The sequence below is a fragment of the Magallana gigas genome, chromosome 5 (genome assembly GCF_963853765.1).
Source record: "Magallana gigas chromosome 5, xbMagGiga1.1, whole genome shotgun sequence".
Classification (NCBI taxonomy): domain Eukaryota; kingdom Metazoa; phylum Mollusca; class Bivalvia; order Ostreida; family Ostreidae; genus Magallana; species Magallana gigas.
Genome location: NC_088857.1, coordinates 53,292,780 through 53,436,958, shown reverse-complemented (window position 1 = coordinate 53,436,958; position 144,179 = coordinate 53,292,780). Strand labels below are relative to the sequence as shown.

General features: G+C 31.9%; 4 protein-coding genes and 1 long non-coding RNA gene across 6 annotated transcripts; all 5 read right to left on the bottom strand.

Moving 5' to 3' along the window:
• Positions 1-13,896: 13,896 nt before the first annotated feature.
• Positions 13,897-29,753, bottom strand: LOC105345894 (mucin-3B). The gene is made up of 22 exons (XM_011454247.4): positions 29,675-29,753; positions 28,711-28,775; positions 27,739-27,912; positions 26,193-26,417; positions 25,994-26,041; positions 23,962-24,033; positions 23,389-23,457; positions 23,268-23,309; positions 23,051-23,134; positions 22,169-22,249; positions 21,791-21,865; positions 21,583-21,627; positions 21,220-21,297; positions 19,842-19,922; positions 19,606-19,659; positions 19,452-19,523; positions 17,818-17,898; positions 17,661-17,702; positions 16,494-16,817; positions 14,427-14,599; positions 14,207-14,329; positions 13,897-14,043 (listed from the first exon to the last, which is right to left on the bottom strand). Exons 2-22 carry the CDS (start codon positions 28,760-28,762, stop codon positions 13,930-13,932), a joined length of 2,109 nt encoding a protein of 702 aa, XP_011452549.3. The 5' UTR covers positions 28,763-28,775; positions 29,675-29,753; the 3' UTR covers positions 13,897-13,929.
• Positions 29,754-29,952: 199 nt separating this feature from the next.
• On the bottom strand, positions 29,953-50,618 carry LOC105345895 (uncharacterized). 2 transcript variants are annotated; one of them, XM_066083524.1, is made up of 22 exons: positions 50,490-50,618; positions 48,747-48,826; positions 48,276-48,443; positions 45,274-45,465; positions 45,104-45,151; positions 43,830-43,901; positions 43,296-43,364; positions 43,167-43,208; positions 42,635-42,718; positions 42,355-42,435; positions 42,132-42,206; positions 41,996-42,040; positions 41,241-41,318; positions 39,755-39,835; positions 39,050-39,118; positions 38,891-38,962; positions 33,777-33,857; positions 33,605-33,646; positions 32,391-32,648; positions 30,725-30,897; positions 30,475-30,597; positions 29,953-30,111 (listed from the first exon to the last, which is right to left on the bottom strand). In XM_066083524.1, the coding sequence occupies exons 2-22, from the start codon at positions 48,805-48,807 to the stop codon at positions 29,998-30,000; spliced, it is 2,028 nt and encodes a 675-aa protein (XP_065939596.1). In that variant the 5' UTR covers positions 48,808-48,826; positions 50,490-50,618; the 3' UTR covers positions 29,953-29,997. The 2 variants fall into 2 exon arrangements, with proteins under 2 accessions (XP_065939596.1, XP_065939597.1); XM_066083525.1 differs by lacking the exon at positions 29,953-30,111 and having other exon boundaries at positions 30,475-30,602.
• A 9,245-nt stretch (positions 50,619-59,863) lies between these two features.
• LOC136275238 (uncharacterized) lies at positions 59,864-62,734 on the bottom strand. Its single transcript, XR_010713759.1, has 2 exons — positions 62,434-62,734; positions 59,864-60,166 (listed from the first exon to the last, which is right to left on the bottom strand). It is a non-coding gene; the product is annotated as an uncharacterized lncRNA (long non-coding RNA).
• A 1,235-nt stretch (positions 62,735-63,969) lies between these two features.
• On the bottom strand, positions 63,970-111,002 carry LOC136275239 (uncharacterized). Its single transcript, XM_066083523.1, has 28 exons — positions 110,990-111,002; positions 102,838-102,936; positions 101,360-101,482; positions 95,980-96,072; positions 95,283-95,442; positions 94,794-94,855; positions 90,277-94,506; positions 89,073-89,141; positions 88,279-88,343; positions 87,835-88,002; positions 86,715-86,873; positions 86,540-86,587; positions 77,999-78,070; positions 77,536-77,604; positions 77,413-77,457; positions 77,235-77,318; positions 73,359-73,430; positions 73,110-73,184; positions 72,635-72,679; positions 72,265-72,342; positions 71,036-71,116; positions 69,840-69,899; positions 69,686-69,757; positions 68,237-68,501; positions 66,798-67,256; positions 65,119-65,291; positions 64,868-64,990; positions 63,970-64,310 (listed from the first exon to the last, which is right to left on the bottom strand). The coding sequence occupies exons 9-24, from the start codon at positions 88,337-88,339 to the stop codon at positions 68,407-68,409; spliced, it is 1,284 nt and encodes a 427-aa protein (XP_065939595.1). The 5' UTR covers positions 88,340-88,343; positions 89,073-89,141; positions 90,277-94,506; positions 94,794-94,855; positions 95,283-95,442; positions 95,980-96,072; positions 101,360-101,482; positions 102,838-102,936; positions 110,990-111,002; the 3' UTR covers positions 63,970-64,310; positions 64,868-64,990; positions 65,119-65,291; positions 66,798-67,256; positions 68,237-68,406.
• LOC105322094 (multiple epidermal growth factor-like domains protein 10) lies at positions 94,121-134,233 on the bottom strand. The gene is made up of 12 exons (XM_066085274.1): positions 134,169-134,233; positions 116,905-116,972; positions 115,063-115,149; positions 113,497-113,588; positions 112,130-112,264; positions 111,883-112,017; positions 111,399-111,533; positions 110,990-111,108; positions 110,526-110,532; positions 95,283-95,442; positions 94,794-94,855; positions 94,121-94,506 (listed from the first exon to the last, which is right to left on the bottom strand). The coding sequence occupies exons 1-12, from the start codon at positions 134,196-134,198 to the stop codon at positions 94,121-94,123; spliced, it is 1,416 nt and encodes a 471-aa protein (XP_065941346.1). The 5' UTR covers positions 134,199-134,233.
• Positions 134,234-144,179: the final 9,946 nt, after the last annotated feature.

The following is a 144,179-nucleotide window of genomic DNA, read 5'->3' as shown; positions in this document are numbered from 1 at the left end:
CAGAAACTATTAGAGATATGAATACGAAATTTTCAGGATAGGTAGTCTATAGTTTGAAGTTGTGCACTATTGTATTGTTTTACGCCAGTGGCGCCATTTCTTTGAGCTCGCCTAGGCACGAAAATTAGTTACCATTTTCATTCAAAATTTTACGACCTATTTTGTGCAGAGCTGATCTCAGAAACTATCAGAGATATGAATATAAAATTTTCAGGATAGGTAGACCATAGTTTGAAGTTGTGCACAATGTAGTTTTTTGGTGCCAGTGGCGCCATTTCTATGAGCTCGTCTAGGCTCGAAAATTAAGTACGAATTTCGATTCAAATTTTTCATACGTTTTGATCTGTATCTTTTTACGAGTTGATATTTTGTTAAAATATATATAACAAAAGTGGTAGAGAATCAAACGTTCTTTCCAATACAATCAAGAAATAGGGGCTGGCCCCTTTAATTAGGGGCCAAGATACTCGTAAACTCTATTACAAATAACTTAAAAATGATAAAGATTTTGTAATGCATTATAGAAGTAAAGTTGTTGATCGTAACAATATTTATCAGGTAAAATCGTTGCCACGCTCATTTATTAGGTAATTAGATATTTTTAGTGGCGAAAGTACTGAAACTTTGACGCAATATATCTAGAGAAGGAGATATAGTTTGTTAAGCATTGTTGAAGAGAAAATGTTTGCATTGATGATTTTAATTTAGTTACCAATTTTCATTCAAAATTTTACGACCTATTTTGTGCAGAGCTGATCTCAGAAACTATCAGAGATATGAATATAAAATTTTCAGGATAGGTAGACCATAGTTTGAAGTTGTGCACAATGTAGTTTTTTGGTGCCAGTGGCGCCATTTCTATGAGCTCGTCTAGGCTCGAAAATTAAGTACGAATTTCGATTCAAATTTTTCATACGTTTTGATCTGTATCTTTTTACGAGTTGATATTTTGTTAAAATATATATAACAAAAGTGGTAGAGAATCAAACGTTCTTTCCAATTCAATTCAATTAAGATTTCGTAATGCATTATAGAAGCAAAGTTGTTGATTGTAGCAATATCTATCTGGAAAACTCATTGCAACACCCATTTATTACGTAATTACGGATTTGTATACATTTTCTGAAAGTGTGTGTCTGGGGGGGGGGGGGGGGGGTAAGAATGAAATTATATCGATTATTCATGGTATGATTTAAAACAGAAATCGCAAGGAAGACCTACTCGTTACTCGTAACGAGATCGTATCATTATTATTTTTTTCCACAAATTTTGTGCACGCGATTTCTCGAAAACTATTCGACCGATTTCAACCATTTTTTCACAGAAGATGAGACTTAAGATAAACTTCATACATTTTTTAGATTTCCCCTGTCGTCACTTCTGGAACCGATTTATCGGCCATTTTTCACATTTTTACGACCTTTTTTGTGCAGAGTTGATCTCAGAAACTATCAGAGATATGACTATGAAATTTTCAGGATAGGTAGTCTATAGTCTGAAGTTGTGCACTATTGTGTTGTTTTACGCCATTGTTGAGCTCGCCTAGGCACGAAAATTGGGTACGAATTTTTATTCAAAATTTTCATACGTTTTCATCTGTATCTTTTTATCAGTTGGTATTTTGTTAAAACATATATAACAAAAGTAGTAGATAATTAAACGTTCTCTCCAACAAAATCAAGAAAAAGGGGCTGGCCCCTTAAATTAGGGGCCAAGACACTCGTAAACTCTATTACAAATAACTTAAAAACGATCAAAATTTTGTAATGCAACATAGAAGCAAAGTTGTTGATTGTAGCAATATTTATAAGGTAAAATCATTTTCACACCCATTTATGACGTAATTAGGGATTTTAAGAGGCCAAAGTACTTAAACTTTGATGCAATATATCTAGAGAAGGAGACACATTTTGTTAGGCAATGTAGAAAAGAAAATGTTTGCATTGATGATTCTAATCGATTCCACTAATCAAAACTCTAAAGTCTGTCCCCATTAAGGATCTAGAGGGCTGGCCCCTAAAATATTCAATCATTTGTATCTCAAAAATGAACAACAATTTTAGGTGGGTGTAAGAACAAAAAATGTTTGTATTCGTGAGACCTTTCGATTGAACTCAAGAAAAAGGGCTGGCCCCTTAAATGAGGGGCCAAGACACTCGTAAACTATATTAAGATAACTTGAAAACAATCAAGATTTCAAATATCTTTGGTACCTAGCCTTTTTACAAAATTGATACCAGCGAGATTTTATTCACTGTAAGTGATTGAGACACAAACTTTTATAAATGATAGACAATCGATTGAAGATATATTTAACGGATTTTCTTTTGTCAACCGTCACTTCCGGTACTCACCAGAAGAGTTCAAACAATTTATTTTTTTCACAAGTTTAACTGATTATCTTTGGTGTTTCATCTTCCATGATTAACAGTGGTGTACACTAAACAATTGTATAAAAAAAACCTAGCTTTTATTTTCATAAACCTCTTTTGTTCGTCTGTTTTCGGTCTCGAGACAAAAAACCTAGATTCACCAAGATCGCAGATTTGGCAGAGAATATCGATATTTCATCGTATCATATGAAAACAAAATCGGACGGAAGACCTACTCGTTACTCGTAACGAGATCTAGTTAAGGTCTTCCGTTTCCTTATTGTTTTTGCTTTGTTTCTTTTCCTCTATTATTAAGGTCTTCCGTTGGAAACGGAAGACCTTATTGTTTTTGCTTTGTTTCTTTTCCTCTATTATTATTAAGGTCTTCCGTTGGAAACGGAAGACCTTATTGTTTTTGCTTTGTTTCTTTTCCTCTATTATTATTATTATTATTATTTTTTTTTTCTGTCACGTTTTCTCAAAAACGCTTCAGCCGATTTTCGTGAAACTTTCAGATCTTATTCATGACAAAATTTGTAAGAAAATTACACGAGATTTTTTTGGTCGTCACTTCCGGTACTGAGATATTAAAGATTTTATGTTTTTGCTTGTTCACAATTTTTCTCAAAAAGTATTCAAGATAGGACTTTTAAATTTTCAGAGAAGGTAGAGAGTGAACGGCCGCAGTGCCCTTCGCATATCCGAACGTCCGCCGTCACTTCCGGTCGTCACCGGAAGGAAATGAAAAACCTTAATTTTTTTATTTTTTGGATTTGAATTTTTTTTATTTTTTCATTCGATAGAGACGCTCTCAAAACTTCAGAATATGAAATTTGTTTTAAAATCAATCCATGCATTCTTGAGATTTTGGACTCCAAAGTTCTGAAGCGAGGGTCCGCGTAGCTCAGTCGTTAGAGTGGTGGACTTGTGCCCAGGCGACCCGGGTTCAGTCCCTGAGTGCCGAATCTTTTTTCTCTCTCATTTGTGTTTTGATTAATGGGTTTATCTTTAAAATGATGGATTTGAATGTTTGCCGTTATATTTTTGTCATAAATAAAAAAAGATAGCGGCTTTTTTTAGTACAAATATAGAGCTCTTTTCTGTCAGCAGCTCTCTAAATTACGACGCTCGTCGCATCGCCGACATCAAAGACATGCCGCCGAAGTGCCCCTGCAGTTCGACAGCATTAGAGTTCGCTGGGTCGCTTTGCCGGCATCAAAGAAATGCCGCCATCTCAATGACTGTATGCACACAACATTTAGCAATGCGCCCACGTTATTCTACATGGCTTTAAAAGGAGGACTGATTAGTATTTGTTCACATATATAGATACACGCTTGCATGTATGCATGCGTTTATTGACATACGTTGCTGTTATACTGATTCCCTAAACACTACAAAAAACTAGAAAATCTCTCTCTCTCTCTCTCTCTCTCTCTCTCTCTCTCTCTCTCTCTCTCTCTCAAGTACATAAGAACTAAGTACAGGTAACATGCAGTAAATTGGATAGAGGCTAAATGTACATTGGCGTCCAAAAATTATACATGTATTTATTTCAAGTTACGGGATAATGTCTATGGATTCAAATAATTTGAAATTCATTGTTTAATGATTGTCTTCTTACTAATTGGAAGTCAACGCTAAAAAGTCATTTTTATTAAAGATGGTGTACTTTTTCCTTTTTGTTGCATGTCTATATACTGATACAAATCTGTTGCCTGTCTGGGATTAAGAAAAACCTCCGAAGTTTATACTCGTAACTATACAAACGAACGAGTGACTGCGACAAGATTTGAAAACTGACCACCCGTTTATGAGTGTTTGAGCCTTAAAAAAAAACAGGTGTAAAAAAAAATCAATAGTTACATTTTTCAAACAACGCTTATACATTGTTTTTAACATATGTATTTTATTTATTTAATACCACATATTGCAATATGTGATATTTAGAATTTAATATTCTACGTTTAATATAGAAGTCACCGACCGACCCCCCCCCCCCCCCTCCCAATTCATAAAATCATTTTGTTTTTCTGGCCCGATTTTACTTGATCTTTGATCTTGGGCCTTTAATTTCAACTAAATACCATTCTAGATTACTGTACTAATTACCGGACCAATTCGATCATTTTTAAAAGAGATATAAATTTTTTGGGCATTCGAGTTTCGATTGTCGTGCTTGACATGTACCGTAGAAAAAAATTCTAACTCCCGAGCCCCTTACTCAATCCTAATGAAATTTTGTGTAAATGTACCTCGGACCCCATTCGTATTCTCTGCCAAATATGCAGCGGATTGAACAATTAAGAAGAAATTCCTTAGATCAAACGTCGAGCATAGCCTGTACGGGGACTTAAAATTTACACAGTCCTAGGGATGTAAGGAGCCGCGTTTTATTTCTGTTGCATGTATATTTCTTGTTTTCCGTTTAGTCTGTATCTACGATAGCGTGTGAACTACTTATATGCTAGAACTGTGGAAATTACTGTCATCAAATTTTTACCGAATAAATTTACGTGTTACCGATTTCGTTATTTCTACATTTATAAAGATTTTATCAATCCTGCTGAAATAAAACATATTAGTAAACGACACGAGCAAATATTCTCAACACTGAAATACATGGGTAAAATGCATCAGTCATTGTTCTAGGACTTCCCCTAATTGTTGTTAACCGAATCCGAGATCCACACCTCAAAATTCTATTTTCGATTTATTTAAGACGAAAATCAAGCTCGGGTCTTTTCACCCTCCTCCAGACACAAACACGCATCAATATTTCAAATGACCTCGCACTGTTACCAAACCTGAAAAGTCAGACATCTGACACGTTGTTTTTCATCTCAAACAAAAACTCAGCTCCTCTCCCGGGCGGAAACGCCCCAAATTCAAACACAAATTCGGGAATTATTTCGCGTCAGCCAGGTTTTGAGACACCTGCAAAGGCTGTGTGTTCTAACCTCGCCGGAGCCAAGATTTGTTCTTTCTCTCTATTTCTTTCTCTCCTTTTTATTTAATTTTCTAACTAAAATATTCAATATAAAAGGGTAGTTGGACTGTAGTGCAAGTTGAAAAACACTCTTCAATTAAGATTTAGACAAATACAGTCTTTTATTATTAGGGTCTTCCGTCTTCAGCGGAAGACCCTTCTATTCATACTGTTATTAGGGTCTTCCGTTTACAAAGGCAGACACTCTTTTTTTCTTTTTATTACAGGTTATTAGACCTGTAATTAGGTCAAAAGACCTCTTATTTAATATGAAATAAAATGGGGCTGGTCCTTTAAATTAGGGATCCAACGGGGTGTATAATCCTTCATCCATCGCTCTTTTAGATCACATCTGCATTTCCTGATATGTTTCGTTGATGAAGATAAAAGGAAAGGTAATTTCCTCTTCTAAAAATCGAACGGAAGACCTCCTCGTTGCTCGCAACGAGATCGTGTCTAGTTAAGGTCTTCCGTTTCCAACGGAAGACCTTATAGTTTTCGTACGATTTCTTCTTCTTATTATTTTTTTCCACAAATTTTGTGCACGCGATTTCTCGAAAACTATTCGACCGATTTCGACCATTTTTTCACAGAAGATGACACTCAATGTAAACTTAATACATTTTTTAGATTTTTCCTGTCGTCACTTCCGGTACCGCTTTATCGGCAATTTTGTACTTTTTTACGACCTATTTTGTGCAGAGCTGATCTCAGAAACTATCAAAGATATGACAATGAAATTTTCAGAATAGGTAGTCTATAGTTTGAAGTTGTGCACTATTATTTTGTTTTACGCCAGTGGCGCTATTTCTTGGAGCTCGCCTAGGCACGAAAATTGGGTACGAATTTTCATTCAAAATTTTCATACGTTTTGATTTGAATCTTTTTATCAGTTGATAATTTGTTAAGACATATATAACAAAAGTGGTAGATAATCATAAGTTCTTTCCAACGAAATCAAGAAAAAGGGGCTGGTCCCTTTATTTAGGGGCCAAGACACTCGTCAACTCTATAACGAATAACTTAAAAATGATAAAGATTTTGTAATGCATTATAGAAGCAAAGTTGTTGATAGCATCAATATTTATCAGAAAAAAATTATTGCCACGCCCATTTTTTTACCTAATTAGGGGTTTTTACGGGCCAAAATACTTAAACTTTGACGCAATATATCTAGAGAAGGAGACATATTTTGTTAGACATTGTAGAAGAGAAAATGTTTGCATTGATGATTCTAATAGATTCCATAAATCAAAAGACCAATGTTTGTCCCCATTAGGGATATAGAGGGCTAGCCCCTAAAATATTCAATCATTTGTATCAAAAAAATGAATAACAATTTAAGATGGGTGGAAGACACAAAAATGCTAGTATTCGTGAGACCTTTTGAATAACTAAAAAAGAAAAAAGAGAAAAGCCCCGGAAATTAGGGGCCAATACACTCGTACATGTCTTTTAAATATTTCTTTAAAACGATAAAGAGTTTGTTATTCATTATAAAACAAAGTTGTTTATTGTAACAATATCAGTTTGTGAAACTCATTGCAACACCCATTGATGACATAATTAGGGATTTTAGGGGACTAAAATCTTAAATCTTTAATGTGCTATATGTGAAAAAGCAAAGCACTTTGTTACGCTTTTTAAAGGATATTGACAATCGTATACATTATCAAGGAGTGATTGAGGGAGGAGGGGGGTTCTGAAATTCCATTGATATTTTAATCGTATCGTTTAAAAATTGAACGGAAGACCTACTCGTTACTCGTAACGAGATCGTATCTAGTTATTATTATTTTTTTCAACAAATTTTGTGCACGCGATTTCTCGAAAACTATTCGACCGATTTCAACCATTTTTTCACAGAAGATGAGAGTTGAGATAAAATTCATACATTTTTTAGATTTTCCCTGTCGTCACTTCCGGTACCGATTTATCGGCCATTTTTCACATTTTTACGACCTTTTTGTGCAGAGTTGATCTCAGAAACTATCAGAGATATGACTATGAAATTTTCAGGATAGGTACTCTATATTTTGAAGTTGTGCACTATTGTGTTGTTTTACGCCAGTGGCGCTATTTCTTGGAGCTCGCCTAGGCACGAAAATTGGGTACGAATTTTTATTCAAAATTTTCATACGTTTTGATCTGTATCTTTTTATCAATTGATATTTTGTTAAGATATATATAGCAAAAGTGGTAGATAATCATAAGTTCTTTCCAACGAAATCATGAAAAAGGGGCTGGCCCCTTTTTTGAGGGGCCAAGGAACTCGTAAACTCTATTACAAATAACTATTACAAAACAGCGGAAGACCCTTCTATTCTTATTGTTATTAGGGTCTCCCGTTTACAAAGGAACACCCTCTTTTTTCGGTTTCTTTTTATTACAGGTCATTAGACCTGTTATAAGGTCAAAAGACCTCTTATTTAATATGAAATAAAATGGGGCTGGTCCTTCAAATTAGGGATGCATCGGGGTGTATAATCCTTCATCCATCGCTTTTTAGATCTCATCTGCATTTCCTGATCTGTTTGGTTGATGAAGATAAAAGGCAAGGTAATTTCCTCTTCTAAAAATCGGACGGAAGACCTCCTCGTTGCTCGCAACGAAATCGTGTCTAGTTTCCATTATTTTTCTTTAAAGTTAAGGTCTGGTAAATGTCGTCCTGAAACACACAGAGGTTGGCATCATTTGCCAGAGGTTATTGTCCAAAAACGTTATGTACTTATTTGTATTAAATTCCAATCTATTGATGTTAGTAAATACTCTCCTGAATGACAGACACAGCCACAAAACGACACAGATAGAGGAACTCCGCTATATCGGACCAAACATAAACCAAGGCATCCCGGTTTACATTTTTCATAAGCTTTCCTCCAGACTTACACTATGATCAGTTCCTAACACAACCTGCGTTTCGTCGAAAAATATAATTTTCTAATTTTAATCCATAGACCAGTTTGTATGATCAGGACACTATTGAAAGTGGCAAGGTCACGATTTTGGTCAAATTCTATTTTTCTGAATTTATTATTTACAATGTTTTAGGAATGCATTTCTAATGAAAAAAAATAAATTTGAGAGTCATTGTACAGTTACAAGCAAGATACAGGGCTTACAACTCTTTGTCATGTAAAGAAGGCTTGTGCCCTTTTTTGCATAGACTTAATATACTAGGAAAAAATCTTGTTTAAGCCGATTTGTCTATCTGTTTGTTTATATTTCATGAATAAAAATAATGTCTAGCGTTTAGCACATTCATTATAGGTCATAAACTTGAATATTCATTGCAACATTCAAAATTTAAACAAAAGCTTTGTTTGCATAACAAAGAATTGTAAGCTCTGTAACTCGCATATGACTCAACAAATGACACTCAAATTTTGGTTGCCAATTAAAAATATCTTGATTGAGCATTGTAAACATTACAATTGGAAGACTAATTTGTTCACCAATATCGTGATTATGCCCCTTTAACATGCTGTACTCTGTTCACCTTTCAGATTGTTAGAGTCCTCGCAACTTTTTGGCGATTACACTTCAAAAAATATAATCTACGCTGAACAGTTCGTGTTTACAGTGGATAGGATATAGATCTATTTAATACCGACGTTAATTCACTCAGGTTTTTTTCTGCACTCCTTCAAAACTAATCTGTTCAAGACTAAATCTGAGTGTTCACTCATAAGTTTTGATCTTTCATTTTGAGCATTATTTGCTAGACTTTGTCAAACAGGAAACCTTTTCAAACAATTCGAAACTCTTAATAAGCAATCTTATCCAGGTATGCAATTTCAGATTTATTTCTACCGACTTTATGAAGACGTCCGATCTGTTCCATAAAACTGGTGACATTTCACGGCGATTTGAAGCCATGTTTGTTTATGTCTATGTAGATAAATATATACTGTTTGTATATATAAATATATGTATTGATGTCAATTTTAACTGGTTTGCTTTGTCGATTAATCGTGTGCTTTAGTCGAACGATAATCAAATACTCTTGGATTTATAAATGCTAATGTCACATACACCGTATTTTAAACTCAAAAACTTTTAAAACTTATTATGGTATTTACATTTTCTTAATGTTTTTTTATTATAAATCTAACAAGTTTTTTATCTAAATATCCGCTTGGAAATTTATTAGACGATATACATTACTGCGTAATTGAGCTCCATGTCATTGATATGATTAATATTTCTATTTACTAAGTATTAACATCTATTACAATGAATACCAGATCAGAAGAAACACTATTGTTCGAGTCAAGTTCATGTCTGCCTAGCTACTCCTATTCAAAACAATTATTTGATCTACATGTACAACATCAAAATTATTAGCTGCGTACAAAATACACCACAAACACCGATTGAGCAGAGTGTAACATTAAAACCAAAGCTGCCTAGAGAAGAAAATTATTCCATGGGGCCACATCGCTCACCTGTTTAACAATGGTCGTTCAAAAGATATTGTGCCATACGCCCCTTCGGTAGAATAACACAAAATAAATATTGTAAAGTATTCGAATTTTACACTTATTTTTGCATACACGTAATCTTTGACATTGTAACTTTATGGAATACTATTTTTACCAAGAATAACGAAATCCTACGCAAGATATAAAACTAAACATTTGTAGGGGTACACTTTTAACTTCCAATTCCCTGTATTTTCGTTCTGCCCCCTCCCCCCACTTTATAAAGCGATCAAAATATATAAGAGCATATAGGTACATTTTCTTCCTTAACTACTTACTAGTTATTGTATTTTTACTTTTAAATAAAATATAAGTTATTGTATTTGATTTAGAAAATCCTATAAATGTGAAGAAAACTGTACCTCAATGCGTTCAATTCCTCTAATTAAAAACATCCAAAAATTTAATTTGTATTCTCCATTATAATTAAACGACTGTTGCTTGCCAGGCGTAAACTCGTGTGACTTTTATAACTTTACTTACACTTGATTGATGAATACACTGGAATGAAAAATATTGCTACGTGACATGTTAAAGAGCTATAAAATCAATGTTACAGTATATTGACAGGCACATCACTTTATTTTACTAAGACCCACCCATTATTTTCATCTTTAAAAAATAACAAAAGGCTACAAACTATGATAATTTTCCACTCTAATATTTTCTTAGGAATAGCGATAATTCCTTTATCCCCGCAACAGAAATGTGTCAGAACCAAGGAAACTGTTTTAACGGTGTCGTTTTTATTTACTCGTGTCTAAAAACTATCAAAAATGATGTACATGTAGATTTCACATTATTCATTGTATAAAGAGGGGGCCAAAGAGAGTCGGTATATACAGCATATCATCCTTTAAATTTTTTGTACAAATTTTTAACATTTAGCGAGACATTTCTAATGATCCACCATAATTTCAGAGTCAATCGTGGAGTTATAAGCAAGATAAAGAGCTCACAGTTCTGCAATGTTAGAGTCATATTTTGTTCACATGAGATATTACATTCTGCTTAAGATTTTTAACTTGGTATTTTCTATTTAGCATTTAAAATGAAAAAAGAATGGCCTCAGGTCTGTGTATAAACATAGAATTTGAGCAAATCTTTGTATCTTGCTTATAATTCGAAGCTTAACCCTCAAATATGGTTAGTAAATAGAAATTATAAACAATTACATATAAGAAACATGCACTATAACAAATATAAAGAGCACAATTTATTTTTTGAAATGAATCATATACATGCATATACCTATATATTTCCGTCTGCGATATTAAACTCAATTTAAACTGAATAAACTCAAGAAAATGCTGAGCATCTCAACAAAACACATTGCATTAATCCATAAATACGCATCAGATTATACCGAATTACCGATAGAATGAATTGTATTTTACTACTTTATTAAACTGGTTTTAGAGAAGTTTACAGACGGACAGACGGACGACGGACGACGGACAAAATGTGATCAGAATAGCTCACTTAAGCTTTCAGCTCAGGCGAGCTAAAAATGAAATGTTTTAATTTTTTTTTTACTTCTTGGCTCACCTGAGCTAAAAGCTCAAGTAAGCTTTTCTGATCACATTTTTGTCCGGCGTCCGTCCGTCCGTCTGTTTGTAAACTGTTTACATTTTCGATTTCTTCTCCAGAACCAATGGGGCAAATTCAACCAAACTTGGCACAAAGCAATATTTGGTAAAGGGAATTCAAGTTTGTTAAAATAAAGGGCCATGCTTTCTTCAAAGGGAGATATTTAAGATTTATTAAATATCTGTTGATATTTTTCAAAAATCTTCTTCTCAAAAACTATTTGACCAGATAAGCTGAAACTTGTGTGGAAGCATCCTCTGATATAGTAGATTCAAGCATGTTCAAACCATGGTCCCTGGGAGTAAGTTTTGATCACAGTGGGGGTCGAAGTTTTCCATAGGAAAATATAGAGTAAATTTTTTAAAATTGTTCTAAGAAACTGATCATCCAGGAAAGCTGAAACTTGTGTGGAAGTATCCTCTTGTAATGTATATTTAAAGTCGTAAAAATCATGGCCCCTAGAGGTAGGCAACAATGGGGTGGGGGGGTGGGGGGGGGGGGTGGGGGTCGAATACCATTAGCAGCCATGTTGTTACCATTTCCCGTGCGGTTGCAGATTTTCATTCGGCAAGGAAAGATGAAACTTGTTTGGAAGCATCCTCAGATAGTGTAGATTCAAGTTTGTATAAATAATGGTCCTCAGGGGTAAGCTGGGGCCACACTGGAGGTTAAAGTTTTACTTAGGAATGAATAGAGGAAATCTTTAAAAATCTTCTTCTCGGAAACTAATCAGCCAGGAGACTGAAACTTTTTACAAAGTTGTGAAAATCATGATCCCCGGGGGTAGAGTGGGGCCACAATGGGGGGGGGGGGTAAAACTTTTACATAGGAATATATAGTGTAAATTTTATAAAATCTTCTAAGAAAGTAACCATCCAGGAAAACTGAAACTTGAGTGAAAGTATCCTCTTGTAATGTATATTTAAAGTCGTAAAAATCATGGCCCCTAGAGGTAAGGTAGATTCAGGTTTGTTCAAATCATGATCCCCAGGGGTAAGATAGAATCCCAACGTGGGCGGGGTGGGGGGGGGGGGCATTTTCATAGCATTATAAATAGAATAATTTTTAAAATATCTTATTTTCTATAAACATTTTGCCTAGGAAAGTTTTAACTTTACTGAAAGTAACCTCAGATATTGTTGATTCAAATTCTTTCAAATCAAAATCTTGAGGAGGAGGGTGGGTCCCCATTGGGGATTTAATTTTAATTGCTCACAAAAACTGAAATGTTATAATATATGGTTTTACTTATATGCAAGCATTTTGCCATATTCCTAATTCTTTAAAATGGTTTAAACTTTGGCCCCTGGACTATTATTGGGCCTCACAAGGGGATCAGAATTTGATATATAAACAATTGTTTAGAATCTATTTGAGAACTGCAATGCTCAACAGGTGCTATCACTTGATTATAAACATAAGAATATCCAGGGTGAAAAAATGAACTTTTATTTAAACAGGACCTACCCGTATTATACTACATTGTCCAGATAGTTTGCATTATGACTCCGTTAAGCTGATTTTATCATACCTATTGTTGCTTAGGCAAGCGATGTGGCCCATGGGCCTCCTGTTTAATTTATCATAATGACAAGTTATCGGCTATGAAAATTTTTGTCGATGATCGGTATGACTTAGCGATATCCAATTACTCAGATACTATCTGCTAATAGGACACAGCTACAGTTTCTTTCTTCATTTACTACGGTATCATTCATATATATATATATATATATATATATATATATATATATATATATATATATATATATATATATATATATATATATATACACACAAATGAAGAGCCGATCAGGCGAAAGCCCTTTGGATTAAATTCGAGAGAAATGGAGTATTGTGTTACCGTCTACTGAAAATTTCTTCAGGGTTAAAAGAAATAAATTACATGGGTAAAAAGAAAGAAAGCAAAATCTAGCACTACTACTAAACTACTTAAGAAACTATAATAAAAAAACCCAGCTACATTATAACCAGTTTAGTTCACATTCTTAATTCTGCTGCCGATGTCTCTCAAGTCATAACTTAACAATGGTTCAAACCATAAATACTTATTTGATTTCTTTAAATAATTAATTTCCACGCTAAATTTATTTGAGAAAAATTATCATTTCTGTTTGGGACCTCATATTTCCAAAAAATTGCATATGACATAGGCCACAAATAAAATAAATGAACATCAAAGGTCCCCATCTTTATATCTAAGATGTTTTTGGATGATTGACATTACTAGTATTTACTATGTTGTTTCATATTTAATACCAAATTTTTGTCATAATAAAATGACTTTAAATATTTTGTGATAATAGGTGTATCGTTTTATGAACGTTTGAATCTGTTGATTTTTTCATAGTAAACCATTACAGTACTGCGAAGCCTTGACCCTTCTAGATGCCAAGGTAATAGGAACTAATTTTTGCCTTTCATTTACGACATCATCCCCGTTAATAAAAAATTAAATATTTATTTTATTTACTCAGTACATAACGACGTGGTAATTTGAAGCACTGTGGGTAAAACTTTCCCCCTGAGTGGGTTGGCGTGGAATTTCAAGTATACTAAACCGTCCACCACACTCTTGTGTTGCAATCTGAAATTCAATAAATTTGAATGTGAAGCTTATGTATCATCATTTGTATCTATACTTTAAAAGAAAAAAAACTAAGAATTTTGATAAATTGCAAAATAATCAATCTACCTATTTATTAAAGCATCAACACAACAAGTACTTTTTTCTCAGGTATAGTACATACTTTTATGGTGGAATTAGTACATCCAAGAAACACTCCAGCCTGCCCGTCTGATGGGTACTTAGAAAGTGCATTGAATGTTGCCACCGGAATGTAGTTCTTCAAAATCCCACACGATTCAGTCACCTGTATTTAACGTGATGAACATCGTATTTAATGTGGAACATATCCTGTTTATAAGAATAATTCATAGAGCTCTTCAATTTTTTTTCAAAGTCCTTGCCTTTACGCCTGGTTTCCAATTCTGTGCAAGAGGAACGGAGGGACACAGCATCCGAACAATTAAATCCGACACAAGGGCTTGATTTGAACAGATGCTATTAAACTCTGGGTATATTTCTTGATATTTGGCAAGTTCTTCTATTGTTTGAATTTTGGAACAACCTGTAGTTTGAACTGTAAACAGAAATATTTTACGAAAGATACTGGAATCAGCAGGAACAGTGTAGATTTTTGCCTTTTCTATATAATTCCCAACAATAGCCGCATTTCTTTTCAGAACTCAGAATTGTAGTATTAGACCATTTAACCTAATCAAAAAGTACATTTTTAGGCTAAAATTCATGTATGTCAACTATAGAACTGTAAGTTATGATACGGACTTTTCTTGTTTTTTTTTTCGCACAGCCAATGAGAATTCTGAAGCGGATCGTAAACTGATTATGGGAATTTCCACATTTTAACATAAATAATGCTGTAGATACAAGTATGAATTTCCCATTATATACTTTTTTTTCAGTAGATAGAACCGCTTAATTCTACTGATATTTACGTTATCATGTATTTTTTAATTAATTCTGGTTGAAACGCAGCATTTAATTGGATAGAAAAATTTAGTAAAATTTGTATCACCTGGTTTGCATGTCACAAGACACGTCACAATGCACCAACGTGAAAAAACGTACTAATCAGCTTGACGTTACGTTTGAATTTTGAACAGATAAATATCATTTTAAAAAGTAAAACGAACAGCAAATTACAGAAAATTAAATTATAAGAAATGAACTCAATGTCTACCCAAGTTATACTCCTATGACCTTGGTTGGAGCAATTTACGGGGTTTTTTTTTATCCGCTTCGCGGATTATAAAGCATAAGTTGCCCCAACCCAGGTTCATTTCTTAATAAAATCAAGCGAGAACTGTTATGACTGCTAAAAGACGACGAGTAAACACCTTGACGTATTATGTCTGGTTTTGATACATGAATGATTAGTTTGTTCATCATTAATGAAAAAGCATGTTATCATTTTAGACCGAAATCAGCCGGATTAAGGATTACGTTTACTCAGAGTTTGAAATTTAAAAAAAATATTTTTACAAAGTTCAATATCTGAAGTCCAAGGTTGTTTAAAACACACAAAATAACAACGTTATTAGCAAATATCGATATTGATATCCATGATTTGTTTTTTTGAGGAAGATATGCTCCGACAAAGGTAGATTAAAATTGAAACAGAGGAAATTCGGACTAAATTTTTTATTTTATTATTTTCTCTTAAAAACGTTCTGTTGCGTTGTAATTGCAAAAGTTAAGTTTTTATGTATTTTTTCATGTTTAACATATTTTAAGGATGTATTTACTCGTCTATAAATTTATATCACTGGCTGGCAGGCGATTGGAAAAATCTTTAAAATACATAAAATCGATTCAAGATAAAATATCTCGAAATTTTGATCATTGACCTTATATAATGTTAATGACAAAATAATACAGACAATAAAAACAGTTTCAGGCAATCAATGGTTTGGAGCTCCTATTAGTCATTTTTTGTAAAACTCGATCAAAAATAGGTGCAATTTTGAAAATTGATAGAGGAAATTCGGACTAAATTAAACTTAAAATATGAGCTTAAAACGATTCATTCAAATATGAAATTAGTAAAGCTATTCGTATTTTATCATTTCCCAACCTACAAATTGTTTTATCATTTTTAATAATTATAAAAGAAAGAAAACCTTGAAAAGGTGGATAATTTTGACAAATTTTGACAATTTTTTCAAAAAACATTTAGAGGTCATTAGCAGAAAAAGTAGGTCATTGACCTAGTTATTTGAAAGTGAAAAATAGCACCACAATAGTGGGGCTGCAATGAACAATAAGAAGTTTTTCGTTCCTATTAGTGGATTTTTTTTTGCCCCTGAGTAAACGTAATCCTTAAGAGAAAAACTATTTTGCACAATTACGAAGATGAAATGGAATTGTAGCTCTTTGGAGGAAATCTGGTGAGTGCTACATAAGTGCAGCTATGATAAAGTTTAACATCAATACTCAGAGCACAACCAACTCACCTATCGATTGAGTGGTAGAATGTGATGGTCTAGTTGTAGTCGCTATGGTTGTTGTTCTTGTGGTTTGTGTTGTTGTTGTTATTGCTGTTGATGCGGTTGTTGTTGTTGCTGTTGGTGCAGTTGTTATTGTCTGAGTTGTCGATGTTGGTGGTGGTTTGGCTGTTGTTGGTTTACTTGTTGTTTGTGTTGTTGTTGTTGTAGTTGTTTGTGTTGTTGTTCCTGTTGGTGCAGTTGTTATTGTTGTCTGAGTTGTTGATGTTGGTGGTGGTTTGGTTGTTGTTGGTTTACTACTTGTTGTTTGTGTTGTTTGTGGTGTTGATGCAACTAATTAAAACATTGAATTTTACCAGAAGCTTTTTTTTCAAAACAAAAGCAAATTTCGATGCGTCAAAAAATTTGTTGCTTCCACATTGAAATCTTTTAAAAATTTTGTTTATTCAAAAGCATTAAAGCATTTAGCCATTCATAAGGGATTTACCTTATTATGAAATATCACATGTTAAAGCAACAAACTTTTTGAGACGATAATCGAAGACGTGTTACAGGAGCATTTTAACGTTATATGTACTCGTACTTTAAGTTAACCTTGCTCTTTTAAAAAGTTAAATCAGAGGTTAATTAAACGGGCGTCTTAATCAATATCACTGAAGAAGTAATACCAAAAAGGGACATAAAACTCTGAAGAAATACATTAAAAAAATTTACAGAAGGCATTCTAAATTGCTGCGTTTTAAAGTCCATAAACACTAGTTTTGAATAGCAGTAAGAGTTTATTTAACCACACCTTTTTCATTTTTTTTCTGTAATAAAATACGCATCATTGTCGTTATCTTTCGTAATAAAGACATTTGCTTTTAACAAGACTCGTGATTAGAGGATTTTAGAATCTTAATTATATTAAAGAATTTGTTTTTTTTTTCTTTCCTCAGTTTTTCAATAATTTATGTACGATATTGTTTGGGAAATATTAATTAAGTTACTTAATTTGAATTAAAAATCTACAGAGGTAAGATTAAACGCTATTCCATTTAAAATCAGATATCTCCTTTTTTGTAGCTATCTGCTCTCAGTATATGGAATATATATCCTTACTAAAAGCACAGCAAAACGATTACTGTCAATCTATGAAAAAGGTTCAGGGCAATATAAAGCAAGAATCAGAATTACCAGAATGACATTGACAGGGGTCTCCCTGTGTGTTTACGGCATCTGAATCAGAAATATAAAACATCTAAACATTCATAAACGCAATACCATAATCAAATTATTAAAAACATGTATGCAGTAGTTCTTATAATTTTAGAAATCATTTACATAGATTTACCGCGCATGATATGGATGAGAGTTTCAACACAGTGTATGGGATCATGGTTATGTTTCACAATGCGATTGAGCTCCTGCCAAACTGAAAAAGTAAAGAGGTACAAAAAATCAATATTTTACAAATAAATATGCAAACATCTTTAATTCTCGTGAAGACTAAATATTGCCAGCTTTATCATCGTTAAGATTTTTTATTACTTAACAATAGCAGACAACACAATTTTTCACCACATTAAACTACAACTTTTTGCTTGTTATTGTAGTTAAATAGAGTGACAAACACCAATTGCTTTACTTCAATTATCCAGCAGATCCATGAGATCCATGACATTAAACGGATCAAAACAGCTAAATGTACATAATAAGGATATTATTTGATATCAAAACTTAAAATTCTAGAAGTACGTTTCAGGCAAGCCACTGATAAACAAGGTAATAAAACAGACTACCAACAGTCTCGATTGAAGTCATCGTAAGTTCTATGGTGAATACGACGATATTATCAGTGAATACAATTTTCCACTTCTTAGCCGAGTGGATACAATGTCGGGCTTATGATCAATACTTCTCGAGTTCTAATAGCACAGGGGTTTGTTGTTACTGACTTAATGAATTGAATTTTTTTTTATAGATATTCATATCCTATTCCCAAACTGCAAATTCTTCGTTTATATGACATATGTACAGTTGTTTATCATTATATCTTTCATAATTTGAAAGACTTTTTTAGGCGTGTTATTTCACCTAATTGTCAAATTGTCAACGGATTTTACCGTTTTTCCTGATTTCGACAAAGAGCTCACGCGGAATGTGACCAATCAGCAGAGGTTGCTCATTCCGCAATGGCATCATAATTACCTCTAATTGTTTAGAGCTCCTTGTTTGATCTGCTCTTGCTTTGTATATTTCCTTCGGACTTTTTATTTTGGGTACTGTTCGTTATCACCAAATCATGCACATGTCATGTTTCAGTAATCTTAAAAATTTACGAATAAGTGTTTACTTACAAATGTAGATTTCAAATTATTGCCTTAACTATAAAATCAACCTTACGCATTTTGACAAAACAAATCGGATTGACGGTTATCGAAAAATAATTACTTAATATAGATTAAAAAAACAACATTTCTAACATTCAAATAGCAATGATTACTTGAATCAAAACAACACTTACGAGGGTTGTTGGAAAAGTTTGCGGACAAGTTCGATTGTGAGCGGACTATTCCCATGATACCAGCGAAACTTTTCATATTGAATCTTGACGTACTTTCTTAAAATAATATGTAAAGATTTGTTTATTTTTATTGCACCATAAAAAGTGTGTGAACTAAAAGATGTTTACTTTAGTTTAAATTGCCTCTAAGTATTTTGACGTCACCTGACGTCGTGGAAATATATGAAATTGTGCTCAGAAAATCCAATTCATGCGAAATAAAAATCGCTCTATCTTTTGAAAACAACTTCAAAGTCATTTGATTTTTAGCATACTTATTTTCAATTGGTAGTCGTTTAAAAAAACACACGTCATCCTACAAAATACACAGTAATTTTGACGAAAATCACTTTGTCCGCGAACTTATCTAACAACCCTCGTAATCTACGTTAAACATTTGAGAATCAGACTTTTTCACTTACCAGCAGCATGGGAATGACACGTCTGTTTGGTGGAAGAAGAATATTGCACACTAAGAAAATGAGTTATGGCATCTGAAAATTCAATTATTAAAACAAATTGCGAGTGGAAAACAGAATGAAGAACCCAAAGCGCGTGCCATTAATCTGATCTTACTCTGATAGGGATAACTATGAAGTGAAGTACTGCAAACAGGGGACCAATGGAATTCTAAAAGAGATAAAATAAAAGAGGTATTATGTACCACATATAGGTGCAGTAGCTAGTTAGAACATGCGCTTATGTATGTTGAATTGGTTTTACTATTATAGTAACTTACGGTTACTTACTCTACATTAAGTAATTTTTCTTCCGAAAAAAGACAATTGACGATAATGAATAGGAGTCTTTACCATCAAGAGTCAGTTGTGGATAGTGAAGATCGAAAGCTTTGGAACACACGCATTTATCGTCAGTACCAATAGGATTAATTGCTAAAAAATGATGTACTCGTATAGACATAACGATAAATTATTATCAAAATCAGGATGTATTGTGTATTATTAACATTGCAATTCGGCATTGAATATTGCTAAATCTACAACTAGATATTCATACATCCTAACAGCTAGATTAAAAATGGCAATGACAAACTTTCAACCATCTCAAAAATCCATAAAGCAAAATATAAATTCAAAGCAGAACAACACGGACCTCTAAAAATAGAGGTGGGATCAGGTGCCTAGGAAGAGAAAGCAAGCCCTGCCGACCGTTCGCATCCGCGGTGTATTCATTGTAAATATAATGAAAAACGGAGAAAACCTTTGCAAATTAATTTTGAAATAAAACTTAATAATCATCATATTAAAATGACTTGAATTTATAGAAATATTTAACCGCCATATTTTTTTCGATAGTGCCTCTAGTGCTCTAGTATTTGGGGCTTTTTTCAACGCAATGAATTTTTTAAAGTGACCTGATATCGTCGATATTGACGCAATTTTATTGAATATGTTGGAATTTGATCGAAAAACTTGATACTTTGAATTCAAAATACAATTGTTTTTACCTTTTATAGCTCCATAAGGATACTCATGTATAAAAAAAGAGAATCAAAGGGATTCTTTTTATAACTTATTCATTGTCTTTAGATCAAATGCTTTCTCATTAGCTCAACAATTTACATATAAGTACATGTCGTGAGATTTGCATTTACCAAATAAAACATAAACAACATGGCTTCGTAACAACCATTTTTTTCTTAATTCTTTCACCTTGTGAATGTTTATGAAACAAAATCTGTCTATCTAGGATCTCTTATTTGGTACACATAGTATGCACCCCCCCCAAAAAAAAAATAATTCATATTATGGAGATTAATTAACTTTCATTGGCTAATAAACAAATATTAAGAAAAAATGTTATTTATATATATCCAACACAATATATTTTACAATGTTACTGCAGAAAAAACATATCCAGATGCTTACTTTCTAGTTGATGATATTTCAATGTTTGTATAATTAAGGAATTTATTTAAACAACAAAATGCTTTTTTGGAGGTTCAATCGAGATATTAAGTTGGCAACATTACAGACAAAATGAATAACGCGTGTTAGCAGGTTTTTTTGTAATAAGTTCGCAACGATTGCCACCTTCATTACCCACATAAGGCATTTCAAACTTGAGTTAAGATACAGCATCTTCAATCTGTCGCACTTTGCTAAAGAATAATCCATTAAAGTCTTCCATGTAATCATGTCTTACTTTTCTTGCATTAAACAAACATACCTGCCATATGCTTGATTACTTGTTCTCTGGACTGTCCATTATAGTCACTTGAATGTTCATTGGACAGAAAGGACCATACTTAAAAAAACATAACGCTATAAAGGACATATCTAATAAACTCTAAAAACAAATTGTGAATCAACTATTAATTTTACCATATGTGACAAGATATAAGCTCAACAAGTCAAACACTAGTGTACGTTCTTGTGCATAGTGAATTACAAAATGTTTGCAAGCAGAAATTTATTTCTATGGTTTATTGATTTGATTTCCTTGTGTTACAAATTTTCATTTCAAAAATCAAGATAACTTAAGAAAGAATATCAATTTAATAAAGTATATTTTTACACACAGTTAACATACCTGTATGCTCACTTAAACAGTCTCCGTTTTTATAGGCATCGTATTCTAAGAAAAAAAACCCCCGAATAAATGAATTCTTTCTTCTTATAAACATAACATTTCATCGGATAACCTCAAATAACAGCCTGATTTTGAAGCCAACAACATTATAATTCATTATTATCATCATGATAGATAAAAATGTTGACTATGCGAAAAGTATACTTACTACTGCCTGTACTGATGTGAGTATCAACTGTGTTACATGAACTGCATGGGGGGTGAGAGTGCAACCTGTAGGCCTCTACAGAAAACAGAAATTATCCATAAAGTTTTAAAACGTCTTTTTGATTAACCGGGTGTGAAGGTCATATTCAGTTTTAGACTGTACTGATCGCCGTTAGAAAAAGATCTCTATAACGAAATGGATGACAAAACCCCAAATTAGGATGTTGTACATGTGGATTTGTTATTTAAGCTTATCAAAAATACTTTAAAAATGTAGTAGATTTGATGGTTAAAGTATTGAACATCCAGCCTCATTAAGTGAAAAATGGAACATGTGTAATCTTTACACATGTCAATAATTTCCAAAAGATGTTCTTACCTCCCATATGCTGAATAAATTCATCGAAACAAGAGGCGTCTTGGGTATCATAGTTTTGCAATCGCAGAAGATCTTTCCAAACTAACGAAATAAAGTAACCATGTAATTAGAAAAGATTAAAGTAACATGACAATGACGTTACATGACTTTAAAAAGATTCAGGATGTTAATCCTAACATAAATAAAACACTTGTGATATTCCTCCCTCAACTATCTTCTGTTAACTTTCATTTTTTACTTTCTTTATAAAAATTTCATAATTGCTAGGTTGGTTCTTTGAAAAAGGATATTTCTAATCCTTTTAATGTTTATTTCTTTAATTCCAATTATCCAATTGATGTTAAATTAAAAGAAAGTGGCGATAACCATATCAAAATGTGCGAATTTGTACTTTCTTTGTGTAACATCAAAACATGTCGGATTCAAAATAAATAACATGTGGTTGCAAATTCCTGCTATAAAATAACCATGGCGCAGAGTATCTGCTCGAAGACTATTTTGACTGGCTAAAACAGTCCTAAATTTGCACCATTCAACATTCATCTCTGACCTGTTGTCCAGTTTTTATCTCAGAACGATGCGATTTTTAGCGGTTATCATAAATTTTGTATAGTAATATCTTTTAAAAGTAAGGCAATTAATTGGAATTTCAATTAGATGTTTGTCATATCCCAAGATAAAATATTCATAATTTTAACGGATTTTTTAAAAATCCCGATCAAAATGTCCAGTCACATGACTTTATCGTCAAAATCCTCTTAGGTACGTTTAAGAAGCTAATCTTTGTTGAAATATATTTTTATTGCATACCTAAATTTTTTTTTCTAAATATTCAAATTCCTTTCTTTGTCTTTAGTACGTCTTTAAATATTTGAATCTTACTTTGATTTCGAGTGTGGCATTCCGCCGAAGGTTCAAACACACCAACGTTGTAAGGCACATGCGATAGATATCTGGTGATAACTTCTATAGAGGAAAGATTTGATGGTATTCAGTTAAAACAGAATTAGAGGAACACAAGAATAAATCAAAAACACCCCCCCCCCCAAAAAAAAAACCAAAAAAAAAAAAAAAACAGTTGTTGTTATTGAGATCTAACCTTTGTAAACAGGGTTGGATAAACATTGATGGAAATTGATTGCTGCAATATAAACCATATATGATCATATCATCAATGAAAGGAAATAAAATCATCATAATAGGTATGTTACGCAACTCACGATTTCCCCAAAAGTCGTAGGTTATATGGGACAAACTACCGGAACACCTGCAGTCAGACAATGGCAGACCTACAAGAAGAGCGAGACTGGCAATGTTAACGTAATCATAGAACGATACCTCGATACCAAAGATCAGAGAGAGAGAGAGAGAGAGAGAGAGAGAGAGAGAGAGAGAGAGAGAGAGAGAGAAAATGAGAGCTATCTTGTTATCATTCAAGAAGAAACAAGAAAATCTAATATTAAATCAAACTCAGTGTTGAATAGGCAATAAAGCACGAGTATTTTCAATCTTAAAGATTTGAGGTCGATTTTTTAGCGAAGGAGTATATGATAGTTTAAACATAAAATGTATTTTTGTTTCATGTCAATCTACCGTTATACGAGCTGTGTTTCATATAGCGAAATTACATGACTGTTCCGTTCAAAGGATCGCTGTAAATTGTTAGTCAGTGTTAGTTAGATGGAAATATCTCCTACATTAGGTTTCTTCACTATTAGCTATGCATGAGGTTATCGATACTTGTATATTTCACTGTAAGAGACCGTTTTGCCGTTGTGTGCTAAGGTTCTTACCCGCCATCTCCGTGACTAGTGTTGACAAACATGGATGGTCGTGTTGGCGGAGATGATCCAGTTTGTTAAAAACTGTCATGAACATACAAAACACAAAAACATAAACAAAACTTAAGCATACAAATGGGCTGTAAGAGCAACTGTATTAAAAACTTTGCGTTGTCTTAAAAAGCATTAACCGTTTATAGAAAGTCAACAATATCAATCTCAGAGTCTGTGGATCACAGTCCAAAAGAAATCGGATTGACGACATGGGAGCCTAAGTTCCTTTAGTGTCAAAAGGTTGCAAAAAGACGCAAATAAAAATTGTGTTAGTTTTGGACGAACTAATCTTCGAAAAAAAAATGACCAGATATATGTCGATTTCAAATATCGTCAGGTAACTTGCCTCTAATATTATTTCATACATCGTCACAAGCCTCAAGTATATGTTGTGTACTTTAATCACATGTACAGTCATGTAAAATTACAATTTTCGATTGGCCCGTGAATTTAACATAATTCATTTTCAGAGGTCGGTTAGCGTGTTTAATAGAAAGTCTGATGCAAGTAAACGCATTATTAGTCAATTGTAAAAGAATTTAAAGGTACCAATCATTTGCTCAGAACACATCCTGACCTTATTTAGTAAGGTAAATCAGTTCAAAAGTAACCCCAGAATTTTTTGCGTCGTAAATTGCAACTTTTAACACGAAATAGGAACTGTAGCTTACATGTAGTCTTTTGTTTTGTTTGTAAAAATCAAACAATAAACTCGTATAATTTCTCTTTGTGAAGTCATTATTTTTGCCACTTAAACTGTTAAAAATTTCACTTTTCTGTACGTTGACTTACATTAATATATTAGCAAATGAAAATATGGCATATTGAGCCGCTAAGGGAGTAAATGGAATCTTATTACATATAATTCTGTGAAATAACAAATCTTAACAAATAAACGTAGACATGTTTAGGAATGAATTCAATTGCTGCACATTATATACGAATGCAAAGTGGTTTGGGACAGATTTTGCTTTAATCTGTTCTAGCCCATTTTATTTAAGTAATAATTGGGAAGCTATTGAATTTATTGCTTCTTGTCTGATTTTTTTACTATTAAAACATTACTAGACTTTTAAAATGAAATTAAATTGTTCAAAATTCAAACGTAACGTCATGCAGATTAATACGTTTTGACGTAAGTTTGACTGTGAGATAGGCATGTAACATTCTTTATATAGTTACAAAAAATATCAGCCAATCAGAAAACGCGTTTCAACTTCAATTAAATTATAAAGTAGTGAAAAATACTAGAAAAAAGTTTTGTCATAAATTACGTTTTGTGTAGATTTAAACAATCATGAACGATGTTATGACTAAAATTTGAATGTCGTGTAAATTTGACCACAAAGCATTGTGCACAGTTTCCAAAATACAAGAAATCTAAGAAACTCTAATCTGGTGTGATTTGTAAAGAAATGAACAAGAGAATGCCGAAACGTCTGAGAACATTATCAAATATTCGCTAAATGGTATGTAAGTATGCTTTTATTTCTCAGCCAGGCTTTCCTATGTGGATGTATACGATATAAAAATCCGATTTAAACAACACTATCCCGTATTTTTTAAATTCACATTTTACACGTATTAATAACTAAATCAATGCTTATCATGAATCGTGCTGCTAAAATCATGCCTTCTACATTGATTTGTTGCAACGTGCCGTTTTCCGTGCGCTTTGTATTAACGTTTGGAAGGTTATTAGAGAACCCGTCAATTAAGCAGTAGTTTAGATGTAAATGAGATATTTGCCTTTACTTCTATTTTATGTTAAGGAATATACGTAACTATTTATAGATTTCATGTGTTAGTTAATCCAGGTGGTAGTAAATTACTACTCGATTTTATTGCATTCACATTTATATAAACAGAAAAAATTAGGTTTTGGTCTGTATATAAAACCGTTATTCAATCTTACGATTATGTATATTACAGTCAAAATAAAACACTAAAATGCCAATATACGTCCTTACATCTACTAACGTGATTTTACCTGAATATGATGTGAGACAATTGTCGCCTTCCGCATTATTAAAGATATCTGAAAGTTTTGAAATTACATGGTTAGGAAAAGCAGGTTGGGTAGCAATTTTTTTCTATCTTTATACATCAATTTCTCGAAATTTTTAAAAAAATTACTGTATTTAACGTAAACTTAACTAAAATCTAACGTTTACAAACATATAATTTACTTTGGTAGCCACTGTTATGTTTTTTTGAGCATATATAATGTTGGTCACTGTGAGTCTTGTTAGTGCTAGCATTAGCACTAGTACTAGTGGTAGCAGCAGTGGTTGTGGTTGCAGCAGTGATTGTGGTATCAGCAGTGCTTTTACTCTGACCAATGGATGATTGCGTGTGATGGATCTCACTTGAAGATAAGTACACAATTTCCCCATGTATAGCTCTATCACACTCTGAAATAACAATGAAAACATGTTCAAGATTAAACATCTTCTTGTTTCGGTTTTTTAGATTTATCAACATACAATTTAAAAAATATAAGGCCAAGAAGGAAATGATTTATGTGTAAATTGCAATATTGTATCAGAGAGTATGTTTATCCCTTTTATCTGTTCAAATGAAAATGTCAGCTATAATATAAATTCCAAATTTTAGATACTGTAAAACACTGTGGGGAGCATTCATTTATGTCCACAAGAGAGACAACTCTTAAAAACGTGCATTGACTATAGGCTATTTCTTAAACTTATTAAAATTAATAAATTGAGAAAAGTTTTTAAAAAATCTTAATTATACATAATTCATATAACAATGAGTAAAAGGCATGCAAAATGCATGAAAGAAGTACATTATCAAATATAGTAGGCTGGTAAATGTATCTGGTGAATATTAAATGTTCATTGCTTGTAGGTCCATGTATAAATCTACACTACTACATTCAATTGATACACTGTATTATATAAATTGAAAAAAAAATACACAGGCTGTAAGAGATCTTTTTTTAAATGAATTTTTCTTGAAATGAAAAATGAATTAATGAAATTGCATATATCATTCTAAAAAAATCATAATTCTAATAGACACAAATTTACTTAATTGTAACATGAAACTTACTTTTATTAAAAAATTAGTAGATAGAAAAAAATTTATTTGTTGTGTTTGTTGCTGGTATACATTATTACGTAGAGATTGTAATAACCCAAAGAGAGTTCCAAGACTTAACGCGAGAGAAATCAAATGCTGCAAGTGCAAAACTGCAAGTTTTGATCACCAAACTTTCATATAAAATTATTTTGGCACTATTAATTTTAACGCTTATAGAGTTGTGCTTAAGACACTTAAATTTGTAGAGAGCCTTAGATTCTCGATTTTCAGTATGTTGCTTCTTTACGGGACATATAAAAGTACACATCTTGTTGATTTTGATTTTGATAAACAATATACACTATACCTGTCGTATATACAAGCAATAGTTTGGCTCGTGAAAACAGGTTAAAAATGGTTCAGTAAGCATCTTTCATTTACACCGTAATTCCCCAAACATGTAGTTAATGTGTTCCTATTTAAAACAAAAAACGATTTCTGGTGCCAAATTTCGCTGTTTGTTATGTCGATGGAATGTGAATTAATTCGCTATAATTCAAATAAAGATATGTGTATTATTATTATTAGAGATATGCAGTTCCGGAGAATAGAGAAACCATAAAATTACAAAAAGGGCACCACAACACATTCCAAATTCAACATAATCAAAGTTTTCTATGTGTACCTTACCATGACGATGAACACTGTGTTGGTTATGTGGTGCACCAGCGGCCAAATAACACGTGGTGTGGAGATGACCAATATGAGTACCCTCTGGAAGAACCCGGACTATATACTGGTGATTCACAAGTTCTAAATAACACCGTGAATCCTCAAAGGCACGAAGACCACAGCATTCTATCCCTACAGGATAGAGATATAGCAAGAATGTTAGGTTGAACTAAATAAAGAACAAAGAAAAGGAAGAAGAAAATGAACAAATTATTAATATGTTTCACTTAAAAAAGAGACAAAATCCACATACTGTAAATTCCTAATTTTACGCGAATATTTAATTTCGCGATACCACTTTTGTGTATCAAATCGCGAGAATATAAAATGGCGATCACCAATTTTTTGGTTATGATTTCTTATAGTTCAAAAGTGACTAAAAAGACTTTAAAATCCGCGAGGGATGCTTCTCGCGATTTTACTCGGAAGTTAATTCCTCGCGTTTAATTAGGAATTTACTTTATTAAGACAGTTGAAAAATAATTGCCTTTCTTTCCTATTTTAATAGTCATGCTGTGTTTTCTATGTAAATGTGTTACCCTTAAGTAAATAAAATTTATTCAGTAACTTGTATATCAATAACATGATTATAACATTGATTTTGTAATCAGAATATCAAATTACCCAGGCAACTGTCGATAGAAGCAAAATGGTAAATCTATGGTAAAAAAATATACCCAATTATCCAAATCTTTTAGAAAGTGTTAAAGACATTGCCTTTCTTATTTGAAACTATAAAGCTCTTTTATTTAATGCCTTTCATATTTTTTTTATTGTATAAAGCAACTTGATTTTGTAATTTTAACATACAATATACCTATACTTTGCTTTGAAATTGATTCGAAAATAAAGGTTAAAATGATTAGTTATGTGGATTTTTGCTCTATATTCAAGATATAGCACGAACATATGTATGCCACATTTTCTTACCTTGAAGCACAAGAGAGAGAAATACTCCAATATACGCAAGATTAACGCTCATGCTTGCCTGTTGTCTGTAAACAAACATTGTCATGTTTTACTAGTTTTATATTAACAATAGCAAAAAACCAACGTATACCATATTATGAGTAAATCTGAATACAATATCATAAATCATTTCCGTTAATTAAGCTTTATTACCGCTACGTTTTTTCGCATTACTCCCTTTCAAGTTTTGTGATTTTATAATAAGGACCTCATGTCATTTGTAACAAAACAAAGGTAAAACGTACTTATGAAATAAGCAAATAAGTATCATAAAAATAAGAAGTTGTACATGTATAGATATTTAAATTTTAAACGGATATGCACAATTCATAGAGATATGATTATAGACACACGTAGTTTTTGTAAATATCGGCATTAGAATTGTATTTGCTTAATTTTCAAATTATCTGATCGTAGAATATATATATCTGATTATAAACTGCCTGGTAAATGAATAAGAAATATTACATTCACATGTATTACAGTCAGAAAATTAGACAACTATCTCTTAGTAAATATTCTCTGATTTTTTTCTCCATGAATACCTGATAATATATCATTTTGTCTTTATTATTAAAGACGATAAAGGTAAGTCAATCTTGAATATAAGGAAACAATATATGGTAAACATTAAAAACTGATAAGTAATTTAGAGTTCTAATGGAACAAACCTCAAAAGAAAACCTATAAACCTATTCTGGTCAGGTGTTCTTACATGTGCATGCATTCGATACATGGCATGTACAAAAGTTATGAGCACTCGTAAACCATTATTCAGCTTAATAATTCTCAGTACAATCAAACTACGGTCTCAACTTAAGACCATATATTGCTTATTGGCAGATTTCATTTAAACAAGTACTCTTTATGAAACAAAGAATCAATCTATTAAACACCTTTGGTTATAAAGTGTACTTTGACTTACTGGCTATCTTGAGTATGATTTCCGAGGCCACTGGGTTCTTGACAAGAGATAAGATTGGGGCCTAATTGGTTTCTGTTAACTTTGGTATAGAATCAGTGTTTATATAGACAACCTTACACTTGACCAGCGTTTCAAAATGACAATCTCATTAAGAATATACAGCAGGTTGAAAAGTTGACCGGGATGTGAACTTGGTTGGTCACGTGATCAATTCCTGTGAAGCCCGAAGAAAATTTGATTATATTTATATATGTTTATTTATTAAAGAAAAAATCATAGACGACTGAATAGACAACTTTATTGGATCTTAGATTTGTTAAAAATCAGTACATAACGACGTGATAATTTGAAGCAGTGTTGGTAAAACTTTCAGACTGAGCGGGTTGACGTGGAAGCTCTAGTATGCTGAACCGTCCACCACACTCCTGTGTTGCAATCTGAAATTCAATAATATGATCTGATATAATTTAATATACATGTATGATGATCATGAGGTTTATATTTAAGTGTATCATACATGTTTCATAATGGACCGTAAATTTTAACCTATTTTTGCATATGTAACGCCCATTCAGCTATTAGTTGTCTGACAAATGACCAAAAATTGAACAACACAATAAAACATGTTTGTAAAGAATATTTTAATTTGATCGATATAAAATGAAAACGACTATTATAAAAATAATCTTCTATTCCTCCATTTTTTTCCAAACTTGTTTCATATAATGATTTTTAAAATAAATTAACAATAGATGTTCACACACAACTCTTTAAATTCCAGTTCTACTCATAGCAATCACCTTTATTGAGGAATCAGTACAACCAAGAAACACTCCAGCAAGTCCGTCAGGGGGGTACTCAGAGGATGGGGTAAAGGTTGCAACGGGAATATAGGTCTTCAAAATGTCACATGATTCGGTCACCTGTACTTAATGACATTCAAGGTTTTATGTTACTTAAAATCTTTCTGTAGAAGAAAATAGAGGAAAGGTACAGCTTTTCTGACGAATTTTCGTATGTGTATTATCCACGGTGACACGACAATATTACCTTGACTCCCGGTTTCCAATTTTGCGTTACAGGAACTGAAGGACATAATGACCTAACAATAAGATTTGACGTGGATATGTGATTGGAACAGTCAGTATTTAACTCGGGATACATTTGCTGGTATTTGGCAAGTTCCTCAATCGTGTGAATTTTCAAACACTGCGTTGTATGCCCTGTGCAGAAATATTTAGCGTAAAAAAATTGCAATGGAAATACTATTCCGTGTTTGTAGTCACATACCATATGATAAGGGGAGCTAGTAAATATGATTACTACATGCACTTCTTACAGATCACACATAAAAAGTTACCAATGCATTGGAAAAATTAGAAATTCTAAAACACTTCAGCGAAATATACTCACTGTATACCATACAGTACTCTTAAAACGCTGTGAAGTACTTCAATTATTTACATACAAACAGAAAATGGTAACTAACTAACTAACATCCTAACTGGAGCCGACTCGCCAGGTTCGCGAGAGCCTAGTAGTTGCAAAGATTTTTTTGGCGCGAACCAGTCCTTGTCGCGTGAGATTAATAACACCAAGGGTCTGAATAAAGCTTTTTCGCCGGAAATTATTCGAAGCAAACCAGTTTATATCAAGTAAATCGCAAAATATTGTCGTCGCAAACAAAAGTTAGTTAAGAGTATTTCAACATAAAAAATAAAAAAATATTACTTTTTTCATTTTTATCTTAGTTAGATGTATATGAACTTTAAATAAGGAACAAAAAATGATAAAATTAATGTTTGAGAAGAAATAGAGTGATTTTTTTTTTATAGATATGTTATATATGATTCTAGGGAAAAAGTCTCTATATCATGAAAAGCAGAGGAAAGACACATGAGAAAAAGTAACAAATTTATCTAAAGCAGTGAAACATTTAGTTGGAAATCCAAGTATTAGATAATTGTAAAAAGCTTTTAATAAAGTAAACATATCTTTTGGCTAAATTGTACACTCTTTGTTATATTGTTTTTTTTATGTTTTCTTTTGAAATATATATAATTCTTTTAAAACCGGTCAAAATCCTATCTAGATAATTATCTTGCCTATTATCTAAAGCAACAAATAACTTCCACCCATATTGAGTTCATTCTTAGAGATGACAAGTGGCTTTGATAACTGATGACATGTTTTAAAGACAAGAAACAATACATTATTGTTAGTTTTAGTTTTTTTCCGTTTATATTTTGTTTCTACTCGAATTGTCAATCTAAAACTAGTACACTTTTAACAAATATATATATATATATATATATATATATATATATATATATATATATATATATATATATATATATATATATATATACCCACACACATTTGAAATATCTAAATGTATAAACGTGCATATCTATTCAGATGCATAAACTCTTTAGGACCTTATCCCTAAAAAATAAAAACAAAATCCTAGTATTTTTAAATGAAATGTAAAATTATCATTTCTAATAAATAAGAATCGCATTAAAATGTTCATAGTTATAAAAATGTATAAGCTGCAAAATTGAAATGTCAGAGACACACGGAAATTTCGAATCTACAAGTTAACATGAACTAGCTGCCGAGATATCAAATTTCAGCCTACTTAAAGAAATTTTGACGGTAAACAGTTAATTTTAATAGAAAAAACCTCTTTATAGAATTTGAAGCGCTTACTTACCCACAGCTACGGTTGAAGATGTTGTGTTTTTGATTGTGACCCAGTTAAAAGATGTTTGTGTAGCTGCCACTGTAGTTAGTTTCGTAGTTGCTGTAGTTGATCGTGTTGTTGTTGGTTTCGTGGTTAATGTTGCTAGTTGTGTTGTTTTTGTTGTTGGTTGTGCAGTTGTTGATTTTGTTGTTGATTGTGTGGTTGTTAAATCAATTGTTGTTGTGGTCATTTTCGTAGTTGTTTCTGTTGGTCTTGTAGTTGAAGCAACTATTAGATGCATCAAATGCTTTGATTAAAAGTTGTTATGGTCTTTTTTGTTGCAAAAAGGTTGCATTATTTTGATAGGCTCACCAGTCTTTTTTTATCCATTTAAAAAAATGGTTATTATATACTTGGTATAAAATACAGGATTTTTTTTTTAAAATTCAAATAAATTATAAAAACAACAATACATGTCAATATCTGTATCACATCCTAAATCAACCATCAGCCAATATCAGCCTCTCAGGCTGATATTGGAGTCTCTGGTTGACATGGGATGTGATACAAATTTTGCCATGTATTATTCTATATGTCTTAACCACTTTAATATAAACTTTCCTCAGATAAAAAGGTCTACATTTAAGAAGGATTTATCAATTAAAAGTATTCTCGGATAGTTTATATTACTGCTTTTGCTAGACATTTAATTAAATCCTGATGTAAAAGAGCAAAACAATCAGTGGTTTGTATACTTTTTCATAAGTTTCTGCTTCAACCAGATTTTGTGTGATATCTTTATAATGGTAAACACCTTAGTGCCTAAACTACATTCTTTCACTAGAAAGAAAGAAGTCAAGATTATCTGTCCTGAAGCGCCCGCTCTACCATTTCCGTTTTCAATACACAACTAAAAATAAGTCTACGGGGAGTTTGCATTGCAAGCAACATTTAGTACCTCAGATGATAACGTAAAATATTATACGAAGTGTCCCAAGTACATCCGAATAGATAAAAGATGTTTCACATTTTAAATATCTGACGATGTTTGTTTTTGTTCACGTACAAATCAACTAGTATAAACAGATGATGTATCTAAAACAGAAATCTTTTTATAAATTTTAATTGAACTTTACTGACAGGAATATTCATTTTTATTGAAAACCATCCAACAAGAGACAGACGCAAAAACTTGGGACATATTTAAGTACATGTACATGTATTGTGAAAGAAATGATATTTACCAGGATGGCAATGGCAGGGGTCTCCCTGTTTTTCGACGGCATCTGTATTAGAATTAGAATAGATCTCAATTTGGACATACAGATTTGGACTAAATAAATATTTTCTACTCCATGAAGCGATAATGAATTTTCTCAGTATTATTTCATTATGCTCATATAAGAAATTATTTACCTCGAAGAATGTGAATAAGAGTTTCTAGACAACGTACAGGATCATGATTATGTTTCACAATGCGATTGAGTTCATGCCAAACTAAAAAAAACCATTGTATTAATAATTAACGTCAGTTAATAAACGTTTCCATACAAGAACACACCTCTAATTTAAATTAACAACATTTATGATGTAATTCTTTATTATACGTAGTTTAGATACGTTGTTGTTGTATTGGGACATTTGACATAACTGTGTGATTTTTCATCATTAAATGATCATAAAAATTCTTTTTTTTCATGCTGATATATTCTGAATTTTTATGCCAATGTTTATCCTTAATTAGAATATTCTCAATTGTATGTGACTGATGACTTTGTGCCATTGTGTAAGCCTTTGATGGCGTTTTATTTAGAATCTGATACATATTGAGAAATTTTAACTTCTAAATTATAAAATGTTGAAAGCTGTGTTATGTTTAAAAAAGGTTAAAACATCCTTTGTATTCAACGTGTTTCTCTAATCGATGGACTAAATTGATTAAGAAAATACAATGTATTGATCACGTGACTTTTATTGATCACATAGAATAAATGGTAATGGGTAATACAGTCATTTCAAGCATATCTTTTACAATATTTTGCTATGATGCGGTATGCGATTTTAATTATATGCTATGAGATTCCCAAGCTATGCTATGAGATTTGTATGGAACGCTATAAAAAATTGAAATGGAGGGCTTAATAATATGGCATGCTAAGCTATGGCCATGGTATGCTATGAGATTTGAAAAAATAAACTGCCTCAATACACAGATGAGTTCCAAACATTTCGAAGTAAAATAATAAGAAGCTAACGTTTACCACTAATCTGCAATGTGAACATTTATTCTTTTAAATAAAAAACCATTTAAAACCGAGTTAAAATCGTGTTGTATGCTTTGTTATGGTATGATATGAAAATCTATGAAATTGTATGCTATAGTTTGATATTCTATGCTATTAGATTTCAATGCTATGCTATGGTGTATGTTGTAAAAAATGTGCTTGAACTAATTATAACTCGTTAACACAATCGTGGAAGTCAGGTTGCTTGAATCGTCTATATACTGTAAACCAACATTCTTTGCGTCATTGACGCGAATATTTATCAATACTTGCCATAGAGTTGTTTTGAAAGATGTGTAAAGGATTAGGTCACAAAAAATTGTTCCCGCGAACTAGTTCATCTAAAGTAAATTACGAACAAATTTGTCGAAAATAATAGTTGATTTATAGAAGTCTACAGTTTTTAGCTCAAGAGCTGAAAGCTCAAGTGAGCTTTTCTGATCACCTTTTGTCCGTCTGTCCGTCTGTCCGTCCGTCTGTAAACTTTTCACATTTTAAACTTCTCTAAAACCACTTCGCCAATTTCAACCAAATTTGGCACAAAGCATCCCTATAGAAAGGTGATTATAAATTGCAGAAATGAAAGACCAATCTTTTTTTAAAACGGAGAAAACCTCGAAACTGTAGAAAAGGGGGGTGCATTTTAAAAAATCTTCTTCTCAAAAACTATTGAGTCAAATTCAACGTAATTTTACAAAATTAATCGTTCTGGAAAGGAAAACATAAACTGCAAAAATTTTTGGCGAACTCTGTTTCAATTTTGAGTAATTAACGAAAATTAAAATAAAGAGATAATCGCTGTCGATCAGTTTATAACTTCGGGTTCGGTATTCCATATCGAAAACGAAAGTTCATTGTGTAAGGCAGCCAAGTTTGAATGTTGACGCATGGCAAACGTGTCAAACTGACGAAGATGTATTTGCATGTTGTGCAACAGTTTACATGCGAAGGGATACTTGAAACGTGCTAAATATATTTGTGCCAATTTTGTGAAGTCAATTGAGATTCAATCTTTCCATGCGTTGACTTTCTCACTCATGACCGTGGTTTTACGTTGTTTTGAATTTCGTTTACTAGTATGCTTTTTAACTTGAGAGGAAATATTGCCTGTATTTTGTATTTTTTTATGTATCAATTCAAATATAGACTTCGGTAAATCAGACAGTTAGTATTTTACCTGCGCAAAATTAGCATAATCTGATGCACTAAAAGCATATCATATTATAAATACTATACATTTTATTGGTAATTCGGTACGATCTCTACGTTATGGTTGATTATAATGCAACGTGTTTTGTAAAGATGCTCTGTATTTTCAGTCTAAACGGAGATTGTTTTTGCTGCTAGAAATGTATAGGTATATGTATATTATGAAAAATAAATTGTGCTCTTTCTTTGATTTAGTGCATGTTTCTTCTGTTTTAATTGTTTATTTACAATTTCTCTTTATTAATCATTTTCAGCTGAGTCAAGTTTCGAATTATAAGCAAGATACAAAGCTTTGCTCCCAGACCTGAGGCCATGCTTTTGTTCATTCTGGATAGGAAATACCAAGTTTAAAAATCTTAAGTTGATTGTAAATAACTCTTGTGAACAAAGAATTGACTCAAACCAAGCAGAATTGTGAGTTCTGTATCTTGCTTATAATTCTACGATTGACGTTTAAATTTTGATTTATCACTAGAAATGTCACACTAAACGTAAATACTTGTACAGAAAAATTAAAAGGATGATATGCTATAACAACTTTTTGGGGGCCCACTTCTTATACGATGTGTCTACACCAACTTTGATGGTTTTTCAGACACAATTAAATTAAAACGACCTCTTTAAAACAGTTTAAAACATTACTGTTACGGGGATAAATCTATTATCGCTATTCTTAAGAAAAAATTACAGCGGAAAATCATCTTGATTTGTAGCCATTTTTTAACGTTGATCTTGAATAAAGATGAAAATAAAGTGTGGGCCTTAGTAAAATAGAGCGATATGCCTGTCAATACATTGCAGTCTGAGGCTCATTGAGGGGGAGGGAGGGGCTAGACCTTATCAGAAATCTTGACAAGCAAAAAAAAAAAAAAGATTTTGAGTATGGCTATGTCAAACTTTGCAAAAAAAAAAATTGGTAGGGGGGGGGGGGAAGAACCCCCTACCCGTCCACCCAGTTCGATCCGACGCCTATGCATTGATTATACATGTAAAAGCCCTTTAACATATTACATGACAACATTTTTCATCGATCAAGTGAGTAAGGTTATGAAACGTAGCACGCCTGGTAAACAACAATCGTTTATAATGTGGCAGACCAATTAAATATTTGAATGTTTTTAATTTGAGCACCTTGAGGTACAATTTTCCTCTTTCACATATAGGAATCTTTTTTAATAAAATACAATAACTAGCTAGTACAATGTAGTTGAAGATGAATATGTACCTATGTGCATATTCTCATATATAATTTGATCGTTTTATAAAGTGAGGGGGCAGAACTAAAATAAAGAGAATTGGAAGTTAAACAGTGTACCCCTACCAAAATTTTGTTTTCTATCTTGCATAAGATCTTATTTTTGGTAAAAATGGTATTTCATAAGGGTTTAATGTCATAGATTAAGCGTAGGAAAATAAGTGTAAAATTTGAATACAGTTTATTTTATGGTATTCTTTTTTTTTGCTACCGAGGGGCCATATGGCACAATATCCTTTGAACACCTATATAAAGCCATTGTTGCTCAGGTGAGCAATGTGGCCCCATGGGCCTCTTGTTTTAAAGAAGACATCTCCATTTTGATATTGATTCTCTAAAACACGAAATTTATAGATATTTAAATGTACAAAATTATAAGTAGTTAATATAACCAATTTTATGACTATTATGTTCATGTTAATAAAAAGGTCCAAAGAATAAGTTTCTTTTTAATGTTTTAAAACAGAAATCTTTACACAAAAAGTCACAATTCCAGAAAAATAGGTATAGGATAGGGGTGATCATAACTGTAATATTTCCATTGTGGATATGATTTTTTATATGATATAAAACACATTCTGAGGTTTCCATATGAAAACTTTAAGAAAATTACATTATGTATTTTTATATGCCATCACCTTGTGATCTAATTAATAATCAAAAACATCAAATTTGTAAAATTATACAATATTCTCGTAATAATGTCAATATTGTAATTAATCTTTTAAGTTATTTGTGTTCTTAAAATGATTGAATAAAATTTTGCAAATTTCCATCGAATTAATTAATTATCTTGCTAGGGAAAAAATGGTAATTCATATGAAAAAGAAATCCCTTTCAAGGCAAAGCAGTGACTTTAAAAAATAAAATGTGTTGTATATCACATATCAGTGTTGAAATGTTAAAAAGCGACAAAATTTATTGACAAATAATTGTAAAACGCAACGTTCTGTTCCTCCTCAAATCCAAGGAATTTCTGAACATATGTGGTCTTTTATTTGTTAGGAAATATATATTACAGTGTTTATCGAGCAAAACAGCGAGGGATCATAGCTAGCAAGAATTGCCAGCCTTGTAAAAAAAATACACACCCTGAAAAAACAATTACTATTATTTATTTTGAAGATTTTTAAACTTCCTGGTTAATGCTTTTTTTCAAAATGATCATAAATTGAAAGATAAAATTTACAAGTTTTCTAAACTACAAAATATGTTTTAAAAATATGTTTTAAAGAGATATAATCTTACTGAGACCATACATCTATAACCAAATATTTCATGACAAACGATTTTTGCTTTCAATTAAACGTGCATTACATTTATCCAGAGTCAGTTTCACTCAAAGCTCTTAGTCCGCTCTTTGAATCAACGAATTGAGTCTCATTAGTTTTAAGTTTATATAGTATTCTAGTTTTGCAATTATGAGATTAATATTTTATCACCTTTTTATGAATAGACTTCACAATTGACTCGATTGTAACCAAAATTTTAATATCTCTAAGTTTAGTATATGGTTATTCTAATACGCACTGTTGGCGTTCATATCAACAAATCTGTGCGCCTGTAGGAAAAATCTCAGTAGATCGGACGGACGGTTATTTCATACAACTGGTATTAAAAGTTTGTAGTACTCAACAAGTATGTAAAATAATTTACAACCTGACCAACAAGTTGTTGTGTATAGTGTTCTCAAGGAATTAAAAAATCGCTAAATAAAATTAATAAAAAACCTAAACAATGATGATGACAATAGACTCGTTTTCTAAACACTAAATACTTACCAGCTGCATGTGAATGACATGTCTGTCTGGTTTGATGCTGATAGGGAGATCCGAACAGGTGGGTGATAGCATCTAAAATAAGCCAAAATAATTACACATTGCAAGGCGCAGTTTGAATAAAAACCAAAACCAAAATCAAACTATTTTACATGATCTTACTTTGGTATGAAGAAGGATAGTAATTATAACCGTGAGCGCTGTTACTGCATGCAAAAGACCAATGATAATCTGAAAAAAGTACATTTCAAAAATATCGGGGCATCAAACGGTCACTGGTGAAATTCCGCCACACGTATGAAATAAGCTACAGAGGTTCTACCGGAATTTCCATCACAATAATTCGCAAAACCTGCCTTGACTGACTGCTTATTATGGCGTCACATTTTTTTTGAAGTCGCGAAGAATAATTTACGTCACCCTTAAAAGATCAACGAATCAGCGGCAATTAATTGAAATATAGTGAATATTCTTCAAATTTTACTCCTAGCAAGTCAATACTTTAAAAATATTGAGCGGTCAATATTTTTCGGACTAGTTAATATTACAATTACTGAATAATCTACTGAATATAGCAAAAATATGTGGAAAAGTACTGAAATTCAAATATAAGATACTTTTTGGTTACATTAGTTTCACCTACACTTTTTAAACATGCGCTCTCTTGTAAAGAACGCCATCGCTGTTTTATGTGGTAATTTCATGAGAATAATTCACGACAGTAACATTCTAAATTGGAATTGATTATGAAATATTGAATTTAACATTAATTTGTATTACTATAATTTCTGTTCAAAATTAATTTCAAATAAAAGATTTTGTATGGTGACCTTATTAGGTTTTTCATCCCCTAATCGATATTCTTACCCTCAGAAGACGTATGTGGGTAATGAAGATCAAAGGTCTTGGAACACACGCATTTATTATCAGTACCATCTGGATACAGCGCTAAAAATACAATATACAACGATTTAAAATTAACCTAACTGCAACAAAAAGGAAGAGGTTTAGCTGAAATATGAGGGCTGATCTAAAAAAAATGTCACAAATGCGATAAAATCGTGAATAATCTGCATAATGTGAAAAAAAAAATTGTACTTTGAAACCTCATTTTACGTCATTTCTGGTTTCTTAGCGTGATGTTCAAACCTCAAAATTTAATTCTTTACAAAGAATTAACCACGATGCTAAAATTGTTTCTAGTATCATTTTTTGTTTTGAATGGAACAAATCATTACTCTTTTTTGTGTTGTATAGAGTAGACTCTTTGATATTTTGATTTTATAAATAACTTATGAACTTAGCCTTTTAATATGGCTGATGACATAATAACCTAGCTTATTTTCAATGCATTTTCAGTTATTCCAATCTATTGATGAAAAAATGCATCGTAACACTAATAGCATTTCTTGTCTTTTTATTATAATCTAGTCCCAATTTCTAAAAAGAGCTCTAGAAAAACGTTTTAACCGCAAGAAAGTATAATTTGGTCCAGCATGGTTTTTTTTATCATCATTAAAGTATGCTGAGTCTGAAATAATATGCTGGCCTTCATGAAAATGGCATTAAGTAGGTCAAAATGGCGATTCAAAATGGCAGACAGCCAATCTTCAAATTTTTCTCCTAAAGTCTCTTCAATTGGAAAAAATAATGACAAACACTAATGAATTGATCCAAAATAGCGTTTCATCATATCCAACGTGTGCTGAGTCTTACAAATTATGCTGGCTTTCCACAACTGTGGTTAATTAGATCAAAGTGGCGATTTAAAATGGCGGATAACAAAATTTTGTTAATTCGTCATAAATGGACATAAAGCGTGAGACAAACAATGAATATTCAGTCCAAGTATGTTTTTAATCATAACTTAGGTGTGGATAGTCAAGAATAATATGCCATTTTCAAGAAAATGTCAAATTATCTTTAAAAAAATGGCGACTCATAACGGTGGGCATTTACATTATATATTTTTCCCTTTAGTTTCTTAAATGGTGAAAAGCGAGAAAAAAAACAATTATAATTTTTTAGATAAATTTTCAAATCATAAATAAGACGTGCTAAGTCCAGGGAATCACGCTGGTTTCTTGTTTGTTTTTTTTTCTCGGATTTTGCTATGCAATTGTCTATAACATATTGACGTATGAACTGTGAAAAATAGATACATGTGAAGAACTGAACTATATTTGTTACATGTATGTTACATGTCTAACTTAAATAGATTTAACAATGAATGGATTAATTTATCTAGCACATTTAGATACATGTAATTATTTCATGAATAATTTTTTCTGTTATCCGATTCAAGTATATGAAAAAGCCACAAAATATCATACATGGTTACGAACAACAATACCTGCCATGTGTTCAATCAGTGTTTCTCTATTCTGTCCATGATAAAGAGTTGAATGTTCTTCCATCAAAAATGACCACACTGATATGATAAATAAAATCAGGTTTAGATATCTCCATAACCCCAAGTACTATAAAGTTGCAATTTTCACAACTAATATCTGCTATAAAAACAACTATAAATACAGAACATAAAATACATTGACCAATAGCATTTTATGATAGATATGGATCCCAAAGGCATATTTTATACAAAGTTTATGAACTGTTCTGTTATAGTCGAAGATTTTTATGTGTAGGAATACATATCACTCCAGGAGCTCTTCATTAATAATTTTTAACGATACAAGTCTATTCCATACGTTTTCACAAGAAGAGTACAACAATTCAAGATTAACATTTAGAAAATGATAAAAATATTGCCAATATGACAATCCATGTCGATTAAAATATTTATGACACCAAAATCTAAAATTCATATTCAAAAGTCTTTTTGATAGCTCCTACATGAATTTTCGAAGCATCAGCTTTTTGTATCAATACAATAAATATGTAATTTCTGACATTTAGTTATAAAACCTGAATAAACAAGAAAGGGTGAAAATTATAAACTAGTCGTTGAAAGAACTTTACGTAACAACAAACAAAACAGACTCATTGACACAGACAACCAAATTCTCTCTCTCTCTCTCTCTCTCTCTCTCTCTCTCTCTCTCTCTCTCTCTCTCTCTCTCTCTCTCTCTCTCTCTCTCTCTCTACCTGTGTGCTCGCTTAGACAATCTCCTTTTATATAGGCATTATAGTCTGAAAAAAGAAAATCATAAATTTGATCTGTAATTTAAAAAATAATATATCAAAACCAAACTTTACCAAGATTAAAAATATTAAAAATTACTGTGATCAGCATTGGTGTGGGCGGTAGGAATGTGACAGGAACTGCACGGGGGTTCAGAGTGGGTATGATAGGCTTCTGTAACAGTTAAAATAAACATATGTTATAACAAAAACAGTTGTTCTCTTAAATTGATATTTATCATTAACTGCTTTTTACCCCACTATGCCAAAAGGTTTGTTACTATTCAAAATTATTAAAAAAATAAGGTAAACTTTAAATATACCGTTCATATGATGAACAAACTGATCAAAACAAGTTGCATGATGTTCCCCAGAACTCCGCAAACGTAGAAGGTCTTGCCAAACTGATAATTAATGTCGGTCATTAGAGCACGCAAAAATCAAATCTACTAAACTAACAATTGCTGATCGAAAAAGAAGGATGGAAAAAGTGTTAAGTGAATAGAATATTTAGGAGAAAGAAAGAACAATACATCATATTAAAATCATTATAATGATCGTAAAGTACTGACAAAATGCAACATTTTCAAAGAAATAACTTACGTTGATATCTAGTATGGCATTTAGCAGAAGGTTCCATTACACCCATATTGTAAGGTACATAAGACAGATATCTGGTGATAATATCTTAAAATTGAAAAAAAAGAAAGACGAAAATAAAATTGATACGGTCTTTGTGTTTTTGTTTATTGTTTCTTTATCAGTGAATTCGGAAGGTACTGTAATCTTAACAATGTTTCTCCGCTGTCATTCTGTCCCAACTTGGTTTTCTAAACTATTTTCTTTTTGATTTGGAGAATTGATTTGAAAATTACAAAGTTGTGTATAATTAAAAACAAAAAACTGAAAAAGTTTCAGTTCAATTGTTTAAATTAATTAATTTTAAATGAATTATTAATAATGACACGCAAACGACCCATTGTTAATTGTCCCTACAAAAGCATCTTTCGTCAATTTTTCTAATTATCAACTACATAAAACTCCTTTGTTTTTAAAATAAGGATTTGAAAGGGGAACATGTCCTGCCTATGCAATACTTAAAGAATGCTTGTTTTTATAGATGTCATTAAATTACCTTTGTATGTGGGGTGGTTCATGCAGTTGTGGTGGTAATATTCTGTAAAACATCACATAAAGTCATTTATATCATTTAAATGAACAGAAATTGTTAGAATTATTGTCATTATTTATAACAGTGACCTACGTTGTCCCCTGAAGGAGTATTGTATGTTGGATGAACTATCAGAACACTCGCAGTCGGAATATTTCAGGCCTAGAAGAGACAAAAGATCGTAGACGACTAGTCACAGTTTAAATACTGAAATATTTCAATTTAACATCATATGCACATATTTGAAATGGCATCTAAAATATTAGTTTGTAGATTATTTCCTATTATATAATGTTCATTTGTTTTTGTTGTTATTGGTGGTGGTGGTGTGTGGGTAGGTGTGTATTTTGTGTGTGTGTGTGTGTGTGTGTGTGTGTGTGTGTGTGTGTGTGTGTGTGTGAGAGAGAGAGAGAGAGAGAGAGAGAGAGAGAGAGAGAGAGAGAGAGAGAGAGAGTGTAAACTCTTGGAAAATATAGTGATTAAGGTGTGGGTAACGTTATTTATCTCTCCTATATAAAGGTCGATATAAATGATGTGAAACTAGGATAATAAAGACCAATCAACATGTAATGTTAGCGAAATAAGCATATATTTCTGATAATAAATGTAAAATATTCCGTTTCTTACCTGCCATCTCCTGGACTAATGTGGACAGACAGTAATGGTCGTTCTGGCGGAGATAATCTAGTTTATCGAACACTGTCGGAAAAAAGTTATTGTATGTGGTTTTAATAAAATAAGTGATTAAGGCCACAATAGATCTGATTTCCATTTGTGCGTCTGAATATTGGAGAATCTATATATCAGGCATGATTGATGATAGAACGTTTTGGATATGACATAAAACAGAATCGTTCAACTTAAAATAAGCATGGGAAAAGGCGAAAGCGATACGACGTGATTATTCTAAACACAACGGATAAAGAAAAAACGTTCTTTTTGGATTCAATAAAATTTGAAAAATGAGAATTGCATGTGACAAAATATATAAATAAATGTCTTTTTTTCTATAAATCCATTCTAATTAAAAATAACATTCAGTTCACACAAAGTAAAGAATTTTAGCGAGCGCGCCGGCGAGCAATTAAAGCGAGCTCTACCGGCAAGGCGCGTGTGAATAGAAAATTCGGACTAGATGCACATTGACTCAACGGATTTTTTGGCGTCAGTTACTCTGACCAGTAATGCAAAGTTTTTATCGGACCAGCAGTTCCCTGTAAATATGGATTCCCATTTCACACTCTCTCGAGAACAAGATAAAAGACTATGTACATGAATTTTAAATATACCACTGACACAACGTACATGTAACTCCAATACACAAGACTAACGGAGTTATCGTCCTTTCGAGTGACATCACAGTGGATTTCTTACACATTGATCCGACAGAAGTTTTCGGCGTCAGTAAATTTCGACCCACAATGCATTTGATCAATGGCGTTCGATCTCACTAGACTGTATACATTCTCACGAGAATCGAAGTACAACCTTTGAGAAACATATGGATTGTGTAATTTCAAGAACATCATGCTTTTTAGGCAAACAAAACAGTATATTTCGCAAAATCTTGCAGAGCTAACGAATTGGGACATTTCTTCAGAGATAAGAAACAGTTGTAACTTGCTCTCACTTGGATGAATGCTCACATTTATTTCATTCACTATATTTACGGTAATTTCCAGGAACGTTTTTTAAAAGGGTGTGGCAGCATCATTAAAAAAATCTTCAAAAGGAAACAAAAGGAAAAAGAATTTTTTTTTTCTCAAAATCAGTAAAAAATTCTAATCCGATGAGGATGGGGAGTTCGTGGAGTTCTTTATTTTCACTTCCATTTATTACATGCTTCCGGGGGGGGGGGGGTGGGGGTGGTATTTAAACAATATTTAAACAAGTAGTTTTACCTGAATATGTTCTATGACAATTGACCCTTTCTGCTTCTCCAAAAATTTCTGAAATATTTCAATATGGCTTAATTTCAAAAGATATTGATAAGTCACTTTTTTTCATGATTTTCTACGTTTACCTGAATAGCTTTTGTAAGAATATGCAAGTTGAATTAGATATAGATTACCTCGGTAGTAACGGTGATTGTGGTAACAGTTGTAATGGTGGGAGCTATGTGAACTGTTCGAGCTGGAGCTACCACTTGCGCTAATAGCTATACTTGAACTATGGCTGGAAGAAGTTTGTGTCTGGTGGGCCGATTGATGGACTGCGGTATGAGATACGTAAACTGTTTGTCCACTTAATGCTTGATCACATTCTATAAGAAATGTAACAGTTTTTAATATACCGGAGGAATGAGGCACAATTGTGTAACTTATGAATAATTCTTTTAAATAAATTTTGATCTTAAATGTATTAAGATGTATCTTAATAATCATACAGAATAGTAGACAATTTTATAAGCATTACACATATCAAAAATAGTTGGCAAGTTGGTCTCAAACTATATAACTCCAATAAAGATTAAAAAAATTATATCTATATAAAACAAAGGGTCTGGATGTTAGATTTAATGATTGTGTTATGTTGGGCTGAATAGTTGGGGAATGTTGAAATGGGTATGTTGGACTGAAGAGGACTGAAATGTTGGGATTTGTTGGACTGGAATGGTTTGGGGAATGTTGGAAATGGAATGTTGGATCGATTGGATGGAGTATGTTGAACTAAATATTTGGGGTATGTTAGAAGAGGTATGATGGACTGAATGGGTGGGTTATGTATGACTAAATGGTTAGGTTATGTTGGACTGCATTGATCGGGTATGTTGGACTGGTAAGTTCGGATAGTTTAGACTGAATGAATGGAGTATGTTTGACTAAATGTTTGGGATATGTTAGAAGGGGTGTTGTTGACTTAATGAAGGGTAATGTTTGGCTGAATGACTAAGGTATGTTAGACTAAATGGATGGAGCATCTTGGACTTAATAATTGGGGTATGTTGGACTAAATGATAAGATAGGTTGGACTTAAAAGTTGGGGTATGTTGGACGGAATATGTTGGACTGAATAATGATGAGGTATATTGGACTGAATGGTTGGGGTATGTTGAAAGGAATATGTTGGACTGAAAGTACAAGTAATGTTGGACTTAATAGTTTGGTTATGTTGGAAAGGGTATAGTGGACTTAAAAAAAGTTGGGTATGTTAGACTGATGAGTAGGTTTATGTTGGATTATTAGGACAACACAAATATCTCTCTTTCTATGTAGAGAATTTTAATGAAAATTGGCATAAACATTGAAGCATCCTGGAGTAATAATTAAGCAAAGTAATATTACAAAATAATAAATAGTTTGCTTATAACAGTACATAAACAAGTCGGTGGTCAGTGTACCCGGCGCAGGCAGTTAAACTCAGAGTTTAAAAAACTTACACCATCTTCTTTTTAAGTGTTGTTAGACCTACAATTCTTGATAAAAGAAATCAAATCATGTATGTTCATTTTGCTATATATTAACTGACTGAGACAGATTATTGTATTTTGATGTCAAGGCGGCACAGCGAATACAAATGTATAGTACATATGTACTTATAATTGGAGGTCTCGAAAAAAGACCTTTTTTGGCCAAGAAATTGCTTAAAATAAAACTATACGATGGAAAGGGGTCAAAAGCTTCAGTAAATCGTATTTTTATTTACCGATTTTTTTTAACTAGAATTAAAACAAACGCACTAGATATCAAGTACATTTTTTTACAACAACAATTGATTTTAACAGTTCTAAGATATATACAGAATGAATGTAAGAGACGTTTCACAGTAAGTTGACGTTTTGGAAGAAATAGCTCGATTTTTTCACCAAAAAAATACAGAATAGAAGGTATATGTAACTGTTGCCATTTTGAAATAAAAAGAAAAGATGAAAAATGAAGAATAGTTCATGTTTTCTGTTCGTTTGAAAGGTCTTTGTATCAAATGACCAAGGAAAAAAAAAGTTAAAATGACTTTGCAATGAGTTTGTGGTTGCGCCGGGCTTTTGGATGTAGGCAACTTTGTTAGCTTACCAGGAATGATGTCATTAACTTCAAAAATTTTTACGTTAATAAAAGACATCCTGGTTTATTTTCCGATGAAATTTCAGTGATTTATATTTTTCTTAGAGTAAAGGTCTCATTAATTTCCGAACAACCCTCGTATAATATGAATGGTTTGGTTAATTTTGGACTGAATAGTTGGGGTATGTTAGATGGGGTATGTTGACTGAATGAATGGAGTTCGTTAAACTAAATGGCTGAGGTATGTTCGACTAAATAGTTGGTCTATGTCGGAGGTGGTATGTTGGACTGAATGGTAGGTATATACTTGATTGAATGGTTAAGGCATGTTGAACTTATCTGTTTGGATATGTTGAAGGGGGTATGTTAGAGCTAATAATTTGGGTATGTTAAAGGGGTAATATTTGAATGAATGGTTTGGGTATGCTAAACTGAATGGGTTGGGTATGTTGGACGGGGTTTATTAGACTGATTTTTTAGGGTCTAGTGGATATTTGTCCTTTAATCATTTTTGGTACCATTTTTTACAAATATATTTCTTCCATAGTCTTGATTCTCTTGAATCAATATCAACAATATAATTAAAAATTTTTAAGCAAAACAAAAAGTGAACCAATTTGCCACTAATAATTTCTATGAGCAAAGAGATGGTTATAAAGGTAATAATAAAAAAAACCCTGATAAACCAAAGAAAAAAATACAATAACAGATCTTGTGTTCAGTAGAAAAGCTTTTAACGTTTCAATTGATTAAGTTGATTCAAATGAACTTTCAAATACATTATATTTTTCAAAAAGAAATATGTAGAAAATAACCTATGCACCTTCAATTCAACATTTTTAAAGTAATAGTTATATATTCTATTGTGAAGCAATCAACTGAAACGAAGACAATACTTCTTGCTAAATATTTCTTACAAGTCTAACCAGAAAGCGAGCGACGCTAACGTCAAAAGAATGAAGCAAAGCGTATTTTTTCCTGAAATATAATTATCTTTTAAAAGTCGCAGCCTAGTTGATTATACTTCAGATGAAAAAATAAAATGTAATAAGAAAAACGAGTGTAATCTCACCTTGTCTGTGTACGCTGTGTGGATTATGTAGTTCACCATTGACCAGTATACATTGTGTGAAGTCAATGTGAGCGCCATCCGGGTTACTGCGGACTATATACTGTTGGTTTACGAGCTCTAAGTAACACCGAGAATCCTCAAACGGTTTAAAAGTACAGCAATCAATCACTATAAAATATCAAAGCATTAAGAGAATTGAAATACAATCATAAAAATCATATGGTCGGAAAATATTTATTTCATTACGTAAATTTCTCATTTAACGACAGTAAGAAATTTGACCTTTTTAATAATGTAAGCATACTTCTAAAATGCGTCTGATGAAACCTTCACCAAATCCTTTAAATCTCTCTTTTGATTACTTCAGTTTCGATATGTATTTACGTAGAATAATAGCAGATTGTTTCTACAGTTTTTACCGATCGTTATACGCGGTATACTCGTATTCTACAACATATTCAAATTTCTCACCTTGAAAGGCTTGGCAAAGAACTATTCCAATATAGATTGCACCAATTGCCATGTTTGTCATTGGTCTGTTCTTGCAGAGACTGAGAGAGAGAAATAGGTGAACATTTTTTAAATACTCCTTATTTTCAAATCATTTTGATATTCATTTATTAATTTTAAACTGCATATATGTTCACGCTCGTAGTTAATTTACTGTATAAACAACCACTCTGGCCACATATTTTTGCCTTACCTATATACCTTCCCCTTATTTCCAAATATTTTTTATTACCAATGGATCAGTTTTAACCCGTATATATGTGAAAATATTATTTAAAGTCAATTTATTTAACCAGTGCACACTCTAGTTAAATATTTTGTTTTACGTTTGTCGGTAAAATTTCCTGAATTGATTTAATGCATTGCATTAACATATTTCTGATTCTTATTTCTGTCATTAAATAAATATATATATATATATATATATATATATATATATATATATATATATATATATATATATATGTATATATATATATATATATATATATATATATATATATATATATATATATATACCTAGAAAATGTAAATGTTCGTATTTTTCAACCCATTTTAATATCATTGGAAAAGCATTGAACAAGTGTTTATAACCATTTTTGTCCACACGGATTTATCTACAAAACTATCAATAGTATACATTTTTACCATCCTTGATTAACATCTTCATCGAATATGTGTTTTTGTACATGGACATTGTTATCTCATGATCGTACAATTTACGTGTGGTTGATACTACTGCTGTGATAGACATGTTTATCAACATTTGATGCTTTATCATAAAAAGAACTATTTCTTCACAGCGCCTTTCTTGTGCCATTCGGTGTCCTAGTGTTACATGTATTATATTAACCTCTAATCGATAGTTTATATTTCTTTGATCTATAATTCAAAACATTTACAACTGTTTCATATGCTTTTCAATGTTGGATGATATTTTTATAGATAAAAGAAAATAGTAGCAGATGTGTCATTTAAATCAAGAAGAGCAATTATCGATAATTATTTTGCTCAATTATGTCGTGTTATTTTGCTTGCAATTAAATTTTCTTATGTTCAACCTATATGGTTCTTTGTGTGAGATATATATATATATATATATATATATATATATATATATATATATATATATATATATATATATATATATATATATATATATATATATATATATATACATATATATAAAAGCACTGACAAACCAACAACACTCGTTATCTATAATGTCGGATTAAAAGATACACGGTTATAAGATGAGATATAAAAAAGCACTAAAAATAACCAACGATACGAACAATAAAGTAAAATATTGTCAAATTGTCGGGACAACCCGCCCCTTCTTCAGGACAACAAAAAAGCACAACAAAAAATTTGGAAAACGAAAATGGAAGAAGGCATGACAAAAAGCTTGCAATGACAAAAGTCCCCTAACCCTATCTCCGTTTTATTGGTAGTGGGCTTATGACTAGTTAAGCACTTGGAAATAAGAGTTGACGGGGAATTTTATCAGCATATGTAATACGTAACATGTTTCAATACTTATCTATGGTATGTCTCTACGATTGTAATCATCTTTTTTGTTTTAAAAATAATTGCCTAAATAATAGCAATTAAGGAACTCCAACATAACTTGAAATCGTCTAGTTGGCGTATAGATATACATTACAAAACAATACAATCTGAAATATAAAAAGGTACACTTACTATTTCGAAACACAAAGACTTTGCAAAACAAGAATATCAAGTGTGCATCGACGAACCGACGACCAGATTGCTTTGAAGGACGGGACCGTGTTGTCTTAAGATAAGGCTGGTGGTGAATTGGTTCTCGTATAAACATATTTAGATAAATTGTATTCGTTGAAAATTGTTGACATGACAAAACTGACTTACGTTAAAACAAAAACCATGATAATTGTGTTGTTAACATTAAAAATAAAGTGAAAACGTAATCAAAGAACGTCAAAATATATTTACAACAGCAAATCCAAACACAGACAGACACTTTAGTATTGTTAGTTGGACAAATTAACCCAAAAACCAAATTCAATTTGAATTATTTTACCTAAATTGGATATTTTAACTTCAAAAAAACATCCTTAAAACAAAGATATATAGCATGTTCCAGTGAATATGAAGCAGAATTTATTCAAAAACTTCTACATGATGTAGCCTTCAATCAACATTCGGGTATATCGACGACTTATTATCAAATAACAAGTTACTTTAATACTTAACGTCGACTCGATATATCCCGATGAACTTGAAATAAAATATACCACAGAAAATGTGTCATCTGATTCATATTTGGGTGATTCACTGAGAAGGGACATGATGGTAATTTAACAATTTAACAACAAAACTTTATGATAAACGTTGTGACTTCATTTTTTTAGTCAACTTTTCTTACTTATGTAGTAATATACCTTAATCACCTGCTTATGGATTTTTTTGTCTTTCAGTTAATTTTATAAGCAAGGACATACTCTACGTATGAGCATTCCTAAAACTACTGACAAACAAGTCGATAAAACGAGACTATCAACAGTCTCAAATGAAGTCATCTTTTCGTACGTTCTATGATCGATACAACGACCTTGTCGCAAATACAATCTTCCACTGGGTCGAATACAAACTAATGCTTCTCATAATTATTGTAAGGTCATAATTAATCGAATAATTGTCTATGGATTTTCTGATTTTCCTGATTACGACAAAGAGCAGATCGCAGGTGTGACCAGTCACCAGAGGATGCTTATGTAACGTACCGAGCTACTTGTACTGCCAGGGGAAGGGTTCGTGCCTGGTCTTTTCCAGGGTAACAAAGTCTTATAATATAATGATTTTCTATTGATTATCAAAAATGATTGGTATAGCCTAACCTTACTTAGGTTAATAATCAACAAGTAATTTCAGGGAATCTAGAATATTTACAAACACAACAAGGGTATAATAAACAAATATATAATTGACACTGTGTGTGATGTACTGGTGCTGCCTTATTCAGGTCGGACAGTACACACCCACAGTGACAATCCACTGAGGTCAACCACTCAGCTAAAATGACCTCAGATTACCGCATATACTGTAGGCTGCCTTATTCAGGACGGACAGTATATGTGGTAGCCCTTCAACCACTGTGCACACTGTAGGCTGCCTTATTCAGGACGGACAGTGGGCACAACGGCCTGGACGACAGTCTGATCAGCCACTAGAGAAAGGAACCATGGCTAGCCTCTCCGAGGAAAGCCTACTGTGAAAGACTGACAAGCCAAAATGACTGCAATGCCTACAGTACCAAGAGGACAACCTCTCTATGGCCTATCAAAAACACTTAACACCGTTACGAACGGGCAAGCTCTGTATTGACACAATACCTTTTATTAAACTTCACCAACTTCCTCTCTCTGCGGCTGATTTCCAACTAAGCAGCCGACAGCTGAATCACTGTCGTATTTATACCCTTGTATCACGTGACATAAACAAAGGAACTAAAAGAAAAACCCGGTCTGGGCCGAACCTAAAATATCCGGAATTATTACACTTACTTCTCCATGGCACATAAACCAACCTCAATTTTTTTTAGATGTCCGTATTTGCTGTAGTCCTGTTTTGTATTTTTCCTTTGAACTTTTGATCTTAAACACTGTTCGTTATCACCACTTAGGCATTAGATGCTTAATTTTATTGTCATTTGTTCCATAAAACATTAAGCGATGCAGACAAATTATCATTAAGCGCTAACGTGCGGTATTCAATTCTAACGTGCGTTTTTTAGTTTGCCTGCACCGCTTGATGTGTCATAGGACCGACGACATCCAAAAATAAGCATGAAACTCTTACATTTAAATTCATACTAATGCGTTTTTTTTAATGAAATATTTGTGTGTCGTCGCTTTAAAGCTATTATATACGCATTAAGTCAGGAATGTGTAACATACATCGAACAGCCATTGATTTATTTTCCATTTGTACAAATCAAATTAGTTATGTAAGTTTGATTGTTTTCTTAATATTACATTATAAGTTACAATGATAAATATAACTAGAGCAAAGCTCGTTGCAAAGCAACGAGTGGGTTTTCCGCTAATGTCGAAAGCAACGCTAGAAGTACGTCTAAGAAGCAGAGTTCTTTATCTAGTAACAAAGAAACCTAAGTACAAAAAGATAAAAAAAAATCGAATGATTCTTGGTACAACTTAACATAATCCGAATGTTTTTAAGTACGACTTAACCAAAAACCCTTAACCATTTCAAGAACGACTTAACAAAAAAAACCAATGTGTTTAAGTACGACTTAACAAATTTGACTTCATTTTAGGTACAAGTTTACTTTACCTTGAACTAACATCTTTTTTCTTAACCCAGAATGCAAAATTAAAATTTACGTAAAAAATCAATTTTGTTTAAAACATAATTCTGAGCAACTTTTTCTCTTCACTGCTTTTCAAAGGGTTGACCTTTCGTACTGTGTGCTCGTTGCGTCATTAATTGTCAGAAACTTATCGATGTAAAGTTTACTTTGCTGTACCTCTGTGAATATTTTCTATGTAAAATTACTATGAACCAGACAACATTGAAATGGTGAACATTTCAAAGGGCCCCGCTTATGTAATTTCAGAGAATTCTGCTTTGACCTTGAGCTATAACTTGAAATTTTTCCAGCTGGCATAGAACTTTTAATTCAATTTCATTCCTCCTAACATACATGCATTTTTGTTCAATCTGACCAAGATTAAGCATATTTGGAAAATAATCTACTGTCTAAAACTAATTTTAAAAAGATCTGCTATGACCTTCCAGGGCTCTACATTAACTTTTTTTCCCACTTGTCCATTCGGACAAGTGACCAAAACATTTACTTGTCCGGACTTCAACTTCACTTGTCCGAAAAATTTTCAATATTAAAGATCAAATATTGTCAACTTGAGAACTACAGTACTCTATTACTAAAATAAAATCATTTATTGATTAATACTCTAGCTATAATTAATAACCTGACTTTTTAAATGGAAACTTAAAGTGTCTTTCCTATAATTATGTACATGTATTTGTTCTATATAACATTAAACATGATTTGTCAGCTGTAGCTTTGTCATGGCAAATTACAAGACATCTTAAATTTAGCATCAGGTTTAAAAATACATGTAACTGTTATATTGATTTCTCAGCTGTTTTTTAAACTAAACATGGAATGTCATCATAGTCTATCAATGATGAATGAAACCTAAAATAAGTTACATTTCTTTCCATAATCCTTTATCTTTGCTACCTTTTCTTCCTTTCTTTTTCTTAACATATGTGTTTGGTACTTTGTAAGAACTAAGATCCACACCTTGAAAGTTGTTTGAAATTAGTGAACTTCAATCCCGATCAAGAGTAACTCAATTGCATTGCAATTTGATGTCGGGATCGAAATTCAAAATAACTAATCGATAAACTTATAACGAGACTACAGATAAACTTATCACAAAACTTTCTTTTCTTTTTTAAATGTTGGAGACTTCTTACTATAAACAAGAGGCCCATGGGGCCACATCGCTCACCTGAGCAACAATGGGCGTTCAAAAGATATTGTGCCATATGGTCCCTCGGTAGAAAAACAAAAAATAAATATTGTAAAGTATTCGAATTTTACACTTTTTTTGTATACATGTAATCTTTGACATTGTACCTTCATGAAATACTATTTTTTACCAGAATAAGAAAATTCTACGCAAGATATAAAACTAAACATTTGGTAGAGGTATACTGTTAAGTTGTTAACTTCCAAATCCCTATATTTTCGTTCTGCCCCCCCCCCCCCCCCACTTTGTAAAGCGATCAAAATATATGAGTGCATATAGTTACATTTTTTTCATCAACTACTCAGTACTTACTAGTTATTGTTTTAAAAAAAAATAATAGTTATTGTTTTTTTATTTTAAAAACCCTACATGTATAGATGTGAAGAAGAAAATTGTACCTCAATGTGCTCAATTTCTCAAATTAAAAACATTCAAAAATTTTATTTGTCTTCTCCATTACAATTAAATGACTGTTATTTACTTCGCGTACAAACCAGGATAATTTTCCGCTGTGATATTCTTAGGAATAGCGATAATTACTTTATCCCCGCAACAGAAATGTGTCAGAAATATGGAAACTGTTTTAAAGATGTCGTTTTTATTTACTCGTGTCTGAAAAACTATCAAAATTGATGTAGATTTCACATTATTTATTGTATAAAGAGAAGGAGAGTAGATATATACAGAATACTGTGGAATCATTAAATTTCGTGGGGGCCAATTTTCGTGGATGACTTAAATTTTACAGATTCGTGGGGACGTAATTTCGTGTTTTCATATATATCTACAAAAGGGAATATGACTTTATTACCCTAATTCATCAATTCGTGAAGGATGTTATTTCATGGATGAGAGGTACCCAAGAATTCCACGAAAAATGAGCCACCACGAAATCTAATGATTTCACAGTATCATTATTTTATTTTGTTTGTACAAGTATTTAACATACTCTAATTCATAGAGATTTTCTAATGTTCAACCAAAATTTCAGCGTCAATTGTAGAATTATAAGCAACATACAGAGCTCACAGTTCGCCTAGGTTTGATTCATATTTTGTTCACATGAGTTTATTACATTCAGCTTATGATTTTTAACTTGGTATTTCCTATTCAGCATTTAAAATGGAAAAAAAGAATGGCCTAAGATTTTATATTCTTTTATTCACTCAATACCAGTTCACTGGTATTTGAGGTTCAAAATCAGTTTATACAAATGTACACAAACACAGTGAAGGATCACATGTACAGTAGGAGTAATAATGACGAAAAAATGTTAAGTTTACAATACAATAAGATGTTAAAGTTGGTTTCTGAACGAACAGACTTTGAAAATTTTCTCAATAAATATTGACAAATTTTTTACTTTTTTAATCTTTAGTTTTTAAGATCTGTGTACAAACATAGAATTGTGAGCAAATCTCTGTATCTTGCTTATAATTTGAAGCTTAACACTCAAATATGGTTAGTTATTAGAAATTGAAAACAATTAAACACAAGAAACATTCACTATAACAAATAAAGAACACAATTTATTTTTTCGAAATGAATCATATAGATACATGTATATACCTACATATTTCCGTCAGCAATGTCAAACTTTATTTAAATTGAATAAACTCGAGAAAATGCCGAGCATCGCAACAAAACCTATTGCATTAATCTACCATTACGCAAAAGATAATGCCGATCGAATTACCGGTAGAATGAATTGTATTTCATTATTTTTTAATACATCAGATTTTGCTTAATTTGCGCAGGTAAACAGTTAACTGTTTGATTTACCAAAGTCTCTGTTTGATTTGATACGTAAAAATCACGAAATAATACAGACGATTGTTCCCAGGTTACAAGCAGAAATAATGAAAACGAAACGAAAATCGGAACAAGCTAACACCAACGTCATGTGCGAAAACTGTCAACGCATTGAAATATTTAGCCTCAATTTACTTCACAAAATCGGCAACGATATATTTTGCATGTTTCAAAAATTTCCCTTCATACGCGAACTGTTGCACAACAAGCAAATTCATCATAGTCAGATCGACCCTTTTTCTTATAATGTCATGGCTGCTTTAAACAAAGAACCTCGTTTTAGATGTATGGAATACGAGTCTAGGTAAAATGGGTATGCAAACCCGGGCCGTGGCAAAATAAAAGCCAAGGCAGATCGACAATCGTCAATTCCAAATACGCATTATTTTGCAGCAATATTTACAGCGAATACAAATATACTAGTCCATCAAATATCCTGATATTTTAATGAGATTGGCAGATTAATATCTGCCAATCTTTGTTTTGCCCAGACCAAGTCTTGCCTACCCATTTTACCGGATGCCGGATTACCGGATGCCGAGCCCGAAGCTATTAAACTGATTGAAACACCCATTTCCTTTATTATTATTTTCGTAATAACTCAAATTTGACACAGAATTAGCACTTAATTTTTGCAATTTATATTTTCCTTCCCATAAGGATAATTTATGCTAAACTACGTTGAATTGGAATCAGTAGTTCTTGAGAAGAAGATTTTTAAAAATGCACCCCCCTTTTTCTACAGTTTCAAGGTTTTCTCCGCTTTGAATACAGATCGGACTTTTATTTTTGCAATTTATATTCGCCCTCACATAAGGATGCTTTGTGCCAAATTTGGTTGAAATTGGATAAGCGGTTTTAGAGAAGAAGTTCAAAATGTAAAAAGTTTACAGACGGACAGACAGACAGACGGACAGACGGACGACGGACAAAATGTGATCAGAATAGCTCACTTGAGCTTTCAGCTCAGGTGAGCTAAAAATGCACTTGTCCAGTCGGACAAGTGGCCAGCAATATTCACTTGTCCGCATATTTTTTTAACTGGTACCGGACAAGCGGACAAGCGTTAATGTCGAGCCCTGCCTTCACATTGACAGACTTGGTTCAAGGTCACTGCACGCCATTAACCAATAAACTCTGTAAAGGTTAAATATTAGCCAAATTGGGGCTAAAAGGAGAGTATATCTATGCTCTTGAAATATGGATATTTGTGTGATCTGATATGACCTTGACTCTTCATCTACAAATATCATTCGAGGTCATTGCATATATTTTGATCAAAGGCATCATGTGGGTGAAGTATGAGGCTGAATGGAGCAAAGGGAGAGAAGATATACTCCGGACAAGGATTTTTAAAAATATAATTCTGCTATGACCTTCACAGTTTCTTTTCACTGAAAATAGGTTCAAGGTCACTACACACCCTTTCACCCTTTACTCAAACGCTCTGCTTATGTGAAGTCTGAGCCAAATAAGGGTTAGTAGAAATTATATATGCTCTCAAAAAAGGATTTTTGCATGATCAGATATGATCTTCACCCTTTACCTAGAAATTTCATGCAAGGTCACTGCACATCGTTTAACCATAGAGACACTTTGTGAGTATTAGCCAGATTGGACCAAAGGGAAAAAAGATATGCCCCAGACAAGGATTTTATATATATAATTCTGCTATGACCTTAACCTTATACCTAAAAACATGGTTCAAGGTCACTGCACATCCTTCAACCAAAGGAACCCTGTGGATGAGGTATGAGCCAGATTGGGCCAAGGGGAGAGAAGCTATGCTCCTGTCAAGCCATCTCGGATGGACAGACGGACAAATTGATCACTAGAAGGCGCCCGTATAAACATGCCTTTTTATCTAATTTAAAATAGTATCCATGCTATCTGCCCATGGTGAATAGTCATCAATATTTACAATATTTAACCAAAAAATAGCTTTTAAAAATATTTGAAAAGGTAAAAATTGTAAAAACCCCAGCGGGATTCGAACTCATGACTTACAGGTTCCTAGTAACCCTCTAACCCACTGTGCTAAGGAGTTATGTGACCATTTTTGAAAAGAAACTACATGTACTTATATAATTACACTTTATTTTATTGTTTATTTCGATAAACAATACGTCACAACATGGAAGTGTCCCATATCACCTTAAACTCGGAACACCTCTGACCTAATAAGATCGCATCATTAAATACAAAGTTTGATTTAACTCTAATTTGTTTATCATCAAGAAATTGTGCATCGCTGACAAATAAAGTTTTCTTCTGTATAATGAAATACCAATTAACTGACTATTCGGACAATAGCAAGTTTATTGTCCCACTCCACAGCAACTATTTCCCTTGGCTTTGCCTCATTAAATAGTTGCTGTCTTTGGGGACAGTAAACTTGCTATTGTCCTCATACCCAGTAAATACTAAATAGGCATATAAAATCCCATCCACCTACATTTCATGTTATATAACCTCCCGTTTGTAACCTTCAATTTCACTGTAAAGTCAACATATCTGTCATAGCCGCAAGTTTCACAATTTATTTCTGCTTCTCATGTACTTAAAATCAGGGGCCTTAATATTGCTTACCAATTCCAACAAGAGACATCCCTCTAACTATTGATAATCATTAAAATTCATTTCATGAATCTACGCAACAATGATAAACCTTCAAGTACAGTCACTCTCAATTTTACAAAAATATTGACGGTACTTTATCCGAAACTGTTCCTTGTACCTTTAACTTAGTACACTAACATTTTTATGAAAAGACTAAGAAAGCTAATGCAATTCTGAGAAAAAGAATACCACATATTGCCAATTCCATTGAGGTTTAATAAAAATATGGCCATTTAAGTGAACCCACCATTTCCAATTTCCTTTAGTAAACACAGATTTACAGTGTTCTCCATAGTAAAACATCTTTACCTGACCTTTTAGAGGTCAACTTTTGTTCAACCACCTTTAAAAAGAAACCTTATTCAATACAACATACCCCTACATGATATAATCATGATAAAAGCTTCACATCACTTAGAAATACCCTTACATGTATACCCCCCACCCCCCAATCTTTTGATTTTCATAAAAAGTCATGGTTTGAAATGTTTTACCTAATTTTATGAAACGTGTGGCAATTTCCTTGAGTAATTTCTCACACATATGAAAACAATCATCAATGATTCTAAAATTTGATCTTTATTTGTTTATTGTATGATTTGTACCATTTTAATTAACAAATAGACAGCTGTCCTGCTTGTGATTTCTTGTTTTCATGAAAAAAGTAAGCTAACAATCATATTTAGTGAATATCTAATCTATTCTGATTTCTAGTCTCCTTCTAACCATGCTAAAACAGTAAGTTACAACCTACAAGTTAGACATCTGCCTTAAATTAAAATTAAATTCAAACACACCCAGGTAGCTGGAGACAGATCGAGTTGACTTCAATGAAAAATTTTCAAATTTGACATGTTTTTCTACTTTTTTTTATGCATATATACCTTAGAAAGGTAGAAAGAGGTTGTTTCTTGTTCATTTCAAAAGTAATTATCATAGCAGATGTTATTTCAAAGTCAAATGTACATTTACATATCCTACATGTAATCTTAATGCAGACAATTAAATAGAGGGGGGGGGGGGGGATTTTTCAATTATGTAAACACATCTAAATATCTTTATGAAATAAAAAATAAAGGAAACATAATTGCATACTTTTATTGAAAAACAAATTTTCACAGCAATTATGAATTTCTTTATAAACAGCCTTAATTTTGTTTTCATAATTTCTTATCAAACACAAACCACAACATGGCATGATGCTTTCTTCAAGTTCCATTATTGTTTATGCATTATCGGATTTAATTTGAATTACCGGTAAATAGTCTGTAGAACACAAGGAATATGCATGTGGATAGAGGTGACAGGTTAATCTCAGGAGCTGACCCACAAGAATCAACAGGTACCGGTAAAAGCCATGTGGTAACAAGAGTCTGTTTTGAGCTGAAATAAAAAAAAAAAAATAATTAGCTGTGTTTACATACATGTACTAGTAATAGCTGTGTTTACATTAACATATGCATAGTATTTCTGGAAAAAATACACTGACCATGCAGTGTAATAGGTATGACATATCCCAATACATGACATAACATTTAGGCAGTACAAGATCAAAAATTTGCATATCAAGTCATAATATAATATTAAAAAATTTTCATAGGTATAAACACTTATCAAATTGAGAGAGAGAGAGTTTGAGAGAGAGAGAGTTTATTCCCGTACTTGTAGTGCAACAGTCAATATTTCAATTCGTAAATTACAAACGAATATTACCCACCAAACAGCGTCAAAGTACATGTACTGGTATTAGCTTCTGGTATACCATTTTTTATCAATTCTACTGTGTTTTTTTTTTTGCAAATAAATTTAGCAAGGGTTTTTGCTTATTTTCTTATAAATTACATGTTTTAAAAACAATACTATGTGTAATAAGCATAAAACATGTAAGAGTAAACTTAATGAAGAATTTTTAATAGATTATTTTTCACAGAATGTGGTACATTACATGTATGTCAATCTTTATAAAACTAGCGTATATTTCGTGCGCCATAAATTGCAAGTTTTTTGTAAATATCATTTACTTGCATGATAGGTATATATGGTCTAACCAAAATTTTCTTCACAAAGCTACAGCTGTATGTACCACATATATGTTTTGTCACAAGTATACATTTAAAAAAAAACAACCCCAAATTCCAACAGTTGAAATAAACTCAACTCATTCTCTGATAAGTTCATTGTGTTTTGTGCGTGCATATCTTATTTGTCTGCTGCAACAGCAGCCAATCAGCGGTAAGCTGAATCCACAAAAAAGAAAGTTTGTGTTTTAGGAGCGGGTAAATTGTTTATGCGACACTGTCAAGAAAACCACACCAAATAATAACAGGAAACATAAATATTCACTTATATGTATTGTGTTGTAAAGGTTTTTAACACTTATTGCATCTTGCAAAACATGTGATGACCTTAATCATCTGTCATATATCTGATATACATGTAATATGTAAAAGATGGGAGAAATAACGACGGAACAAACTGGGATTCGAACCTGGCCCTCTGAATCTCTAGTCAAGTGCTCTACCAACTGAGCTACATGTATCTGGCACCGGTATTCAAACCAGTCTGACCGTCACATTCCTTCCCCCTTAAATGATCTTCACCCTCGAAGATCACCCCTGGCAGGAGTTAACCTGTTAGTTCCAGGGGTTGGTCACAGCACCAATATTGTAACAGGATGGGAGAAATAATGAAGGACCAAACCGGGATTTGAACCTGGGCCCCCTGAATCTCTAGTCAGGTGCTCTACCAACTGAGCTTTCTGGCACTGGTATTCAAACTGGTCTGATCATCACATATATAAAGAATTATTTTAAACAATGTTGTTCAATAAAAAATAACACGCGCAACCTTCAGTTTTTGTCTGTAATTAATCAATATTGGCGTGCGATCAGTTCTCGCCGAGTACCATTTCTCACCAGTGCATTGTTACGTCATTTCATCAACACATAAAATTATATACGAAAATATGATGTTACAGTGCACCAGCGAGAAATGGTCCTCGACGAGAACTGCTCGCAGGCCAGTACTGCCAGTAGTCAGATGAAAAAAAAGAGAATAAAAAATTACATTTAAAACATTAACAAGGACAATTTAAGTACACATCATAACTGCTAAACAAGAAAAATTATGTGAACTGGTAGAATAGTACGCATAGTTCTAACTTGTAACCTACATGTACAAGTACATGTACCGGGTACCCGTTGGTCTGCTAAACCTTTCTAATGATACAATGATTGGCATCATAAAGATATTAAAGTCATGTTTTAACTCTGAAGTCTGAAGTATACAATTTTATTTACTTGAAGTTATGTCTACAGGATATTCATGACTACATTTGGAGTCTTCTGCACAAGAATATATGATATGTTTCTAATTAGACCCTGCTTTGAATTTTGAGTTGAAAATTCACAATCTGTTATTTTTTTAAATAGATAAATTCAGTTACCCTTTCCAGTCCCCCATGAACCTCGAGCGAGTCTAAACATCCATGTAACATGTAAAAATTACACGTTAGCCTAGTAAACAAACACCCACACCATGACAAAAACAAACAGTGTGCACGTACTTATATACATGTAGACCTACATCTATACTATATACTAAATTTTAACTTTAACTTTTTTAAACTTTAAAAGGAGTAAAAGCCTCACCTTCTTCAGTAACATCCACATAAATCACACACTTTAATGTCCATCTTTTCCCCTTTATTACTCGTAGCTTATCAACGGCTGATCGTCGACAGAAGTGTGGCTGTCAGAATTTCCTCGTAAACGATTCACACGAGAAAAATATCCTCCTTAAACAAATATGTAGTATTGTTCCCTGTGCATGTTCATATGTTTCACAGTAAATTGAAAATGCATTTGTACGTCGAAAGAATACACAACTTCTCTTCTGCATTACGGCTCTCTCTTTTCTACAATGCCGTTCGTTAGGCCCTACTGTTTACATTCGGCGCGCGCGCGGGGGTTACAAACAGGGGCGCCCCGACAAATAGTTGCACATAGAACGTTAAAATAATGTGTGTTCATTGAATTCATAAATGATATAGATATGAAAAAAAAATGAAATTGAATCACAACTATTTATCTAAGACGCAACACAACGTAATGCAGTATATGCCTGGGCCTTAAAGTGGCATTTGTTCGCTTGTGTGTCTATGTAGACAAATTAACTCGTTCATGTAACGTTACGATTCACACATATTTGTTTTATGAAATTTGAAAAAAATAGGGCACAGAACTTTTTAAATTTGATACCAAATGACATTATTTAATATATTAACAATAACTGAATTAATTTTTTTTCATAAAATGATAACGATTTTTGCTATCAGAAAAATACGTGTATGAGCTGCTGACCCCTAATTATAGGGGCCAGCCCTTTTTTCTTAATTTTAAATGAAAGCTCTCGTTATTCTAAACAACTTTTGTTCTATATGTATTAACAAAATATTTTTAGTTTAAAGGTTATAATACAAAAAGCAACAAAATTTCAGCCCCGAAAAAATCTTAAACTTTGGCGACAAATACCTCAAAAACTAACAAAGAAATTACCAAAATTTTCATGCCAGCAAAACTATAAAATGTTACCGACAATTTCGCCAAATTTCATGCATCTATCATCTGTAGTTCCCGAGATCAACTCTGGACAAAAGACCCCCCAATTTTCAATTAAAGGGCAATAACTCATAACCGGAAGTAAATTTTAAAAATTTGAAAAAAACGTCTAGAGATATTAATATCATCTACATACCCTGAAAGTTTCATAGCAATCATACAAAAAATGTTCGAGAAATCTCGTGCACAAAATTTGCGGGAAAAAAAAAAAAATAATAATAAGAAACAGTAGAATAACAGAAGGGTTTTCCGTTGAAAAACGGAAAACCCTAATAAAAACACGTTATGATGTTTATATTTGTGCCCAGGACGCATGGCTAAGTGTATTAAAAGGAAATAGAACGTCTCAGATTCCCAATGCAATCATCAGAGAAAATATATACTGTATGTATATATATGCCATTGAAATTCTTTATTTTCACTTATGATAACACAAATTGAATACTAACTATTTACGAGGTCCAAATTGTCAAAAGTTTAACTATCTATAACTGTACTCAAAACTTTGAAAACGACCGAAAAATTTCATGAATCAAATCTTACTTTGCGATTGCAGCACGAAAAATGAATGAAATAATCATTTCCATACCACTTTATTCCAACAAGTTTGTTAAAAACTATTCATACATGACATTTTGGTGTAATATTTCAACTTCAACTCTGGCGCACTCTACAGAACACTCTGTTTATACGTTTTTAATAAGATACAATGCGTAATTATGAAGAATGAATAAACGTAAATTGTTTGATAAAGCGTAGACATGATCTTTGTTGGATCTTAGATTTGTGACAAATCAGAACATAACAACGTGATAATTTGAAGCAGTGTGGGTAAAACTTTCAGACTGAGCGGGTTGACGTGGAAGCTCCAGTATGCTGAACCGTTCACCACACTCCTGTGTTGCAATCTGAAATTCGATTATTATTTATGGGGATTAGGTGTTCAATTATAACATACATGTTGCATAACAAATCGTACATACGCTTGTACTATCAAAATATTATTATATTTTTAAAGATAGGATAAAGAATTTTCAAATAAGTATCGACATGTCTAGCTATCCAAAATATCAAATGATTGAATAAATGATATAAAATAATGAGTTGTTATTAAATAAAAAGATAATTTTTAAACATCTATCAAACTTCATAAACGAGACGCAAAAGCGGTATTCACCTAGTTACAGATTTGGCAATTTGCGGCGCACAAAAACTTCGCTAGTTTTAAACAATCCAAAAGAATATGTCAGCTTACTTTCACTAAACTTGATAGTTAGAATTTTGGGTGTCACGAATCAACAAAGAGATGTCTGAAAATACAACTATGGAGTATATCCATGATTCAACAACTTGCTATTCTTATTTTTATTATAGTCGATAAATACTACCGTCATATGACCACAAAAACTCACATGATCAGTGTCATGTCTTCTCTTATGAGTCCAGTTTTAAGCTTATCAATTACCTTTATTGAGGAATCAGTACAACCAAGAAACACTCCAGCAAGTCCGTCTGGGGGGTACTCAGAAGATGGGGTAAAGGTCGCCACGGGAATATAGCTCTTCAAAATGTCACATGACTCGGTTACCTGTATTTAACGAAATTAAAGCCTTGATTTAAGTACAAATGTCCTAAAAATAGACCAAAACAATAACAAATCCGGTGTAAAACGACTTTTTCTGTATGCCGTTATTTCTTGTAATATGACATTTGTACCTTGAATCCAGGTTTCCAAATCTGAGTTACAGGAACAGAAGGGCACAGTTTTCTAACGATCAAATTTGACGCAGAAATTTGATTTGAACAGTCAGAATTAAACTCTGGGTACACCTGTTGGTATTTGGCAAGTTCCTCAATTATAAGAATTTTCGAACACTCCGTAGTATGAGCTGTACAGAAATATTTGGATATATTAGCGAATACATGTTATGCACTTTGATAACGGCAATGTTTTTTCGGTATAGTTGTGCCATATTTTATAATTGATCAATGTCAGTATCTTTACAACTATTTATTTCATGTTAATGACGCGTGGTTTTTCATTGACTATACAAAGGCACCTAAAATACGTTGAAAATATCGATGTAAATCTTATATTTAACATATTAGTCATAATGTACACATTAAGGTATGCAATATCATTTTTTTTGGTTGCAATGGAAAGTTTCGTCTCATTTTATGATAAGGTATTTGGGTTACTTGATTTTAAAAGCTGTATGTCACCACGGAGCATGGTTATCTATAAATCACGACGCCAAAACGAAGCATGCACAGTTATCAAAATATCCCATCTCTATTTCGTAATTAGTCTTTTGTGCCCCCCCCCCCTGCATTTTTAATCGTTTTTAGACCCGCCTGGACATCATAATTGCTCACAATTGTTTGATAATCATAAGTTTTTCCTTCAAAAAATATCATTTTTTTCTTTCACGGTAATAAAACCATTTAAAGCTAAAATTAGTTACTAATTTTGTCACTCAAATATTAACTGCTATCTAGTTTGTTGTTTGATATCCAAAACACAGTTTTTATCACCCTAAATTTTTTTTTATATTATAACACAAATGTGTTTGAACTTTTTGTCTAATTATATGCTTTTGCATGTATGTTATTTAAAAATAAAACCTTCAGCCAAAGTCCAATCTTTAAACACCATAAATTGACATCAAAATAATTGGTATTTCGCTTAATTGATTGTACTGGAAAAAAGTTATTATTTAAGAAGAAAAAAAAAAAGAATCTCCCTGGCTACAAAAACCACGATTAAAGTCATAATAAATGTTACATTTAATAGAGTTCATACTTGAAAATAATAAACACTTCCAACAACTTTCCTTTTATTTTAAATAATATGTAATGTTACAATGTAAAGATCACCGTAACAAAAAGATAGGGTAAATCGAGGAATTTGCAATTTTATTACCGATATTTATCTAATAATTTGGTTAAACATCGGAAATAATCAATAAAGAAAATTTAAGAAAGAAACACGCAAAATTAAATTCGGAAATTGCTTTGAAAGCGAAATCATGGCCCTTTGAGATAAGGATGTAACATGTATATTCTTTGAGTTTGTTCTCAATCATAATCTATTGTTTATGTGCATAAAGACTCTTAGACATCATCACATAAGTATTACGAAGTAAGCTGACACGTGTATGTGAATTATAATCTCAACAACTCAAAAGTTTTTTTTAAAATACATGCGTTTATTACATGTTTATTAAACTCTATTCTTCGCAAGATGGCTCTGTTAACTTTATACTCATAGAAAACAAATCTTTTTATGTCTTAAACAATATTTGCCAAAATCAGTCTGAACCAATTGTGATATATTTTCATTATTTTGCATTTAATTAAATTTCACATTAATATTAAATTCACATTAAGCTTACCTACAGCTACTGTGGATGATGATGTATTTTTAAGCGTCACCCAGTTAAACGTTGGTTGCGTAGCTGCTGCCGTTGCAGGCTGTGATGTCATTGCAGCTGGTTGTGCAGTTGTTGTAGTTGGATTTGTAATTGATGCAAATTTTTGTGTGGTTTTTGTAGTTGGTTGTGCAGTTGTAGTTTTTTTTTCAGTTGTTGAAGGTGATTGTGCTATAGTTTGACGTGAAGTTGTTGTAGTTTGTTGTATGGTTATTGTGTTTGATTGAACAGTTGATGCTGTTGGATGTGTTGTGTTAGTTTGCCATGATGTTGTTGCAGTTTGTTGTATTGCTGTTGCGTTTGATTGAGCGGTTGATGCTGTTGGGTGTGATGTTGTTTTAGTTGGTTGTGTTGTTGTTAAGTGAGTGGGTGTGTGATGGGTAATCATTGTGGATGTGTTAGTTGTTCTTGTAGTTGAAGCAACTATTAAAATAAAAAAAAAATATGGATTGAATTATTCTCTTAATCTTTGCGAAAATGCATCGCATATATTTTAATTCATTCACTTCGTTTTACGCTACAGTCTAAAGATTTTCTTTCATCTGATTATTTCTTTAAAAGAGCTTGATTGTCGTTGCCAATTTTTGGAATATATTGTTGTTCTAAAAAAGAAAATCTCTTAATAAAAGATAGGAATTTTAAAAGTTCAAATGTATTGATTTGTCTCTACTAGATTAAAGTTTAAAGATGAACAAATCATATCTTAAAATATTAGGTAGATATGATGGTTACTTTGATGACCACCTAACCTTAATAAATATCTTTTTTGTTGAGAACCAAATTATATCATTTTTTTCATAAAATAAAGATGTGTTTATTTACATTGTAAGTTTAAATAAAGGTTTTCATGATTTTAAAGGCGTTGATGTTTGTGGGCATTTTAAGTCTATATTTACCTCCTTAAAATGAGTAAAGTGTATAAAAATATAGAAAAATGCTCAGATATACATGGAGTTTTTAAAAATAAAGAATAGTTTATGGCCAAATTTATCATATATCTAAGCTTAAGGCAGATTTGATGGTTATATCTTAACCACGAGGCTCCTTTTAAGTTTGTTTGGTAACACTTTAAAATGTTCAAAGCCCCAAAAATGTCAAAATTCAATCAACGTTGTCTGTATTTACATGACGGACAAATAAAGATTTCTAATGTGAAATATTTCTATTATTATATTGTGTCAAAATGTCAAACAATTTTTTTTTTGCGGCACACGTAAATGTTTTATATGTTTACATCAAAATGTAATGCTTAAAATATGTTCAAGTTACTGAGAGAAGTTCAAGATAAAAAGTCATATTATTCCATTTTCTTTTTTATTTCAATCCCTGCTTCATTCATATTATTATATCATCAACTGGCTTTTGAAATTTTAATCGTAATGTAAAACCAAATTGGTACTCACCAGGATTGCAAATGCAGGGGTCTCCATGTTCATATACGGCTTCTATATAGAATAAAATATAGGTTTAGAATTTATTATTGATTTTGACAAAACTTGGTTATTTTACTCAGATAATGTAAATAACAATAGATGACCCATCAATGTGACTTTATACTTTCCTAAATATAAATTTAAATTTCAGTACTCTGGAGAATATGGACGAGAGTTTCAAGACAGTGGACAGGGTGATGATCATGCTTCAGAATTCGATTCAGCTCCTGCCAAACTAAATCAGAGGAAAAATTGTACTGTTTTACTATGAACATAAGTGATTTCTGTAGATTTAGCCTGTGCCTCAATTTAGGTAGTGATGAAACACTTATTATATTGTTTAAACTCATTATGTTTAAACACATCTCACACTCTAATGCTCTATTCCTTTATTCGCGCACAATAGTATAACTTTGTTTCACAACTTTTAACACAGACATCCATATATATATATACAAGGATTGTACCATATGAATTATGTAATATCATACTTTCATGTTAATACTGAAATCTGATTGGATTAGACGCCGTTTATGAATTGTTCTATTACCCTCAGCGTTTTCAACACGCTTGGCAACGGGTAACACAACGAATTGCTACATGCACGTAAATTATGCGCGTACGGTTCGCCGTATAATTCACGTAATTTCTAAAGAAAAAAATTAAAAGCAGTAAAGTTTTTTATCAAATCGGGACTTTCAATAAAATAAGATAAATAGTGCCTGCTCAAGTGGGTAACAGTTGAAATTGATACTCCAATTAAGGAGCCTTCGCGTCGGTAGACAATGGCCATGGTTTTCAAGGGGGTGTCAATTTTAACTGTTGTCCTCCCAAACAGGCATTTTTATATGTTAAACGATATCTCAATAGCATTTGTGATATAAACATTACGTCCGTTCAAATTTCAAATGTTCTTTGCTGTTTAAAATAAATAATTCAATATCTAAATCTTGTAACGACGACCTGATTAGAACTTTTTATGTCTTAGAAAAGGGGAAAAGTCGCATAGGGCTATTCAAGCAATTGACTTAGGTCAAAATACCGCAAGTCATAAAATGAGTGTTCTCAACCAGTTTCCAAACCAGTTTTACAACAGTGGACAACGATTGGCTCTACCGAAATGGCTATAAATTTAAAACTGTGTGTGAAGGCTCATGTCTATTCTTTTTAGAAAGTTTGTTTTGGAAAAAACTATTCCAGAGTATCATCATTTACGAAGTCTTGCAAAGAATTTTCACGCTTTGCAAATGTAACTACATTTTACTTGGCACCTATTTTATCCAGTTCTAGCAAAACTCTACTAGCACACGTACATGTATGCAGTAGAACTGTATGTGTAAATGTCCTTCTCATATATAATTGATCGTAAACCACATATATGTTTGTTTCTTTGAATATATTTATTTAATCAACACTTACCAGCTGCATGTGAATGACACGTCTGTGTGGAATGGTGGTGGGAATAGTGACCAAACAGATGGGTTATAGCATCTAAAATACACCAAAATAGCACATAAGTACGCTGCAGTTACAAAGCTAACAAAATCATATTGTCACAATCCTATGATCTTACTTGCAAATGAAGTATGGTAATGTGAATCGCTGTGCCTACATGTCCGAGCCCATTGATAATCTAAATATGCATTGGAAATGTTTTTACTTTCAAAGTAGAAGACATATAGGATCTCTCATGATTTGCGCTGGTATATGATTTTTATCCAACGAGTTGTGTGTTTTCTATTCCCGAGCCTTGGTGAGGGAATAGAAAACACACAACGAGTTGGATAAAAATCATATACCATCGCAAATCATGAGAGATTCTTTTTATCACATGTTTTACCAAGTATTTTGTTTATCCCAACTTTTTCTGTAAAAATTGTGATTGTGAGCCGCACAACACATTATTTACAACACGTCAACAATGTTACGCATGGAAAAAAAGTTCCTTGAAGTTTAACAAACAGACATTCATTTTCGAACATTTTTTTTATGAATTCATGACAAATAACTGAAAGAACATTAAATGTTTCAAATTTATATCTCAACACCCCTCAACTGAATTAATTATTTACTTTTTCATTCTACGTCAATCAACCGTCTAAACCTACGTAATGATTAACTATGACGTCACGTGGCGTAAGAACACACAGTGGAATATCAAAAATTTATCCCATGAGTGATATCCACCGTATATTGGGATAAAAATGTGATAAATTGTGAAACTATATAATTGCAACAAAGATTATAAAGAATTGAGAGACAAACCATGAGACACATATATTTTTTCTTTTTCTCACCGTATATGTTTGTAATGTGATCTTATTTTGTTAAAGTTAATATGCCGTCTGATGACCTATTGAATTTAGGATTGAAGAATGATATTTTAGAATAAAATGTATTCTTTCTTTAAAAGTAATCGGTATTTCATTGTAAACTGTTTACTAAAATAGTACTTATACTACTTATCATATTTGCTATATACATTAGCCATTAGTTAAGTTCGCTAGCATTGAGTGAATTAGTTTTGAAATTTTATTCAAGGCTTACAATGCATATGCACCTTCCATATGTACTACCAGGCAAAATGTTATGTCGTTCGACCTGACCAATGTGTTTTAAACTATTTTCATTTTCTTGAATAAAATAGATCTGTCTAACAAACAAAAATAAACAAATCTATTTATTATTGGTAATTGAAATTATTAACTTATTGGGGAGTGTTTAGATGAACATTATATTTTTTAATGATGCTATAATTTTTTTTCTTACCTTCAGAAGGCAGATATGGGTAATTAAGATCAAACTTTTTATAACAAATGCATTTATTGTCAGTACCATCAGGATAAAGAGCTACAACATAAATGAGAAAAATTAACAACACAGGGCAAAAAAAGTTAAAAACAATGTATGTTTATTATTGGCATATTGTACTACATTGAAAAACAAAAACAAATTATCATTCGTCACTTTATCAACCTGAGTTATTTAACCTTACATTAGTGCCAACCCAACAACAATCTATAATTTTCATTATATTAAATGTCAAATTGGGTGTTGAAATTAAATATATAAAAAAACATTTTAAGTGAATTCATTTGTAATTTGAAGATATTTACAGCTTTTATTCTACTCCAAAATGCCACCTAAAATTCCAAAAACGCAGTGGAATAAGCATTGACATCTTTTTCTGCTCCTTGAAATGTGGTATTGTCAAGCTTTTAATTAATCATTTTTCAAGATCTACTTTTGTAAAAATCATCGAGACAACCATATTGATAAATATATCACTGCATGGTAACAATTGTAATACCTTATAAAAGACACTAGTAAAATCAAAGTACTGAAGTACTGAAAGCTGGGCTCTGTTGGTGTGTCTTTGTGCATACATGTATTGTGTAGTAAAGACTGAAAATCTCTCTCTCTCTCTCTCTCTCTTATGCTTTTAATGTCGGCAAAGCGTCAGAGAGGGACTAAATATGTAAGCGGCTATCAACAAAAATATGTCTGTCTAGTAGAAAAAAGTTCAACAGTTGCTGCCTTGAATTTTGCAACAAGCGTTATATATTCAATCCCCATTTCTACAACGCGCAGCAAAGTAGTTCATGGAAATTCATGCGCATTGTATGTGTCCAATATGCATAGTCTTGTTTTTAAAACACGTTATTAATAAGAAAAATAAAAAAGATAGACAATTCTCTCGAAATTAAAAAAAGAAACAAAATGCCAACACTTTTGACAAAACGTGGCTCTTTGTGTAACTATTTGGTATAGCAGAAGCTTTTACTTTGACGCTGTTTGGTCTTTTGTTTACTTTTGAAGTTGTGCTATTTATAGTAACATTGGCGATTTGCCTTCCTACAGCCAGGACTCTGCTTTCAGCAGAGCCCGGCTAGAAATGATTTATCGAAACTAAACATTTTTAATAATACATTTTGTAGACACAATTAAATATTATTAAAGTAATGGTAAAATGTACAGTGGTAATGAACAATGAGTACCTGCCATCTGTTCAACTAGTTGTTCTCTGCTCTGTCCGAAATAATGATTCGAATTTTCTTCCATCAGAAATGACCAGACTGATATAACAAATATACTTTTATGTATACATATTATAGGTATAAGATAGATTAGATATAAGATGCAATGTTCAGATATTACTTCTTCTTGCTATCGAACATTTATGTTATAAGTTTGTATTGTGTTTATATTTCTCAATAGCATACATGCATATGTATATGCAATTTCAATAACAACAAAAAGGGGTGGTTTAAATGTCAAATGAATTAATGTACATATGTGCAGTGAATTGTTGACTTTAAAAAAGAAAAAAAAAACTGCAATTATTTCTCTCTTTGTCTTTTTCCAAACCTGTGTGTTCGCTCAAACAGTCTCCCTTGATGTAAGCTTCATAGTCTAAGAAATGAGAATTATTTATAATAAAATTTTAACACAGCCTTACTTCTAATGACGATTTGGACTGAATAATGCTTGTTTTAACCGATATGTATTAACTTAAAGGTGGTGTGGGATACTTCCATGTTGTGAGGTACTATTTATCAAAATAAACAATAAAATCAAGTGTAATTTTATAAAAAGTTTCTTTCCCAAAGTTGTTTCCTAAAAGCGTAGCACAATGGGTTAGCGGTTTTACTATTAATATGTAAGGCATAAGCTCGAATCCCGTCGGGAATTTTGAAATCTTTACCTTTTCCAAAACAATTTCAACGGTGAAAGTATTTTGATCATAATGTACTTCAATTCACATTAATATCAACAAATGTCCCATACCACCTTAAGTCGTATTTAGATAATAAAAAGGACTAAGCTCAAAAAGTAAACTTACTGTGATTAAAATTGGTGTTAGTAGTAGGACTGTGACATGAAGTACATGGTGGTTCTGAGTGAGCATGAAAGGCTTCTGCAAAAATTTAAAAGTGCATTTGCTTTACAAATTGACTTTGTAGTTTTCTTACGATAACAAATATTTAACATTGAATACATTTAACAGAATGTAAAAAAACCGGTTAAAAGCAAAATTATGAAAAAAGAGTTAGTAATTTTAGTTCAGTTAAAAACTGAGTATGCAGAATACCTCTCATATGATAAATAAATCCATAAAAACAATAAACATCCGAATTCAGCAACCGTAGAAGGTCTTGCCAGACTAAAAAGAAACGACAATCGCTAAACATACAAATAATCGAATTCGATAAAAAGATAAGATGGCAACAATTTTCTTTTTTGAGGTCCTTGACAAGTATTTTAGTGAATACTATTTAGATTTCTTGAACAAACAGGGAGTTTAAAAAGCTAACAGGTCACTTTAAAAAAATTGTAAAAAACAAACCTCTCTCTCTCTCTCTCTCTCTCTCTTTCTCTCTCTCAAGAACACACAATTTGAATGTCTTTCCTTACAAATATTCTTAATTGAACGTCTAGGTCAAATATTATATAAAGGTGTGATTTAGTATCATAGTTGTCCCCTTTAACAAATCGATAACTATAGAAATAGTTACAAAAGCAGCATAACAAAACAAATAATTTTAAAATATTCATTTATACCTGTAATGCTGACTTTACTTTCTGAAAATGGTCTTTATATAATGCATTATGGATGCTGTTTACTAACAATATTTTGATACAAACGAATCGCCGTAGATAATAATGTCGTAAACTTATTAAGATGCGGAAGGAGATACTTTTATATCTAAGAATTATGTATCACAGATATTAAATCTATATGTTTCTTTAAACTAATCTGCGTTGTCTTATTATTCATCATGCACATGGTTTTCAGGCACGTAGCATCGTTTTCGAAAGTGGGGGGCCAGACTCATCCAAAAAATCTTGACAGGCAAAAAAAAAAAACAAGTTGCTGTCCTTAAAAAAAGGACTACAATACGTGGACCATTTGCATGTGTTTCCAACGAAAACGTGAAAGCCAGTAGATTATCAGAGATTCCACCGACTCTAGCCTTCTGCTTTTAACATTGTATTACGTATACATGTATGTATAGCCCTGACTTTTTATCTCAGAATTTAAAGGATTCATACTTCTAAAATAATTTTGATCTATCTATGAATGAAGTTTGCATGTACAGTATCAGGCATTCGGTGAATTCTACTATTTGCGCACGCACTACTTTGTTAACTATGCAGTGACAGCTTTGTGTAAATTAAAAATTTCATATTTTGATGCATTTTTCTTGAGATTCAAACTTTTATAGTGACATTTAAGTAACATGTGTATTCGGAAAACAACAAAACATTGCAAATTATGCTATTTGATGCATGTTGTAGTTTCGGCATAACATTAACTTATTTCATAATACTGGTAGTTCATATCACATGCCAATCATTTCTTTAAAAGGAATACTTTGTTTCTGTACTGTTTACCGACAACTTTACAATTACAGCGCCTTTGAACTTATATGTGCATATGGCACGGAATTCCGATCCCGATTCAGATAAACGTGTTAGCCTGGTTCCCTGAGCTACCCATTACGCACAGGAACCAAGCTAGCTCATGCGCAGGCTGAATTTTCCCCATAGCATCCGGTTTAACCTCGCTTATATATTTTCTGCGTGGACCTCAGGGTCCACGCAAAAAAAAACAAAAAAAAACAAAAAAAAACCCACTTTCCCAAAATCTTCAAAATCCTAATTCGGGGGGTGGGGGGGTGGGGGGTGGGAGGGGGGGTGGGGGGTGGGGGGGGGGGCTGGCGTAATATATAACTTCAATTTCAATCCTTATTTCCTTATTTACATATCAATTTTTTACATCCCCCCAAAAAAAGTGGGGGGCCAACTCCATGGTAATTCAATTTTTTATATGTAAATTTTAAAAAATTCGTTGCTGCGAGAAAAAGTGGGGGGGCCAGGCCCCCCCCCCCTTGCCCCCCCCCCCCCCCCTGATGCTACGTGCCTGGTTTTAAGCTGTTTACGATAGATGCCGTATATCTGCGCGGTAACATGGGCTTTTGAAACTGGTTTAAGTTTTTGAAGTAGGTGCATTCCAGTTATTCACCAAACTTGCAAGTTTCAGAAGCTGAATGGAGTTAAGGTTTTGGAACGGGTTCCCTCTGATGATTATATCTAACTTATTACTGGTCGTAACTTCAACGTGCATGAAGTGTGCGTCTTATGATACCTATGCACGTGACAGATTTAAATGCTTAATCTGAGCCACAGGTTTCAGATACTGGAGGAGGTGTAGGTTTTTAAGCTGTTAAAGCTTTCACAGCAGGTTCTTCTTTTGATACACAAATTGTAATTATTAGTTGTTCAATCTTTATAAAATTTTGACAGATGCTGCATCTTGTGATTTTGATGCACTCCACAGGAGTGGATGATGTATCAGAGCCATAGATTTCAGATTTTTGAAAAGGTTTATTGTTGGAATAGGTCACATTTTAAGATAGATAATAGTACTATTTCAAACTTGTATGGTTGATTTATAAATAAATGAATCGCGGATCTTGATTATCTAGATACCAGGGTTTGTAACAACTCATAACGTGATAGCCTCTTGGAGCTTGCTAGTATGTAATTAAGTAAATTCTGTTCATACCTAGTCAGACTTAAACAGTTATAGTATTACTAAGATCAGACACAGGGCTTGATCGTCATTATCTTGTTGCTGAAGCAAGTATCAGTTTTTATAGTAAATTGCCTGTTGGAAGAAAGTTGTTGTTGTTAACTTTCATGCATCAATATAACTTTGAATTTGCAACTTAAGGCTAGCTTCAGATACAGAGTCTTATCTCCATTATCAAGAATGCCAAGAAACCTTCTACCTCACTCAAACTTGCTTTGAAGATATGTTTGTTGCAATTTTGATATAAAAAAATTGTATCATGTGATACGATATTGTATTATATGATATTGTATTATATTTTTTATCATATGATATTGCATCATATAATATGATACAGTGTTGTGTCAAATTATATTGTATCATACGATCCAATGTCATATTATAAATCATAAATGATACAATATCATATATAATACAATAGCATACAATATCAAAATTTGTAATTTCAAATCATGCTATATCAAACAATATGAAACCATATGTTAAAATATTGTAATGTATCATGTGATATGATATTGATCACATGATATTATACTTAATCACATGTTTATTTCAATATGCGGTAGATATCACTCATGTAATTAATAAAGCAATAAGGAATCATTCTTTGAGTATTATGAGGTTATATTTTTGGTCGGGATGTGATCAAATCCAATAAAGTCTGAAGGTATCATACAATATGTTATGATATTGTATGATGTGATATAATACAGTGATGTATGAAATTATACGATATCTTTTTTAATTATGATACGATATCATACATTGATACGATGTCATATCATATTAAACAATATCATATTGTATTATGATATACTACAACATTATATCATATCATGTTATAGGATATGGCATAAATTTTTGTTAGAATTGTTCATTATCAACATATTTTTATTGCAAATTACCCCTGATTTGGATCTGCCAAAGTGTGTTCATCACCATACTCTCATTTTTGCTATTTCCGGCTTTTAATTAATTTCACAATAATTACTTATAAGGTAATATTCAATTATAGCTTACGGACATCCTCTCACACGTGTTGGAATACAAAAGGTTTAAGCAGGTGCTCTGGTACAGGGATTTTTTTCCCAACAGTCTTCATTTATAAGTATAGATATTGTTCACATTCATGGAATATACAAACTTTGCGAATTGCGAAGATCTATATACCTTAGTATCTGTAAAATTTGTAACAGTGAAAATGTCCCAGAAGCACTTGCTTACAAGTATTTCTAATATTTTGTTAATTCATTTAATATAATGCAGGTCAATATTAAATGCTGATGAAGGAATCACAGGTAAATCAAATATATGGTTATTATAAGGAATGCCACATATACTCATAGAAGAAGCAAGGAAAAAAAATCTTACGTTGATTTCTTGTATGACATTTAGAAGAAGGTTCCTTCACTCCATGATTGTAAGGCACGTGCGATAAATAGCTTGTGATGATTTCTTAGGAATTACAAAAAAAAATAGAAAATAAAAGTAAAGCAAAACAATACTCATGTTAAAATATTACATGTGTTAATCTGATGTGTGTTTTTACCTTTGTAGACATGATTGGTCATATGATGATGATGGTAATTGTCATCTACAATAAAACAAATAAAATCATTTCAAATACAAAAAAACCCCAAAATGCATTGTCATTAATCATTGAGTAACATACCCCGATCCGTAAAAGAGTAATATACGTTTGATGAACTATTGGAACATTCGCAGTTTGGAAGTCTCAAACCTAAAACAAATATAAAGTCAAAGACAACTTAACAAAGTTCTTACTCCGACTCTGAGAACTAACAGTAGGTACCAAAGATTGATAACAACGGAAAGGGTAAAAATCAAAGTGTGACATGAACAATCCTAGACGAATTGTAAAGAAAACAAAGAAAAAAAATATGTGATTCTTAACGATTTTTCCTTAAAGTGTAAACTAATCAAGGTTGTGATTTAATTATGTTTATTGTGAGTTACAAAATGTTTATCTCTTAAATGAAGAGTTAATACTATTTTGTTGTTATGATTGATCTTAATAAAATGTTACATTTATCTAGTTTCATAGTAAGGACCAATCTTCATACGTTAGGTAATCAAAACAAGAGGAAAGGTTATCTGTACCATGTTTGACTTACCTGCCATCTCTCTGACTAGCGTGAACAGACAGTTGTGGTCGTTCCGGCGGAGATAATCTAGTTTATTGATCACTGTAGAAAAATGCCATCGTATGTAACAGTTATATATGTAAATTATTGTTGTTTTCATCATTTACATTTATTAAAGGTTCAGAAAAAGCAGTACATCGTAAATCGTGCAAATATCTTTTCTTCGTTTTTTTTTTAAAGTTTTCATATTTGGTTTTAAATGATTTCCATGCAAGTGTTAAATTTGTGAAAATAAAAGAACATAGATTTTGCGGCAGTTAGTATATATATATATATATATATATATATATATATATATATATATATATATATATATATATATATATATATATATATATATATAAAAGCACTAAAAATAACCAACGACACGAACAATAAAATAATATATTGTCAAATTTTCGGGACAACCCGTCCCTTCTTCAGGACAACAAAATAAAAACTACATAAGACAGAAGAAAAACATCTACAAATATATAAAAACTAGATAATGTTTAAACACCGAATTTGCTAGTGCTTCTTATATATATATATATATATATATATATATATATATATATATATATATATATATATATATATATATATATAAAACAGAATGCGACAGTCCAAATTAAATAAATTGTTTACTGTTAGCGCTTTCAGCCATGTCGGCTCTTCAGACAGTTATACAAAATTAAAAACGTTGTTTGTAACGTTGTCAATGACGTCGTGTTTTTAAAGTTCATTATGACGTCACAATGTACATCAAGGTAGCGATGGCGTGAACTTTATCAACGCCGTTAAGCAATGCATAGACATATAATACAATACATATAGAAATTATATATATGATAAATCTATTTTCGATTAAGTTTCGGGTTAAATATTTTAATAAAATAGTCTTCTTTTACATTGTGACGTCATAATGAACTTTAAAAACACGACGTCATTGACAACGTTACAAACAACGTTTTTAATTTTGTATAACTGTCTGAAGAGCCGACATGGCTGAAAGCGCTAACAGTAAACAATTTATTTAATTTGGACTGTCGCATTCTGTTTTATTTATTTAAGTATTTTTTGCTGTACCAAGGCTTTATTTATCTACATATATATATATATATATATATATATATATATATATATATATATATATATATATATATATATATATATATATATATATATATATATATACATGTGGTTATGAAGTTGGTTGGTCATGCAATCAAATCCTGTGAAGCCTTTTTGGTAGTTTTGATCAAGTATTTTTTCACATTGCGGTTTATTATTTATATTTACGTTTGAAAAGACAATTCATCTATACCTTTATTATCATATTTTATCCGCATGTTTTCTTTCCGCCTACCTTTGGTAAACGTGGAACGTGATGATAACGAACATAATTCAAAATAAAAAATCCCGAGAAAAAATTACAAAACTGGAGCAGAGCAAACACGAACCTCCACAGAAACTTGAGTAGTTTTTGGTGCCATGAAAAAGTGGGGATTCTAAGCTGAGCGGTCATACCCGCAGTGTGAATTTTGTTGTTATCAGGAAAACAGAAAAATCCGTTGACAATTCGGTGAATAATAATGGCCAACAATAAGTATGAAAAACGTCAGTCAGCATCCGAGATAGCGAAAGATTTATTTGCTGAAAAGGTCGTTGTATCGATCGTATTACTTACACAATGACGACTTCAATCCATGCTTTTGATTTTTTTGTTTTATCAACTTGTTTGTCAGTAGTTTGCCTCGTTTTACAAATTAATCATACAAAGAGCACGCACTTGTGTATCGAGTAAAATCAGATACAAAACATCACACACAGGTGATTAAGGTATATCTTTACATAAACAAGGAAAGTTGACAATAGGAAAATTGAAATCATCACGTCTGTCATAAAGTTTTGTTGTTATGTAACCTTTAAGGTCATTTTCCAGTAAAATATCTAAATATGAAACTGATGAGCTAGACTATGTGGTATCTTCAATTTCGAGATTTGATTTAGATGTATACATATTCTTTTTGTATATTGTGATATTGTTTTCAGAGAGATGGAGAGAAAATCACCAAGTATAGAAGGGTCCAGAGACAACTTGTAAGAGACTATGTACAAATAAACCATATTTGAAAGATCAACTACCAACTTTGTGGAAAACTATGCAGGACGCGGATCCACTGTTTCTAATAGCTAAAAACCAAATTTTAAAAAAGTTGATTCTCCCTCAGTCAAGAATTTTTTTTATAGGCGCTTAACTTTTTGGGTGTAAATATAGAAAAGATCTTGAAAATATTCCAGTGGAAAGTTTTACTGCCGATGGAGGAATTTTTGATACTAGATCGGATGTTTTCAAAACTTGTAAGGTAGACTTTTCAAAACGTTATACACAAAGTGACACAAACTTTGACATAGAATTATATAATGAATGTCTACAACATACACAATATCTTAACGATATTATGGCGATGCTCTCATATACACCTAATATATAACTTAAAAATATTATCTTTAGGGAGATAGTTGTTCATGCTGTATTACATTCAAAAGAAGGAAAGGCAACTGAGTTCGACCAGATGTATCATAAAGTCATCAAAAACTATGAAATCATTCCCATACTCTAGACTTAATTCCTGTTGTATTTTCAAACAGGCTCAATCTCACAGCAAAGCACGTCAACTGAATTGCATAGATGAATATATGTACAATTGTATAAGGCAATATCCATTTTTATTCTGACACAAATCATGTGTATCTATCAATGAGTGCCTAAGAAACTGGTTCAACTATACAAATAATGTCCGTTAAGGGGATATCTTTCCACCCCTTTCTTCTTGATTTGAACAGGGTGAAGGTAACGTAATATTAATTCAATTTAAGTTTTCTCGCACAAACTTGCCATCAATTTCATCACTTTTTTTTGTTCCTAAAGTGGTTAATTACAATTGTTCTAAATTATTTACTTATAAAAATTCAAGCTTTAATTTTTTAGATGATAATATTGCAAATGGAAAAGTATTAGTAGCAGCCTCTCCCTAAAATTTTTAGAGTGTTAAATTTCTTAAATGAAATTGTGTTTTTAAGTGCTTTAACATGTCCAAAATGCCCTTAAAATGCCACAAAAAAGTTGTCTAAAATTTTAAGTTCATCTAAAATTTAAATCGCGTAGAGCAAATTCCATCCAGTTTAAAGACAGTCAATATTCAACAAGGACATTTTCAACTGGTAAAGTTCACTTAAGGAAGGAGTCTTTTCTGGGTTTTTTTGGGGGTTTTTTTTTTGTCAAACGTATATTTGATTAATTGTTCATTTAATCAAGATGAAAGAAAATTAAAATAATATATCTATCTTTCTTTTTTTAAATATCATACAACTTGGCATATAAAAAGTAATCAATGTTTAGAATCTAACAAGGACTATATTTTTGGCGTAATATTAGCGTAGGAAAATATCACATGTTGCGCAATTCAGAATTGCTGCAGATTAATGAGTATGTTTTAGCATTTTAAAAAACAATAACATAAATGTTGGATTTTTTTTTACTAATGTGAACTAATGATAGGATACTTGGGTTTCAGAAAATGTTTTTAAAATATGATTTGCCTATCAAATTACAATTTCATACGCTTTTTAAAGCGCCCATTCTATATGTTGATTTTTGTGAAAAAATCACTAAAATCATTTTTTCTCTTTTATTAAATGGTCAATATATTAGCTTTTCTGTCAATTTATATCTTTATATAAAGTCTTCATAATTCATAAAAATCAGAAATATTTTATTATTGAAAGCATAAAAAAAATAATCAAAAATAATCAAAAAATCTTCAAACATTAAGAAAATTAGAGGAAATGCGGGCTAAGAAATATCAATTTAAGTTTAAGTATTTATTCCAATTTAGAAGTATTAGCTGATAGACATTCTGATATTCTATCATTTCATTGAAGAATAGAATCTTCAAATCAATAAAATATTTTTTCATTATGACGTCACAATGTACATCAAGGTAGCGATGGCGTGAACTTTATCAACGCCGTTAAGCAAAGCATAGACATATAATACAATACATATAGAAATTATATATATGATAAATCTATTTTCGATTAAGTTTCGGGTTAAATATTTTAATAAAATAGTCTTCTTTTACATTGTGACGTCATAATGAACTTTAAAAACACGACGTCATTGACAACGTTACAAACAACGTTTTTAATTTTGTATAACTGTCTGAAGAGCCGACATGGCTGAAAGCGCTAACAGTAAACAATTTATTTAATTTGGACTGTCGCATTCTGTTTTATTTATTTAAGTATTTTTTGCTGTACCAAGGCTTTATTTATCTACATATATATATATATATATATATATATATATATATATATATATATATATATATATATATATATATATATATATATATATATACATGTGGTTATGAAGTTGGTTGGTCATGCAATCAAATCCTGTGAAGCCTTTTTGGTAGTTTTGATCAAGTATTTTTTCACATTGCGGTTTATTATTTATATTTACGTTTGAAAAGACAATTCATCTATACCTTTATTATCATATTTTATCCGCATGTTTTCTTTCCGCCTACCTTTGGTAAACGTGGAACGTGATGATAACGAACATAATTCAAAATAAAAAATCCCGAGAAAAAATTACAAAACTGGAGCAGAGCAAACACGAACCTCCACAGAAACTTGAGTAGTTTTTGGTGCCATGAAAAAGTGGGGATTCTAAGCTGAGCGGTCATACCCGCAGTGTGAATTTTGTTGTTATCAGGAAAACAGAAAAATCCGTTGACAATTCGGTGAATAATAATGGCCAACAATAAGTATGAAAAACGTCAGTCAGCATCCGAGATAGCGAAAGATTTATTTGCTGAAAAGGTCGTTGTATCGATCGTATTACTTACACAATGACGACTTCAATCCATGCTTTTGATTTTTTTGTTTTATCAACTTGTTTGTCAGTAGTTTGCCTCGTTTTACAAATTAATCATACAAAGAGCACGCACTTGTGTATCGAGTAAAATCAGATACAAAACATCACACACAGGTGATTAAGGTATATCTTTACATAAACAAGGAAAGTTGACAATAGGAAAATTGAAATCATCACGTCTGTCATAAAGTTTTGTTGTTATGTAACCTTTAAGGTCATTTTCCAGTAAAATATCTAAATATGAAACTGATGAGCTAGACTATGTGGTATCTTCAATTTCGAGATTTGATTTAGATTTATACATATTCTTTTTTTATATTGTGATATTGTTTTCAGAGAGATGGAGAGAAAATCACCAAGTATAGAAGGGTCCAGAGACAACTTGTAAGAGACTATGTACAAATAAACCATATTTGAAAGATCAACTACCAACTTTGTGGAAAACTATGCAGGACGCGGATCCACTGTTTCTAATAGCTAAAAACCAAATTTTAAAAAAGTTGATTCTCCCTCAGTCAAGAATTTTTTTTATAGGCGCTTAACTTTTTGGGTGTAAATATAGAAAAGATCTTGAAAATATTCCAGTGGAAAGTTTTACTGCCGATGGAGGAATTTTTGATACTAGATCGGATGTTTTCAAAACTTGTAAGGTAGACTTTTCAAAACGTTATACACAAAGTGACACAAACTTTGACATAGAATTATATAATGAATGTCTACAACATACACAATATCTTAACGATATTATGGCGATGCTCTCATATACACCTAATATATAACTTAAAAATATTATCTTTAGGGAGATAGTTGTTCATGCTGTATTACATTCAAAAGAAGGAAAGGCAACTGAGTTCGACCAGATGTATCATAAAGTCATCAAAAACTATGAAATCATTCCCATACTCTAGACTTAATTCCTGTTGTATTTTCAAACAGGCTCAATCTCACAGCAAAGCACGTCAACTGAATTGCATAGATGAATATATGTACAATTGTATAAGGCAATATCCATTTTTATTCTGACACAAATCATGTGTATCTATCAATGAGTGCCTAAGAAACTGGTTCAACTATACAAATAATGTCCGTTAAGGGGATATCTTTCCACCCCTTTCTTCTTGATTTGAACAGGGTGAAGGTAACGTAATATTAATTCAATTTAAGTTTTCTCGCACAAACTTGCCATCAATTTCATCACTTTTTTTTGTTCCTAAAGTGGTTAATTACAATTGTTCTAAATTATTTACTTATAAAAATTCAAGCTTTAATTTTTTAGATGATAATATTGCAAATGGAAAAGTATTAGTAGCAGCCTCTCCCTAAAATTTTTAGAGTGTTAAATTTCTTAAATGAAATTGTGTTTTTAAGTGCTTTAACATGTCCAAAATGCCCTTAAAATGCCACAAAAAAGTTGTCTAAAATTTTAAGTTCATCTAAAATTTTAAATCGCGTAGAGCAAATTCCATCCAGTTTAAAGACAGTCAATATTCAACAAGGACATTTTCAACTGGTAAAGTTCACTTAAGGAAGGAGTCTTTTCTGGGTTTTTTTGGGGTTTTTTTTTTTGTCAAACGTATATTTGATTAATTGTTCATTTAATCAAGATGAAAGAAAATTAAAATAGTATATCTATCTTTCTTTTTTTAAATATCATACAACTTGGCATATAAAAAGTAATCAATGTTTAGAATCTAACAAGGACTATATTTTTGGCGTAATATTAGCGTAGGAAAATATCACATGTTGCGCAATTCAGAATTGCTGCAGATTAATGAGTATGTTTTAGCATTTTAAAAAACAATAACATAAATGTTGGATTTTTTTTTACTAATGTGAACTAATGATAGGATACTTGGGTTTCAGAAAATGTTTTTAAAATATGATTTGCCTATCAAATTACAATTTCATACGCTTTTTAAAGCGCCCATTCTATATGTTGATTTTTGTGAAAAAATCACTAAAATCATTTTTTCTCTTTTATTAAATGGTCAATATATTAGCTTTTCTGTCAATTTATATCTTTATATAAAGTCTTCATAATTCATAAAAATCAGAAATATTTTATTATTGAAAGCATAAAAAAAATAATCAAAAATAATCAAAAAATCTTCAAAAATTAAGAAAATTAGAGGAAATGCGGGCTAAGAAATATCAATTTAAGTTTAAGTATTTATTCCAATTTAGAAGTATTAGCTGATAGACATTCTGATATTCTATCATTTCATTGAAGAATAGAATCTTCAAATCTTAAACAAATGTCTAAAGAACTACAAAGAGCTACACTTAGTTTTATCATCCTTTACGTTGGGGAAAAAGGTAGTGACTTGATCTTTATGCGAAGACAAAAAGGTCAAATTTTATTACTCTTATAGAATCATTTGGTAATATGATCCGTTTAACTGTGTCAAAATTTCATGAATTTATTATGATAAGAAGTATGTTTGATAACGAGAAGACTCCTTCCCGAAAGTGAGAAAAAATTAAGCTTTTGGAAAAAGACCCTGAGTATAAATTCAACGACTATTGGTCTCAATTATCAACGTTTAAAAAGCACCCCGGGTCAATATTCAACGTTGAAACATATCCCCGGTTCAATTCTTAACCAGAGTCAATTTTTTTTTTACCGGACACGGAGTTTGCACTTTCCCTTCCTGGTACTTCAACTTATAACATACTTTGAGTCAAAACATGACATGCCCTAAAATTATCAAAGCGTGAAATAAGATCTTCCGATGTTTCTCCTTGAGAAAGATATGAACCGAACACGATTACCCAGACAGACATATTCCTATGACCCCCCCCCCCCCCTCCGTCAAGCAGAGTTAACATACATTAGAACATTTGAATATAACAAACGCTATTTTGTTCTAATAAGGATTTCTTACTCAATCAAGTCATAATTCAAATACTTTCATTATTTCATAGGACTCAATTTAAAAAACTTTATACACTGTAGAACATTTTGGCCCATCAGCTGTATATTATATTTCACCATTTTTCAGAAAAAAAAAACTTTATCATCGTTTGTGTTTTTGATTTATTTTTACTACCATATCACCGCCTTTCTCATTATACACTCCCTGATGTTCAGTATAACAGTTTTTGGAGGTTACCGCTATTGTACATTCTCAACATATAACTGGATTTTTTTCCTTATTTGTCGGTATCAATTTGCGTGAATCAGTTTCAAGAAAATGCTTATTCGTACACTAGAATAGTATCACAATTAGGTATTATAAATTGATCTTCATTGTTAAATCCACGAAAATTGGTATTCAACGAATATCAATGAAATAAAAGTGCACTGTATGGCACAAAGCTATACTTTTTTAGTTGTAAAACACAATCAACCACCAAAAAAACTGATCAGATTATATAATTAAATTTGAGCCAATAAAAGTTGAAAAAGGAAAAAAGCAGAAAAATTATAAAAATAAACAATTAAAAATACGAATGTTATGGAATGTCTCTGCATGTTATTAAGAGAAAAAAGGCATTAATAAAGATAATTTAATGACAGTTGTTGTTTTAATTTATTGACCTTTAATTAACAGATTTTATGAACTTTTGATCAATAGATTTACCTGAATATGTTCTGTGACATTTTGAATGTTCTGCTTCTCTAAACACGTCTGAAATGTTTCAAATTAGCTAAATTATTAAACGACTCTGTATCCGTTAATTATTCAAAAACTAGTGCTACAGTTTTATTACAGATTTTTAGGTAGAATCTAATTGTTAATAGGCGATATATACTACCTCGATAATAAGAATGGCCATGGTAACACGTGTAATGATGAGAACTATGCGAATTGTTTGTGCTTGAGTTAGTGTCTCTTTTCAATTCTACGCTTCTGGCTTGATTGATTCCATCAGAGGAAACGTAAACCGTGTGTCCGTTTAATGCTTTACTACATTCTGAAATGGATAAATTTTGAATTAAGAAACATTTGTGATCTATTTGAATATGTTAAGAAAATATCGATCGTCAGCTTACACATATTCTTCTTAGTATATTGACCAAAAAATAAGTTTTGTCTCATTAAACTTCAATATTTTAACCCAAACTTAATTTCATTAAACATACTAAGCAACCTACTCTCAAACAATTTAATTCAGGGGGGGTATAACTGGGGAAGATATAGAATCAAAAGAACAATATATAAACTTCAGTTCACTTTTGCATAAAACCAAATTGAAACTCATAAGTTTGATCAAGACTTATCTCAGATGGCTGCAAATGTTTCAACACGTGTGCTACTTTGTCATGTAAATATTTACCATAAGGTCAGAAAATGCAGTCGAAATGTGCAATTGAGTCAAATTTTGTAATCAATATTTGATTATATATATTTCATTCTTCTAACAATAAGATAATAACTTGTCACTCTAAATACCTAATATCTAAATATCTAATTTGCCTAATGAGCTTGTTCAGATGGTATTGAACCTCGTAAACCTATTAAACGTTGAATTTTTTAATTTGCAATAAAAATTAAACCATTCCTGCTAGGCATATAGGTACTTCTTACAATAAAACTCCACTGATATTGATTTGCCTCTACATTTTACAAATAATACTCTGAATCTTTAAAACTAGAGAATATTAAAAGACAAAAAATACTTCATTCTTATATTTTGTAACAGAACAATAACCAGTTCTAATTAGATCAAGACTGCATAAGAAATTAAGTGCAATTATATTATCAGAAATAAAATGAAGCTTCCCTCAAAATGACAAAATTGAATTTTGAGATTAATTAAAAGTTTTGTTTATAAAGTCAGTCTTGCTGATTTTGGAAAAGATAAACGATATTGGGTTAATTTGAATAGTGACGAAGTAATGAAAGGTTTATAATAAGGACAACTGTAACTTTACCAGTTCTGTGTACGTGATGGGGATTGTGAAGTTCTCCACTGACCAGGATACAGTTAATGATGTCCACGTGAGTGCCTTCAGGGAGACTGCGGACTATATACTGACTGTTCACGAGCTCTACATAACACCGGGAATCGTCAAATGGAAAGATATTACAGCAGTCAACCACTAAAAATTAAACAAAACAACAATACAATGTTAAATGCAACGAAAAACTGATATATTACGAATTAGTTTTAATTACCTTTTGATGCAGCTATATTCTGATTCACTACTTTTAAGTATTCTATCAAAGCATTTATTAAAGTCAGTTTCAATATCATTTTATTATGTATTATATGTAATATATAATGTAATATATATAATATGTATTTTTTGTGTTCGGTGGTTTCTCATATAACACTTGTTCATTTTCATGTGCTCACATTTATGTAATGTTTTTACCTTGTAATGCTAAGCAGACAAATATTCCAATATAAGGTATGCCACTTGCCATGTTATCCATTGGTCTGTTAAGCAGAAATAAAGAATTATTGAATTGTATAATTTCAAACTTTTTGTATTCATAAATATTTTGACTCAAAACCAAGCTAATGTATATAATTCTTTTATACAAATTATAACCATTTTTGTTGAATTTTTTAAATACTTTTGGCAAAAAGAAAGTTTTGATTATTTGCATGCATTTTGCAGACTCATAATTCACTAACAGATGTCAATAATTTTCTTAATTTATTAACATAGCCCCCTTCCATATTTTGTAATCATTTTTGGGGCAAATCTCATGCATAATTTTCATAAAAATTCAAGTATGACTCTTTATATTATCTATATATATTAAAAAACATTTTAAGTTATTTTCATTTCTAAATTGTCATTAGGATAAATCGATTACGGATTTTATTGTGTTATGTATATGAGAAAAGAAAGAAAACAATTACAGTATATTTTATCTTTTTATCCCTTTAATGGACTTAGATTACTTGATGCACATGCAAAAATATAGACGCATCCTTTGACATGGATAGTAACACAAAACTCTTATATCTAACAACGTCGTTTCTCATATGTATGATTAGTTTTAAAGGAAAACTCCTAAATAAGACAAGTATATAAATTCAATGAGACATGACATTACAAGTTGGCATACATGTTACTCTACCAAATCTTTTCAAGCTGATATTAAAAAATACACTACTTTGAACAATTTTTTCAACATTAACTGTGTATCGACTTACTTGCAACGAAGATTGTTTCAAGGACAGAGCAACGCTGTCTTGAGATAAGGCTGGTGGGAGCAGTCGGTTCTTGAAGAACTATTTTTAGATTTCAATTTGAATTTATACGAAAACTGTTATATGTCATGAAAAACTGGACCAACATAACGACACAAGTCATGTGAATTGCGGAATAAAATGACATAGCAGTACATGCGTGTTATTTTCTTAATATGAGTACAAAAAAACTTCAGTATCACCAAAAGAAGCCTAAAAAAAAGTATGCAACACTAAAAAAAAACAGGCAAATGTGCACATGTTTAAAATGTTTGAATGATTTTACAATTTTTTGTTTATATAATACGTGCATAAAACAAAATTGTTTTTCAGATATTAACAAATGTGCTCATTTGCATACGCTTTTTAAGGAACCTAGATACGATTTGAGATGAAAACTTTAATTTTTGATACATAAAATACTTTGCTTTTGTATTTCAAATGTTCTACCAATGACTTAAATATGTGAAGTCAAGTTACAAACAAGATACAGAGAAAAAGATCGTTGTTATGTAAACAAAGCTTGAGTCTTATATTTTTTTTACAAACGATGTAAATTAAGGGATTTACAAATCTTTTATTCTTATGCCATAAAAAATCTTTTAGTGTGTTGATTTTTAAACATCAAAAGGCAACATTACATTAAAACTTATACCAATACACAACATATGTGAAAAAAAAAGACTCTCAAGCATTGTATACAAAAATAGGAATACCAACCTCTGTTACTCGGTTGTAAATCGGTATATAACTTACAATTTTGACAAAGTATTTAAAACATCTATATTGATCATTCTATACATTAAGGATGAAAAAAACATTTTTTTCATATTTGAGCTTAAATCGACTTTAATTTTCTTTAAATATGTAAAACAGATGCTCAACAAATGTGAAAATAAACACTTTTTATTTGTGTTAAACTCATGTGAACATTTTTTTTCTGTGTAGATAGAAACAAACACTCGTGTAATGACGCAATATCATCATATTGCAACAACTTAAAAGACAAGAACATATAATCACACTCATAGACAAGCCCGTGTTAATACCAGAAACAATCGAGATCAAATCAGTTCTCAGACTGCACCAAACGAATGAAATGTTTGCATTTACACAATTATCAAGTTATCTTTATTTTTGCAATGACATTAATACATGTTACATGTACCTTATATAGCCTTGGTAGACGTGTGATCAGTAAGCTTACTAATCTCATTCAAACAATTATCCTTGCCCCAGTGTCACTGTAACCTTGCATATGTTGCTATCATTTAAGTGCACTGGATTATGTCGTGAGTTATTCTGACCCCTACTGCACTTTCAGGATAAGGTATTTGCGTATAGATCTTAGCTGCGTGAATCTTATTCTGCGCAATGAGTTTTTGTCCTCTTGAACTAGTATTAATTAAATAAAGCTCAGATGTGTTTTTTTTTAATTTTCAATCAGGTCCCGCACGCATATTTTGCAAGTTGTTTACTTTGTCTTACTTTATATCTTGTGATATTATGAAAAACTTCCATATTTTTATACCAATACAGTTAACATCGAAGACAATTTCGACATTTTTCTGTGTCTTGTGTCATTCCAGAATTTTTAAGCATACTTGGCGTTTTCGGTTAATAAAAATCAGTCTTATTGTTAAGAACATATTAGCATTAAAAGGAATACCCACATTCGTCAACCGTATCCATTTGGTCATTACAAGAAATGTCATCTCGGACAACTGTGGCCACTGCAGTATTCACACCATTTCGACAGGCAGTAATGACATTAATTGTTTTACGACCATGACAAGCTTAGGCAGTTAAACGCTTTCGCTAACACGATGCTTAAGACTCATTTGTTAATCATATTGAGCGAGTTATGTCAATTTAAAGTCAGTCGATAGTAAATAGTTTTACACAGCTCTAGGTTATCATGTACAGTGCATTTAATAAAGTAGAATCAAAAGATGAATATATTAATTTTGCAACCATTCTGAAACAAGACCAATGCAAACTACAGCTTTTCACATTAGGAACAGCCACCCACGGACATAGCATTGTCCCATGGAATGGAAATGCAAATTTTCATTCTTAAAGATATAGTCAAACATTTGCTAAACTTGAACAATACTGGCTGGTATAAAGTTTATTAGAGCTGAAGGTGTTGACTTCTTAATTACCTTCTTAGCAATAGTTGGTTGTACTGCAATTAGCCGGCGTTGTAACATTCCATATTAAATCAATATAAATAAAAACATCACATTAACGTAGCCAGTCATCTGCGTCACTAGGTAGGAACCCAACTGGTATCATTAAAGAAGATATATTTGTTGGACAAACAGTTGCGTACTTTAGACACACTTCAGGTTTTTACAGATTGTGTAGTTACAGTAAAACTTGGAAAGTTAGTCGACATGTCTTCAATGTTGAGTACTTCGGGATAAACGTGTATTGTTTCGAGACAATGTTTTCTTAGATTTAAAGCATATTGAAGTATTAGTATAGGTTTAGAGTACAAAAGAAACCACTCTATTCAACAATTTTTTTTATACTAGTATATGTTTTAGAGTATACTTAAAACACATTTTGTTCAATAATGTTTTAAACTGACATTTCATGCATTGCTTATTATGGCTAGAACAAATTCAATGTCACATGAGAATAAAGCTAAAACAAGAGAATAAAATATGTCGTTACATGCAAACAAGAACTCGAACTGATCAAGTTAGTAAGGGTAGGACTTAAATAGTGTATTCATCAGCGTGACCTGACCAATTTTATCAAAGAAAGAGTACTTAAAAGTACCGCCATAATTTGCTAGAAAATGTATTACTTATTGGAATTGTCACACTGAATTCAATGGAACTATTTTTAGATGCATATTATGCAACTTCCTTTATAGTGTTGAGTATGTTAGTCAATATATGAAACTCACGTGTATTTTGGGGTAGATATGTTTTCTATCAATTATCTCTCTGAGAAGCCGCATAGGTGTTATTTGCCTGATCTTAAATTTTTCTTGAAGCATTTAACAATAATTTCTCTTTAACTAATAATATGCTGAGAGTATAGTTAATCAATTAACTTAATTAAAGCTATATAGTAACATATAGTGAAATTAATTCCTTAAGACTAGTGAGACCTCAAACAGGAAACCGTCTGCATTCGCACAAATATCGTTCACACATTCGTTTAGCTTATTTATTATCCAAGAAAAAAAATCCAATATACATTGTAGTTTCCAATGTCTATTCAATTTAATTTTAAATCATGTTTAAATATTTATATTTGTTTTATATTTATCAAAAGCCAACATAACATCCAGAGCAGTAACAGTGTATCAAATCATGTTTGTCTGACGGCAAGGCATAGAAGTATGGTAATAGTTCAAACTTACGTTAGTCTTAACCGCCGATTCTATGGATGTTGTTTTGAGTAGAATTAGTCAATTACAATACACTTACAAACTAACTATCTGTGTCACATTGGTCTCATTGAATCCCCTTCCCCATTTGAGGAATTTGAATTAACACCCATAAAGTAAAAACATTTTCAAACCTCTAAATTAGCTCGGTCAAGCTTTCTTTCCAGGTACACTTGGCGGTTTTTTTAAGGATGTTAAAGCAATGAGAAATGCACCTTAACATTCTGGAAGAGTACAACACATATTCTTACACTTATCGAACTGCTTCCATTTTGACATATAATCGACATATAATTGCTGCTGATTAAAATTGATTACATTATATGAATATGCAGGTTTAGAAATGATATCTGTATGCTGCAATTGTGTACTGCTTGTGTATTACTTTGTTGGCTTTTGCTGATTGCTGATAATGAAAAATGATATTCCTGAAAATGTGAGACAATTATTTAAGAAATATTTGACAAAGAGAATGAATTACTTCAAGATATTTTGTCTTAGGATTCTTAAATTTCAATGTATAAAATATTTATTGAACAAAAACGAAAAGATATAGACATAATGCTTTTCGCAATTATAAAATAAAATCCAGACACAATTTCCAGCACTTGTTTTAAGTCTTAGATGATAGTTCATTTGTTGCTTCTATACATCATAATGTAAATGGCTACACGCTTTTGAAAATACATGTACCATTAGAACTAGCATTTAAACAACACAAAACAATAAATACCTCGTGCACACGTAATGAAAAGATGTATATTGAGACAAATATGACATAATTTCTTAAGATCAATTCTATGTAAAAATCAGAGTTGTACATATAGGTTCAGGCAGACATAGTGTCAGATTTCTCTATATTGCCTGCAATGATACATATTGATGTAATAAGTCGCAAGATGTCGTAATGTTGTTACTTACGGCTACCGTTACCATGGTAACGGAGACTAGATATAGAAAAAAGGCAACTCTTAGCTACTTCAGAACAACATAGAAAAGTAATTGCAGCTTACCTAAATAATGAATTATCAAATATTAAATTGACTCACTGGTCAATTTTCAAATCAGAGAAAAACATTGTTGGGGGAAAAAAATCTTAAGAATATTACCAGGAGAGCAAAATTTTTTTTTTTTGTAAAACATGATTGTTTTTATTTTTTAAATATCATAGAAGACGGATTTTTCCGTTTTTCTTATAATAGACAAAGAGCACACGGCGGGTGTGACCAGTCAGCAAATGATGCTCACTGCTCCATAGCACCCGATTCTAACTCTAATTTATTTCAGTGGTCCGTGTTTGCTCTGCACCTATTTTGTATTTTGTCTTTGGACTTTTGATTTTGAACAATTCTCGTTATCACCACATGTCCTATAAGTTTTTTAGCACATTAGACACATGGCATACCTTGTATTTCACAAAAAATGGACTTTTTCTCAAAACGTAAGTGCAATTTTAGTTAATTTTTTCCGATCATGCATTATGTTATGTGATGATATGGGGTGATAATGTTCAAAATTTGCTCATTCGTTGCAAGATCAATGATGTGTAGGCAAACATTTTTTTCCCTTTTAAGTATGCATCACATTACATATAATTGTTGTTTTAAATATCACTAGAACTATTTCTCAGCGAGGAATTATTTCTGGTATTACAGTATATATCATCTTTAGATGCTGAATCTTTTGCTGTTGCATATTCATTGTTTGGTTCTACGATTTGTGTTCTGACATTAGAGTAATCATCGTGGCTTTCCAGAAAATGTTGATGAGAATATGCATCGTCAAGTCCCTCCTCTCTGTGACTATTTCTTTGAAGGTGGTCATATTCCTCTCCAAAATTAGTGGTTGACGCATAGTTTTCATTTTGATTGAAGTTTAAAACGCGATTATGGACGTCATATCCGTAATCATTGACATCGTGTATATTTGCGTCGTACATTTCTAAGTTATCTTGTCCAAGTCTATGTGTTGCTGCATACTCTGGTTTATCTGAAGAAAAATTTGCATTGAGAACTCGATGAAAATTTTAGGTATTCAATTATTTCTTTCAAGCAATATGCAAGATAGATGCACATTTTTCATTTAAATTTAAATTTTGTTTTGATAAAACGCATTTATGCGTCAACATTTTTTAACGAGAAAATAAATAAGCCATGTTACTTTTTAACTTAAAATGTCATTGAAGTTAATGTGAATTTATCTCTGTGAGAGTTATTTCTTTCTTTAAAAAAACCCCATAATATCATAAAATGCACTAAGTTGAAATTGCCACTTACCTTGAATGATGTATGGTTCGGCTTTTCCGTATCCTGGATTGTGTGCATTTTGTGGTATTTTACTGCAAAAAAAACATCATTCTGATTATGATTGAAGCTGCACAATACCAGGGATGTAATAAACATGTATCATAAAATCTGGATATAATGTATGCTATTTCAAATTAGATACTCATAAACAGTCAATTAATGTTATTGCTAGTACATACAAAATCTTATTTTGAATACAGCGTACTTATGAAAGTAAAGTAGCTACACCTAAATAACGTAAGTTACCAAAAATCTTAAATCTAAATTCAGTATTTTCTTACAATGAGGGTGCTGAAAATTTTAAGATCAATGATAAATAGTTTTCCTAAAGTATTAAATTTAATTATTTGAGAGATACAATTAGGTGTAAATAAAGAAACATTAAAGAGAAGAACAAATAATACCGAAAAGGGTGAAAATATACCATTCGATGGAACATCATATCAAAGCCTGGTTTACCTAGTTCTTTTCCGCCACATTACCGCTACAACAGTCAAAGCAATACCAAGAATCACCAGAAGGGACACCACCACCGGTACGACCGTTGATACAATGGACGACTCTAGCGCTGAACTTTCTTCAATAGTGTCTTTTTGACCGGATGAAGGAACTAATGTACCTGTAAAATTCATTGGAAATACCAACAATTTTTCATAGTTATATATGTAATCTTTTTATACACAGAGCTATACATTTTTCAAAACACTATCCCACCCACCCCCCCCCCCTTTAAAAAATGCGGAATAACTGCTCAATACTGTTTAACAATAGTCTCGTTAAAATTTTAATTCAAGTCCCTTAAACTTTAAAAGTTAATATTGGTAAACCAAAAACTGTAACATCAATATTCTTTTTACATCATGATTCTTTGAACACAAACAATCATTATTTCAGATATTTACTTGATATATAAAATGAATGTTATTTTTCTAAAAACACACAAGACAAAGGGCTACAGTCAACAAAATCACCGAATACAAAATTTATTTCACCCAAGAAAATGATAAATACATATAATAACTTTACTCACTCCTTTTCTTCTATATTTTCTAACTTAATAACCCTCTAGTAGCCAGGTAATATATGTCTTAAATTGAAGTAATGAGATTAAAAATTGATAAAAAAAAAAGTTTACAAAATCAACACTGGTACATACTATTACAAATTGGGCCAGCATACTGCTCCCTGCATGAACAACCATGTTTTGCTATACAAACAATTTGTGTTTGTTCCCCATTGCAGCAAATATCTAAACAGAAGTAACGAACAAATAAAATATTTAGAAACAAGTTAACTGCATCAGAAAAATTTAATGGGTAACCATGTTAGGTGACATATATATTTCACAACAAAGTTATACCACTTTACTGACCTGAGTAACAATCAACACATGCTTTTTGTACCCCTTAATAAGATAGGTGAACTGTGTACGTTATCATCAAGGTACAACAGTTTGGTAAAATTTGAATTTCAATTAAATATATACATTAGTAAGGGTGCATATATAGACACATCACAAATTAAAGCATCGTAAATCTAATACAAATATATATGCATTACGTAAATAAGTTCATGTTCCTCCCTTGGTCAAAAATGGCTATGAATTCTATTATTTTTAGAATTTGAAATACATTACGAAAAGATGTGTACCTATAAATCTAAACAAGTCTAATAATGCTGGTGCTTTGAATTCATAGACAAACCGCCAAATATTCATCATTTTTATGTTTTGGATCAATTAGATTCATATAAGTTTAGTGTTAGATAACATTTGTTATTGTATAAGATTTAATAATGATTATATGATATCATTTATATCATACTTTTGAAGCAAACTAATGATTCCCATTAACATATACATCTATCAGCTACCCCCCTTTTTTTTTTTACAATTGATTATAGAATATCTAACATGAATATTACAATTCTAAAACAACAGTGAATAAATATGGCACATCCTGATTGGAGTAAATAGCTTTGATCGTTTTTCATCGTAATGATTGATGCATTACCGATGACTTTATACACCCTGTAACAGCACTTGACATTCCTTCTTGTCTGTGATCCTCACGTTTCAATGAACAAAGAGGCCAGTAGGCCTTAACGGTCTCCTGAATCTCATAGCCTACACACAAACAAGTTGTGGAGTCTCATATATGCATTTAACTAAAAAAAATTATTCAGGAGTACAAAAATTATAATATTGTAATGACTATGAACACTTTAATTTTAGGGAAAAAGCTGAAAGATCATAAAAAGTGCAGGACCTGATATTGAAAAGGTGCAAGACTCTGATACAAATAATTTGCCTATATCTGTTACCTTTCAAGATAGGTTTCATGTGTATATGTTTTTATAGATAAAGCTAAAAAAAAAATGTGGCTATTATACATGTTTAACTTAAAACAGCCCCCATCCCCAATCCCTAGGGGCAGACATAAACTCTCCCTGTGGACATTTTTAAAAAATTCCAGCTTTAAACACTCTAAAGTGTTACTCACCTCTGTTCGATCTTTTGAATATTCAACCTTAAGAGATAGATAAAATTACCACATGCAACTGGTATTGAAATTGCTAAATTGGCCCCACTTTACAGGCTGAACCTCTGATTCAGGGCCAATGAATTTCATAGTCTTAGTAGAAGGCTTCATGGGCATCATAACCATGCATTCAGTTTTTTCCCAATATGTGTGGGAGTAGGAAAGAAACTTTTTGAAAATTTGGCCTTTTTCACATTTGGCCCTATCTGTGGCGCCCTGGGAGTGGTAGAGCCATAATCTTAACAATTTACTGAGATTTCTCTTACCACTGAGATGCTTCACACAAAAGATGGTAAGAAATGGCCTTGTCATTTTCGGGAAGTTAAAATTTAAAATTGTTAACGCAAAACGCACACCACACGACGCACGACGACGGACGAAGACCAATTGCAATTGGTCGTCTGAGTGAATTAGGTGACCTTATATAACTAAATAGAAATAGTGAATCTTAATACAATATAATACAATATTAGTCATTATATGATACAATAGACGATATATATGGAAATATGGCTCGTTTTAATATCAAATGACATTGTATATTGAAATTTTCTCACCGGCTGAACGATAACTTAACGATCGAAAAATGATTTGTTAAAAATACAATTTAAAAGTAATGGACTCGCCTAATAAGAATTAAATGGCATTTATAAAGTCACCTCAAACACGCTTAGTGAAATTTAACATGACATGGGTGGTACAGGTGAGTAACATTATATACGGTTAAGCGCTGTCATTTCTCGTAAATATATATCATTACAATTAGAATGGCCGAGAGATACATTTTTCTTCTTTTGCATTGATTTATCTTGGGCATTAAATGTATCATAAGAGTGTACGTATATCAAGGATAAAATAAATGCCAAATTGATCAGAAATTCGAAAATTTGATATATAATTCTTTACGTATTACACAACATCATTTAGTTTTCGTTAGAGAAGTCAATTGTGTAATCAATGTATAAACATACTAGACGAAGAATAGTCAAAAGACCTAACTTCAGCTTAGATAAGATAAGCTAAAAAAAAATGTAATCATTTAATATTTATTCGTTTGATGAGATATCGGCGCTTCTGATTGGTCGAAAAATTTCTCTGATACCTGAATCAATAAAAATTTTGCCGGATCTACTTTTCTCAACTGTTCCGGGGCCCGTTTCGTCGTATCTTATGCCTTTTAGTGAACGTCCGGCGTAAACTGCGTTTCACTAAGAGGCGTACGCCTGGCCGTAAACACTAGTATCGGACTAAGTTAAGGCCAAACTTACGTCCTTGACAACGAACTTATGCACATGCGCAGACAGATGATTAACGGTAGAAAGGAGGATAGATATTCTTTAGATAGATAAAAAGATCTCAATTGTGTTTGCGTGAGAGAGAGAGAGAGAGAGAGAGAGAGAGAGAGAGAGAGAGAGAGAGAGAACCGTAAAGTATTCAGGCATACTACGACAAAATCACAGAGCAAAACTTGCTAACATGTTTAATTTGAAAGATATATTTGATGAAGCATATAGTATATGTTCATTCAAAATTATTAACTCAACACTACAGAACTATTTTGTTATCCATGTCTGCAGTGATTAAACCATGCTTCGAACACCCTTGGAATTTCTCTTTTGATCATGCGTCAATTATGGCCCGAGTATAAATATTTTTTATTAAATTTTCTGGTTTCCTCTTGCTATATAATTGAAAGAAAATCAGTGCATTTGTTTAAAAATACTAAATATAGCGAATTAATGCAGTATTGAGCTTTTAAACCATGAATTGGACAATATTCAGCAAGCATCGAAAAACCATACAACAGATACATGTAAAAAAAATACCGAAATTTTGATATTTCATGCCGATAAAAAAAAACAAAAACGAAGAGGCTCGAATAAATATATTTATTACTTTCATATTCAGATTTGTGTCAATGTAAAATGTGGAGCAAAAATGACTTAGTAAATAATTGATGAATTCCAACTCTAATTTTTTGATACATTTAAGAGAAAAATACATTTAAGAGAAAGGGTACATACAAACCATAAGTGCATGCACGTTTATTTGTAAATGTTTCACCAGTTTTCAGATCCAAGGTACAGATGTAAGTTAATAAAGAGTAGGTGTGTGCAATCTACGAAATAAAATCTATTTAATCTGGAATCAGTGTTTGCATCGGTTGTATGATTAACACATTATCTAATATTTAAAAAAAAGAGGAATTTTGACGACTCCAAAACATAGTTGGAGCTTTCATCATATTTTGGTATTTACATTTTAACAATACTGAAAATACTTTTGTGATTAACCTTAGTTTAACTACCTAAGCTAACACTTTTTACTCCCAAATATGAAATAAAAAAAAGAAAATATAAAAGTCAATTATTCACTTAGTGAGCTTTAAATTTCAAAATATCCTGCTCACACAAATTTTGCGTGAAAGTGTGGGGGGGGGGGGGGGGGGGGGGTGAAATGCTTGAAATGCTAGACATTTCTTATACAAATATACCTTTGTACTACATGTGCATCAAGTATGTATATTTTCTGCATTATTCACTGCCAAATTTACTAAAAAATATGAAATTATTGATCAAAAATAATCGAATGAAAACTATATATCGATTGTCTAAATATGACATTTTTACATGTAAATGGCAAGTGCAAATATAAAGAATGTGCATTAAACATGGTAAGAAAGTCTCTATTCGAGAATTGGTACCACCTATCAAAACTCTATTTTCTTAATTTCATATGAAATTACACTGTAATAAAATTTATATGACAGATTGTACATTTAACATTACGGTCAGCACCGATATTCTCAACAACAGAATTAGCAGTCAATTCCTGTTCACGCCTTATGTTATGACTACCCTTGGCTAGGCGTAGATTTTTGTCTTCACTTAAGACGGGTGCAGAGTTACGCCTTTGAGTGAAACGGACTTTAGTCCAAATATTTGAATTAAGTCCGGACTTACGACAGGCGTAATGTTACGCCGGGCGTACGCCTTTTCATGAAACGAGCCCCTGATCTAACACTATTTATAGAACGGGAATTTCCAAGATAAAAACAGTCAACAAAAAAAATGTTAAGTTGTGTCTGTTTAATTGTCAGCAATCAAAATACAACTTTATAAATGTAAAAATTAAAAGTTTAACCTTCAAAATTAAACAATGCACATTATTTAATTCACGAAATAGAAAATTAAGCGTCTTTTCACGATTTCGTCTGCTTATGATCAACGATCAACATTTACGACGAAGCTGGCTGTTCCTGAGACTTCCAATTCCAGGAATGATAATAACGAACATAGTCATATACACTTTCACAGTAACACTGCTGTTCAAATTTGGTAACGATGAGTTTTAAATTAACACACTTACATGATCGGTCATCAGAATAAGCATTGTAAAACAAAGGTATTGGTAGTGCATCAAGTGAACTCCTTCGGCGCAGATATACCATTAAGTACATTACTGGCTATCTTGTTACCAAAACGTTTACAAAAGTCACTTATACATACTAGTCCTTGTCGACATATCAACTATTTTCGTCCACGATCGCCTCTCCTTGCATGGTTATGTCCAGTTGCATAATCCAGTGATCTTACATGAAACCCAGTTTTAACGAATCTTTCTGCACAGTGAGTAATATCACAAGCTATCGCATCTATTTTCCTTTCGTTTTTAATTCAGCCGGTTCAGATTTTAACTCACTATTTGTGTTTAATCTATTAAATTCAGCTCAATATCTCTGCATCAGCTGAAGGCGCATCCAGTTTGAATATTGTTGCTGTTGTTGTTTTGTATTCATACGCACCGCTTCATTTACATTATTTACATTTTTAATCAATAACACTTCCCATTTTATGATTTGAAAATGTTTTATTAAATGATAAGAAACGCACATTGTTGAAATTTTCCGGTCATTTTTTTCTTTGATACGTCGATCAATAGAAAAATTATTATCTAAATTTCTTAAATACTTTCACATCTGGTATAATGACTTACTTTGCATGTCTTTTATCAAGGATTGTTCAGGGGTGTTGCTTTGGTTACAATTTTCAGCTACTTGTTGACATGTCATGTTATACGAAGTAAGGCAATTTAGTGTATTTGTGGCTAGGCATATATCTGCGGGAAAAAAATTGTCTGTTATTATTGTTCTTTACACGTTACAGTTTCACTTGATACGTTTTCTCTTCAAGATGAAATGGAGCCATTGATGACTTTAACATTCCGACACATATTTGGGTATTTAAATATTGGTGATTGAATATTTCATAGTATATATAACTATATGAGTCAATGTTTGTTTATACGCTATCTTATCTGAAATATCTACTTTTTCGATATTTCATTTAGGAATGAATTCAATATTTTTTAGTTTTATATGGTATAAAATGGTATGGGGCAGTTTATGCTTTATAAACCGCGATTTCTAAAAAATCGCGTGAACTATCACAAACCATTTTATATCGTAAAAAACTAATACATACTGAATTCTATGCTTATAATTCAATTTTTGTAATTAGTTGTAACTGACCCTAGTTTGACGGTGACAACATTCTTTATACATTTATTTTTTGCCGATCAAAAATCACGTTACAACCAGAATATAATTAATAATGTATAAACCTTTGAACAGGTTTGTTGTACTTTTTTTTTGTAGAATAAGTCTGATCATTAGCACTTACGGGTGCCTGACTAGTGACAAAATCACGCAGTTCACGAACAATGCGAGGTCTCATACAAAAATTAACGAATAATGAAAAAATCACAGATCGAAATAATGCATTATTTAAGTATTGAATGCTTATTTTGGTTGTCGTCGGTCCTATGACAAACCAAGCGGTGCAGACAAATTGAATACCGCACGTTACAGCGGTATGATAATTTGTCTGCACCGCTTAGTGTGTCATAGGATCGACGACATCCAGAAATAAGCATTCAATGCTTATATTTTCATACTCATGTCTATATGTTTGAAATATTGTGCATCACCGCTATAAAGCCAGTATTTGCGCGCTTACTCAGGGATATGAAACATACATGGAACGGCCATATTAACATGTTATTTAGTCAGCTTCCGCGACAAAAAATATAGTGCCAGAAACTTTGTGAAGAAAAATCTTTTCTTTTAAGGAGTAGATATATATTAATGATTGTTTTTCAAAATTACATATTAAATCGGTTATGTAAGATTGAAAATTTCATTTAATCTTACAAAATTAAATATTCTCAAAACACGTGAAGACGTTAACTTTCTATCTGTACTCATGGCGCAGGAATTAGCGAAATGTATTCATAGAAAATTGAACGTTGCAGATTTCCATTGCAAATATACACTGAATGTAAATATAGTTATATGCATCGTTTTTGAAAGTCTTATAAAATTAATTTTCAGTAGATTAATCATACGAAGGTAATGATATATCGTACTTATTTAACATTTTATCACAATAGAAATAAAATTTACATTCACTTACGTGCTGGAGAACATGATCCATTTACATTATCACACACTTCTGTCTCGTTACAAGAGCAGTTTTGGGCACATCCATCCCCATAGTGGAACAGATCACACCCTGTAATTTAAAGTACTCTATGTACATGTTACTAAGGTGAACTAAACAATTTTAATTTGATCGATATAATTGATCTACGGGGAGATAGTCTATTTATTTTATCATGGGAATGACCTAAACCAACATTAAAAGATTGTTGAAGGTAGTCTATTCACCTAACTGTTTGCACTTAAAACTTTTTAAAGCAGTATCTTGATTTTAAATATACATGTATAAGGAAAAATTAGCTCAAAATGAGTAAGTTTTGAGTCTGTTGTCATCTAATGCAAGTTTTCTCAAACATGTAAAAGAAAGGGGCACAAACTGTAAAGCTATGGAAGAGTTTAGAAAATGTACTTCTTCCATACACTTCAGAGTTGACTTCATATTACGTAAAGAGATTCGCTCCTCGGGTTTTGGGTAGCCATTTTGGGTCACCTCAAGTCTGAAAATTCTACATCAGATTAAGTATATTTATATTTTACGATGCCAAAATAAAAAAAAAAATTACAAGTTTACTACTGAGTTTCATATGAGGCTTTATTTTGTGGAGGAAGGTTTCCTAGAAGAAAATGAACATTATTCATAACTCATTGGTTTAAGAGTACTGTATCTTAATCTTCCTAATTTTCAGCGCATACCTAGCTTCAAGATAGTTTATTCATTTGGATACCTTCATGTTGTTAAAAAAAACTTATTTGAACAATATTTTTTTTTTAATTTATTGTTTTGATTCCATACATACTAATGTTTACATTAATAAATTCAGTTTTTATAAATTTTATAAATAAACTCACTCACACACAAGTATATTTACATACATTTTTTAATATTAGTGGTAAATGGTTACTTTGCTCACCTCAAAAAAAAAAATGAAAAACAAAAAAACAAATAATAATACGAATAGTAATAATCATAATATCATAAACTAATCTAAAATGTTTTTCCACAATGTGTTGTAAGCCACAATTTTTCAAAATTGCGCAGCTTTTGATTTTGGATAGCAGCATATTTTTCTACATGATATTTTATTCTTAAATGACTGAGTAATCCAAGAAAATTTGGCATTTTATTTTGCATTAAGGATATAATGATATATTGTTTAACATATAGAATTATGAAGTTTATAGCCCTGTTATTGTTTGACAATGGTAGCTCACCCAGAATAACATTCGAAACATTAAAACCAACTCTTTCAGTGGTCTTTCTGTATATATGAAGTCTTAAATCACTCCAGAGTGTTTGTACTTTATTACAAGCAATGAAAACACGTATTATTGTTTCAATATTTTCCATACAAAAACCACAACAGTCAGAAGTTTTAATGTTAATTTTCTTCAGGTATTTTCCAACAGAAACTAGATGCTGTCATTAGACAGTAATACCCGCACCATGTGTTTGCCCCTAAGTAACACTGTTTTGTACCAGTTTAATTAAAATTGAAGGCTATATGCAAGCTCCGGTAATACAATTAAAATTTATAATTTTCATAACTGAAGGATGAGATCCCTTCCCATATGATAATACACATCGTGACATGAGCAGCACTTAGTGTGCAATTTGGGGTAGAACTGTTTGCAGTGAATTTTCAGTTAATCAATAATCTGAACATTCTATGTCATAGAAAGTATAATGGTCTACATAATTATTACAAACAAAATTAAAAATTAAATTATGCCCCCTCCCCGTGGCGGTTGCCGGTTTTAGATTTGCTTCTGTGTGCCTACATGAACATCATCGTGTGCACAGATTTAGAGAAGGGGTGGGAGTGAGGGGTCCAGACACCCCCCTCCCCAAGAAAATTCATTTATATCAATTGTAAAATTACCAAAAATACACCTTGGACCCCAATGCTCTTACAGACATGTAAACGCTCAAACCCATTGCGCTTCAATGTTAGGTAACATTATTTGGGGGGTAAATATTTAATCAATATTTAATATACTTTATTTTTATCTCAATAGAAAGTATACAGACCCGGATGATAGTGTTGAAAAATTGTGCAACGTCTTCTGAGTCACTTCCAAATGGAGAAAAGATGTCAACATTTTCCATTATAAATCGTCCAAATGTGCTGCATGAATATTTTGGGATCGACAGACTATAGTCCCAATATATAATCGGAAAATCAAACCAGGCAACGTCTAGAGCTCTCTATTCGGATCATATGTATATAGCTACTGGAATAAACAACTGCTTAGTAATGCAAACGTAAACAAAATTGCATTGCTAAAGATACTAGTTTCACAAATTACTAGTTTCACAAATTACCGGGTATTTTAATGTTTACTGTATTTTAATTTTTAATGCCGTCAGTCCTACGGTTTTTTTTCTTCCATCTCAATGATACTGTATCGTCTGTATGATAAAAGATCGTCTAGAACACCGAAAGTTCAATTTTGATGTAAGTATATACATGTACATCATATTTGAAATATAAAAATACTCAAAACACGCATAAAACGCTTTCACTAACTGCGTACGTTACGCTGATATGCCAGCAATACCATATAAGAAAAATAAGTAAAAAGTAATAGCTAATTTGCTCGTTTAATCATGTTAATGTTTCACAATTCGAATACATTTGATTTTTCCGTTTCCGTACTCAACTAAAACCGAATGAATACAATGCTAGTATAATTGATAGACATTCATATTAATATTAATAAGATAACAACGTGTTGATAATCATTCATTAGATATAAATAAAAGATACAAAGTAAATCGTTTCTGGCCAGTCTATACCCTTTTTAAGCGATAAACGTGATGATATTTTCCATTCCGTTCTGCTTTCCGTTCCGTTTTCCGTTCCGCGTTTTAGCAACACCCATACATGCATGTCTGTGATTTCCGTATGCAGAAAAGGAGTAGTTAAGATCAGCTAAAGGAATTCATTATTGTGTTTTAATTGGATTATCATTATGATGTTGAACAATTTAGGTAAGCATAATACATGTAGTAGCAGTAGCACAATATAATGAGAAGCCAGCATACATATATGTTCTACTTTCACTTCCTTAATGTGATCTCCCTTTGACAGCATACTGTATCATCATCTTTTAATATTTAAATAAGCTTATCATCGTTACCTATCCTATCGCATTTGTAAAGTTTCTGTCATTTTAGTTGCAAAAGTTATTTTTTCATTTGTCAGACTGCATGCAGTATTGAGTTGACCCCATATTGACCCTGTATAAACAATTTCTTATTAAATTTGTGTATTACATGTAAGTAGGTGTAGACACTTATCATTTTTATATGAGTTATAATAGGAAGGAAGGAGTATTTCTTTCTTAATGTATTATGATGCATTAAAAACAATGTAGGTCATGACCTTATGGGACTGTTCTGACCCCACGAAACAGGAAAATACAAAATATCTTCTAATGTCATTATGATGCATCAAATGGTGTAAAAGTACATTAATGACCCCCAAGTGTTGTCTTTAACCCCCCCCCCCCCCCCTGCCTTTATGAAATAGGAAAAGATATATGATACACTGTATATTTTGTTAACTTCTGAGATCTGAGATCCTCATCCCTAAACCATATCATTTATTTTTGCTCTTTGTGTCATTGCGCATAAAATTGTATGTAGATTATGCCCCCTTGGAGACACCCTGACATTTTAGAACTAGAAATAATAATGTATTTTATCTTATTCATATGTTATACAGTAGTGTTTGATCCATAAGGGTAAATCCTAGCCTAATGATGTCACTGCTTTGTTTAGGAGACTTTACAATTGCCCCAAATAGGCGAATACACATGGAAGTGATGCATATAACATTTTGTTTATAAATCTTAAAAATTGAATTAAGCAATTTCCAAAATGTAAATGTGAATCACGAGAGAAAAAGCAATCAAGAAATTATTTAAAATTTGCTACTGTACACATGTAAGAATGTATTAAGAAGACTGAATCTTTATAACCAGGTTAGATTGGGGGGGGGGGTGAATGTGGAGTATAAACATTTATAATTTGAATCATTTATTGTTATTAATTTTAACTTGTCAATGAATACTACTTATTGATCCCAAGGTAGAAATATGACCTCTGATCATATCTCAATAGATCATTTGTCAATTATGCAAGGTGTAATATAATTTTTTTTAAGAATAACATTTTTTACCAGTTTATAAAAGTTTTTAGACACCCAAATTATATTTTGATCTTAATAGATCATTCGACAAGGGGGGGGGGGGCGGGGGGGGGGGGGAGAGAGAACAGTTTATATTTGAGTTTGTTTGGGAGTGGGGGTTCCAAGTCATATATTTGACAATTTTTTAATGTAATTTAAAATTAGACTAAGCCATACTACAGTCATGAACATGAATAGTATAGAACAAAACACAAACTAATACATGTACATGTATATATACATAGAAAGTATTACAAAACAGATGATTGATCTATATCTGGGTTCTAAAATTGAATCATATGTCATGTACATATTATATTATTGTTTCTTTGTTCAAGGCATTCAAGATGGTATGTAGGTTATGATCCCAAGTGCCCTTCCTGAAATTATTAAATGTCATAAAAACCATTGAGATCCCCACCTTAATCCAAAGATATTATTCCTCCTTAGGTCATGCAGGCGCATCAGATCATTATGGCATGTAAGTCATGACCCTAAGGGGTCAACCTGACCCCCTTAGAATCAGAAATTGTCAATTATCTTTAAATTATTGATGTTTGATGATCCTATCTCTATTTTATCTTAATTATTAAGTCTCCCGAATGAAATTTGGATACTTATTGTTTTTGTACGGTTCTTAATACGGTACATGTATTATTATTCATCTTCTTTTTTTTCTTTCCTGCTCTGAACTTGTTTCTCAGAGATGGCTGAACAGAATTGTACAAAACTCTAGGATATGATAGGCCTGCATATCTAGTTGTGCACCCTGGTTTGATTTTTCTCATTTTGGGTTAGACAACCACTTTTCGGGGGAGGGGGAGGGGGGTGTCAAAAGGGGGGGGGTCTAACATTGAACCTTGTAGGAAGAATCGTAGACTCTATTGTAAATGGTAACTTGAAAACGGACAAAGATAATAATATAGGGTTTTCATAATCATATATTGGCTGTTACTGGCAATATATAGGGTTTATTAGATCTGACCCCTGGGGTCATCCCCACCCTCCAGGAATTTGAAATTACCATATATCTCAGAAACTGTTATAATCATGACCCCTAAACCATATATATTCATGTTTCTGATGTCAAGGAGCATCCAATGTTATGTAGGTCATGGGCCCTGTGGGTGGTCTTGACCCCCTCAAACAGCAAGTCCCTTAATATCTTCAAAACAGTTGAGATCCCCACCTTTAAACCATATATATTCTTGTTCCTTGTGTCAAGGGGCATCAAACGGTATGTAGGTCATGGGCCCCGGGGGTGGTCATGACCCCCCTTGAACAGGAAGTGCACGAATATCTTGAAAACGGTTGAGATCCCTACCCCTTAACCATATATATTCTTGATCCTTAAAGGGCATCAAAAGGTATGTACCGGTAGGTAATGGGCCTCAGGGTTAAATTCAATTTTTCAAAACTGTAATGCACATCTATGGAACAGTTCCTATCATATCCCAAGATATGATGTGTCTATCCATTAAATCATAAAAGGAGTTCTAGGATCTATGTTTTTTTGAAGTGATAAACGTCAATTTTCTGCTACTTTTTGACTCCCTGGATGAAATTTAAATTTTGAAAACCTTACTGCACATCTATAGAACAGTCCCTATCATATCCCAAGATATGATTGTCTATCCATTTAATCATAAGAGGAGCTCTTGGATCAATGTTTGTTTTTTTAGTGATAAACGTCAATTTTCTGCTACTATTTGACTCCCTGGATGAAATTTAAATCTTTAAAACCTTATTGCACATCTATAGGACATCCCAAATTATATCCCAAGAGATGACGTAGCTACTCCAAAAGTTGTAAGAGGAGTTCTGGGAACCATATTTTTTTTGCCAAAAACCATCATTTTTTTTTTTGCCCACTGATCCCCTTAATAAAAAAAAAAAATTCTGGAACCTGATCACGCCTCAATATGACACCTCCAATCATATTCTAGAAGATCATTTGGCTACTGCCAAAAAAAAAATGACGTTTTTGAAACCAGTTTTTTTGTAAAAAAAAAAAGACGTCATTTTTTAGCCATTAAATGACCCCCAGGACAAAATTGAAAATTCCGAAACCTTATTGCGCATCTATAGGATACCCTAAAACATATTCCAAAAGATGATTTGTCTACTGTTGAAAATGTAGGAGGAGTTCGAGGAAGAAGGTTTTTTGTGAAAAAACGTCATTTTTTACCAATTATTTGACCCCCAGGACTAACAGAGAATTTTTGAAACCTTTTTACAAAACAACATGATACCCGAAATCAAACTCCAAGAGTTCAGTTTGCTGGTTTATAAGATGTAGGAGCAGTTTGAGAAAGTAAAACGTGACAGACGGACGGACGGACAGACAGACAGACGGACGGACGGACGGACGGACGGACGGACGGTACAGGGTAACAACAATATACCCGAACTTTCTTTAGAAAGTGCGGGTATAACAATTCTATGCAAGATTCGAAATTGTAACCACTGGGCAGAAGAATCACTAGTGGTTTTGCAACAAATTTTAAATATTTATATATACATGTATATATTTATATTTTTTGATATTTTTATTGTCATATATTTGCATTTTTGGCAAATTAAATCAAGATACTAAAAGTTAAATGAAAAAAATGATGTTAATTCAGAGAAATTCAGGATATTATGTTTTTTATGTGACCCAACACTTTTACACGAAACAAGATTTTTATTTTAACATATTGATATATCTTTAATTAAATGTACATGAATGAATCTTCAAGATACTTCAATAATTAGTTCTGTTCTTTTCAAAAACATTACAAAAAATAGTCTACTGCTGGGAAAGAAACTATATGTTTCAATTAAAGTTTATTTTAGAATGAGATTCTAGAATTTGAATGTGAAAGGTGTACTTGTAATTACATATACTATTTTTTTATTTTTAGATTTATTGACAAAGACAGCAGATAAATATATAAAGGATACAAGTACACATATATCACAATGTAATAGCTTGTCTCTTAAAGAAAAAGAATATAATGTAGGCCTATATAGTATGCATACAACTGAAACAAGATATCTATATCTATTTGTATGCAAAGTTTTAGGAAGATGGCATAACTCTTTATGTTTTTATTTGCGTTATAATTTGATTACTTCAACATTTTGTAACAATCTTAACATATGCCTTTCGGTAATTATGTATTGGCATATGAAGCAAAGAGTAAGACAAGTTTTGACTTAAATGTTGCTTTTATATTCCCTAAATGTCTTCAACTTCATATTTTGTATTTTAAATGTATCAAGGATTTCGTCAAATAATCAATTTTCAAGTCAAATTAATATTTTAGCAACATTGTCAAGAAAATTATCATTTCTGTTTGGGGCCCAATATTGAAAAAAATATGGAATGTGACATGCGTCACAAATAAAATAAGTTAACATTTTAAATCCCCAGTTTATAGAAGAATGATTTTCTAGCTATTGGCATTACATATATTTCATGTACCAACCTCCTGAAAGCAGTCAATATGATATAAAAGTAAAAATGATAGACTCTTCTACTATATGATTATACTAGATGATTGGAGAGCATATAAGATATTGTCTTGTGTTTATCGTTCTCATTAATGTATTGTACCATTATGTATAAAAAGAAAAAGGTATCTTGACTTGAAAATTTTTTGCTCTATGCTATTCTAAAAACGAATTCTAAAGTAGATTGTACAATTTTTTCATTCAAAACGGTTGCTAAACATACCTTTAAACAAACTGTATGATATTGAACTTAGTTTGGTAGATATTCATTAACGTGTGTTGCTAATGATGCAATTTAATTGCCTTTTGAAAAATGTAACAAAAAAACCAGCTCTTGCATAATATTAATTGGCTGTTTAAAATGTAATATCTAGGCAAAACAATGTTTCCTTTTAATATGATAAACTGATGGTAAAGATATTTATTTATTTTTACTTGTTTGGCAGCTGGCTTGCAGTAACACACTCCTGTTGACGAGTTACAGCTCAGTGAATTCTCAGTCACACAGGTACAATTTTTTACACAGTTTGCCCCAAAGGTATAACTGGTGCAATCTTCAGAAAAGAGAAAAAGCAACATATATTTAATTAAGTTGTTATGATCGTAAGGGATATTACCTATGTGTTAGAATAAATATAGGGATTTTTTTTATTTAATCTAAAGAAGAAATTACGTTAAAACTTAAAACAATACCCTTAATAAAGAATTCATATCATCTAAATATTGTGATGAATTTAATTAATATTTTAAATCTATATATATAAGGTTAAATTTCCATTTGTGGTATCAAATTATTTTATCAGTAACAAGAGGCAGAGATGATCATTTTTTAAGTATATATTACCCTCTGTACAAGTATTTCCCCTTTTCCCACTCTCACAGATACAATCACCGGAAATCGAATCACAGACAGGACTCTGAACATCAGAACAGTTGCAGGCTAAAGAGCAGTTACGACCATAAAAAGTTGCCGGACAGTCTGCAATAATTCAATGACGCAAACAAATATTTAGATTTTTTTGATTTTTGATGGACATTTATTCCTCACACATCCAGTTTCCATGTACTGACAGCCTCATATTAATCTTAAATCATAAATTAAATGATAGTAGCGTTATTTTAATTCATTGAACTACTAAACAGTCATATAGCAATAAGAAGTATTTCTAAATAACAGAACTAATCTTATTCTGAAAAATCCACCAAAGGTTTTCCATTCATTGGTAATTTAGGAAAAGTTAAATATTGGATCAAGAAGATTTATAAAATTATGAAGGCCGTTTATTCCTTCAAAAGAATATTAGGGGTTTTTTTAACTATTGTCTCACCTTCGTCGCAAAGTGTTCCTGTTTTTCCTTTTATAGATGAACAGTTGCATATTCCTGTCACGTGATCACAGGTTGCGTTGTTTCTGCATGAGCAACTGTGCTTACATTCCTCCCCGTATTTTCCTTCATCACAAGCTAAAAAAAGTCAGAAAAACTCTTTGTTTTACAGTTGGTTAATACATCGTAAAAGGTGAAGCCATATTAAAAATTATGATTAATTTTGCTACTTAAGAGTCAACAATATAACCTTTTGAACAATTCTTTCCATTCCACCCCGGTCGACACAAGCACGTTCCGTTTGAGTCACATCTCTCATATTTCTCTAATGCACAAGGACAATCTTCAGTACAGTTTTCTCCATATTTGCCGAACAGACACGGAGCTTTAAAAGGAAAATATATTTAATTGTGATAATGCACAATAGAGAAAAATCAAACTTGTGTTTTCTATACATAACAACTGATGTTCGTTGTTTATTCATTAAGCGGCAATCATCATTTCAACAGAATACCAAACAGACCCTTCATTTCTTCAGATGGAATACTTGGAAAGATTTGTAAGTGACAGGACTCATCAAGATCGGACGTAACAATTATACACGAATATTTTCAAAAACATTATTATTTTAAATGTTATTGCAATTTGTTCAAAACTTGACGTTTGTAGTATTCTACGAAGCTAAAATAAGAAAATAAAATTTGACATTTATTATATAAACTACATTTACATCTCTAGTACAATACATACTTTAGCTTGATTAAATAATTGTATATGTACTATATACAAATATATGTGTATATAATTACAAAAAGTCAACCATTTTGAAAATACTTACAATGTTAAGCATGTAAATAGAATTGATGATATGACAAGCATACAAATGTTTAACTTGAAGTGCTGTTTGAACCCAGTGTTTTGTCGTTTTGATGCAGCATGGCATTTTCAGTTTAAATTGTATAAATGTGGAAAAATTTTAGATAATTGGACAAAAAGCTATTTATTAGAGGAGAATATAAGATTCTAGCAGCAGTTTTTATAAAACTGAGTTGTTTTTTCATAAATTTGATATGTTTATTGTTTTGTAGAAACCGCGGGATAGTGTTGTTCTATCTCATTTTATATTAAGGAATTTATGTAAGCTATTTATAATTATCACGTGATAATGCAGAGAGATGGCAGTAAGTACTATACCCGATTTTATTGCAGTAACATCCATTTTATTGGAAATAATAAGTTTTTGGTTCGATTCAAAACAATGAGTTAATCTTACGATTTTGTGTATTACAGTCAAAATAAGACGCAAAATTGTCCCTATTTTCTTAACAGTATCAAATAAACTATAACACATATAACATACGTACTATATCATTTAAAAGTCTATCATGCTATAGACTGAGGCAATTATAACAACAGAAATATTTTATGCAGGCATAGGCCTGTCATCAACATGAATAAATGATTTACTACACTCCGTCTTTTCGTAATTAAACGAATGAAAAAGGTTAATAAAATGATGAATTAAAAAATACAATGAAGCATTGAAAAGAGAAGAATTAAAACGTTTCACAATACACCGACTTTGTGCTGGTTTAAATTTTTTAATATCATTTTTACCTTTTGTACAGTTTCCAGAGACGTTTAAAAATCCACTGCAACAAAATGAAACCACTTTTGAATATGGTTTTCTTATTTCTATTCGTCGTAATCTGCAATTTCGAAACAAGGAAAGACATTTATAAATAGTTGTAAAAAATAAACTTTTTAATTTTAGCCCGGATGTCAGCGCAAGGTGGTCATTTATATGGAAGGTATATCAAAAATTCACTTAACGAGGTCGTTTTAAATTGTCTATATTGATTTTCTATTCCATGAATTTTTAGTGTTCTATCAATATTTTAATCATAAAACATTATACATTCACCTTTCTAATTTCCTTTGAGATTGTCTGGAAAGTTATAAATTCTTAGAATCTAATGGAATAATAATGTTTAAAAGGCTGCTGCGCACATTCTTTTCCATATTCTTTTGTATTTTTGCCGCAAGGATTTAATTTCAGTCGTCTATAAATTGTGATAAGACACGAAATGGCGAACTTAGTAATGTCCACCATCTGGTATGGTCAAGGGATTATATCATAAAAAGATATTCTTTCGTTGGCATATAGCGATATATTTACATTCCACATATTTAATTTTTTTTGGCATGTGTTTTGAAAGCTACGACAGTTATAATACTATATTTACATTTGCAAATATGTTCCTTATATGAACCTTTAGAATAGCGAAAACGTTCAATTCTATATGAACTTTTTCATGACGTCACAATGATCATAGCACGCGCTTATCGCTTATCGTTTGGATTATTGTAAACTTAAAATCTCTGTAATTTTAACAGTTCTTGACGATTTGTCTTTTTCAAATGTAAATATAAGTAATAAACAGCAATGTTAAAGCTGCTTGGTTCGATTTTATATCAAATTTTATGCAAGTTTTTAAACGATGGTTATGCTTAGTATATGTATAATAATAGACATTGCAGTAGTTTTTTCTAGTCAATTAAGCTAAATTTCAATAAAGAAAATTATGTACAAAATTTGCTAACAAACAAACGACATAAAAGGGTACCGAGTTATTTCGCCTCATGTTAAATTTTACCCCTGACGACGAGACAGGTATGGTTGTATTACGACTTTGACATCGCATAAAATAAAGGTCGAAATAATCAGACAAATTACAAATAAACATGTATACGTTTTGTTCGCTAATATTTCTGAAGTTTGCTTTCTTTACAATCGATTTATAGCATGCGAGTTGAATAACCCCAATCATTCGGGGGACGAAACCAAACCGTTTCCTTTTCTAAGAATTCCTGTGATGCACTTTGGTTTGTTTTTTCGTTTGCCCAAAAAAAAATTATCTTTATTTACTTTGAATATTTATAACTTTGAAAGGAGACTGATTCTGCTCGTGTAGATAGGAGAAAGTCCATAACTTTCTAAGATAAATGGTTTGTATGAAAAAATGTTGATACTGTAATAACAAAAAAATCGGACCAAGCAGCTTTTCAATCGCACTGTATTTCAGACAAATTTCACTTCCCAACATCATGTTCGATTGTATATTAAACTGCTTTGGTTTCCATTAATATTTAGCATGTAATCTTGTTAAACTATATACTGGCCTGTAAACAGTCTTCCGCCAAAAAAGGAATTTGCTGGTCGACGACTTTTGTTGTTCATTCTTGTAACTGATGTTTGTTTTATAAATACTGAAAAAGTAGGTAACGTTTTAAGTGGGGTTCATGTCATCTAATACAAATGTAGACCAAAATCGTTTCTTGAACTGACATATTCATTCTAAAAATTCGTCAAAACTGTTGTCGAAAGATAAATAAGTAGTGAAAGGGGTTTTACATGTTTTGCATGCATATTGCGCGTACAAGTGCATAATAATGCTTTTATAAACTTAGAACTGCGGTAGAACTGCGCAGCTGCAGACTTTTTATCATGAAGATTTAAAAATCTGAAGAAAAAAAAAACACAGAAAAGGTTCTTTTGTGTTTATCTACAGCTAAGAAAAATTGGAATCTTTCACATTAATGTTGCAGCTTTCTCTCAAAATAGGGTACCCTATTTTTATCAGTTGGCATGGTATCTATTTTTAGAACAACTCCTATGTTAATGGAGGCATATGCACGTTATGTTTCAACCACAGTCTGTGTTGAATGTGACAGACATCAATATATCTGTCTCCCAAGTTTGTTTATTTCATTTATATGTGCATAGATTAAATTCATTTCAGAAGTGAGGTGAAGAGCCAAATAATTATTTGTCCTATTCATATATAAGTATATTTCTCAATGAAAATGTACCTACACAGACACAGAAAAAATATCTGATAGTTTTTGAGACCCATTTTAAAAATAGGGAACACTATTTTGAGACAAAGTTACAACTAAAACTTTGACTTTTTTTTAACAAATGGTTGTAAAATGGTCACTCATGATGAGTCTGTTCTGCTCAGTTCTAAGTGGTTAAAGAAGAGGCTCAATGGCCATATCGCTCACCTGAGCAACAATAGGCATGATCAAATCGGCCAAATAAAGTCATGCATATCTGCACATTTTAGTATAATACATGTAGATCCTGTATAAATAAAAATCATTTTTCCCTTGGATATTCTAATGTTTATAATCAAGTCACTTTACTAACAGGATGAATTTATAGTCATAACGCATGTGGAGCATTGCAGTTCTCTTCCCCCTAGGGTTCATGATTTTCACAACTTTAAATCTATTCTACTTCATTATGCTTCCACACAAGTTTCAGCTTCTTGGCTGATTGGTTTCAGAGGAGAAGATGTTTTTAAGATTTGCTATATATATTCTTATGGAAAAATTCGACCACCAACCATTGTAGCCCCAACATCATGGTTCATGGTTTGAACAATCTTGAATGTACATTACATGAGGAGCTTCGACTAATGGTTCAGCATTTCTGGTCAAGTGGATTTGAATTTTGAAAAATACCAACAAATTTTCAATCAGTTTTGGTTATCCCACGTTATCTCCCCTTAGAACAAAGCATGGTCCTTCATTTCAATAATCTAAAATTCCCTTTACCCATTGATGCTTTGTGTCAAGTTTGGTTGAAATTGGCCAAGTGGCTCAGGAGAAGAAGTCAAATATGTAAAAAAAAAAAAAAAAAAAGTATACAGACAGACAGACGGACGAACTGGCAGGCGGACTGACATGCGGACGCCGGACAAAAAGTAATCAGAAATGCACACTTCAGTTTTCAGCTCAGATAAGCTAAAAACCAAATAGAGTGCTTAAACAATACCTTATCAATCAAAATTAATGAAAACAATATAGCTTAAAAACTAAATGTGCATTACGCTTGATTTACATTTATTTTATGATTACTATCTAACTCGGAAAGATAAACCTTCATCATATTCTAACTTATTTGCTTATTTGAGTTAAGGAACATGCAGAAGCTAGGGGCTTCCATTATATTCTTACGTCTTAAAACACGTTGAATTTTGTGTGTCCATGTCCTCCATTGAAACCGTCATTACAGTCAGAATCATCTAAAACAAATCAATATATCGCTGAATTAATCATTTTATATAGTTACATAATTCATATCAATTATGATATGTAGAAAAATGCAAAATTGTTATAATGAATAATGAATGAAAGCCTGTATATTCAGGACAGGATACATGATATACAGGACTTCCGGTTTGGTGCGTGCCGAAAATGGCATGAACTTTTCGGGGGAAGAAAAGTGAGGTTTATATCGATGACAGATATGTTTAAAACGTGTGGGACTCAACAGAAACTTTGCTAAGCAATCATAAATGACATTCCAGTGATAATTCATGGTCTTGGGGGTTCCAAAGCGTAAAGGTACATGTATATAGTATATTCGAAACTGGCAGAGGAAATTCGAAATGGGACGCACGAAGAGCGATAAAGAGAAAGAGAAAGACGTTAGTCCTAAGGCAGCACAGGAGGTAGATGACAGTGAGGAGGTGTCTAACAAGGACTTAAAAACGCTGTTTACGAAGCTGATTAAGAAGTTGGAAACGTCCATGAATGCAAACCTCGAGTCTCTAGGGGAAAAGATATCAAATGTAAGTTCGAAATTGTCAGAAGTAGAGAAAGCCCTAGATGACCAGAACCTGAGAATCACTGACCTCGAACAGATGAAGTCTGAGAAAATAGGGCCACAAGAGGAAAAAATTACAGAGTTGGAGAATCAAGTAGAAGAGCTGCAAAGATATATAGACCAACAAGAAAATCGTTCTAGGAAATATAACTTGCTGTTCTATGGCCTACCCAAAGTGGATAAAGAAGATACAACTGAAGTTGTCCTCAATTGTCTGGAGTCAACTCTTGGGGTTTCGGAAGCCAAGGATATCATAATACAGAATTCGCATAGGATTCCAAAGAACCCATCTAATACGTATAAACCGAGTGCGCCGGAGGCAATCATTGTGAAATTCGCAAAAATGGCAGACCGAAACCTGATCCTCCATCTCGCCAGGGTTACAACTCTTCCGAAAGGTATGGCAATTCGGACAGACCTCGTAAATCACCTGAAAAAAAAACGTAGCGAGCTAGCCAGCAAAGCATACAAACTGAGGAGGGAAAAAAACTTGAAGACTCGGATCATAGAAACAAAAGACGATGTAATTCTCCAGTGCCGTAGAAAGAGTGAAGACAAATGGATCCCCTACCAAGGATGACTGAGTATAGTTAACATAGTGATAGATCATTATTATTAATGAGTCCTACAGGTAACCTTATTAGCCTATTTTCCGTATATATGCAACACAACGCAGCACAGTTAAGGCTGTCAATAAACTCCGTTCAGACAAAAAGTACGGGAAATGTGCATTATGACATCACAGTATATTACAAACCTCGAAAGTACTTATTAATCTATTTATTAGTAAAATTAACTTATACTAATCTTTTAATTAAAAACAACAAATGCTATTACTTACAATTTTGATGTCCGTTATATCGTACACACTGAAAAATAAGCGAGATGTCGTTCTCGCTGTACTACGAAATATGACGTCATATGCTTCAAAATGACGCATTAAGTTAAATCATTGAAGGCTATCGTGCAGTTTTATAGCGAAGAAAAATAAATGTCATACGTTAACGGAAAAGTATAAATGAATATTTTGTTTAAAATTATTAATAGTAGAATGCTACCTATATAGTCCTATTTTCATTTTGTTAAAAGTATGCATCGTATAAAGAAGCCACCTCGGTTTTGTATAAAATATCGTATATCTAAAATCTGAGTACCTAAATAAATAACTTAATTGCAAGGGCATACACTTATTTGATCCCGACAAACTTTTACATGTGAATTTGAAATATGCTATGTAACTTAAAAACTTCTACGATCCTTGTGAAATCTTACAAATTAATTATTTTTTAATGAAATTAACCCTGTGACCTTCAAAATTATTCAACATATGCATTATGAATTACGGTTTCTACTAACAAATATTCTTATCTTTAAAAGTTCGCACCGTTTTTCAAAATCTACGATATAACATCAAGTTATTTCATAATTCAGTTGTGAATTTTGACATGATTATGCCCTTGCAATATTGAATTTTTTAAATGACCTCAAAACCACAAATACATCTACTGCCATATCACGTGACCACTATGAACATAAAATATTGTACTGTTATTTATATACTTTAGAAATATAATGCATTTGAGTGACTGTTATTGATTTTAAAAAGGACATGCCAGTTTAACTAAAGTATAAGTGTTTTCATCACAAAAATTTGCCCATATTTTTATTGACCGCCTTAACTGTACTGCGAAGAGGTTTTTTGTGGCTATTCAAAGCTTATTATAAACCTACCTCACATTCTTGTTTGAAACTTTTCAATTTTTTTTTGTTTTTTGTTTTTTGTTTTGGTGTAAGTAGATGCACAACCCGGAAGCTTTTGTTTTTTTAAGCATGAATGTTGTGTGTGTATATGTAGCATGTTCAAACACAAACTTAACAACTTTATATTATGTCATATTTTAGTATAACGTCTGTAAACTGCAGGGGGCTAAATGATAGTAAGAAAAGAAAGGATGTTTTTAATTACCTTAGAGATTTAAAATCTTCCATTTATTGTCTCCAAGATACCCATTGTACAGAGAATGAAAAGAGTTCAGTATATGCCCAGTGGGGACATGATATTTTGATGAGTGCAGGTAGAACAGATGCTAGAGGAACACTAATACTTATGAACAATAATGTAGAAGTTAAAATATCTTCAACAAAATCTGATTCCAATGGAAACTTTATTATTACCAATATGTTAGTAGATAATAAATATAATATAACTTTGGTTAATTTATATGGACCAAATAGAGATGATCAAGATTTTTACTCAAATGTTGGAAATATTATAGAAGAATTTGGTAACGAATTTGTTATTTTATGTGGAGACTGGAATGTAGTTCAAGATTTTATGTTAGATTGCCATAATTATGTCAAAGAAAACAACCCCAAAAATAGGATAGAAATACAAAATCTTAAAAATAAATTCAATCTGGTAGACCCCTGGAGAGTAAATAACCCAACTTCAAAAAAATTTACCTGGACTCGTCGAAATCCCACAAAACAAGCTCGATTAGACTATTTTCTCATATCTGAAGAGTTAATGTCAATTTTAGGAAATGTTAAGATTATTCCAGGATATAGAACAGATCACTCAATAATTAATATTGAATTTAAGATTAATGACTTCGAACGAGGTAGAGGATTCTGGAGATTCAATAACTCTTTGTTAAGAGACAAAGAATATATATTGAAAATCAAAGAAATTATTAATGACACAGTTTTTGAATATACAAGGCCTCCGTACGTGCCAGGGCCTGATGCGGAATTATATATCCGCAAAGATTTATTCTTAGATGTATTGCTAATGAAAATCAGAAGCTTATCCATACATTATTCATCACTTAAAGCTAAAGAAAGAAAAGATAAGAAAAAAGATTCTATTACTCAGATTAAAGCTCTACAAGAAATGTATGACATGTGTCCTTCACAACTTTATTCAGATTTATTAAATGAACTTCAAACAGAGTTGGAAGATATAAGAAAATATGAACTTAATGGACTACTAATAAGAAGTCATTGCAAATGGATAGAGAAAGGAGAAAAACCTACTAAATATTTTGCTGCACTTGAAAAAAGAAACTATATAAATAAAAACATATCTAGGCTAATAAATGACCAAGGAGTAGAGATCAATAATCAAAATGAAATCTTACATGAAGTAAAAAAAATTTATAAGTCATTGTATGAGAATAAAGATCATTTACTTGAGGAGGTAAATCTTCAAGAAGTAATTATGGAAAAGGATGTAAAAAAAGTTACAGAAAGTATGAGAAATAAATTAGAATTAGAAATAACTAAAAAGGAAATATTAGAGGCATTAAAACTATTTAAAAATGATAAATCACCAGGAACAGATGGATTTACAGCAGAATTTTTTAAATTTTTTTGGTTTGATATTGGATCTTATATATTTAATTCCTTTAAATGTAGTCTTGATTCTGGTATCCTTTCTCACTCACAAACACAAGGAATCATTTCAATCCTACCAAAAGGACAAAAACCCAGAGAATATCTTAAAAATTGGAGGCCAATTTCACTTCTTAATGTAACCTATAAGTTATTATCAAGTGTCCTGGCTAGCCGTATGAAGCCCATTCTTGTTGACATTATTCACGAAAATCAAAAAGGTTTTTTAGCAGGGAGATATATCGGGGAGAATTCCAGACTACTTTATGATATTATACATTACTGCAATGAAACTAATACCCCAGGTCTAATTCTCATACTTGATTTTGAAAAGGCATTTGACTCAGTCTCTTGGAAATTTATTTCTAAAGTTTTAACATTTTTTAATTTTGGTGAGAATTTCCAAAATGCAATAAGAACTTTATTTAATAATGCAAAACTTTGTGTGATACAAAATGGTATATTTTCAGAATTTTTTAATATGGGCAGGGGATTTAGACAAGGGGACCCAATATCACCATATATTTTTATACTTTGTGCGGAAATAATGGGCCTTATGATAAGAAACAACATATTAATTGAAGGGATTAGTGTAATGAACAAAGAATATAAATTACTACAATACGCAGATGACACAGTGTTATTATTAAAAGGTTCGAAAAATTCAATTAAGTCAGCACTTTCTTTAGTTAATGAATATGCAAAATACTCGGGACTAAAACCTAATTATGATAAAACTAAGTGTGTAAAAATAGGACCCTTATCAAACAAATCAAATGAATATTTCAAGGATTTTGAAAAAGTTAACTGGTCTCAGGAACCATTTACAGTTTTAGGCATTACTTATTGTGTAAACTTAGATAATACAGATATGTACGAGTTAAACTTTAAACCAAAAATCAATGAAATGAAACTATCAATAAGCGCATGGTCTAGAAGAATGCTATCTACAGCAGGACGTATCACAGTAATTAAAAATTTGATTCTTCCAAAAATTACGCATCTCTTAATAAGTCTTCCTAATCCTCCAAGAAAACATATAAAGGAAATTGAAACAATTTTTTATAATTACATATGGAATTCAAAAACATCAAGAGTAGCCAAAAGTAGCATTATTCAAAGTTATGAAAAGGGTGGGCTAAGAATGATATGTCTTGATTCTTTTTGCAAAAGCTTGAAAACCACCTGGATACGCAGATTTTTTAATGATGCTTGTCAGTCAAGTTGGAAAGACTTGATAATAAGTACTTTTCCAAATATTTTAAATATGACAATTGTTGGAAGACAAATACTATATCAACTGTCAAAAACTTGTAAAAATCTATTTTGGAAAGATGTTTTTTTGTCATTTTTTGAACTTAGAAAATGTACTGACAGTGAATTATCTATTTTAAGCCCGATATGGTTTAATGAGTCTATATGTATTAATAACAAATATGTCTTTTATAAGCAATGGTTTTTAAAAGGTGTACATCAAATACTACATTTTTTCAACAATGATGGTACAATAATGAAATACGAACAATTCTGTAACCAATATGATATTAAACCTCCGTTTACACATTTTTTAGGAATTGTAGATTGTATTAAAAAGTTACGGTTAAACTATGATACAGAAATTATTCTTCAAAATATTCCATATTATCCAGAATTTTTATGGATAGTTAGGAAAAATAAACAAGGCTCAAGAGACTTTTATGATATTTTTATTTATGAGAAATGGAAAAAACCAAAATCAGAATTGAAATGGGAAAAGGAACTAGACATGAATGTAAATAACATATGGTGGAAAAGACAAAACTTATTATTTTTCAAAATAACTAACGACGTACAATTAAGATGGTTTCAATACAGGATTGTACATCGAATTATTGCGACTAATACTTATTTATGTAAGATAGGAATAGTTGAATCAGAGTTATGTACATTTTGTAGATGTAATGCAGAAACTATTTGTCATCTTTTTTGGGAATGTGAATATGTGAGTGAAATCTGGGATAATTTACTAGTTTGGATGAAGGACGAATTTGAATTAGATATACCATTGAACAAAGTAGATGTTATATTTGGTAGATACTACAAATATTATAACATTTTCAATATAATAATATGTATTGTAAAGAGACATATATATAGAAAAAGGAGTAGAAAAGAATTACCCTCCTTTACTGGAATCAAACGTGAAATACTTTATTATTACAAATGTGAAAAATTTATTTACACGAAAAATTGTGAATTAGAGAAATTTCATGTAAGATGGGCGAGGCTGTCCTTTAATAATGATTGTTGATTTTAAGCCTTTTGCCCCTAGGATCTTAGATATTACAAAGTAATTTATTTTTGTTTACTGTAAAATGCTGATTTTTTGTACTTGATTATGATGCAGAGTAATGTGCATATACATGCAACTGAATGAGTGGGTGTATGAATGATGTTATTTGTAAAAACACCCTGTTTCAAAATTTTTCCAGTATATATAATGTTAACTTATAGACTCCAAGGCTCCCCAACCTCGGCTATAAGAATACTTCTACATGTTCTGGGGTAATAAAAACAGTTATAAAAAAAAAAAATTATGATATGTAGAAAAATGCAAAATTGTTATAATGAATAATGAATGAAAGCCTGTATATTGCATCTAAGGGAGATGTGCAGCCATCTTGAACAATTGAGGATAAGAATGTAAACATTTCTTTAACTGGCTTGTTTCTGCCCGAAACTGACCAAAAATGCATGTTGCCAACAGATATAGAAGCAAAAACTCTGAGATTCTACTTGTTGTTTTGTATGCAAACTATGCATTCAAGAACAGTCGTAATGTGTGCGCAGTGAATTTCGCCGAATTCCTAATACTATACATGTGATCTTCACTAATATATATTATAATTGATAGAAGTAAAAAACCTTTAAGGGGGATGTGAGGCCATCTTATACAATTGAGAATTAAAATGTAAAATATTTCTTGAACTGGCGTGTTTCTTTAATTCTGTCCAAAACTGTAGTCAAAAGATGAAAAAGCAATAAATATGAAATTCTATATTTTGTTTTGCATGCATATTACGCATGCAAGAGCAGAACAATGCATTTTCAATACTTAGAACTGCGCATCTATAGACTTGAATTCAAGATTTAAAAATAGGATATTATATGAAAGGAGGTCGTTAGTGTCCACTCTACAACAATTTGCTAAGAAAATGTTCAAAGCTTTGTCTCAAAAGGAGGTACCCTATTTTCTTATACTCAAAAACTATCAATATAGCCCAAGATATTTTTTGTCCGTGTATATGGAGGTACATTGAAGATATATTTTCAGTGAAAAAATATATGTATATTTCATATTTGAGACAATTAGATTTTTGGACCCCTACCCTCCTTCTTAAAAGAATTAATTTACTTTACACTTATAGAACTGAAAAAAAACCCATTGAAACTGGTACAGAGATGTCTTTCACATTCAACACAGATTCTTTTTATTTTCGATTAAAATATATCTAGTAAATATTCCTCCATAGACACAGGAGTTCTAAGTATAGACTAAAATTTTCTTGTGCTAAAAATATATGCCATGCCGACAGATAAAAATAGGATACCCTATTTTGAGGCAAAGGTATAAAATTACTGATTTAATTTTTTTCTCAACAAATATTAATGGTTGTAGAAAGGACACCAATGAACCCCTATCTTATTTTTTGATATGTTTAAGCTTTCAAAATAATCGAACCCTTCCATTGGAAAAATCGCATTCAATGCAAGAATACTGTACGATAAAAAAAATCATCCTTTTTTTTGCAGCAATTGAGCACTGATATTTTAGGCCACAAAGGTCAGTCTTGGAAAGTAATATTGATTAAGATTGGATTTCTTACCCACATTTTTATATTTTATTCGGATTTTTCATTTATTTGCAATACATCATGAAAATCTCGCATTTACGGGAATGTTTTTAATACTGTAGAGAGGGATGATCTCGCTTTAAATAGCGAGACTGTCTCTCTATAAGGGAACGGTTCCAAACCTGGTTTTATATTTTAACAATTATGAATTATATTAGTGAAGATGACATGTACAGTATTAGGCCTAGGAATTCGGCGAAATTCACTGCGCACACATTACGCCTCGCACTACTTTGTTAAGGGAGATGTGCAGCCATCTTGTACATTTGAGGATATGAATATAAACATTTCTTGAACTGGCTTATTTCTGCCCGACACTTGCTAAAAATGTTGCCAAAAGATATAAAAGCAATAAATATAAAGTCCTACATGTCATTTTGTTTGAAAAATATGCGTAAGCAAGCTTCGACATTTTTCTACCCAAATGGTTGTAGAGAGGACACCAATGAACCCCATTCATAGTTTTTCAATTTTTTAAATTTTCAAAATAAGTCCGCAGCTGCGCAGTTCGACAGCTGTTCTGAATGATTAAAAAGGCATTGTCCGGTTCTTGTATGCATACTTTTCAAACACAATGACATGTAGGACTTCATATTTATTGCTTTTATATCTGTTGGCAACATTTTTGGTCATTTTCGGGCAGAAATAAGCCAGTTCAAGAAATGTTTATATTCATATCCTCAAATGTACAAGATGGCCGGACGTCACCCTTAAAGTGACACGGTGACTGAAAAAAGATGATCTACTTTTTGATTACGAGAACGGAATAAGAAGAAATATACGATGTTTTGTCAAACGGGAGCTTTCACGAATTGTATGTCATAAACTGTCCTTTAACAAATTGTTAAATCTCATCCAAATTACACGTGTAAACAGAGTTGTATTGGACATTGATTTCAGTGTCATGTGATTATGATTGCTATCTTAATATAGTTATAGTGGAATTAACACACTGAGAAAAGAATTTAAAATTTAAAGTTATTTGATATCTAATGTAAGAAACATGCATTTATAGAGAGTGCATGGTTCTTCATTTGATAGAAATGGCAAGCCCCTCGCCAAAAGATACTTTGTGCCAGGTTTGATTGAAATAAGCCCAGCGGTTCTGAAAAAATATGATAAAAATGTGAAAATATACGCCGACACCAAGAACGACTTTTAAAAAATAAAGAGGGGTCCTACATCTCTTTTCTATATTTGATACACCCGCCATGTTACGAAAATGTCACATCACTATTTTGATTAATTGTAACACATGTCAATACTTATAAAATATTTGTATCACATTTCTATTTTGATTTTTATTTATTTATTTCAATCTTCATTCATATGTTTCCAATTCTGTAAAATATCAGAATAAACATTACACATAAGAATATAATTGCCAGTATAACATATGCACTCGAAGTATTGGTTTGATTTATACATTAGATATTAAAATATTATTTTGAGTACTTATTACTCCACAGAAAATTTTAGATATTTTGAAAAATGATGCATGTTATATGGTGAAAGAAAATTGTTTTTCATGAAGGGGAAAAAATACAAAAAAGGAAGGGGTACTTAAGTTGATGAATATTCCACAATAATTTTTGATTCATAAGACGTATGAAAAAAGTTTTTGAAAGATATTAAATACCAAGTTTAAAATAAATACTCCATGCAGTATTTATATGACAATTATTGTTACATTGAATTGTTTGAAAACGATTACCTTCTTTGTAGCATGTTTGAAAATGTATTTTTATTTTGTTGACTTTTTGCGAAACGGATACGAGGTACTGAAATCAGACGGTTTCACATTTTCGGCTACTTCTGATGGCAAAGTAGCATACTCTATCAAAATAGCGATGTTTAAAACCGATCTCAGCATTTTTTCTGCATATTGTTCACTTTATTGTAAGAAATTCCACAATTAAATTTTGAAATAAATATTCAGAGCATTGTCAAAAATCAGGACTCGCTTTTCTACTATTAACAAAAAAAACTGTATCCGCTCTTGACTAGTATCCGTCCTAGTACCCTTCCTGGTAACCGTCCGTATCCAATCTACTACAAGAGATATCGACGCCATTGAGAAAATTCAATTTTGTTGGAATTTGATGTAGAAGGAAATAACATCGTTTTTTATCATAGAATAGAGATAAATAGTTTTCTCGGATTAAATGATACCTTGCCCCGGGGCCATAAAACTTAGACGAGCTTACCGGTGTGTTCCCGTTTTGCACACATTTGATAATTGGGTATAGAACAATAGGTGTGAATTGTGTTGTGATAGCAATTATAGTCTGCTTTCAGTCAAAGTCAAGATTTTACCTGGATTTTTACCTGTGTTTTATCAGCGCCTTTACGATGAAACATGAAGAATATAGATACAATTGTATTTTGTTGTGTTTTAGGTCTAACAACTAGTAACTATCACCATTTTTTTCTTTTGATAAAATAAAGATAATGATATTTTTAGTCTTAAATTTTCACTCAGGTCAAGACGTTGTGAAGATGATGTGGTACTCCCTGTCTCTTTTTACAACTTGCTTGCGAAATATGTAAAATGCATGTTTATAATTGGTTGGTTGGTATCAACAGAAAGAATATTATAAAAAGAAAAACAGATCTTTATCACAAAATATTTCAATCATCGAAGTAATGGCTTTGACAGTAGTTCTTATGACATAACCGCTTTAGTATAAATTACATTTTATAATTGCAGGTCACTTTCTGATTTTTCAAATCAGTAGCTAAATACATGAAGCACAAAAATTTCCGACAAAAATGATAATTTTAATATTGATTCAATAATTTCTTATGACGTCACCGCTTTAGTTTATATTGCGGTACATTTTCTGGGTTTTTTTTTTCAAACCAGTAGCTAAATACACGGAGCACAAAAAATTCTGACAAAAATAATAATCTGAATATTGATTCTATATACTTCAATCTGAAGAAGGTTTAGGTCTTCATTTGATAGGTTTTACAGTTTTTGAAGCATATAAAATTGCTGATTTATCATCATACCATCATCAACTTTGTCTATTTTCTTCGATTATACAAACCACAGCATAAATGAGAAATATTTTGCAGCGTTTCCACTAGACACATTTCCTCACTTTATGTCAGCAAAAGCAATTTTAATTGAATATAAAAATACATTTTCTTTTCAAAGTCAAACATGTACATGTATATGTACTTCTTATAGACAGCAAGTTAAACAAAGCATTTCATATCCAACATTTTTGCAATAATCTTTCTTGTTTAAATAAATTAATGAAATTGTTCATGACTAAATAACTGTAGTAATGTTTGAAATTATATTAAAAAACATGCAGGTCAACTGTTATGTAAATGAGCTTTTATGCAATTCATATTGTAACATACCTAATTTTCAAATGTGTGCAAAACGGGAACAAACCTAGCTTACATTTGATCTCAGTCTCATTTTTCCACAATATGTTCCTTTTGTAAAAGTGAGACTTAGATCAAAAGTAAGCTCGTCTAAGTTTTATGGCCCCAGGGGGAGATAAGTACGAAAGCCGAGAAGGATCATTCGAGATTCGAGATTCGAAATACGAGATTCGAAATACGAGATTCGAGATTCGAAATTCGAGATTCAATATCTAAATTAACCAATCAAATCATGGATCTGAAACCTGTATCCTAGCAACATCAAACTGTTCTAAATAAAGATCATTCGTACATGCTCTTTCCTACAAATAAATGTCTTAATAGCTCTTATATAGTGGTTAAATTAACATTGATGAATTAACCGCACACAGTATAAACAATTAAATTAGAAATAACACTGTTGGCTTTGCGAATCTAAGTGGTTTTGTTTGCCCTGTATGTATTTCCCCCCGAACAATTTTAACCCGAAGTGTATTCGCCCCAACTGTGTAAAAATCGGCTCGCGAAGAAAGATCTGTTTAATCTAATTGTTTTAGCTATGAAAGGCTATGTACCAATAGCCCTATGAAACGAAACTCAATGAAATAATCGACATGTCAAAATATAGGTTATGATAAAGTTTTAAACCATAGAAGATATAATGATTTACAACCTCAAAGACAAAAATCCAGATAAGAATAGTGTATTGTAGGGTATGGCAATGCCATTGTCGATATGAGAGAGAGAGAGAGAGAGAGAGAGAGAGAGAGAGAGAGAGAGAGAGAGAGAGAGAGAGACAGAGAGAGACAGACAGACAGACAGACACAGAGAGAGTTTTTTAGTGTCAAATTCAGTTTGATTTAGAATTTGAAATTGATTTGATTTCTTACAAGCATAATTATATAGACAATAATTAAGCCTCTAAAACGAGAAAAGAGAGGAGGTAGCTAGGGTAGGGCAGACCAACTAGCAAGCTTTAATTTTAACGGTGTTAGCGCACCTGTGATTTACATCGACTCTCTCTCTCTCTCTCTCTCTCTCTCTCTCTCTCTCTCTCTCTCTCTCTCTCTCTCTCTCATCACCTAGCATTTCCTTTTCCGTGAGGGGGTTTGGGGTATTTGTGATGTCTTACATTAGCTAGCGAAAATGATAAAAGAGTCATGAAATTTTCTTTAAATTGTGTGCGGATGATGTACGCCAATAATCTGTTTTGAGTATATACATTTCATGAGGGGGGGGGGGGGGGGGGCTATATAGTCCTAATTAATTTGTCAGTTATTCTGTCCCCACTTTGTTTTCTCTTCGTTTTCCAGGTTTTTTTTTATTTGGCTCGGCAAATTAATATAAAACTTTCTGTGTAGCTCCATAACGATGCACTGTAGATAAATTATGAGTAGTTTTACTTTTGATAAACAGGTACATATCCGTACTTGATTTTTAATTTGACTCTTATAATCGGATTTAATATTCCAATAATTATAGGGTAGGAAAGAGTAGACGGGACTTTTTTGCGCATATCCTACTGTACCATTCATTCAACACAGGTATTAGCACTCATCGAGTTCGACTTGCTTTCCTTTTCTTTCATCCACTGGATTTAAAGCTATTAATTTTTGAAAATATTTTGAATTTATGGCCTGATTACATATAAATTAGAGCTGCGCTGGTGCATATATTTACCCGAATGGACCAAAATATAACCAAATGAATCTAAAAATTTTGACAAAATTAGTTTTAAACGTACGACTCTTTTTCAATTCTAATCGGGTATGTCCTTTAGAAAAATCTTGAACCACACACATTTTAGCAAATAAAATGCCAATTGTTTCATTTTTTTAAAGGGAGGGAGGTGGTGCCGGTAAAGGACATGTATTGCTTGTGGCAGTTGTGCTATACTCTCATTTGTTATAATAGGTAATACTACATATTGATATAAAATGAAAGTTTCCAATTACACTGTACATAGCTTCTATCACGCATTTTGACCCGTGCGATAGTTTAAAACAATTTTCAAAGCATTGAATGTAATTCAACCGATCATTTTTGAAATTTAATTTTCTGGATCCCCGCCTGATACGTCCGCCTTCTTGTATATTAGAATTACATGTACGTTGACCATATGTACACATTAACTTAATCGGCTATGTTATGGGACGATAACATTTTTTATCAATGTTTTTGCAGGATATGTAACAAATAACAGCCTATTTGTGGGTTTTTGCACTGATTATTTGAGATAATTTGCCGCCATCTTTTATGCATTCCACACACCACTCACAGTTTCTTTTTTTGGTGTTCTGTGTGTATGGCGACAAATTGGTAAATTTGCACCACTCACCCCTTGTAGCTTCATCCTGATTACATTTTATCTGGCTAAGTGTAATGTAGTAGTATATTAAATACACACATCTTTGTTTGCAGTGCTTATTTACATCTTTAGAGATTTAATTACAAAAAAAGTAAACATTTGTATGACTTATATGTAATTATTGTCAATTTTGGTGCGGGGGGGGGGGGGGGGTAGGAAACTACAGAGAAACTTAACTTGGCTGTGAAACATATGCTTTTATTCTTTCTTGTTGATATATCAATGAATGAATTAAAAAAAATATATGTACAACAATTAATTTTGAAATATTCATGCACAATCAAATAAAAGGTTTTACTGTTCTCTGCACAAGAAATCGGCAATGTGAACAAATTGGCACCCTATCATCCCTACCTTTAATTGTAGAGAGTAAGTATCCTTCTATATTGAAAACAATTCCAAAAGTAAGACTCATAATAAGTTGTTACTGAGGAAAAGGAAAAAAAAATTGTATTTGTTAATAATTCCGTATGATGTGATAATATCTCAATGATTTGTTTATAATCATAGTACTAGTGTATCACTGTATGCATACATAAAAACGATAAGTAATGCTTATATTTATTAGTGAAACAGGACAGGGACAGATTATTCATATTTAGATTATTTAGATACATGTACTAATCTTCATGCGGGGATCTAGAAAGGAGGGGGTCAGGGGATCTGGACCCCCTCCTCGGGAAAATTGGAGCTTATCAAATTTACATAGTAAATTTTTTTAAAATTGGCCTAGGACCCCCTACAGAAAAAATTAGGTACGCTTATGAAGTTCTCTACCATAACCGCATTTTTACACAAAAGGGGTGAATAAACCCGGGTTTTAAACTATTACTGGTGGTGAAATACCTTAGGGTTCAAACGCATCAGGTGGAAATGCACCAGGGCAAACAAAATCACTTAGATCCGCGAAGCACACTGCATTATTACTAGTCTACTTAGATATTCTGTGTAAAAGTAAATACAAATAATTATTTAGTTAGGTAGGGAGAAGTGAACATAGCATTTATTTGTATATCAGAGCATGTACGTATGATTTTTATTTAGAACAGTTTGATGTCGCTAGGATACATATTTTCAGATCCTTGATTTGATTGGTTAATTTAGATATTGAATCTCGAATTTCGAATCTCGAATCTCGTATTTCGAATCTCGTATTTCGAATCTCGAATCTCGAATGATCCTTCTCGGCTTTCGTAGATAAGGCTTCCCGTACGTTATATTTTTTGCAGTTAAATACCTAATACCCGATTTTGGGATTTTAGATGTTCACAGCCCTAATCAAAATGCATTTCTATGTGCTACGTGTAAATTAACTGCAACTTTATTTTTTAACAGTAATAGTTGCAAGTGTTGACATATCGTTTTAAAAATCGATTTATATTTTAGATAAGTTTGCCATTAATGATTTAATAATTAATTAATAATAATAATTAATAATTTCAGCAGACTAGTTTTGTCTTTCCAAGTATTACGTATGTTTGTAGGACAACTCTTAAGAAGGCTGACATGTCAGAGCGTCTGGCGTTTGCATTTTATGCCTTATTTTGAAGTCTAAATTATAATCTTAGACTCATCTGACAATTACATGTGCCCCGCTTTTAAATTTGATGTTTGAAAAACATTTATTAATGAAAATCACCCCCCCCCCCCAAATTTCCAAGAGTCGGTATAATCTTGATTATTATTAAGAATCAAAATTTATACATGAAATGTACAAATTTTGATTCTTAATAATCTAATTTTTGTTAAGGACACTACTGGCGTGCGTCATTTTTCGTATATTATTTATGTGTTGATAAAATGACGTCACAATGTACTGGCGAGAAATGGTACTCGGCGAGAACTGGTCGCACGCCAGTAGAGACTTTACGCCAACAATTTGTCTTGTAGTTTTCTAGAAGAAGTTAAAGATGTAAAATCGTTAACGAATGACGCACGACGACGGAGGAAGAACAATTGTAATAGTTGACGGATACGTTTTTCCCCCAACACTTTCTGGTGAATATAACAACAATCAATAGATGCACGGTATAAGAATTATATATTTTTTTTAATTCTCAACTAAAACAGTTATTACGACTTCCTGATATGATCCACTTACATAACACCAATTATCTGCTTCTAACACAATTGTATGTTCCGGTATCTTAATGTACATGTATGCCAATTTACACACGCCAAAGTATTCTAATAAAATTGATATTTACTTTTCATTCTTAATATCAGAGAACCATAAATATAAATGTGAGATACATGCACTAGTTTTGATTACAGTGTATACTCCCATAATTGTTTTTTTTTTAAATTTAACAACTACTTTTTCAGTGTAAAATGCGTGTTCATTCTAAATGTACTGATAATGAGCACATTCTGTGTTTGATAGCAGTTGCTTACATTCTACAAGGTAACTGTTTGCCCATTCACAAATGGAAATCCTCATTTGATTTTTGTTTTAATATCACTTTTTTATCTTTTTTCTTCAAATATAGTGGATTATTCTGATTTTGGCACAGTCTTTTATTTGGTCGACAGACAATGGACAATTTCAGCTTCTGTAAGATTAATTGTGACCTATGTTGTTAATATAACCAAGCTATAATTAGATTGACTCAACATCAATATATGATCAGCAAAAAAGGGTTTAAATTTTGGGCAAAACTTGCCGAACACATACCAAAAGAACATTATAATTGGACATAATGAAGAAATATGGTATCAAAAACACAAAATACTAGTATTAAATATTTGGAGAATTGGTACCCCATCTGCGTCCACCTTTTACAGTCGAAAAAACAACAGTCGGACAATTTATTTCCAAGACATACGGAATCTAGATACGATGTCACACACCATACGGGCATCTTTGATGAAAAGTGAAATATTTCATGGTCTAATTTACGTTGATGAAGGGCACTGTAAAGATACGCACGCACACACGTGCATTCGAAAAGAGAGAGAGAGAGAGAGAGAGAGAGAGAGAGAGAGAGAGAGAGAGAGAGAGAGAGAGAGAGAGAGAGAGAGAAACTTCAGGCCTTTACGACGTTTTCTGGTACACCTGTGCATATTTGCCATGTAAGTCAACTCAACAATGATAAATTACTGTAGTGAATGTATGATATGAACGAGCATCCTCAAGTTATGAAGATTTCACTTTCTCTAAATCATGATCCCCTGTGATTGGGTGGGGTCACAATTTGGGTTCAAGTTTTTACATAGGAATATATAGAAAAATATATTTAAATATCTTCTCAAACTCCAATTGGCTATCAAAGCTGTAACATACGTGAACTGTTTCTTAAGTAGCGTAGATACAAGTTTATTGAAGTCAGGATCCCCGGGGTTTGGGTGGGCTCCATATGGGGGTTATTCAAATGTTTAAATATGAATATAGAGAGAAAATAACTTTACAAATATTCCTCTCAAAAACCAACTAACCATCTTCGCTAGCCAAGGGTTTACGATCCGCTTCTCTCCTCAGAGGAGATTTAGTAATACCCCAACATTAGCAGAGATGCGTTTGCTTGTCGTGTGATATATGAAAACGCCGAGAGTTTAACTTATAAATTACAAAACTTACCAGAACGAGGACCCTCTCCATAGCACGCATACGTTATATAATTGAAAGTAAATTAACTTCCGGGTATATAAAAACTTTGCATATTTATATACGAGTATATGCACTTTAAATGTCCTTTCGTCACAATTTACTTTCCTCTTAAACTATAGACGTCATATCTATTTAAACAATTTAAATTAAGGGTGACAGACAGCATAGAAAATTGGATGCTCATTTTAATGGTAAGCGCTATTATAATATATAACAATACACTAAAAAATTTTATTAGTTAATACAAATGAAAAAGTATAAGCATATAAGGTATATATATAATAAAAATGTCGACCGTTTACTTTTAGTATTAATATGATGTTAATGCTGGGGGTAATGCTACATAAATGTAATGGTAATGTATTGTAATGTAATGTCACAAAGTTAGCATTACAAGTAATAGTATCATACTGTATAATTACCATAATCTAATATAATGTAAGCATTACAAGACTGCAATACTTTGCTAATTTATGCACATTCATTTTTGGGAGTTGATTTTTAATCAACTCTCCTATGCAGTCACTCGGACAAACCGAAAGTGAAACAGTGTTTGGACCTCAGCACAAATCATTGCTCCTGACAAGACTTAGTTCTTGAAAATAATTGATGAATTCAATGTAATGTATGCTAAAGCATTGTTTTTCAAGGAAACTTATTTACAAATACCTTAAAAATAGTCAGATTTTAAATGGTACGAACAATTTAAATATTTTTGTAGTCGTATGTATTCCTACGCCAGAGTTCAATATAGTCTCGTTCAACTCGACGCTCGGCTGTCTCCGTAAACCCTTGTCGGAGATTTACGGTGTCAGCCGAACGTTTGGTTGAACGAGACTAGAGTTCAAAATTGCTTGGATCCATACAATTTTCGAGAAATATTTTTACCACTGATACATAGTTTGATTGAATTAATTTTATCTTTAAATATTATTTAACATGATTCATATGGAGGTTTCTCGACATTCTAGTCGAAAAAGTTCAAAAATTCATATTATAAAAATATGCGTAATTCAAATTAGAAACTACGTATACATGTATTTGTCATGCAAAATAAAATATCATTGATTTTAAAATAAATAAACATCGACAAAATCAACTCCCGCCAGTTCTTCAGTACTTTGATTAAATTTGGGATGAAATGAAGAACTAAAATTGTACTGAAAATTATTCTAAAGAAGAAAGAGCTAATTCTTGAGATATTTGAGTTGTATTGTACAGAAAAAATATTTTAAAAAAACCCATTTCATAATTTGTCAAACCCTGAGTCCCTTCTAGAAAACCAAAAAACACTTATATCCTACTTAACAAAGATTGACGAACGATATTTTTCGGTCCTAGCTTTCTGTGCTCCTTAAACCATTTATCTAGTATAGCAGGATGCAGCTGAAAGATAGAGCCTTTGACACTTTGATGATCATAAATGAAGTTTAATGGCAATCTTGTAAAAATCACAAAAATTTCACCCAATAGTAAACATGGACTTCTATAAAGTTACTCATTATAGTGATTCACATCTCAAAAATTTGCAGAAACTCTTTATTTTGCTTTATATTCTTAAAGTCAGATTATTATTTGCTCTTCTCAAAGAAAAATTAAGTAAAGGTAATGGTAATTTAATGCACAAATTCATGGAATAATGGTAATGTAAAACATTACTTTACAATATCATTCTTTCAAAGCCTGCCCAGGTCTTACATAGTATTATATTTACATTCTACTGTGTTTTTCCATTAAATTCCGTGATGTTTAAATGTCTCTAAATGCAACACCTATTCACTGCGTATGAATTTACGAGTAATTTACATAAGTAGTTCTCAAACAGTGATTCCTATGTTATCTGTTAAAAAAACATTGCATGAATGTTGTCAAAACACCATGTTTTATAATTATTCAACAAAAAAGTTGACTTTATTGTTAAAAACAACATTTCAAGAGTTATTTATCATGGATTATATTTTCATGCTCGTCGATCACATCTCAACAGTCTATGTGAAAACCAGTTTGAACCGGTTTTGCAAAACAGCTGTTCTTGCTGTTACTTACTCACTCCCTCCGTGATCTGCACTTTATATCGATTTATTTAAGTAAACAATTGATTTCTTCAGTAAGGGAATGTAAATATAAGCATTAAATGATTTATTTTTGACGTCGTCGTGTCAATAACTGCCGTCAGGTGAGCAAACAAATTATCATAACGCGCTAACGCGCGTTATTCAATTTGTCTGCTCACCTGACGGCAGTTATTGACACGACGACGTCAAAAATAAATCATTCAATGCTATAATATTTACATGTACATTTTCCAGTGTCTTTGCCTGTGATAACACTACGTATCGAAAACACAAATAACTTTAAGTAGGCCCTTAGAATCACTATTAAAAAACCTACAGTTTAGAGATTAAAACCCAGCACTGCTGTTTATAAATAACACAATGAGCTTTTTACTTAAATTGGTTGTTTCTAGGTTGTTGTTTTTTTTTTTTGGTGTCAAATATGTAAATAAACACCTTCATACGACATGGAACCAAAGGAGAAATGAGCTATTCAGCGAATTAAGACCATCGTCAATTTTCCAAGAGACAATTCAAAAGTTTTGTTATGTATTATAAAAGGAATTAGGAATCGTTCTTTGAGTATTATGAGGTGATAATTTCGGTCAGGGTGTGATCAAATCCAAAAAGCCCCAAGGGCTTTATAATAGATTTGATCACGCCCTGACCGAAGTTATCACCTCATAATATTCAAAGAATGATTCCTCATTACTTAAATGTATATTTTTTATTATAATAAGCCATTGTTTGATTATATATTTAAATATAAATAAGCAAACCCCGCTGGCACCCCAATTATACTCATTTGAAGCTATGGGTTTTATAGTACAAAATCGATACGTAGTGTTATCACAGGCAAAGACACTGGAAAATGTACATGTAAATATAAGAATGATATTGTAAAGTAATGTTTTCAATAGCTCAAAAACTAGGGCAATATACATGTACTTTATATTCAATTTCATAAGTAATTGAATATTGTTGACAGCATTGGAATATAAACCGTGGTTTTCGTAAAAATATGAACCTGCTTTACTTACACTATAATATTCTTTCTATAGTGATTCATGTGGGTTATGAAGGTAACGACAGAAATACATAACCTGCGTTAATCATGAACAAATTGTCAAGTCACCTTAGATGGCAATTTGAGTCTTATATTAATCATCATAATTATTTTGTGCAGTCCGTGATTTTTCTCCGGTTGCAATTAATATACGGAGCGCTTCACTCGTTAGAAGTGGATAATGTTTATTTTAACCCTGTCAGTTTCTATAATGCTATGAATCACAATCGGTTTTCATTAGACATAGAGGAGAAAATACAGGGTAAATGTAAGTAAAAATTATAATCGATGCAGTTTTCATATGATGATACTTACTATTAATAAATGATGACCCAGTTACAATAAAATACTTCCTGGACTAGTAGTCATAATTTGAGCTGTGACAGAATTCTGGCTATCATTAAGGAAGTCTTATTTAAGAGTAACATTACAACATCGATATTTATTCAGTGTCAGGACAGTACTAGAGGGTGATAATATACCCCAAAAAAATTGCATAAGATGTAATGAGGACATATATGGACATATATTAAAAGACAAAATATTATTGAAGCTCCATCTGCGTCCAAAAACTTGATTTCCGATACATACAAAATCTTTCTTTTATGTGTATTTGCATGTGCATGTAACCCTACCTTCGTTATAAACAAATGCTTCTCTGTGGTTTATCAAGAAATAAAGCATTATTATACTAGAGTGATGGGGAATGACCTTTGTATGAAAAGAAAGATAAAGGAAACAAAGATAACATATAACCCGTAGTCTTTTCTATTTTACATGTAAAACGAAAACATAAGCTCACCAGAAAGAGAACCTTCTCCATGGCGTCCGTGTGTATTATAAAGTTGCGAGGTGTTTTACTTCCGGGTTTCCGAAAGTGATAGTACGTAGTTATTTATAACAGGGTATTTCGGGAATTATTGAGAAATACTAGTATCTCTCTTTCTAAGTGGTACATTTTAATGATATTGGCATAAACATTGAAGAAACCTAGCCAAATAATTATAAGGAAAGTAATATTACAAAATGATCAATGTTTGTTTATGACAGTACATAAACAAGTCGGTCGGCGCTGACACAAACTTAAAAAAAACTTAAATGTCTTCATTTTACGTGTTGTTGGACCTGTAATTCTTGATAAAAGAAATTAGATTATGCATGTTCATTTTGCTATTTCTTGTGACTACTTTTTGTGTAAGTTTTACTAGTTTTCGAGTTGATATACGAAGAGAGTACATAAATATTTAAGTCTGACTATGATGGTTTATTGAATGTTGACGTCAAGGCGGCGCAGCGAGTACACATAAAATTGGTATGAACCTCGGAAGAAGACCTTTTATTGGCCAAGAAATTGCTTAAATAAAAACTATACGATAGAAAAGAGTCAAAAGCTCCAGTAAACGTTTTTTAATTGATTAACTATAATTTTAAACAAAGGGACTACATATCAAGTTCTTTTTCTACACAGACTGATTTTTACAGTTCTAATATTTATACAGAATGAATGTAAGAGAAGTTTTACAGTAAGTTGAGTTCTGGGAAGAAATAACTCGATTTTTTCCCCAAGAAATCAAAAATGTAAAATATATCTAACTGTTGCCATTTTAAAATAAAAAGTAAAGATGGAAAATGAAGAATAGTGTATGTTTACCGTTCGTTTGGAAGGTGCTTGTAAATTTAGGAAGGACCAATGAAAAACATTAAAATGACGTGCGATGAGTTTGTGGTTGCGCCGGGTCATTTAATGTAAGCAAGTTTATAAGTTTACCAGGAATGAACAAATAATGTCACTAACTTCAAAATTTTTACGCTGATAAAAGACATCCTGGTTAATTTTCTTGTGAAATTTCAATGATTCATCTGTTTTCACAAGCGAGTAAGAGTAAATGTCTCAATAATTTCCGAACAACCCTCGTATAAGGAAATCGAATTTTTTGGAACGCAGTTCGCAGTTCGTTATTAGCAATTCAAAAGTGAACTGCATTCTAAAACGCAGATGACAATTCAAACTTTATTTTTTTTTGTATATCTGGTGGCTATAAAATTCGGGGTTATCTACACGTGGTAAAACACAATCACTGTTAAAATACGGAAAGGTGGTCACCTCTAGTTTTTGAAATCCGGGCCCTAAAATACACTTTTCATTACCATGGGATTTTAAATGTCGGGCTCGGAAACATTGAAGGGCCCCTACCATGGACGCTGAAAATTTCATGGTTATTGGTTCGCTAAAAGGGCATAATAGATAATATGAGATGAAAAACAATTTGTTAGATGTAAAACATTTTACGAGGACGTGAATATTTAATGTTGTTTTTGGAGAAGGTTGTGAAAAGACCATGCCGGATTTGGTATTGGGCGCGCTTGATTTATCTTAACTGGGTGTACACCAGTGTGTATCGATGTGAACGGTTTGTATAGTATAATAAATACATTTAAATTGGGTGAATTCGTTTGCTGCATGCAGAGCTGGTCAAGGATATCTCCAGCGTTTAGTTGCTCAAGGATATCTCCAGCGTTTACTTGCTATTTAGGAAGTAGACAATGGATATCTACCGGAGATCTCTCTACTGCATTCTGCAGCTCTCCAATCAGCCAAACATATACATCCATTTCCGTTATATTTATTTTAAACTTCCCTCCACCATGTTCACTACACCAAAAGGAAGTAGCTGTTACCCAAAATCTGAATTTGTTACATCTATTAAACATTATTATGTTATCCTTTGCATTCAGTATTGTTAAAACCTTCAAAATTTGACTTCAAATTTAATTGATATTAGGACATCAAAATATGTATCTGCTAATTGAGCAACGAAATGCTAATGAAATCGGATGTTCAGAATATAGTTTTTATAGAGTGTGTCATTATACCATTTTTTAAAAAAACATATATTGATAAATCATGAAAATTTCTATCTTTTTCAACTTTCAAAAAAATGGTACCAAGACCCACTCTATGGTAAAAAGCAAGTTTTCTTCCATAAATATTCAAGATGATTATCAAATGACCAAGACCGAATTATGTTTGCACAATAATGAATTGATTTTATTTTTTAAATGGATTCAAGCATATGATTCTGTAGTGTAGGGGTTGGCGAGGAGTTCTTGGAACATAGAACCGATTGATAAGGGTCAAGGTCGTCCGCCATGTAGGGTGTTGAAAAATCCTGACCAGCGAAAAACTAATTTAAGTGAAAAATCTGCATTAGTAAATTTATTATTATGTGACTTTTGGATTTGGTTTGGATTCTAATTCTGTTTCATGTGAGTAAATCTACACTAAACTTTGAGAAACGAATTTTATAAGCTTTTTGAACTTGCATTGTACATGCCATTGAGTAAAGCTCACCATGCGTGTGTGTTACTTGTGGTAAATCATCATGCCAAACAGGAAAAACAAACATAAACCTAGACAACACCAAGCGAAACGCCCCAGATCAGAAATCAGCACTAGCGAAAGTGACATTAGTAATACAATGGCAAAATCTAACGTTAGTTACATAGAAGACACTGGCTTTGACCAGGACTTTCATACATTGAACACTCTACTTGAGACATTCTCGAAAGATGAAAATACCACTAAAAAAGCTGTGACCATTATCCTGAATCATGAGTCTTTCAGATCCCACATCTCTGACATATTATTAGAGAAAGTTTCAACCCTCGAAAGTCGCATTGATTCACTTGAATATCAACTAGATGACTTGGAACAATACTCGCGACGGAACTGTATCAAAATTACGGGTGTTGCTGAGGGTAAGGAAGAGAATACTGACGAAGTTGCTTTGAACGTCATCAACAAGCTTATACTAGGACCCGACAAGACCTCTATCTCATTAGATAAAGTTGAGCGCTCGCATCGTGTTGGGAAACCCCGGGATGATCGTCCGAGGGATATCATAGTGAAATTTACTTCCTACCGTGACAGAGCTCTTGTATACGCAAAGAAAAGCAACCTCATAACGTACAATCAAAATGAACTGAATGCACACAAGATCTTCATCAATGAGTCCCTAACGAGAAAACGCATGGACCTGCTTGTTGCTACAAAGAAGATATTCAAAGAAAAACGCATCAACTCGGTATGGACCTATGATGGGCGGATTATGGCGAAAACCCACACCGGGAAGAAGTGGACTATCACACGGTCCACAGATATCGACAAACTGAAGGAGTTTATTCGTAGTGAGCGACCACAACCGGTTACGTCCACCCCGGCAGGCAGGTAAACTGTTTTACTTGCGCCCCGCTTTCATCATGTGTGTGACTGATCCTACATACCGTTGTGCTATTTTTAGAATGGGATTTCCCCCATACATTTTGACGTGTTCATGCGCTATTCCAGAGATGCGTTCTAAATGACTTTCACTGTTATACGTTATTAAATAACTCTTTATTTTTTTTATTTTTTCTGCTGGTTACTCGTATCTAAATATGAGTCTGTATATACAAGTAATCTATATCTACATATCTTTATTTGTACTGTTTGCTGTATTGTATACTTCAAACATGTGACGATTCTTTTTTGGAATGTTATTTTTGTGAAATGCTTTTCGCAAGAAAACCCTATTCTTGCATGTATTTCAAAGTTTACATATTATTTTGTATATATGTTCTGTTTTGACTGTATTTTCAATTTCTTTCCGTATTCTTACGATCAATTCAAACCGGTTTTCTTTTTATGTACTTCCACAGCATATCCGATGTATAGAGAGCTCCTGTCACCCAACTTTTCATACCTAAGCTATATTTTTGATACACATGATTAAGGTAAACTCAACCTATATTGAGATGACAGGGGTTCATTTTCATTCTTACTCTATGAGAAATTTACTCTTCTTCTGCATTATTTTTTTGCTCCTCATGTTAGGTAATATTGAAACCAACCCAGGACCAAATAACAATACTTCTTTTACGAAACCTCTTAGTATTGTACACAATAATGTATGTAGCCTCTTACCCAAGTTAGATATTATTACTGCGGAATTATCAATGTATGATATAATTACAATTAGTGAAACCCACCTTGATGATTCTATTAATAACGAAAGTATACAAATAGATGGCTTTCATCCACCTATACGTAATGATAGAAATAGATATGGTGGTGGTGTTGCAATATATATTTCTGACAAATTAAGTTATTACGAACGTACTGATTTATCAATGCAAGGGTTAGAAATTGTTTGGTCAGAAATTCAGACAAATAACAAAAAATTCCTGATAGGTACATTATACAGGCCGCCTTCTTCTTTAGTTAGTTATTGGGATTTACTCGCCCGAAACCTTAACAAAGTTCTTGATCATAATCTCCCAACATTTTTGCTGGGTGATTTTAATACCAATGTTTTTTCAAATCAAAGTACAAGGTTCAAACAAATACTTCAACAACTCAACTTACACAATTTAATCAATACACCGACAAACTTTACAATCACAGAAGGTACATGTATTGATTTAATAGTTACAAACAACCCAGCCTTAGTTAGAAATACAACTGTATCTCCTCCATTTTGTAGTACACACTCAGTTGTAGGCATTGACTTGCATCTCTGTTCACACAAACAATACGCTTATAGGAGAACAATTACTGACTACAACAATGCTGATTTTGATAAACTCAATAACGAGTTGAGTAATGTTGATTGGGATGTAGAAGTCTTCAATTCCACAGATATAGATAAAACATACTCAAATTTTACAAACACTTTTAAAACTATTGTAGACAAACATGTACCCAAGAAAATTGTCACAATAAGGCCACGGGATAAAGTATTTATAAATAGCACTATCAGAGTTTTAATGAGGAAGCGCAATCGTATCCACCATAAAGCTGTAAAAACCCCAAATCCTCTACACTGGGAAAGATATAGATACTTGCGTAATAAAGTTATAGATGAAATACGTGCTTCTCGACAGAAATATAATAAAAAAATTTCTGACCAAATTAATAAGTCAATTCCTCCTGGTAAATGGTGGCGAATAGTTAAATCACTTTATAAATTAAACAACAAACACAAACCATCACCTCCATTGAAAGTCAATGGTCAGACATTATTTCATCCCATAGACAAAGCTAATGCATTTAACAATTTCTTTACAAATATTTCTACCATATCTGTGTCCCAAAACTTAGTACACAATGTACCAGACCCACCTTTACATCACATGAACACACACTATATTACTGACAATGAAGTATTGGATCAATTACAAGCTATCAATATATCTAAGCCATCAGGTCCTGACTCCATAACACCAAGAATTTTAAAACAGGTTGCACATGTTATTTGCAAACCTTTGGCTAAACTATTCAATATGTCACTAAGTAATGGTGTACTTCCCCACATATGGAAAATCGCAATGGTTACTCCTGTTTTTAAAAATAAGGGTACTCCTGATGATGTAAATAACTATATACCCATATCAGTTACATCTGTTATATGTACGTTATTAGAAAAAATTATAGTCAAGCATCTCAATAACTTCATTCTTGAAAATAACATTTTGTACAAATATCAATCAGGTTTCCAAAGTGGAGACTCAACCACTAATCAGCTGGTTGAAATCTACAACACTATTGTTTCCAATTTAGACAAAGGCAAAGACATAAGGTTCATATTTTGTGATATATCCAAAGCTTTTGATAGGGTTTGGCATGAGGGTATCATTCTTAAATTAAAACAGTATGGCATTTCAAGTCAAATTATTAACTGGGTAAAAAATTATCTATGGAATAGAAAACAAAAGGTAGTCTTAGATGGTTTTACATCTTCATTGGGTCCTACTAACTCTGGTGTCCCACAAGGATCAGTGTTAGGGCCATTCTTATTCCTATTGTACATTAATGATATTGCC

What these genes read in the sequence shown, in the direction of transcription:
- LOC105345894 (XM_011454247.4), bottom strand. Translation starts at nt 28,762, where the DNA reads ATGAGCGTTAATCTTGCGTATATTGGAGTATTTCTCTCTCTTGTGCTT. An exon ending in ATGCCACACTCGAAATCAAA is followed by an intron (nt 22,250 to 23,050) that starts GTAAGATTCAAA and finishes TTATTTCGTTAG; the next exon opens with TTTGGAAAGATCTTCTGCGA. An exon ending in CCCCTGTCAATGTCATTCTG is followed by an intron (nt 16,818 to 17,660) that starts GTAATTCTGATT and finishes TGTTTTAATTAG; the next exon opens with TTGCATCAACACCACAAACA.
- LOC105345895 (XM_066083524.1), bottom strand. Translation starts at nt 48,807, where the DNA reads ATGACAAACATGGCAATTGGTGCAATCTATATTGGAATAGTTCTTTGC. An exon ending in GTTTGTTCATCATATGAACG is followed by an intron (nt 42,207 to 42,354) that starts GTATATTTAAAG and finishes TAACTGTTACAG; the next exon opens with AAGCCTATCATACCCACTCT. An exon ending in CCACACCAATGCTGATCACA is followed by an intron (nt 42,041 to 42,131) that starts GTAATTTTTAAT and finishes TTCTTTTTTCAG; the next exon opens with ACTATAATGCCTATATAAAA.
- LOC105322094 (XM_066085274.1), bottom strand. Translation starts at nt 134,198, where the DNA reads ATGCGTGCTATGGAGAGGGTCCTCGTTCTG. An exon ending in CTCTGGAAACTGTACAAAAG is followed by an intron (nt 112,265 to 113,496) that starts GTAAAAATGATA and finishes TTCCTTTTAAAG; the next exon opens with CTCCGTGTCTGTTCGGCAAA. An exon ending in GGGAAATACTTGTACAGAGG is followed by an intron (nt 111,109 to 111,398) that starts GTAATATATACT and finishes TCTTTTCTGAAG; the next exon opens with ATTGCACCAGTTATACCTTT.
- LOC136275239 (XM_066083523.1), bottom strand. Translation starts at nt 88,339, where the DNA reads ATGGATAACATGGCAAGTGGCATACCTTATATTGGAATATTTGTCTGC. An exon ending in ATTTATTTATCATATGAGAG is followed by an intron (nt 73,185 to 73,358) that starts GTATTCTGCATA and finishes AAATTTTTGCAG; the next exon opens with AAGCCTTTCATGCTCACTCA. An exon ending in TTACCATACTTCATTTGCAA is followed by an intron (nt 69,758 to 69,839) that starts GTAAGATCATAG and finishes GGTGTATTTTAG; the next exon opens with ATGCTATAACCCATCTGTTT.